The sequence below is a fragment of the Erpetoichthys calabaricus genome, chromosome 6 (genome assembly GCF_900747795.2).
Source record: "Erpetoichthys calabaricus chromosome 6, fErpCal1.3, whole genome shotgun sequence".
Taxonomy (NCBI): Eukaryota; Metazoa; Chordata; class Cladistia; order Polypteriformes; family Polypteridae; genus Erpetoichthys; species Erpetoichthys calabaricus.
The window spans coordinates 105890284-106034462 of record NC_041399.2 but is presented as its reverse complement, the minus strand read 5'-3'; the positions used below and the strand labels follow the sequence as shown (position 1 = coordinate 106034462).

At 38.1% G+C, this 144179-nt stretch overlaps 3 protein-coding genes across 5 annotated transcripts in view; 2 read left to right on the top strand and 1 right to left on the bottom strand.

The window, feature by feature from the left end:
- avl9 (AVL9 homolog (S. cerevisiase)) overlaps window positions 1–40178 on the top strand; it is a 136838-nt gene extending 96660 nt beyond the window's left edge. The window contains exons 13-16 of the mRNA XM_028803836.2: window positions 7147–7264; window positions 10838–10891; window positions 17075–17163; window positions 38466–40178. Of these exons, the coding sequence (XP_028659669.1) occupies window positions 7147–7264; window positions 10838–10891; window positions 17075–17163; window positions 38466–38581 (377 nt within the window). The 3' untranslated portion in view covers window positions 38582–40178. The remainder of the gene's footprint in view (window positions 1–7146; window positions 7265–10837; window positions 10892–17074; window positions 17164–38465) is intronic.
- A 14890-nt stretch (window positions 40179–55068) lies between these two features.
- On the bottom strand, window positions 55069–112734 carry kbtbd2 (kelch repeat and BTB (POZ) domain containing 2). 3 transcript variants are annotated; one of them, XM_028803832.2, is made up of 4 exons: window positions 112543–112734; window positions 85437–86091; window positions 59750–59915; window positions 55069–57345 (listed from the first exon to the last, which is right to left on the bottom strand). In XM_028803832.2, the coding sequence occupies exons 2-4, from the start codon at window positions 85607–85609 to the stop codon at window positions 55798–55800; spliced, it is 1887 nt and encodes a 628-aa protein (XP_028659665.1). In that variant the 5' UTR covers window positions 85610–86091; window positions 112543–112734; the 3' UTR covers window positions 55069–55797. The 3 variants fall into 3 exon arrangements, with proteins under 3 accessions (XP_028659665.1, XP_028659667.1, XP_028659668.1); XM_028803834.2 differs by lacking the exon at window positions 112543–112734 and adding an exon at window positions 112251–112480; XM_028803835.2 differs by lacking the exon at window positions 112543–112734 and adding an exon at window positions 111765–111893.
- A 17144-nt stretch (window positions 112735–129878) lies between these two features.
- On the top strand, window positions 129879–137562 carry buc (bucky ball). The gene is made up of 7 exons (XM_028803831.2): window positions 129879–129989; window positions 130448–130520; window positions 132778–132939; window positions 133014–134621; window positions 134885–134992; window positions 135070–135183; window positions 137469–137562. The coding sequence occupies exons 1-7, from the start codon at window positions 129894–129896 to the stop codon at window positions 137498–137500; spliced, it is 2193 nt and encodes a 730-aa protein (XP_028659664.2). The 5' UTR covers window positions 129879–129893; the 3' UTR covers window positions 137501–137562.
- Window positions 137563–144179: the final 6617 nt, after the last annotated feature.

Sequence of the window (144179 nt, the reverse complement as noted above, 5' to 3'; positions counted from 1 at the left end):
TTTGCTGTGTCATCTGCAGCTTCAAACAGAAGAGTACTACTCTTTCTGGTACAATAGGCCTGTGCCAAAATTCCCCACTAGAAGTAATGACTACTTTTTAGATTTTTCAGAAAGAGAAAATAATATCAGTTTCAGCTCCCCAAACAGAAAGAGATAGAGAGAGTGTCTCATCATCTTTTAGTTTCAGTGAGACATTTTAGAGTGTAAGAGCAGAGTGCCCCTTCCGAGAGTTTTCTCATAGTGCCCACAGAATTCTCCTCAAAGATCAGTGAGAGTGTCAGAGTGTCTTCTGTGTGAATGTGTGGGTGCAGCTATTTTTTTAAGAAGGAATTCAGAACTCTTGTAATTGGATTAAAGTCACTTCCACTCATAAAATCAGGGTCGTCTCATAGGTGAGTTGTTCAGTCCATCCCAGTTGTCATTTCTTGAATTATAGGTATTTGTTCTTGAGTCGATTTCACATCTTCTGGCCTAAAAGTCTGTAGAGGGTCTCCTTTAAAGATGTCAACTCTGATTTACACCTTTGTTATCAGATGAGGTACAGGCAGATCCTGGTACAAGCTGGAGTTCAGTTACTTAGTTTGAATGTATAAGTGGGGAAGGCACTGCTGATGTCCACTAAATCAGCTGCCTTAACAGGCCTGGGGCCTCATGTATAACGCGGTGCCTAGAACTCACACTATAACATGGCGTAAGCACAAAAGCGGGAATGTGCGTACGCACAGAAAAATCCAGATGCAGGAATCATGTGTACGTACGCAAACTTTCACGTTCTTCCACTACATAAATCCCGATCAGCGTGAAAAGTAAAGCACGTGCACGCACCTTCTGTCCCGCCCCAACTCCTCCCAGAATTACGCCTCTTTGAATATGCAAATCGATATAAATAGCCTTCTGAGAAAAGACAATGGGAAAAGCACGGGGGAAAATATAAGAATTTCAGCGAATACCAAGCGGAGGCAAAGGAAAAACTTACTATTTGTTGGTTTAAACAGTGGTATAATCAACAAAAGAAAGTTGATCGAGTGACATAGTGTCGGAGAAACTCGAAAGCTCAAGTTCACAAAGTCGCACAGTGCCCGAAATAAAAAAGAAATCACATATCAAAGTCGCCGTGAAAAGGCGAGTCGTAGCCCACCGTCTGAGTGTCATATGAAAGCTTATTAGGGTACAGACAAAAAAAATAGGCACACAGTGGGAAAAAAGCACGGAATGTCAACTTTAATCTCGAAATTTCCACTTTAATCATGTAGTTTATTTTGCCATTAAAGTACAACATCATAAACTTCATCTTAAAATCGTTTAATTTACTAGTTTCTCAAATCCCATAGTAACTAAAGTAGGACGTTAAATGCTTTGTTCTGTATTTGATCTTCTTTGTGCTCTGTGTGTGAATCACTACCTGCTTCTTAAACGGGCTTTCTCTTTTTCCGAAAGGACACATAATTCATTACATTCGTGATATTACAGCTCTCTGAATAATTAAAATACTGAGATGTACAGTGGGTACGGAAAGTATTCAGACCCCCTTCAATTTTTCACTCTGTTATATTGCAGCCATTTGCTAAAATCATTTAAATTAATTTTTTTCCTCATTAATGTACACACAGCACCCCATATTGACAGACAAAAAAATAATTGTTGAAATTGTTGCAGATTTATTAAAAAAGAAAAACTGAAATATCACATGGTCCTAAGTATTCAGACCCTTTGCTCAATATTTAGTAGAAGCACCCTTTTGAGCTAATACAGCCATGAGTCTTCTTGGGAAAGATGCAACAAGTTTTTCACACCTGGATTTGGGGATCCTCTGCCATTCCTCCTTGCAGATCCTCTCCAGTTCTGTCAGGTTGGATGGTAAACGTTGGTGGACAGCCATTTTTAGGTCTCTCCGGAGATGCTCAATTGGGTTTAAGTCAGGGCTCTGGCTGGGCCATTCAAGAACAGTCACAGAGTTGTTGTGAAGCCACTCCTTCGTTATTTTAGCTGTGTGCTTAGGGTCATTGTCTTGTTGGAAGGTAAACCTTCGGCCCAGTCTGAGGTCCTTAGCACTCTGGAGAAGGTTTTTGTCCAGGATATTCCTGTACTTGGCCGCATTCATCTTTCCCTCGATTGCAACCAGTCGTCCAGTCCCTGCAGCTGAAAAACACCCCCACAGCATGATGCTGCCACAGCCATGCTTCACTGTGGGGACTGTATTGGACAAGTGATGAGCAGTTTCTGGTTGTCTCCACACATACCGCTTAGAATTAAGGCCAAAAAGTTCTATCTTGGTCTGATCAGACCAGAGAATCTTATTTCTCACCATCTCAGAGTCCTTCAGGTGTCTTTTAGCAAACTCCATGCGGGCTGTCATGTGTCTTGCACTGAGCAGAGGCTTCCGACAGCTCACTCTGCCATAAAGCCCTGACTGGTGGAGGGCTGCAGTGATGGTTGACTTTCTACAACTTTCTCCCATCTCCTGACTGCATCTCTGGAGCTCAGCCAAAGTGATCTTTGGGTTCTTCTTTACCTCTCTCACCAAGGCTCTTCTCCCCCGGTAGCTCAGCTTGGCCGGACGGCCAGCTCTAGGAAGGGTTCTGGTCATCCCAAACGTCTTCCATTTAAGGATTATGGAGGCCACTGTGCTCTTGGGAACCTTAAGTGCAGCAGAAATTTTTTTGTAACCTTGGCCAGATCTGTGCCTTGCCACAATTCTGTCTCTGAGCTCTTCAGGCAGTTCCTTTGACCTCATGATTCTCATTTGCTCTGACATGCATTGTGAGCTGTAAGGTCTTATATAGACAGGTGTGTGGCTTTCCTAATCAAGTCCAATCAGTATAATCAAACACAGCTGGACTCAAATGAAGGTGATCTCAAGGATGATCAGAAGAAATGGAAAGCACCTGAGTTAAATATATGAGTGTCACAGCAAAGGGTCTGAATACTTAGGACCATGTGATATTTCAGTTTTTCTTTTTTAATAAATCTGCAACAATTTCAAAAATTCTTTTTTTTGTCTGTCAATATGGGGTGCTGTGTGTACATTAATGAGGAAAAAAATTAATTTAAATGATTTTAGCAAATGGCTGCAATATAACAAAGAGTGAAAAATTGAAGGGGGTCTGAATACTTTCCGTACCCACTGTATACGTGATATCTTTATCATGATGATAGGAATGAAAGCATGTTTTTAAACATGGGAACACGGTGGCGTAGTGTTTGTTCATATCTCATGCAAGAGGCTTGCTGCGCCATGCGCGACCTTCAATGACATCATTTATCACAGCAGTACTGTCTCTTTCAAATGTACTAACCTCCAATTCCTGTCCTTACTTTTCTTTCTCCAAATACCCAATCGCCACACAATCAGCTCTGTAATAGACGTGAAGCCATTTGTAAGCTTAGAACGCCGATTCTTCAAAACTTTTAAGGAACATTGAAATATCTTCGTAGTACATGTTTAATTATTCTGTCTATCTTTCCAGTGTCGTGTCAGCGCAAGAATACAACGCAATGCAGGAACAATCCATGAACTAGCTAGCGCTGCGGCACCGTGTCCTCACATGTTTAATTATTAACAATACAGATTATTTAAATGAAGTTAAAGTTTTATCTGTATAATATAATCAACATATTTTGCTGCATTTCATCTTAAAAATGAATACCATCATCATATGTAAATACGCACTTTATAAAGTGGCGCAGGTTGTGCAATATTATAACTGTAGTGCAAGTTTACAGTGAGGTAATTGTACTTATAAGTACAAACAGTTCTACAAGGAGCACTTGATGGACTGATTGAGTACGTTTAGAGTTCTTGGGATGAAACTTTTTCTAAACCGCGAAGTCCGTACTGGGAAGCCGTGGCTGAGTCAGCGTCTGCTCCATGCTGTATACCGATAATTCTCTTTCCGATCAGCTGCTGCTGTGATTCCCCACTCAGATACAGTGATATAAATACTCCGAGTGGTGCAGTGAGAGTAATTTGGAAAAAGATGATCTGCTGTGGCAACACTTAACGGGAGCAGCTGAAAGAAGATGCAGTGAGAGTTACAACGCTAAAGCAGTTATGGTATTTGGAATACTATGGCTATTCCTTGGACCATTATATTGCTGCAGGTTAATTTCAATCAGATGCATTACACTAATAAACAATATGCAGTTAGTTTCAGTGTATTTATAAAGCCGTGTCAGGAATGTGGAGCTAAGAAAGAAAGGGTGACCTCACAGGAACAGTAGCACTGCTTTGACGCTGGGTGCCGCCAGTCTGCAAAACCGAGCGGAGAAATTGCGTACGCCAGGGCATGAGGTACCGTGGAAATGTGCGTGGCTTTACGCCAAGTTTAGGTTTTATACATCGCGATTTGAGCGTGGAAACGTTTGTATGCAACATTTCTGGGCGTACGCACCGTTTATACATGAGGCCCCTGGTGTGCCACTAAAGCCAATTAACATGGACAGTGCCTACTGTGTCCTACACAATCTTAGCAAGGATTTCAGTTTATCTCTGGACAAGTTCTCTCTCTCTCTCTCTCTCTTCATAGAACTGTGCTACTGCTGGGCTGACCACATTACCACCAGGTTTTAGCCTGTCAATCCTTATTTTTGAAGCACCATTAACAGGATTCATAGCAACTTTTGAAGAGTTTTATTCTCTGTACAGGTAGTCGTCGACTTATGACCTCATTCAGTTCTGACAGCCAGTCTTCAGTAGGTCTGAACGTAGGATGGATCAGTATATGTATTCAAAACTGACCGTATGTGTAGTAGTGTATAATAAGTCCCTTAAGTCATATTGTTTGTCTTATATTCTATTTATATCATCATTCATAGCATGTTGTGTAGATTTTCTTTTTTTTTTTTTTCTTATTTTATTATTTGTTTCATTGTTACTGTTACTTTCATGGGAGCTGAACCTTTATCAGCTTCACGAACCCTTTCTTTGTCTGTGTTATGTTGCGTTATCAGTGTGAACCTCTCCCAATGTTCACTGAGTTAACTGTAAGAGGAGGAATTGTACCAGCAGAGTTTGAGCACTCATATGTTTTCTGTTTTAACATTTCAGCTTGTTAATTATAAACATTAACAAATAAAGGACTTCAGTGTGGTTTCATTACAACTTTGTGGCTGTTCTCACAAAGTGGCACATTGTGAATTATAACACAGAATCTTCAGAAGTTAACTGGATTCAAAGCCCTCGCACAGCAGCACAGTGCATGCGGTGAACACCGGTTACGATGGGATAACTTAAAGTCACATGCAATCGCACTTGCTTTCTTTCCTCCCTAATACTGTTTGGTCACCTTCATTTTTGCGTTGAAATCAATTGCCTTTTTTTGTTTAATTGTAAGACAAATGTAACTGAACATAGTCTAAACCACTGCAGGTAATAAGCTGAGATCGAGATTAATGAGTCACAGCATACAGAATTGGAGTAGTGATAACTGTTGTTTTCTTGTGAGATGCAGTAGTGGTCATAAGTCGAATGATCATATGGTGCATAGGTCATAAGTCAACGACTACCTGTATATTATTGGAAAGATCTGAAAATCACTTGCAAACTTGCTTTCTTCATTACATGGTCAATCGGATTTAGAAAACTAGATGAAGGGAGACAATCAAACAGAACTGAATATTCACATGCACTCAAGCAACGCTAATTTTATGTCTCCAGTCCTGACCTGATGGTTTATGCTTTCCTATCACCTATCACCAGGAAAGCTTTGACAATGAATTCCCTAATCTAAATGCATGTAACTTAGAGCTGTGAAGGCATTTTGCATCTCTTATTGGATATCCCATAGCATTGTACGTTAGTGGGAAATGAATTCATAAATATCATAGTTTATCTTAACAGATGTTGTAAGGTTAAAAGTATGAGAATCCAGCCTTTAGCTTTGCAAGGTGAGTAGTTGGTTTAAAATGTTTCCCAAGCTATATGATAATACCTCAGCTGCTTTTATATAATTAACACATTATTATATACTGTATATGTTCATGAGCCACTCAATCACATATTTGCATTTTTTACCCTTATTTTTATTTTTTATTCTTTCAGTACATCTTTATGTTCTTAAAAGAATAAGTCATTAAGAGCACAGAATTGCATTGCTGTTACAAAAAAAGGAGAAAAAAACAACCCTTTACATACAAATTTAAATACTGTCATTATCAACACACACATATCTAGTCACATATGATCCAAAGGACATTGCTTACAAACATAATGGTTAAAATCTGAAGTCCATTGTCAATTTATAATCTTCACGTACAGTATATGGGATTGGTGATTGCTTACAGTATATCTCTGTCCATTATTTTTGTATAGCCAGTTCATATGAGTTCCTTATATGGCAGCCAGTAATCCCTTCCCTTAATCTGGGTAGCCAACTCAAAATTTCGATTTAATCAATTTTCTAGAAAATTCCAAACACATGAAGGTGTAGCTGTCTGGGGAATTACGTAATTGCATCTGAATATCCCGTATTCTTTGGGCCAAGGATGACATTACAGGCCTGTTTCTGTCAAAATAGAGCCAAAAGGGAGCTATATATATATTACAAAAGCAGCTTTACTAATCTCCATTATAAATTCCCCTGTTAGGACAAATAACGTTTTATCTACCTGCCAGTCTGTTTGTCAGTAATCAGACACATTATGCTCTGATCAGCAGTCCAAATGCAACCAAATGTACAGGCTGAAAATCAGTACTGTTTTTAAGTCTCATTATGAAAATTTTTTTTTTCTTTTACTTATTTTGACATGGATGTGTTTAAATGCTTTACTACTATGTTAATTTAAGCCACACAATGTACTAAATTTGTGGTTAATTTTCATGCCGTATATTAAAATAATCATTACATTTAAAAACATTCCTTTTCATAGTATTAGTGAATGTCTACTAAAATAACTATGTAACCTTAGATTGAGGATATTGATGACCTCTGTAGACTGAAAAATCGTTAGTTTAGAAGGACACATTTTGTTTAGGTTTTTAAATGATAGTACTGCTTTTTTTGAGTAAATTATAAATAACTTCAGAATTATTTTTGTAAGTAAAATGTGAAAATGTCCACATAACTTGTTGCTTATAAGTGAATAATGAATTTTACATCTAAAATGTGCAATAAATGTTTACTGTAAAAAAGCCTTTTTCTTTTTCAGACAATGAAAAAATGTTGGCAGACTTTGGAAGTGCATTTGTTACTGCATGGAAAATTACACACAACTACCGTGTCTGGCACAGCAACAAGCACCCCGCCTTTTCAGATATTAATCCAGGGTAAGAGTTTTATTTAATCTGGGGAGAAAATTGCTTGGACTCATGTTAACTCTGCATTGTTTCTTCTTTAGGTCACTCTTATTTTAATAGTTCACCATTGGTTATTTGTATTGGATTTGGGTGATTTTTCTTTGTACTTGCCTCACTAACTTGAGGCCATCAAGCTGTGCAATTCAAATCTTTCATTTCTGCATTGCCATATAAAAACTTACCTGTGCTGTTCATGCAGTGTTAGTCAATAATAGTGTTACTGCTGTCACCAAAGTCCACGTGTAGCCACTGTGGAGATATCTTAGTATCAAAAGCATAATATTTAATACCTGCAGAACTTAATATCCTCTTATATATAAATTTTTGTTTTCTTTTCCCACATTACTTTATAATAGCAAATGACTAAACTTTTAATCTCAAGGCAGGGTGTTGCTGATTAATATATAAACAAATGCATATACGTTAGATAGAAACATGCATGTGTAATCTATTAATTGTTGTATTATGGTAGCCTACACGCAAAAGCTGAACAAAATACAATAAATGAAACATAAAATATATTAACATATCAAATATTCAATTAAGCTCCTCGAAGTCATTATATAAAGAAATGAATTGTCGTTAAGAAATAAAAATAAATGGGGAATAAATACCCAGATTTAGTTGCCTGAGGGCTTAATTCAGACTCTGTAGTCTTTTGCGGCACGCAATGCCTTTGCTTTATACAGGGTATTTGTCCAATTTTTCAAAATGTTCCTGATACCTTCCTTAGGTACAATTGTGTCACATCAGAGCATATTAGACTCATAGAATGTTATGCTCATTTAATAACTAATTCATCATAAAATCTGAACTCTTTAGGTTTAGGCTTAATATTAACATTACAACATTAGAAGAGTTTTGATGTGAACAGGCCACTCAGCCCAAAAAACCTCCCCAATCCAATCTACCTAATTTCTCCAAAATAACATTGAGTTTAGTGTTGAAGGACCCTAAAAGTTTACTGTCTACAACACTACTTGGTAATTGATCCTGTGTGTTTATGATTCTTTATGTGAAGAAAAACATTCTACCTTTTGTGCAAAATTTGCCTGTAACAAGTTTCCATCTGAGTCCCTCTCTTGTTATTTAAGAATTTATTACAAAGTAATGGCATATATACACTGTACTAATTACTTTCATCATTTTAAAAACTTTGATATTGTCACCTATTAGTATCAGTTTGCTTAGGATGAAAAGTTTCATTTCCCTAAATTGTTCGTCGATTACATTGCAGTTCTGTAATCAGCCTATTTGCTCTTTTCTGGTATTTTCTTAGCACTATTATGTATTTTTGTCCCCTGGAGACTAAAATTACATACAGTATTCCAGATGAGGCCTTACCAGTATGTTATATAGCTTAAGCACAACCTTCTTTGACTTGTACTCAACACATTGTGCTATATAGTCTTATCATCTTTTTAACCTTCTTAATGGTTTAAGAAAAAGGCATATAACTTATGAATTCTATCCCTTAGTTTAGATAGATCTTTTTTGTCTTTTTGAAAAAGGCAACTTAATTAGGAATTCTGATTTTTCAATTCATCTGTTCAAAATGAAAAAGTCCTTTAACTAGTTATTGAGTTTCTTATATTTGAGCTGTGGCATTCATTTGCTCACAGCTAGCCTCTGCTGGCTTACCATTCCCCCCACACACACAGAGTTATCTAGTCATAATAACTAGAACTTATCCTTCACAAGGTTATATTACCTTTTGGATACAGTGACACCAATACCATAATACATCAGCCATCTTTGTCCTATCAATTAAATTACAGTCAATAGTTCTCAGAATCAAAGTATTTGTACTTTTGGTTAGAGGTAAGCGATGCGTTGTTCCTTTCCTGGTTGACTTTCTCCATACAAATTTCACTTCATTTCACTTTGTTTCTTTGTTCAGGAGCTCATCTCCTTCTTCGCCTTTGGCTGTACCTTATGGTTCCGGGCAATGCTGCAGTTTACTGTCAAGGTCTTAAAAACAAGTTTCCTCGGTTGCTAGCAAAGCTACGCCTGCTGGGTCTACTGGTGATCAGTCAACCCCTGTCATTAGTAATGTGAACATGTGGCTTTTATGTATACAGTCTTCCTCTGCTCAGGCACTTGTTATCTTAGCAAGGTTTTGTCTAATGGCACTCCTGGTCCAACTCCTGTTACATACGGTATTTTTCCAGTCCAGCACCATTTACCCTTTTGGAGCAGAAGGGATTGCTCCAACTTCAGTGTGGCCACACACTAAGCACTGGAGTCTTTGCTATATGGCAGAAGTTGCAACCAGATTGAGCAGGGAGCTGATAGAGGGAAACAATGAGTTATGGTCTTACAAGGATTTTTAAAGAAAGGAATAGATTTCTTGCTATTGGTATCCTGGGCGCACATAAGCCCATCTTCTTAGTCGACTACTGGTGCAAAATTCTCTCTCATCAATGTTACACATCCTTGATTTGTGGTCCTTTGGTTGTCCAGCTCATGCATTTGAGAGATGTCCCTGGATTTTTCATCTTTTTTTTATCAGATAAGCCACAGAAGCTGCAATCTGCAGAGGGACCCTGTCAGGTAAACTGAGACTTTCTAGCTGGCATTAAAAGTGTCTGGCTCTGTCTTTTAAGCCAGTACCTGTGTTCTAGCCAAAGCAAAACATGGATAATGTCAGTCTGTCCTACAACCCCACATACGAATACCTCTGTAAGTGAACAGTTTTTTCCTTGCGCTACTCAGAATTAGCGGTAACAGATTGTGACCCTTTACAGCATAAAATGGAGTCTTGTATACATCATCTGGAAATATTTAATTGCAGAGAGAATAAGAATTGTGTTTACAAATATTTAGTTAACTTTCATCCTTATATAACCTGCATGCCTCTCTCTTAAAAAAATGTATAACCTGAAAAGGAAAAGACAGCACTTGTGATGCATGTTAAGCTCATTGACCTGTATCTGGGTTAGCCCAATCACCCTGTTTATTGGATTTTTTCCCAGTATTTAGTGATTTTCAAAAAATATACTATGGCTTATATACAGTATGTACTCACTACTTTCCTTAAGCACTCTAGGATTGATTTTATCTGGTCCTGGTGATTTGTTTGATTTCAGCGTTTTTAATCTTAGTAGCATTTCTCCTGCGACAACTTTCAAATCACTCTGTACCTCCTTGATCATCCCTGCCACTGCCCAGGCATGATCAAATTCTTTGCAAATGTAGACTTTGGGGAAAAATGCAAGTTAGTCAAAGAATGTATTAAATCTCAAGTTTTACAAAAATGATTTTGGGTTCTAAATGCCAGTTTAATTGTAACATGTTCATGGTAAGTTAGTTTTTTCATGTGACTATCCTTCCATTTATGCTGGCATATTTACAATTAGAGCCTACTTCATTGATTCAGGGTATTTTCATGACTGTTATTATTAACTAACATTGTTTTATTTTTTACCTAAAGGTCAGCTTTGTAGCAGGGTGTACTTTTTCTTTTAAAATTGGAAACAAAAGTTGAAAATCCAGTTCTTTCACTATAACAAAAATTAAAGAAATGTTTTATTTGTCTTTCAGTCATCCATTCCAAGGGCAGTACAGTGTTGCTGATGTAAAACTACGGCTTTCACAGTAAGTGTACCAGTTATTCACTACGTGTATTTTACTTTATCGCTAAGATCATGTGATGTGATATGGTAGATTTGCTAAGCCTGGATTGTAGCTTCAAGACTCACAACAACAGTTGTATGTGGTGACATAAACAATTCTATCCAGTGCTCAAGCTGACAACAACCCGCATACCCTAGTAAACACAATTGTACTAGAGTATAATAACAGTCATGTTTAGATTTTAACAGTTGCCAGCAGCAGCCACGATTCCTTCTGCATGTTGAAACTGTCACAGTTCAAGAGGCGCAAAATTACCTGTAATTGTTTGCATTATTTTTTATGAAAGGTAAGTTGTGAAAATGCAGTAATTTAACGTAACTGGATAGTGGACCACCACCTCTTGGTACATTTCTTATTTCTGCTGAAAGAAAGGAAACAATTTCAGTTCTGAAGTAGTCTTAAAGATGGGGTCTACCTATTCTGTATCAATCAAAATTAATGAGCTTATTTTTTAGTAATTTTATATGCAGTATATTTAACTGTTTATCTTGGAGTTTTATGAACAAAGAAATGAGAACCTGACTCTTAGAGCTTGAGAGCATGGTAAAGCATTTTCAGTTGCAGTGTAAAATGCTCCTAAGCAGCTGTTAAAATTCCTTTTGTAATTGAACCCATTCATTTTGAAATGCTAGTAAACATTTTATTAATACCACTCTATAAAATGACACGTAGGGAATAACAGTAAAATACCCAAGATGTTCATACTTCATTACCAAGTATACTGTACAATCAGTTTCTTCATTTGGAATCACTAATGCTGATCATGTTGTGATGTTAGATAAGCTTATTTAAGTTAAAGGCTCTGCAACATTACTCCTTGAGTATACTACAAAGAATGCACATGCATCCTGTTGGACTATAGGAAAGTGAAGGGATGTCAAAAAAATATAGGAAAGAGGGAGTGAATTTTCACTTGATTAATTATCAGTTTTTGCCTTCAGCAATGCCTGTAATTACAGTAAAACTTTGACTATCCATCGGGGTCAAGACTGAGGCTGTGACGGATAAGAGGAAAGACAGAACAATTACTTTAAAAGTGATATACAGTAATCCCTCGCTGTATCGCGCTTCGCCTTTCGCGGCTTCACTCTATCGCGGATTTTATATGTAAGCATATTTAAATATATATCGCGGATTTTTTGCTGGTTCGCGGATTTCTGCAGACAATGGGTCTTTTAATTTCTTGTACATGCTTCCTCAGTTGGTTTGCCCAGTTGATTTCATACAAGGGACGCTATTGGCAGATGGCTGAGAAGCTACCCAACTTACTTTTCTCTCTCTCTCGCGCTGACTTTCTCTGATCCTGACGTAGGGGGATTGAGCAGGGGGGCTGTTCGCACACCTAGACGATACGGACGCTCGTCTAAAAATGCTGAAAGATTATCTTCACGTTGCTACCTTCTGTGCAGCTGCTTCGTGAAGCGACATGCTGCACGGTGCTTCGCATACTTAAAAGCACGAAGGGCACGTATTGATTTTCGATTGTTTGTTTTTCTCTGTCTCTCTCTATCTCTCTCTCTCTCTCTTTCTCTGCTCCTGACGGAGGGGGTGTGAGCTGCCGCCTTCAACAGCTTTGTGCCGTGGTGCTTCGCATACTTAAAAGCCAAACAGCCCTATTGAGTTGTTTGCTTTTCTCTATCTCTCTGACAGTCACTGCTCCTGTTGCGCACTCCTTTGAAGAGGAAGATATGTTTGCATTCTTTTAATTGTGAGACGGAACTGTCATCTCAGTCTTGTCATGGAGCACAGTTTAAACTTTTGAAAAAGAGACAAATGTTTGTGTGCAGTGTTTGAATAACGTTCCTGTCTCTCTACAACCTCCTGTGTTTCTGCGCAAATCTGTGACCCAAGCATGACAATATAAAAATAACCATATAAACATATGGTTTCTACTTCGCGGATTTTCTTATTTCGCGGGTGGCTCTGGAATGCAACCCCCGCGATGGAGGAGGGATTACTGTACTGTAGATTAGCGAATAGTCATATTTATTTACAAAACAAAACAAAATATATTATTAACAGAATTAACCAGCGTAATAAGGAAACACAACTCAGAGGTACTCATGTTTTGTACGTTTTACTTGAAGTCTTTGTTCTGTAACAAGTGGTGCCCTGTCTTATACTCCATTACCTGAGTTATCGAGCACACCTCCAAAACAATAAAAGAAAGCTTTCCGTACCAATCAGTTTATCTCCTGCCACTTGCGTTCTATTTCTATACCGCAAACACTCCTGCTTATTGTCTCCTGACTCTCTACTCAAAACTTCCTTCCGCCGCACCTTCCCTTTTCTCCTAACTTCTCCTGTCACTCATCTCCTATGAGGCATGTCCGCCCCTTACAGAACAGAAGCCCTTCACCCAGTCCCATTACTTATACCATTCATTACACACTTTCTGTGCCCCAACAGCGCATCAAAAACTGCCTACACATCACAATAGACTAACAAAACATAATATAACACACTTTAAAAAGAATATTAATATATTAATACAGAATAACCGTCAGTGGTTTCCACTTTCAACACGTTTTTCAATTTTGTCGGCATCATGCTTTATACCGTTCACTGTTGTTCTTCCTTCTCCGTTTTGTAAACGTTTAACAATTTCAGTTTTTTGTGACAATTCCAACACCCCATGGTTACGTTTATTAGCCATAATAATGTACACTAGATTAATCATAATAAAAGAGAAAAGCTACAAAATGCTATTAAAACTGAAGGTACATAAATGACACTGTGATTTCAAAATGCAACCCGACACATGGTATTAGGGAATAACACTATGTGCTAGCATAAGGGAATGTTGTTCCAAAGTACAGAGTTCACAGTGTAGTACAGTAATAGGTAGGCGCTGGCATTATTTTTTATTATTTTTTGGTCCTGATGGTTAACAGAGACTGATGGTTAATCGAGTGACGGATATTCAAGGGTTTACTGTAATTGAATAATTTGGTAAGAGTCCTACATTATTTTCATTACCTTTCTCCATAAGAAGCAGACTAGCCATTAGACCTATATCAGGGTAACTGAAGCACACTTGTTTCAAGAAACAGAATAATTCAATGTATTGAGAAAGACTAGGACTAGAAAAGCATTATAACTGCGGCACAGAAGACATGATGCAAGACAGATGAGACAGACAAACATGTAGAAGAGAAGAGGCTGGCTATTTACTTATTATTTGGAGTTCTAATTTACCTTTGCACAGATAAAATGGTTTTACGATATCAAGTCTTTAAGGATGGTGTCTGATATTGTGTGGAACTTTTGCTGTTGTTGCTCTGGGTTGAAGTGGAGAATTCTTCTTGTGTTGTAGTGCACTCTTTCTCTTTGCGACATGGTCCTTTGTTCATGGTGTATTGTGCTTTACTCAGCTCGCTGTTAAGCTTTCTCCTGTGTGCTTTGCAACTTCCTAGGGAAAACTATTGCTCTATCTGGCACAAGAGTTCAGATGCTGAATTTCCCTTCTTGAAGTAATGGATACCTTTCAGTATTCTCAGACTGGTCTCAGTCACTGGCACAGTGCTTGACATAGCAGAGCTCAGCATTCTACTTCAAAACGGGGATTAGCGTATCAGTGTTTTTGGTTCCAGAGTATGCAAAAGAGTGAAAGAAATTGGCTCTAGTGTGTGCTTGGTGTGTGGGTGTGTTTGTGCCCTGCGGTGGGTTGGCACCCTGTCCGGGATTGGTTCCTGCCTTGTGCCCTGTGTTGGCTGGGATTGGCTCCAGCAGACCCCCGTGACCCTGTGTTTGGATTCAGCGGGTTGGAAAATGGATGGATGGATGGTTTTCAAAGGAAGGTATAACCTCTGTTGATTGGATTAAAGTCCTTTCCAGTTACAGAACAAGGGCCTATTCATAAATTCATTATTTTGTCCATCAAAGTTGTCACTTGTTGAATTATAGCTCTTTGCTCAAACTTTGGTGTCAGTTTGGCTCCTTCTGATCTGAAGGGACCTCTGAAAAGATGTCAATTCAACTCTTATTCACACCTTTGTTATCAGATGAAGCACAGGCTGATCTTGGTATGTAACTCGTGATGGTCAGATCAATCAACTGCTGATCTATTTTCACTCTTTTAAAAGACTGGATTGGTGATTTGGTAAGTTGGCTGATCGCAAAAAATGATTTTTTTTCAGCATCTGTGTCTCTAAGCGTTATTGTAATTTAGTTGTTGTGCTCCTTAACACTTAGTATTGCGGTATTTGAGCTAGTGCACATCTTTATTTTGCTGTGAACAGAGAGCAGTAAGGCAGACTTTACCAGCGAAAGAGATGTAGCCTTTACATTAAAGAGCTGGAGTAATAAACAGAAAAAGGAATTGGAGGAGTCGTCCTGTGCAATTAGACATACAGCAAGAAAAGCCACTTGAATGAATTCAGACCTTTTTATTTTGTCGTTTCATTAAACTGGACACTGTAGCGAGCTTATGTTAAGTACAGCAGCACACATTTTCATTTAGGAAGAAAAGATAAAGAATTGGAATGGCTCCTTAGTAAACAATAGGCTTGTAAACCTAACAGAAAAATCTATTTCACTTGTTAATCAAGAAGATACAAGATACATCTTGTGAACATTTGATAGATTTGCAGCTTTTATAAAGGTTTTTACTGTGTTTATTATTTATTGGTGTCTGTATTTTACTGCTGTTATTAGCAATAACTACTTTTACTACACCAATAGCTTGCCTTATTTTTTTGCTCAATTGAGGAATCCTTATTGAAATGGCTAAGAGATGTGTGTTGTACAAATTAGAAAATTATGAAATTCACATAACAAGAAACAGCTCATACATTTTTCAGTAAAAAAACAGCTGTTTATCAATGGCATCTTAAATAAGTATTCCTTGATCCCTAACCACACTTCCCAGCCATTTTATTAATTTTGACTGCTTACGTTCTGGTGTGTTAGATATATTTTTTCTTCTTTTTCCCTTGTTTTATTTGTTTACCTTTTTTCATGCTTCTTTTTGTGTGAAATTGATTTGAATCAGGTTAATGTACTAAGTAAATAATATATTCAGCACATCATTTTATTTAGTCACCATGCAATATATTGCAGTATACTGCACTGTTCTTTGGGAATACATACAACAAATGTACTTAAGAAAGTGTTATGAGGTCTTAGAGAAAATCCTATCTTCAAGTAATTTTACATTTCATTATTTTTGCCATTGATTACATTGATACAAGATTCTTGAAAATATATCTCTTTTGTGAAGATGTTATTACACAATAAAACCAGTGCAATTTGTTGTTAACAATGACAATAGAGCAGATGCTGTTTGCATGATAAAAGGATGGTTTGTGTACATGAATAAACCCTTTCTTTGTGTGGGAGAAACCATTACTGTCTCATTAAAAAAACAAACCTGTGTATTCGATGTTAACATTACAAAAATGTGTTATGTGTGACTAAAAGTGCAAACCCTACAACATCTGTTTTAGCTTTTGAATCATTGAGTAACTTGTATCTGGTTAATTTTAACAGCATTAGAATTATTTTTGTATTATATTTGATGTATACAGAAAGCTACTGAAATTGTTCTGGTAGACATAGTAGCCAGTGTTGTGCTGTAACCTGCAGTATGCTGGGGAAGCAACTTGAGCTTAAAAGAAGCACATTGTCTGAACAAACTTTTATCAGGAAAGGCTTCTCCATCACAGGGCAAACCCCAGTCACACTGGAAGCTGCTGTGGAAAAGAGGATAGTGGCAAAATTGAATGCCAAATCCCATCCTTCCCCTCCAGGAGACGCTCTCATGGAACATTTAATGCCACAGGTTCATTCTACCATGGTTAGCTAAGAGGTACCTCATGGGGGTCTTTTCTGCCCACTGCCATCAGGAAATTCAGTGCTTGCTCCGAGTGTACTTCATTGTACAATGTAATTCATTTTGAAATATCTTCATAATATTCATTTATTTATTTTATTGATTGATTGATTGACTGTATGCTTGTTTTTCATGTTTCTGCTGTTGTACAAATCTGAATTCCCCAAAGGATTAATAAAGTTTATCTAATCTAATCCAAACTAATCAAATCTATAATGATGGTCAACGAGTGCAGTTCTCAGTAAATGTTTGCTGTAATACTAAAGTGTTATTTGTTTCCTTTTGTAATTTATTTGTTCTTGTCATTCTAGCTCTGTACAAAACAGTGAGCGAGGAAAGAAACTTGGTAATGCTGTAATTACGACAAGTCGCAGTGTGGTACAAACTGGAAAGGCAGTAGGTAAGTGTAACGCGTTGTGTATAGTGACATCATCATTTTTAATTAAAATTGAATCATTTCTTTTTTAAATGATACCAGTGATAGAAACAAGTACTCCAAATTGAATTTTTTGATTTTTGCGATGCAGATTCAGCATTCCAGTAAGTGTAATTTGGATTAACTGGGTTTACTAAGTGGATAGACAAACAATTATTATCCCAGCATGACTCTAATAATGACTCATTAAAATATTGTGCACTGCCTCAAACTGTGTTAACAAGACACAGTATGTGTCTTTTTGTCTTCTTAAATATGGAACTTACAATTTAGAATGCAGACTAACAGGGTATGAATTTACAAATACAGAATCGTTTAATAAACATTTATTGACAAATTTTTGGGAAGGTGGATGTGGAGCGTGAATGTAGTTTAGAAGCAGAATTGAAGTGGCTAAAGATTAAGTGGCCTTCAATTTTTCATGACAGTGGGCACCACTTACACCAAAATAATATATGAATAATAGCAGTCCTCTTTGGGTATTCGTGAATGAGCACTTTATCAACAATAGGCCTTCACTGACCACTGATAAAGTAAGCTAATGCACAGTTCATCATACCTTGTGATGGATGAGGTAAGGCAACTAGTCAAGTTGCACTTCTGTGAGCTAAAGCCACTGTCCAACTTCAGGGGGTTAAACAGCACTAGTTCCAGACAATGGAAGGTTAGAAAAGCTTTGCCCGATCTAACGAGCAAGATTCTTGCTTATCCATATTTTCCATATTTAGAGGAGCAGCAGGATTCATGAATCCATTCAGTTGGGTGTCGTGCAAGCAGATGCTGACAGCATTTTTGGCCTCTAGAAAATGAGCATCATTGGATTGACACAGACTATCTAAGCACAGTTGAGGATGAGGTGTATGCGTTTTGGCAGTATTGTATTTATATGTTCATACAAAGTTCAGTAGGATCGTGTTCAGTGTCATTAGAGAAAGAAAGTCCTAGGTTTTCAGGAACATAGCAATGAATTCAGTTAATACAGTGACCTTTCCTAGTCATCATACTCAAGTCAAATTGAGCATCCACAAACTTGGGTTTGGTTTCATTCTTCTGTCAGATGGTCTCACATTATCCTCAAGCATCCTCTAGTACAATAGAAAATCCATAGTGCATTCTATGATGGATGGTAAACTGCCTAGGCCCTGACGCAGCAGAGTAGCCTCAAACCACAAAATTTCCAGCCCCATGCTTTACATTTGGTAATAAGGTCCTCAGGTCAGCTATATCCAAATAACTGTTAACTTTACCTAGTTTGTGCAGAGCACATTGTTGCAGTCCTGTTATTTGTCCAGGTGTTCATGGGTAAACTTAAGTCTTACCCTGATGTTCTTTCTAAACAGCAAAGGTTTTCCTCCTGGCAGACTTCCCACATCAATCTAACTTATGCAGCCTCTTTCTAATGGTAGACTCCTGCAATTTTAAAATCAGCAGTGACAAGAGCTATCTGTACGTCTCATGATGAAATGATGGGGTTCTTAGAGGCCTCTTTCAGAATCTTATGTTCTCCTCTCAGGCTGCAGTGGCTGGGATGTCTTGGCCTGGAGGATGATAATAATAATAATAATTTATTACATTTATATAGCGCTTTTCTCAGTACTCAAAGGATAAGCTGGCAGTTGTTTGAAATCTTCTCTTATTTGTAGACAAACTTCTGAACAGGGGAATGGTTGATTTCCAGTTATTTGGAAATATTTAAAAATACCTGTCCCAGACTCATAAGCGCCTATAATCTTCTTTCTGAAGGCCTCAGAGACCTCCCTCAATCTAGGAATGGTAATAACATACCTGTACACATCAACAGCAAAGTTTAAGTAAGACGGGTTTAGACAGGATTTTCTGTAATGACGTTCTAATCATTTGCACCTGATCTTGTGCCTCTGATTTTAATTTTAAGCATCTAAGGTAGTAATACATGTAGGGGTGTACTTACATTTTTGACATGCAATGTTTGCATTTATGTTTATTTAGATTATACAATGTGGAACATATATAAATGTTGCATGATGAATATCACCTTTATCTGTAAAGACTGTTTAAATGAAGATTGAATGTCCACATATGTGATAAAGAAAAAATGTTTCATAAATAGTCTCATCACCAGAATACTAAAATTATTGATGTTAAAACAGACCAGTTTAGATAGTGGGGACTGCTTGCAATTAAAATTACTTTTGTCATTTCATTATTTAAATTCACAGTGTACTTTAGTTGTTTTGTTAATGAATACATGATAGGTGGACTTTCAGTTTTTTTCCATTGCAATATGTTTTGCAGTTGAAGAAGACATATAATTCTTTGTGTCATCAGTGTAGCAATGGAAGGTGAAACGAAACTACCTGTTAATGTTACTGAAAGGAAGAATTGTAAATAATAAATACCAGAACCCAATACTGAAGCGTTAAATGATCTGTAACATGAAAGGCTGCATGATGTTTCCAGACAGTCAAATAAAACTGGAGACCATCAAGGAGTACCTAGCGTGTCCTGTGCAGCTATTGAGAAATGAGGAGCACAGGACACAGGTAAGGCCCAGCAGGGAAGACAGAGACAGACAGACAGAAATGGCTACACAATTACAAGGAAACCTAAAGATCTTTTTAAACTATATTTTGGCAGTTTGATGACACTTCATTTTTAAATTGGATTTCAGTGTATTCCTGTAATTATCAATATTTTTTAAAGAAACCTTAATTCTGTTATAGCTTGTTTATATGGAAGGAAAAAGATCATGTATTAAAAAAATCAACATTACAAAGATCAAAAGCATAAGGTTGTATGGTATTGCCTGACTTTCAGCTATCCTGCTGGGTTGCAAATATTCATAATTATAGACAATAGAAAGACGAAGACATCACTGGAACACACCAGCCTAGTTGGATCTGAAAAGAAAATCTCATAAGAAGACCTCTCTGTATGCTCTTCTCTCTGCTTGGAGATTAATAATTATCAACAATAGACCAGTAATTCCATTGTTCTTTATTCACTGAAAATATGAAACCATTATAGAAATCACTTCAAGGAAAAGACACTGCTGTCTGTTACTCCTTTACATGATAATTTTCCAGTTTTGGAAGACACTGGGCATCTCAACTTTCAGAGATCTTTACATTGATAACACTGTATTTTTGCCCCTTTTAATCAGTTTTGTTATAGATCTGGAATTCCTTCAACATACAGGTGCTGGTCATAAAATTAGAATATCATGACAAAGTTGATTTATTTCAGTAATTCCATTCAAAAAGTGAAACTTGTATATTAGATTCATTCATTACATACAGACTGATGTATTTCAAATGTTTATTTCTTTTAATGTTGATGATTATAACTGACAACTAATGAAAGTCCCAAATTCAGTATCTCGGAAAATTAGAATATTGTGAAAAGGTTCAATATTGAAGACACCTGGTGCCACACTCTAATCAGCTAATTAACTCAAAACACCTGCAAAAGCCTTTAAATGGTCTCTCAGTCTAGTTCTGTAGGCTACACAATCATGGGGAAGACTGCTGACTTGACAGTTGTCCAAAAGACGACCATTGACACCTTGCACAAGGAGGGCAAGACACAAAAGGTCATTGCTAAAGAGGCTGGCTGTTCACAGAGCTCTGTGTCCAAGCACATTAATAGAGAGGCGAAGGGAAGGACAAGATGTGGTAGAAAAAAGTGTACAAGCAATAGGGATAACCGCACCCTGGAGAGGATTGTGAAACAAAACCCATTCAAAAATGTGGGGGAGATTCACAAAGAGTGGACTGCAGCTGGAGTCAGTGCTTCAAGGACCACCACGCACAGATGTATGCAAGACATGGGTTTCAGCTGTCGCATTCCTTGTGTCAAGCCACTCTTGAACAAGAGACAGTGTCAGAAGCGTCTCGCCTTTGGACTGCTGCTGAGTGGTCCAAAGTTATGTTCTCTGATGAAAGTAAATTTTGCATTTCCTTTGGAAATCAAGGTCCCAGAGTCTGGAGGAAGAGAGGAGAGGCACAGAATCCATGTTGCGTGAGGTCCAGTGTAAAGTTTCCACAGTCAGTGATGGTTTGGGGTGCCATGTCATCTGCTGGTGTTGGTCCATTGTGTTTTCTGAGGTCCAAGGTCAACGCAGCCGTCTACCAGGAAGTTTTAGAGCACTTCATGCTTCCTGCTGCTGACGAACTTTATGGAGATGCAGATTTCATTTTCCAACAGGACCTGGCACCTGCACACAGTGCCAAAGCTACCAGTACCTGGTTTAGGGACCATGGTATCCCTGTTCTTGATTGGCCAGCAAACTCGCCTGACCTTAACCCCATAGAAAATCTATGGGGTATTGTGAAGAGGAAGATGCAATACGTCAGACCCAACAATTCAGAAGAGCTGAAGGCCACTATCAGAGCAACATGGGCTCTCATAACACCTGAGCAGTGCCACAGACTGATCGACTCCATGCCACGCCGCATTTCTGCAGCAATCCAGGCCAAAGGAGCCCCAACTAAATATTGAGTGCTGTACATGCTCATACTTTTCATGTTCATACCTTTCAGTTGGCCAACATTTCTAAAAATGATAATTAATTGATATTATTTTTTTTCTGAGATACTGAATTTGGGACTTTCATTAGTTGTCAGTTATAATCATAAACATTAAAAGAAATAAACATTTGAAATACATCAGTCTGTGTGTAATGAATGAATCTGATATACAAGTTTCACTTTTTGAATGGAATTACTGAAATAAATCAACTTTGTCATGATATTCTAATTTTATGACCAGCACCTGTACTTACTTTTCTGCTACAAAATAATAGCTTAGTTAAAAATAATTTGCCTAACTTCTGCAATCCACTTCCATTGCTCATAACAGAAAATATTTTAACTAGTAAGGATAAAAATATTGGCAGCATTTCCAGATTTTATCAAACATTGTCACAGAGCTCATCACTAAACCACTTTCAGCAATACTGGGGAATCTGTATCTCAAGGATGAAATGTAATTCAGTAATTCATAATATTCATCAATCTTTAGTTATCACAAACAATCTGATGGAAAATCATCCACTGCACACGCCTTTCCTAATTAAAACTACCTAAAATTTACCATGGATTGCACTGTAATTGTAAACCATGCCAGGTAGCTCCAGCCTCTCTTGGGCATGTGTTTTGGGATTGTTCAAAATTAAAGCCCTTTTGGGAAAAGATTTTTTTCTTATAGATTAGATAGTGTAGGATTTATGACAATTGCAGATTCTTTTACAGTAGTCTTTGGAGTTATTCCAGACAAGCTGATGCTGTCTGGTGATAAACTATCCATTATTTACTACAGTACATTGTTAATGCATTGTCTAATTCATCTCATTTGGAAGAATCCTTTTGGAAGAATGTTTGTGTTAAAAAAAAATGCTTTAGTTGCCTCACATTTTTATGCAATCGTTTTGTTCACCCCACTGAATTAAAGATGAAAGTCTGCACTTCAACTACATCTGAGTTGTTTCATTTAAAATTCATTGTGGTAATGTACAGAACCAAAATTAGAAAAAAGTTGTCTCTGTCCAGATATTTATGGACCTAACTGTACCTTTTCTAAAAAAAAAAAAGAAAAGTTACCTTATGTTTTACTGAAAATTACCTGTATATCATAAACAATACATTTCATTATGTTTTTACAGCTAATTTCTGTAAAATTGATATTTTTCTACCTTCAAAATATGCTACATACTGTTTACTGATACATTACAGTTAAACTTTAAAAAGTCACTGTTAATTTTGCAGTGTAAAACTGTCAAATACTGAAAATAGACAACTGTAAAGTGTAAAACGGTAAAGCACTGTTTCAGTAACACTGGAGTTACGATATTTGCATAAGGAAACGCCCCCTTTTACCATATTGTTCCTGGTGAACCACATACCTGTGAACAGCAGGGGAAAAAAACTTAAAGTTAGCAGATTTATTTTTCTCTGCGTGCTGAAGTTTTTTGTGGTTATGGAAGCTGATTTATGGAGAGTTGTATTCGATAAGCTGGCACACCTGTAGGACACCATACACCACAAAAGCAAACTTTACTTCTCCACCAGACAATGTGCCATAACTTCCTTAAACATTGACTTCTTTTCAGTGTATTTAATTAAATTATATATGTTTGCTATTGGTTGTTGCTCCTTTACTGATGCAAACTGTGTACTGGTGTTTGATATATATTTGAGTATATTGATTGCCATGTTTATTACAGTGCATGGATTTCAGGTTATGGTTAAATGTTCACTTCTATTGGAATGTGTTGTAAAAAAAAACAGTTATTAACTACAAAGTTATATCATAGACCTAAAAATATTGTTCCCTTATTTTTTACAGTAAAATTCCAGCAACCATGGCTGCCAGTTTTTTACAGTAAATGTAACATTTTTTTAAAAGTGTACCATAGACCTAAAAGTATTGTCACCTTCTTTTTTTACAGTAAAATTCTGGCAACCACAGTTGCCAGTACTTTACCATAAATGTTACATTTTTTTACAGTTGAGTGTATATACAGTATATATATATATATATATATATATATATATATATATATATACATATATACAGTAATCCCTCGCTATATCGCGCTTCGCCTTTCGCGGATTCACTCCATCGCGGATTTTATATGTAAGCATATTTAAATATATATCGCGGATTTTTCGCTGCTTTACGGGTTTCTGAGGACAATGGGTCTTTTAATTTCTGGTACATGCTTCCTCAGTTGGTTTGCCCAGTTGATTTCATACAAGGGACGCTATTGGCAGATGGCTAGAGAAGCTACCCAACTTACTTTTCTTTCTCTCTCTCTTGCACTGACTATCTGTGATCCTGACGTAGGGGGTGTGAGCAGGGGGGCTGTTCGCACACCTAGACGATACGGATGCTCATCTAAAAATGCTGAAAGATTATCTTCACGTTGCTACCTTCTGTGTGCAGCTTTTAAGTATGCTGCACGGTGCTTCGCATACTTAACAGCTGAAAGGGCACATATTGATTTTTTTATCTGTCTCTCTCTCTCTCTCTCTCTCTGCTCCTGACGGAGGGGGTGTGAGCTGCCGCCTTCAACAGCTTTGTGCCGCAGTGCTTCGCATACTTACAAGCCAAACAGCCCTATTGATTTGTTTGCTCCTTTGAAGAGGAAGATATGTTTGCATTCTTTTAATTGTGAGACTGAACTGTCATCTCTGTCTTGTCATGGAGCACAGTTTAAACTTTTGAAAAAGAGACAAATGTTTGTTTGCATTGTTTGAATAACGTTCCTGTCTCTCTACAACCTCCTGTGTTTCTGCGCAAATCTGTGACCCAAGCATGACATTCTAAAAATAACCATATAAACATATGGTTTCTACTTCCCGGATTTTCTTATTTCGCGGGTGTCTCTGGAACGCAACCCCCGCGATGGAGGAGGGATTACTGTATATATATATATATATATATATATATATATATATATATATATATATATATATATCCTCTTTAATAAAATCCCTGTGTGCGTCCAGGTGTCCGTGTGTGTGTGTCTTCTGGTGAAGTGCGCATGCGCGGGGCACGGTGAGACGTGCGATATTACTGTCAGAGAAAATTACAGCCGTTTTACGGAAATACAAACCAGTATTACTGCGAGAGGAAATTAAAGGTACACAATACAGTGACGCATATTACAGCCACATACAAGCCAGTATTACTGTCAGAGAAAATTAAAGGCATATTACCGACGCGCACGCCTGTATTACGGCCAGAGAAAATTAAAGGTATATTACAGATGTACAAGCCAGCGGACGTACAAGACAGTATTACTGTCACAGAAAATTAAATACACACAATACATGGCGGCAGCCCACGAAGAATGGTCAGCTCAGCAACTAAACATCAACAAAAGAAAGGCTGAAAGACAAAGAAAAATACGACCAACAAACAGAATGAGGTCAAGGTCCCTTGCCATTTAATATAGACTTCCTACTAATGTTTATGCACTACTGTTCTAGCGCCCGTTATTGTAATGGGCTTAATGACTAGTATATACTGTATATAATGTAACCTGTTTATGTCAGATTTATTGTTAAACTAGCTGAAATACCCAGCGTTGCCAGGGAGGAAAATAAAGTGTTTGTTTTTTTTTTTTAACTGTTTGAGAAAAATATAATTTAAAAAAAAGCACAACTTTAAAAATAAAAATAAATTAACAAACAATGAAGACTCACTAATGTGCTTGTGTTGCAGACTTAGATGTATTTTATCATCTAGTTGACGCTTAGAACAGGCCAACTCTATTTAATTTCTAAAGCAACAGGGGTGCAGTGGTGCTCAAACATAAAGAATGCTGGCAGTCACCTACAGTTTGCCCTCTGGTGGTCATTCCGAGTGTCAACTGGAAGATAACATGCATACAAGACCGCAAGATCACCCCCCACCCTACCCAGAAGGGGGTGGGTTAGGGTTGATTTCACCCTACAGTGTTTTTAGAGAGAAACATGTGAACCAAGTTTCATGAAAATCGCTTGAGCCGTTTGGAAGTGATGCTGGAACATACATACATAAATTCACACACACATTGACTTTTATATGTATAGATTACACCCTCCTGGTCTGATATTTTTTCCCTGTTTCTAACTTCATTCATTTCACCAATGGAACTTCCAGTCTTCTAATCATGCTCAATCACGAATGTTGTCTGTGGGTCATTAAGGAACTTAGAAAGGTAAAACTGTGTCCCAAGGCCATAAAGGTCGAGAAACACTGCTCTAAAAGTCACAAATTAACTTGACCTGCACATCTATTAGAAAAAAACCTGTATTGACCCAGTAAAAACATCCTGACCCTTCTAGAGCAATGAGAAAGCAATACCAATTTACAATAATTAAAGGTTGAGTAAAACAAACAAAACAAATGCTTACTTTAATCTGACATTTTTTTACTCCCCCGTTGTCTATGCTCATGAAGCTGATAACACATACTTTATATTCGTCATGTGACCATGCTTGCTAAATTTATTTGCATGTTTCTTAAAGATGTGACCAGGAGTATTTTCCTGAACTTAAAAATTAGTTATGATTTCAAATGTTAGAGCTACTGCGATGGGTTGGCACCCTGCCTGGGATTGGTACCTGCCTTGTGCCCTGTGTTGGCTGGGATTGGCTCCAGCAGACTCCTGTGACCCTGTGTTTGGATTCAGCGGTTTGGATAATGGATGGATGGATGTTAGAGATGATTATACAATTGCCATCTTTATGCTAATTCTCTGTCACCTGAGAGCTTTTCAGCTGAAGAGCAGAGTAGACGAAAGCCCTGTAGAAAACTGCCAGCACTGTAACATCTCAAATGTGCATTTCTAACCACCTCCCTAATTATAGCTGGGAAAATTAGTTTCTCTAACACAAACACAGGTCCCACATTTATAATCTAAGCATTAATTCCAGTTTTGCTCACTAGATGCTACAGTTGGAACACATTAGTTACAACAGTTTCAGAACTTTACAGATTTAATGCATAAAGAAAAGATTATTGGGCTTCTTCAATTAAAGGATTCTAATTTTGAGTTTTTTAGACTTGATTTCTAACACTAAGGTTCACTGGGTGTCATGTAAATCTTTTGTGTAGAAAGACAGTTTTTCCACACGTATCAGGATTTATCAATAATTTTTATGTAAGGACTTGCTCAGTTTATCTACATGTTGTACTTCCGCTCCGGACCAAATGTATCCTATAAGCAAAGAATTACAAATGAAAGCAATGATATAGTGAGTTACTGGGGTTTGAAAGACACTTTCACTATTCATAGATTTTATAGGAAGAACCAACATTCGGTTTTATCAATTTACTACTTGTGCACAGTGTGAGCAGATTGTTAAAAACTAGCAATGAACTGATCCTTACAATCCTAAAATCCATTTTACTATGAGCTGCAAAGCTAAATCATGGCATCCACCACTGACAGATTTCAGCACTTTCCACGTCCTCTGGTAAAATGGCGTCCCTGTTGAAACGTTGCTTGCTGCTGATACTAGCAGAAGGTTACAACCTAGCTGAGTAACAAGACATATTTTGGTCTTTCCATAAACCAATGTCTCTACCTGGATAATCAAAAAAATAAGTGTGACATCTGTTTTTATTAAATGTATCCATTACTGACAATGACGGATCCTTGCTCTGTCTTGAATTAACTTTAAAAAACAGCACCTGTCATTTGACATTCAAATAGTGAACCACTAGAAGTGCATCAGATTTAGCTTTTCGAAAATGATTACTGCACGATTATGGAAGTGGCCATGTTCAAGTCCGTCAAGATAAATGTATACTCCCAACTCTTTTTATAAAGGCAGACCAACAGGCCACACTTGGTTCATCTTTTATTTCTCCTACCGTTTTCTGAAGGTTCGTAGTTTCATCTGTGAATTTGTAAAGCTTGCTTGGCTCTCTTTCCATATGTTGTGCCAGTATTGCTGGGAAAGTCTTCAATATCATACTATTAACAATACTTATTTTGAGCTTAAAGACTGGTCATTGGTATTGGTCGATTCAATAGCAAACAACCACGGTAATGCTGTCATTCAAACAAAGTACTTAAAACACAGACGGGTTTGAGGAGAGTGGTGGTTTTGAATACTTACTGAAAGGCATTGTGTGCTACTTGGGAGTTTTTGCTTTTGTTGTTCCTTTTTTCTTTTAGTTTTCAATTATTAGGAACAATAATGCCATTTGAAATAATAAGAAGACTTTCTTTAAGAATTCTTTGCTTGAACTTGTATCTGTAGTTACTAATTTTTAATAAAAGTACAACAATAATAGTAATCCTCCAACTGGAGCAGCACTTTAAAAGCAAATTATGAACACAACGACTGGACTGCAAATCAAAACTTTGAATGCTTGGCTAAAGTTGATTTAATTCAAAATATAAGCAACTCACCTATTTGCTAAAATCAAAACTTGCATTCAGAGTTGCCAGATATCATCCTTCATTGTTCACTACAATGACTGATGAGTCAGAAAGTTCTTCATAGTTGGTTTCTCTTTGTAAAACTCTCTGACTCTCTGGCAACATGCATTGAGTAAGTCTTGATATTGTGTCCTTTGGGCGCTCCGGTTTCCTCCCACAGTCCAAAGACATGCAGGTTAGGTGCATTAGCGATTCAGCGGGTTGGAAAATTGATGGATGGATGTATGTATGTATTTGCATTAAAAAAGAACCATGGATAAGTGTATAACATACTAACTACTGCTGGTAGTGAGAAGTCAAGCAAAATTACACCTTTTACCTTGCCTTACATCTTGCCTGAAGAAGGAGCCTGAATTGCCTCGAAAGCTTACATATTGTAATCTTTTTAGTTAGCCAATAAAAGGTGTCATTTTGCTTGACTTCTCACTACATTCATAATGGCTAACATGGTACAACACCCTACTACTAACTACTGCTGGACAATTTATTAGCAGGACACTGCAGTATAGGTCTATCTATACTGTATATGATAAATAATGAACTCTGTCAACATGCAAAAAAAAGTAAAGAAATGTATTAGAAAGCAACAGTTTTATTATCAGTGGAGGAGGAGGAGGTTGGGACCATGCACTAATACAGTGTATTGCTGCACCCACCACACGACGAACCACCTCAGGATCCCAATTTAGGACCCAAGCACAGCAGTGCAATGGGTGACACCTCTGCATTCCACTAGTTTGAATGGAACAGTTTTTTTATAGTGGCTGTAGTGCCAATCCTGCTACCAACCCCAAAGTTTTCCCAACATGTTGGAGGACCTGCTTGAAGGGCTGGATGCTGGTTAATGTCATAGCCAGGATGGAGGAATTGTAGGATAAGGGCCTTGCTCAAGGGGCACAACAGAGTGGAATCACTTCAAGCGTTTATGGGATTCAAACCATCAGACCCTAGCCTCATAGCCCCCACTCTGTCCTAAACCACTGAATATGTAAGTACATTCAATGAAAAATGTAAAGAAATGGTTACTTTATTTTCACCAGCAACCTGACTTAAAGTGTCCATTTGAAAGTGCGTTCTTAAAGCATTGCACCACACAGACTACCGGCTTAGAACCAGATGCGCCGCCAATATCACGTTTCTTTGCGTTCAGGGACAACTGGGCGAAAAACAACTTGGCGACAGACAACTCGGCGAAAGACAATTCAGCGAAAAAACAGCTCGGCAACATCCTTTACCAGTTAGGTAATAGTTAGGTTCAAAGAGATTTTTTAATGATATTTAAATGACAACTGTAGGGCGCTGGAAAATTCACAGAATCACCTGCTTTATGAGAGTCCCAATACGTTGAGAGTAAAGATATTTCTTAAGCCATACTCGCAGGTCACCTTTTGTATTCTAAATATCGTTATCATACGATTACAATTAATACAATTTATATAAAGGATTAGCAATTTTGGTTGCAGAAGATAATGAAAGACAGAGTTTGTTCCATCTGCAGAATAAAGTTTGTTCGCCAATTACTGTATATACACTTATATTCAACATTTTAAATCACGTTGTCACTTAAATATAATTAAAAAATCTCTTTGAACCTAACTATTACCTAACTGGTAAAGGATGTTGGCGAGTTGTCTTTCGCCGAGTTGTTTCTTCGCTGGATTGTCTTTCTCCGAGTTGTCTTTTTGCCGGGTTGTCTTTCGCTGAGTTGTCTTTTCGCCAAGTTTACTGTCGCCCAGTTGCCATCTGTTTTGTCTTGGTAGAGCAATATATTGCTCTACTTTCCCCTTTTGTATTATTAATATGTAAGCTTTGTCAGAATGCCTCAAATCTCAGACTTCCCACTATTTATAAGGTATTATAGTATATAACTTCTCCCCACCTTCCCTTCTACATCTATAAGCTCAGGCAATTAGGTGTAGTAAAAGACAAGCAGGAGTTAAGTTACAATTTAAACAATGTATTATTGATAATATTCATAAGTAATAACAATATGCAAAGTACATTTGACTATTAGCAACCATACAACCTGATTAAATGGTGATGTGTAGTTTCAGGCGGCACACAGACTTGTTAGTTTCTTAAAAATGTCTCTAGTTAAGGCTTCATTTGTGGTCAGCTTTCTTCAGAACAGGCTGCATGCCTGTCTCAATATGGCTGCTGAGCTGTGCTCGCCATTGTGTTGTCTTTTTTAGTTCATGGGGTGATGGTCTTCATCAGTTTGGTAAGAGATGCTCCTTCATCAGATGTTAGTAAGAGAGAGAGAGAGAGTGAGGGAGTGAGCGAGCGAGCAAATTTATAGATATTCTGTCCAACTCCTAGACCCAATAAGGCATCATAGTACTTAAAGGCTTCTGATACAAGCCAGTCCGAAACAGCCATACTTCAGACCAATTGTGCAAAGAACATCGTAACACCTGCCATCGTCCAAAACCATATGTTAAGGTAAAGTTTGGCAGTTAGGCAGCCTGAGACTCTGAGACTTCAGAGAAACATTTACCAAACTTGTTTCAGGCACTTCCCCCAAATCCTGCTGTAAAATTCAAAGAGACTCAGTCCTGGGGGGGATGTAAACATGAATGCTTCTCACTAATGTAACGCTAAAATTACATTGCTTTGCCTAAATTACAAATAAAGACATACAAAATATTTATCAACTTGTATGCAAAATTTCACAACACCACCAAACCGTTTCTTTGCACTGTCCATGCTTTTTGCTCACCATGCATTTGGTAGTTGGTGACTGTTGTAGTCAGTGGGCAGCAGAATGCCTGTGTAGTGCTGTCCTGACAGTCGTGAAAAGTCGGACACCTTGTGATGAAGAAACACCTTTGGGGCAGCTATCAGTATCAGCAACACAGCCTACATGTTCTACATCATACAATTGATTGTCACTATCTCAGTCATTATGAAAATATTCATTTCATTGCAACAAATCTAGTTGTTTTAAAACATCAGCTGCTTAATAACTTTTTTACAGTTCTTTGGCTGACCACTAGATGACAGCACTGTAGTAAGTAACTGAGTCGTGGCAGCAGAAATCGCCAGTATGCTGGCTGTGTCTATAGTGGTTGTATACTGCTGTATGAGTTACATCATACGTCAAACCTTGACAGACTCAATGAGGTACGAGTTAATTCATATCTTGTGTTCGAAGCATTAAAGATAATTTTTATGCTTTGATTTAATTGAATTTTGTGACTCTTTTGTTTTGGGCTGTTCAGTTTATTCCAGGGCCCTAAATTAAAGTTATATATTTATAGTTAATTCTTTAGTAAGATTACAATTTAGCTGTCATTGTCACCGTAAGGTGTGTGTTAAGTTGGTGATTTAAGAACCAAGCAGCCTGGATGAAGGATGTTCACACTGTAGCTCAGTTTCATTCTTTTACTATCATATGTAACACAGGTCTGATTGTTCTAGAGAGTTGTGTACAGCAAAAAACACATGGAATCTCAGCTTTTCAGACTGGATATAGACCATTTTCATACATTGTATTAAATCTAATACAGACATATGTGACCTGCATTTGAATGTTTGAACCGAAATTGTCTAGAAATTTACAAGCTTCAACTGGACATCCCAAAGGTCATCTCGTTGGGTCAGCCAGTGTGACAGGGTGCAGTACTTAGGCACTGCCAATACAGCCCAGTTGCTAGGTGTTTCAGCCAAAGTGGTGCCCATCAAGTGTGTTTCTTTCCGAGAGAGTCTTGCAGATAGACCTTGACATACAGTAAGTCTCACAGTTCTGAAATTGTCAGTTCACCATTTTGCACCAAACCTCTCCACATCTTATTCTCGCCAGCCCTTGGTTCTTTTTTCGTGACAGGATTCTACATACAGGTATTCTCTGTGTGAGAGCTGCAATGTTTCATTTGCTGTTTATCTTTTTTTGCCATCATGACCTGATAAATTTGCAGACATCCTGCACTAAAAGTAAAGTGAAGAAGCACAGCAGCTGGCAAGTTGTTTGTTGTTCACTGTTGACTGTCTAACAGATTTGCATTTATTAATTTTGAGCGTGCAATGCACATTCAGGATAGATACGTGTATACATTCATACAGTGCTTAAATTGCTTGCAAAATTAATTTGAACTATTAAAAACAAAAATGGGATATGAAAGTAGCCTTAGTAGTCTGCAGTAATGTACAGACTCAAACGCAGCAAGTAAAGACTTTAACTCGGCGTTATCAGTGGTGCTTTTCTCTAGAATCTCACCTAGGATGGAGGTGGCATTCACCCTCTGCCTCCAACTTTTGGGCTGGGAGGGCAGTTAACCCCTGTTCCCCCATCCTTCCCTCATAGACAGCACTTAACAGTTGTGTTCAGTTATTGCTTTCATACTGTGTCACGCAGACAATGAGACTTCAATTCATTTGTTTCTTAGATGCCTTCTAGTTCTTAGGATTTGTATTGTTTTAGTAAACATGGTAGTCAAAAGTGCACCCAATTGCAGACTAAGTGCCAGCCATTTGAGCTAATGTTCAAAATAAACCGGAATAAGAAACTGTATAGGAAAATAGTTAAACAAAATAGAACAAAGGAACACATGTTTGTAATGTAATAGTACAGTGGAAAAAATCAAATCCTTAAGATTATAAAGAAAGCAGCAAAAAGAACAGTTAGCACCAAGTCGATTTTCTATAATATGCAAAACAGTTGATTTTCTTCCATGTGAATAAAGGTGCAGATATGTGTTCCTATATTTGATGTTTGTTGTTGTGCAAGAATGCCTCGCTTAAGGTTGCTACTGGAAAAACATCTTGAAGCTGCCCACCAAGTTCTTTCTCGTTCCTGCTGGCTCCTGGTGTTGGTGGCAAATCACATAGTGGATTTACAAAACAAATGAAGTTGCAATCTTTTTGCTTTAGATTGAATTCTATTCCTTTCTGCTTTGACAGAGCCCACCATCACAGGGAATTTGTTCGGCTGCTCCCAGTTAGGGTTCACCACAGCGGATTATCCGTTTCCATCTAACCCTGTCTTTTACATCATTTTCTGCCACACCTACTGCCTTCATGTCCTCCCTCACCCCATCCATAAACCTCTTCTTTGGCCTTTCTCTTTACCTCTTGCCTGGCAGTTCAATCCTCAACATTCTTTTCCCCAGTTGGGGAGGTTTGTGTCAGGAAGGGCATCTGCCATAAAACCTGTGTCAAATCAAACATGTGAATTTTACAAAGATACTATATGCAATAAAAACGTATTGTCTGGTAGTAGACATTTACAGTGAGGGAACCAGATGTTTGTGCTGTTGTGGTACAGCTGTGCATGTAGTCCTTTCAACCAAGAGAGATGAAGTCAAAGGAAAAAATCACTTCGATTTCGTGGATGGTCTCCGATTCTCTCTCACAGATTAAATCTGGAGGGCCGCAGTGGTTGCATGTGTTGTTCTAACTGATTTCTTAACTCAACTTGTGTTAATTGAACTCCTCATTTAATAAGATACTCGCTCAAGCTCTCTGTGTGCTGACACAGAATTAGTAATAATGTGACTCTTAGTTCTTCTTGAAGTATAGCTTTCTTCAGAACAGGCTGCATGTCTGTCTCAATATGGCTGCCGAGCTGTGCTCACCATTGTGTTGTCTTTTTCAGTTCATGGTGTGATGGTCTTCATCAGTTTGGTAAGAGATGCTCCTTCATCAGATGTTAGTAATAGAGAGTGAGGGAGTGAGCAAATTTATAGATGTTCTGTCCAACCCCTAGACCCAAAAAAACACATTTTTTTTTTTTGAGAAATTTGTTCCGTTTACATCTGCACATGACTTTATCATTAAATGGGTGCATTTAGTAAAATTTTGAAGAATTGAATAGTTGTAATCATTCTTTTTTTTAATTGTTCTAGACCAGGGGTGGGCAAAGTCATTCCTGGAGGGCTGCAGTGGCTGCGGGTTTTTGTTCCAACCCAGTTGCTTAATTAGAAAACAATCCTTGCCAATAATTACATTTCATGGCTTGTTAGTGCTTTAACTCTGTGATGTCAAGTCATTCTCATATCCTAGATTTTTTTTTCCATTCTAAGGATATCATCCAAATACTTTGAAGTGTAAAATGGTTGGGTAATTCTCAATCCTTCACTTTTTTCTCTTCTCTTCCCTTCCAAGTATTTAATTAAACCAAATAGTGCATGATAAATACACACAGGTGTAAAAGGTAACAAGCAAAATGGATAACTGCTGGTTTCTTTTGTCATTTGCATCTTATTGCTAATTAGAAACAATTAAAAACAGAGAATACAGCTGTTTAAGACTTAAGTAAGCAATAAGGGTTCAAAATCTTAATTAGGAAGATAACTAAAATGAAGCAGAAGTGTTTCTAGAGCAATAAGTGCTTCTTATTAAGCAATTGGGTTGGAATAAAAACCTGCAGCCACTGCGGCCCTCCAGGAATGACTTTGCCCACCCCTGTTCTAGACAGTTCAGATATAGGCTGGATAGTTACTGACAGCACAATTTGTATAAGAGCCGTGTATCTAAATGTATACAGATTTGGCTTCTGACTATACCTGGGTTCGCTTCCCGGGTCCTCCCAGTGTGGAGTTTGCATGTTCTCCCCGTGTCTGCGTGGGTTTCCTCTGGGTGCTCCAGTTTCCTCCCACAGTCCAAAGACATTCAGGTTAGGTGCATTGGCGATCCTCAATTGTCCCTAGTGTGTGGGTGTGTGTGTGCCCTGCGATGGGCTGGCACCCTGCCCGGGATTTTTCCTGCCTTGTGCCCTGTGTTGGCTGAGATTGGTTACAGCAGACCCCCATGACCCTGTGTTAGGATATAGCGGGTTGGAAAATGACAGACTGACTGACTAACAATTTGGTTTGAATGAAATACTGCAGCACAGGAGGCCATGCTGTAGATACCATTGGCTGTTAGCATAATTTCGGATTATGTCCTTATCCATTTTTTTCCCTTATGTCAGGCATGCGCAACCTTTCCGCTATTGACGGCCGCACTACAGACTTTTTACTTTAATAACGGCCGCACTACAGACTTTTTACTTTAATAACGGCCGCCAGTAAGTCCAAGTAAACTTAATAATGTTTTATGATTTATGTAAAAATTTACAGATTACACATTAAAACAGAGTATGATATATCTGACAATATTCAATTTACTGGTCTACATATGTAAAAAAATGTCTACGAAACGTCATATAGGACAAAAAACCTTTACAGCAATTGTTTCAGGAAGTTTGGAAAACATCGCCATTAATGGCTTCCTTGCTCTTGCATGTTTGCAGACAGACTTGCAAAGTCAGGGGACTCGCTGGAGACCATTAGCCGTATTCCAGACTCTAGATTGCTGTCTACCAATCGGGTTCGGTACTTGTTTTTCAGATATTTCATTCTGGAAAACGCTGCTTCGCACATATGATGACCGTTTGCTAATGGCGATAGGCAGTGTATGGACTTAGCCACAAGGCCATACAGGCGTACACTCCCATTTCCTTCTCAGTTCCATATTGGCTAGCCGCTAGTCACGTGACTTCACATGTACTCCTGGGTGTCAGCCCATTTCAACCGAACTTAATATTCAAGTAAGCAAATCGGCTTTCGGCGTCACCATACCGACCCGGCCGACAAAGATTCCGCGGCGTTGAGACCCCTTACTCGCTGGAGTCCAGAGACCCTACACCTGCACAGCCGCCATTACGTACACTTTAATATACACGTCCACGGCCGCCAAAGTCCTTGCCCACGGCCGCATGCGGCCGTACGGCCGCAGGTTGCGCACAGCTGCCTTATGTGCAGAGACACTCCTCCTCTTACTCATACCCTACTTAACCTTAAAATGCAGGGCTAAATTATGCAAGAGTCTCGTTTTCAGCTTCCACCAAATACAATATACAATTGCAGCTTTCTACACATTTACATTTTATGCCTTAAGCAGTTATTTTATGGCAGAAATTAGGGTGTTAGGACAAAAAGGTTTTCAGGTAGCTTCAACGTGCTTGTCCAGTGCTAGGTTATAGCTACAGTGACTTCAGTTATATTTATTGAATTTCCTGCAGTGATACCTGAACGGAGAGCATTGGTAACTGAGTTAAAGTATTAAAAACATATCATCTTCTTCTTGACAACAATTTCTTTAGATGTTATTAGAGTTTCCCATCCTTGTCTTGCTGTGCACATCCTGGGCATGGCCCTACCTTCTTCTTTTGTGTTAATAAAACGTTGGCAGAAAGGTTTTCTTTTTGAATAGTCACTGTGAATTACTTTTAAGTCTGAAGTTCAGTTTTGGCCACTTTTGAAGTTAAAATGTTCTTATCCTGCTGGTACCTCTTAGCTTTGCTCAAATCGTCTTCGTGATCCACTCAGAGTATTTCCCTACAGCCTGTTCTCCACATGCAAGACCCTGGATTATCACTCTGACAGGTACCAGCCATTCTCCAGGCTTAACACTAATTTTGGAAAACTTAAGGCATAGCGCATTGAGACACAAGGTCACCAGCACAGGAAAACCCCTTTTACAGGTGGGAGTTCAGCTCTTCTTGCACAAAAAGCTCACAAGAAAACCTTATTTCTCATTTGAGCTTCCTTCATCCATCTGTATAAGCTATCTGACCATTAAGTGGTGATCATATACAGTAACTGCCAGTTCTTTACTCAGATTTCTGCAGTAGTCGGGTGTTGTACAGTGTTAGCCATTATGGATGCAATGAGAAAATATATGTGCTCAGTTCTGATAAGACGACTACAAAGCTGACCATCCACCTTTGGTTAAAAGTTATATAGGCTAAATACATCTGTTTTTAAACTTTTGAGTGTCTGCAGGCTGATGTGTACTTTATTTTTGAGGGTACATTTTAGACAATCAGTAACTTCTACAGAAATCTAGTAACAGGTTCCGACTCGGGTTGAAAAATGGAAGGGACGTAACTTCTGGTTGTCTTTGTGATTCCTAATGTGACTGCATGTTTATGGCTACAACTTCAACTTTCATGTGGTGCCAAGATGGATGAGTTTGACAGATTTGGATGAGAAGCTCTAGCAATTGAGGAGACATCTGATGTATTCTACAAAAGTACCACGGTAGTGAAATAAAATGAAACCAAATAAATGAAGGTTGTCAGTCCAGCCTTTAAATGGCAGCAGACACCTCTTTTAGAACTATCCACCCATCCATTATCCAACCCGCTATATATCCTAACTACAGGGTCATGGGGGTCTGCTGGAGCCAATCCCAGCCAACACAGGGCGCAAGGCAGGAAACAAACCCCGGGCAGGGCGCCAGCCCACCGCAGTCTTTTAGAACTAGGGAGGTCAAAAGTATCAAACTGTTAGTAAGTATGAATTTAAAATCGTTTCAATACTCATTTTTTGTGTTATCGATTCTATAGCCTACTTTATGAATGCACTTCTCGTTCGTTCTTGTTTGACAGTTGACCCTCATCAGCCTGGCTAGAGTTGCAGCTCTGTTTCTTATTAATGGAAACATTAGTAATTATAAGCATATAAACTTGTTACATTTCAAATTGGGATGTGATGTTTGGAGTTGCTCCATACTGCAAAACACGCCATAGTTTTATTCTGAGCTTTTCATTCAGGGGCAGCAGTGTTTAGCATTAGGGCTTTATCACTCCCTCAGTTTTTAAAAACTTGCTGCAAAGTGTGCTGACATAGCGCATTACTTTTTGATTTTCTTACGTGTGTTTTTAAAATTACGTTTGACATCACATTTACTATTTATTATAAGGTGCTATGACTTTTCAGTGCTCAACTGCAGAAAGAGTGGTACTACGCCACCGTGTGCTCATTGCATTGTGGAGTGGTGCTGAAGTGAAAGCTGATGACATTTGGCAGGCTGTGGCGACCTCTTCACAGATGGGGTCTGCATGAGCGTAGCCGCATGGTGAATTGGCCTTTGAGCTGCATCACGAAAAGCCAGTGATAACTGCGACTTGATTTTTACAGAACTTTATGGCTGTTTTGTTGCAGTTTTCTCATAGTATTGGAGAAACCAGCTCAAAATTCACATCTGCCTTTATAAGATTATGACTGGGGGTGGATGGGAACTGTAGTCTTTGGGATGGGTCATAATGTTAACACCAAGTCTGTTCACTACTTCTGTAGTATTCCTATGCATTAATGATGGAAATTTCCATTATTTGTTTTCATCAATGTAAAGATTTTATTGCGTACAGAATTGGAGTTTATTTAAATTAATGTTTTAATGAGTTACTTTATATACTGTATTGGTTATCAAAAATTGTACTTTTATAATAATAAATAATACTTTTCTTATTATCGTATCAAAGTTTGAAATTTTGGTGTCATGACAGCTGTATGTAGAAGTGCACAGCACACACCTATAAGTCATCTGATAATCGTCTTTTTTTTTTTTTTTGTTCTAGGCCAGTCTGTAGGTGGTGCACTGACCAGTGCCAAGTCTGCAATGTCATCATGGTTCTCGGGCTTCTCACAGCCTACGTCTTCAGTTTACTCGGAGCCCCACTCTGGGAAGCACTGACACACCTTTGGTCAAGCCGATGAGAGACACTGACTCGCCTTTTATTGTTCTGTGTTCATACAAACATAACTTTACTCCTGAAGGCCACATAAGTATAATTTGGGAAATGTTACGTAGGTGATCCTTGTGTACTGTCCAAGGACATGCAAATGCTGCTTTTCACAGTAGGAACTGGTGATTGTCAAAAATGGTAGAGTACAGTTTTGCACTAGTGTGTATAGGCTGCTGAAATATTCCATTAGTGAGAAAATGTTAAGCTCCCACCTTCACTATGAGTGACGCACCTGACTTGTTTACACCCAGCATACATCAGTGTCCTTTTGAGATGTTTAGACCGTAAATGTGAATTCTCAGTGTGCACATCATAAAAGTTCACAGTGTCTGTATTTATACAATATAAAATCTGTGGCGCCGACTGGAAAGTGTCAGTCCGTCCCTCAGTGTGCAGTATTCAATGTCAAGAGTGTTGATCGCTGAAATATCAAATACGGCTTTAGACTGCAGCACCTTCACAGTTTTTGTTCAGTTTTGAATGTTCATTTTTAATACAATTATGCAGCACCTTGGGATCAAGTTATTTCCTAACCAGCACTTTCTGTTTAAGCAGACTATACTTAAGATATTTTATTGATCACTTAAAAAACAATGTAGAGAATGGGACTTTATTTCCTATGATTTGAGGACTTTGCAAAAGAGACTCTGTTAACTTTCTTATTGGAATGATACTGACTGCACACAAAAGGGCATGTTTAATTTTGTCGTTTGCTAATTATGTATTTTGAATTCCGAAGCCTGCCATGCGTGAATTTTCTACGTATTTCTTTTGTTTCTTTAGTACCTGAATGAAGTACATTAATATACGTTATTTAAAAAAAACAAAAAAAAGACACAAATGCGGACCGTTTTGAACCCACAATTTGCACATCTTTTAAAGCTGTCCTATTCGCAGAGGTTTGATGCCGAGCGGCGTTTTAGGATCGCATCATAAATGTATTTATTGTAGTTTTCTTAGAAATCATACAAAAAATGCGTATAATAAAGTTGGCAATAAGAAAGATATATATACTGTATATTTTATTTTTGACCGAGACCCAAATGTTGGAATGCCACAAGCTATTTTCTGTACATGATGTAATTATAGAAAAGGAATGTCAATGAAATAGCACATTTGATGCCTGTAAGTCCTCCTGCATCTGCAAATGCAACAAATTATTTTTATATCCTCCAAGAAATCTGACACTTTCTGTACTGATATAAACGTTAGCAGCATGATGGTTATATGTGCAAGCAAAAAAGTAAGCAACTGTTTAAAAATGATCAAGGGGTTTGATCTTCTTTTTATTATTATGGTTTGATTTCTGTGCATTTTGGTTTTTCTTTGGAATAAAATTTCACTAGGCTGGTGATTTCCTAATGAACTATTGTACCAGAAGTTAGAGTTTATTATTTTCAATGGTTGTTTTATTGTAAGATTGTAATCAAAATGTGAAATATGTCTTGAATTCACTCCAACAACAACTTTCTTGAGAAAATGAATTCGGTAAAAAAAAAATTGAAGTCAGGATTGCACAAAATATTAAAAGAACTGTTTCATGTTTGTAGTCTCTGTCTGCATTGATTGCAAGTACTGAGTTTTTTTACTCTTGTGTTGTGCATTACATTTTAGGTCTAATTTGAAATGAAATCAATCAAAACTGAAGTGGCCCTCCAACAGGAAAAAAGCATTTAAGACAAAACCCATCAGCCGCTAACGTCACTCTCTGTCACTCAACAGCTTTGAGGAGCATACACAGTATGTAAGTGGAGCCCGACGGCCTTTATGTCTACCAGACTCCCTAAATTGCCACCAAGTAACAGAACGGTTGAGCGTTTGTCCTTCATGATTATTACCCTAAAGGATATTGGTAGACAAAAACCATTTCGTTGTTTCAGCACAATTAAAATTTCACTCAGTGGGAAGTCAGACTTGGTTTGTGTTTTACACCGAGAGCAAGAGTTATCACAAATTAGTTACGCAAATCAGATTAAAAGCACAGATCTGCTTTAGTCATTTATTCATTTCAAGGTATGGCAGCATAATGTGTGCTTTTGTTTTGTTGTGTCACTTTTTGTCTCATATTGAGAGGAGGTACAACATACTATATAAAGAACTGCCTGGACTGTGGCCCCCTGTGCTGCTACCTAGTGCCCCTTCCCAAGTTCTGCCTCTATATTTCAGGTGAGCAAACGTAAAATTATTTGAAATTATTCTAAAACAGTAAAGGGATATTCATAGGCAGTATCCTGATCTTTAGTCTTATATTCTCTTACAGTCCTAAATCCAACATGGTCAAGTAATATGTGTAATTTTGAATTTACTGTACCTGTAGATATGGGAGGGGTGGCGCAGTGGTAGCGCTGCTGCCTCACAGTTAGGAGACCCAGGTTCGCTTCCCGGGTCCTCCCTGCGTGGAGTTTGCATGTTCTCCCCGTGTCTGCGTGGGTTTCCTCCCACAGTCCAAAGACATGCAGGTTAGGTGGATTGGCAATTCTAAATTGACTCTAGTGTGTGCTTGGTGTGTTTGTGTGTGTCCTGCGGTGGGTTGGCACCCTGCCCAGGATTGGTTCCTGCCTTGTGCCCTGTGTTGGCTGGGATTGGCTCCAGCAGACCCCCGTGACCCTGTGTTCAGATTCAGCGGGTTGGAAAATGGATGGATGGATGTAGATATGGGGGATGCTGGATGTTGTAAATGGCAAAAACAAAGCAGTGACGAAGTAGCCTGGAAGAAGAAGAAGGGTGTACCTAACGTACTTTGGAGGAAAATGAATACTTCATATAACTTTGTGTTGCAGACATAACCGAGAAAAACTCAGAGACATGCTTTGATGCAAGAGCGGCAAAGGTAAAAACAGTAACAACTGTGCCACCATTCACTCTTTTCAAATATGTCACTGTCTCAGGGTTGTATGAGCTGATATAATGTATGAATGTAATGGAATGTGCATGTTTTGCACAGAATAATGCTGCCATTACTCCCCCCCCCCCACACACACATGATGGTAGTTTTGCCCACGAGTTACAGAGGGACAATTATGCTTCTGATACAAGTCTACTAATGCTTACCTGTGGCCACAGCCCTTCATGCTGCCCTGACCCACCTGGAGCAGCAGGGGAGTTACGCCAGACTGCTCTTTGTAGACTTTAGCTCAGCGTTTAACACCATCCTCCCACAACGACTGGTGTCCAAACTGGCAGATCTGGGACTTCCGTCACTCACCTGCAGTTGGATACTGGACTTCCTGTCTGGTCGCTCCCAGAGGGTCAGGCTGGGTCTCCACACATCCACTGCTCTCAGCCTCAACACCGGGACGCCACAGGGGTGTGTGCTCAGCCCGCTCCTCTACACCCTCTGCACATATGACTATGTTCCCACTCACCATAGCAGCAAGATTATAAAGTTCGCGGATGACACGACGGTGATCGGACTCATCTCGGGCATGGAGGGTGAGCTGGCATACAGGGACGAGGTGGAGCGACTGTCAGAGTGGTGCACAGTCAATAACCTGCTCCTCAACACCAAAAAAACAAAGGAGCTTGTTATTGACTTTAGGAAAAACAAAACTGACATCCAGCCACTCATCATTTAGCGGGGCCTGTGTGGAGAGGGTCCCGGTGTTCAGGTTTCTGGGTATGGAGCTGGAGGATGACCTGACCTGGAGCGCCAACACCAAGGAGCTGCTGAAGAAGGCGCAGCAGAGACTGTATTTTCTGAGAATTCTCAAAAAGAACCATCTCCCAAAAAATCTGCTCCTTGCTTTTTATCACTGTTCCATTGAGAGTGTGCTCACGTACGGACTGTGTGTGTGGTACGGCAGCTGCACTTCCTCAGTAAAGAAAGCGCTCCACATGGTCGTCAGGACAGCGGAGAGAACAATTGGTTGTACCCTCCCCACTCTGGAACAAATCTACACCTCCCGATGCCGCAAAAAAGCAATTGACATTTCACAGGATTCATCACATCCTGGTCATTGCCTCTTCCAGCTTTTGCCATCGGGCAAGAGATAGAGAGCTATGAAAACTAGGACAAACCGCCTTAAAAACAGCTTTTATCCGAAAGCAATCATGGCCCTGAACTCAGAATAAAACTGCTCCATATTATTCTACCAATGTGCAATATAGACCTTAAGTCAATAAGTGCAATTTGTATATTTATTACTATTCGGTTTGTTATTATTTTCTCTCTTCTTGTCTTTTTGTCTTTTTAACTCTTATTCCTCACACTGAGTCGATTGCACCTTCAATTTCGTTGTTCCTTTGTAAAAGTGACAATGACAATAAAGATCTATCTATCTTTCGTTGTCATTCAGGGGCATTTCATCCACTCAAAGTGAATAACGTTAGCAATAACAACAACATCACTCATTTCGATCTAATGTAGCTTAATGATTGCATTATTTTTTTAATAAGTTTACATGAGGAAATACTTTTTGCCTGTGTTGTGTCCCTTTGAATCAAGAGGAATATGTAGTAGTATGTCATTAATTGAGAGAGGGCGAGACGTTCATTGCTGATGCATCAACATTAACCAGCTGAGCAAACCAAGGAGAAACATGGAACAAAAATAAGACTACTTGTAAAATGAACTTGGTACTGATCTTGTTTCATTGTTTAAAGTGACAGCACTTACTGTAAAACCTGAGGATTGTCTCTTCTTAGTAGCGTATTATGTAGTCTGCTCTTAATCCGCAGCTTATGATACTAGCTCAGGTACACTGCAACTGATCCCTCAATGTTTCTAGCATTGTCTCTGATAAACACAATTTTGATCCTGTTATAATTCCCATCATTCCTTCATTTCAGAAATAGTACTAGCAGATATTTTAGCGGCATGTGTACCAGTTCAATTGTCATTGTAGAGCCCAGCAAATTGTCTGTTGAAACTGTCATCAGTCCAAAGTGGAGTTACACCCATAAAGGATCGTGTGCTGCACTGAGACGACCACGTGGTGGTTGAGAACGAGATGCCCTTTATATCACACAAACAAGTCCTAACTAATTTCACACATGTCTGGAAGAATTATTTCCTACAAAATGTGGTTTTCTTAAAAATATCTTTGCTTGATGAGGGATTTTTTTTTTCAGAATAAATTTACTTCCATTAAAAGTTGGGTTTCTCTCTTTTTTTTCAGTGGTTGTTTAAGGTGATTCACCAAAAGGTGAATTTTGTTTTGTTTTATAACCCTTTTTACTCATCTTTCCCAAGGGTGCCAAAAATTGTGTAGGGAACTGTAGTTGAAAAACCAGTGCTCCTTTATTTAGTGACAAAACAAAATGTGTAGTGTCATCGTCAAAATATTCACTTTAAATTTAAAAGTAAATTAGAAAAAAAATAATAATAAATCCTTTCTTCCTTCTATCTTTAAGTGGACACCACATACTGATTAAACCCACCTTGCAAGAATTCAGGTTTATCTAAGAAGGGAGCAGACTTTAGGCATCAAAAAGGAAAAAAATTGAACACAGGGTAGTATTATGGGGTGGTGGGGAGCATAAGTCACTTCTCAAAAAGGTGTTCGATTTTTTTGAACCACATGCACACCAATAACCAAAACCAAAATGCATCTTTGGATGAACAGTTATGTTAATGGACAGATTATGTTAAATCAATTTGGAACTAATTTTTGTTTAACAAATCTGTGTGTTTATATGTGTGGAAAATGTGATTAGCAATTTGTAAAGTTTGTAGTTGACATTTTACCTGTGAACTTGTAGAAGCACACTGAGCCCGCACTCATTGAAGAGGGTGAGACAAATGAAAACAGATTAAAATTGCAATATAAATTCAAATCACTGTACTATTGTCATGTAAGTTGGTAACATCATTAGCAAGTGTGTCCAGAATGGCGCAGATGAGCCACATGATATAATAGCAGCAGAATGAAAACAGCAGCCCTACTGAAAATATGCGCTACAGCGGAGGTGTATCCTTCAGGTGAAGCAGTATTTAGTTGTATGAAATTAAATCAAATGTGAAAAACTGGCTGTGCAAAAATGTGGGTCCCCTTGTAATTTTGCTGATTTGAATACATGTAACTGTTCAATACTGATTACTTGCAACACCTCATTGGTTGGATTAGCTCGTTAAGCCTTGAACTTCATAGACAGGTGTGTCCAATCATGAGAAAAGGTATTTAAGGTGGTCAATTGCAAGTTGTGCTTCCCTTTGACTCTCTTCTGAGGAGTGACAGCATGGGATCCTCAAAGCAACTCTCAAAAGATCTGAAAACAAAGCTTGTTCAGTATCACGGTTTAGGGGAAGGCTACAAAAAGCTAATCTCAGAGGTTTAAACTGTCAGTTTCTACTGAAAGGAATGTAATCAGGAAATGGAAGGCCAAAGGCACAGTTGCTGTTAAACCAAGTCTGGCAGGCCAAGAAAAATACAGGAGCGGCATATGAGCAGGATTGTGAGAATGGTTACAGACAACCCACCGATCACCTCCAAAGAACATCTTGCTGCAGATGGTGTATCTGTACATCGTTCTACAATTCAGCACAATTTGCACAAAGAACATCTCTATGGCAGTGTGATGAGAAAGAAGCCCTTTCTGCACTCACACCACAAACAGAGTTGCATGTTGTATGCAAATGCTCATTTAGACAAGCCAGATTAACTTTGGAACAAAGTGCTTTGGAATGATGAGACAAAAATTGAGTTATTTGGTCATAACAAAAAGCGCTTTGCATGGCGGAAGAATTCAACCCAGTATCAACAAATTCTTCAGGATAATGTTCAAGCATCAGTCACAAAGTTGAAGTTACACAGGGGTTGGATATTTCAACAAGACATTGACCCAAAACACAGTTTGAAATCTACAAAGGCATTCATGCAGAGGGAGAAGTACAATGTTCTGGAATGGCCATCACAGTCCCCTGACTTGAATATCATCAAAAATCTATGGGATGATTTGAAGCAGGCTGTCCATGCTCAGCAGCCATCAAATTTAACTGGAGAGATTTTTTATGGAAGAATGGTCAAAAATACCTCCTTCCAGAATCCAGACACTCATCAAAGGCTATAGGAGGCGTCTAGAGGCTGTTATATTTGTAAAAGGAGGCTCAACTAAGTATTGATGCAATATCTCTGTTGGGGTGCCCAAATTTAAGCACCTGTCTAATTTTGTTATGATGCATATTTTCTGTTAATCCAATAAACTTAATGTAACTGCTGAAATACTACTGTTTCCATAAGGCATGTCTTATAGGAAAAGGAAGTCGCTACTTTGAAAGCTCAGCCAATGATAAACAAAAATCCAAAGAATTAAGAGGGGTTCCCAAATGTTTTCATATGACCGTATGTGTTAAAACGCTGCAGTATATTCTGGCTTGACATGTATCATTAGACATCTGATTAGAAAGTGATGTTAACTTACTTTAGTTATCCGTTTAAAAATGCAGTCCAAAGGTGAATGCCATGCAGCCTCGTCTGTGGTTCTGCCGGAGTGGCTTTTACTGATTCAGGTGTTTGGAGTGCGAAAATCTGCATGTCCTGTGGAATATTGTTATCAGCTTTCTTTTCTTTTTTTTTTTTCAATTTTACTGATTTTATTAAAATTAAATAACATTCCATACACATAACTCAAATGTTACAAAAAGAAAATAAAAAAAAAAAAGGTTCTAAACAAATCAACCCCCACCCTTGAGAAAAAGAACTAGGCCAGCAGTATAAAACGTTATGCTAGTAAAGATAATTGGATAAATTAATAAATGAAAAAAAACAGGGGAGATAACCTGCTTCCTCAGTGCTTTAAATGCTTATTCTAAAATGGTATTGATTAGATCCTACCAGGTTTTGAAAAAGTTTTGTACAGATCTGCGAATTTGATTTTTACCAGTTTCAAATAGTATATAACATCAGTTACCTACTGACTTAAAAGAGGAGAGTTAGGATTCTTCCAATTGAGCAGGATGAGTCTACGTGCCAGTAGTGTAGTAAAGGCAATTACAGTTTGTTTGTCCTTCTCCACTTTAAGCCCATTTGGAAGAACACCAAACACAGCTGTTAGTGTACTGTACATTTGAGAAGGTGGAAAAAGGTGGTTCTTGTGCAGAGGTGCCACAGATAAAAGCTTAAAATACTTCCTACATTGGTTCCGTATTCTGAGTGAGTGAAGGACAATTGGGTTGTTAGTATATTGGTGATAACTTGTATTTATTGGGGCGCATAGCAGGGAATATAAAGAAGTACTGCCGGATTGTATTTCTATTGCGGACCAAGCCTGTGTATGTTCATCTATTTGTGTCCATATCCAGGTTTTTATAGTTTGTATTTCTCCTCACAGCAATAAAATTGAAAGTTAGGTAGAGCCATGCCACCTTCTGACTTAGGTCTTTGTAGGGTCACCCTTTGGATACGTGGATGTTTTGAATTCCAAATAAATGAGGTTATGGTTGAATCTAATTTCTTAAAAAAATTTATCTATTGATGTATATTGGAATGTTTTAAAATAAAAAGTGAAGCTTACACAGGGTATTCATCTTAACGTTAATTCTTCCAGCTAAAGTGAGAGCGTTGACCATCTGTGCAAGTCTTAGTTTTTTCCATACAGACGGCAACATTTTTTTTGATAGAGAGCTTTATGTCTACTTGTGATGTTTACCCCCCTAGGTATTTAAACTGATCTGCAATAATAAAAGGGAAGGTGTCCAATCTAATACTTTGTGCTTGAGAATTCACTGGAAAGAGCACACTTTTAGTCAAATTAATTCTAAGGCCAGAAATCTTTTGAAAATCTGTTAGGACTGCACTATTTTGTTGATCTGATATACAGTATACAGTACCATATCATCTGCAGAGAGAGAAACTTTGTTATCCTTTTCAACTCCTTGATACAGTATGATACACTGTTTAGGTTCTAATTCATATTTTCATGAACACACAGGTTTATTAGTATTTGGACAGTGATACAATTTTGGCTCTGTGCACCCTTATAATAGATTTGAAGTAAAGCAATCAAGATGTAATTGAAGTGTAGACCTTCAGTTTTAATTTGGGGCTCAAAACTATTTGGACAAACTAACAATCATATAATAATCATTTTCAATAATTGGTTAAAAATTATTTGCAGTCAATGACTGCCTAAAATCTGGAACCCATGACCATCTCCAAGTGCTGGGTTCCCTCCCTACTGATGCATTTCCAGGCTTTTACTGCAGCTGTCTTCAGGTACTGCTTGTTTGTTGGACTTTCTGCCATCAGTTTTGTCTTCAGCAAGTGAAATGCATGTCCAAATGAGTTGAGGTCAACTGATTGACTTGGCCATTGAAAAATATTCCACTTCTTTGCTTTGAAAAGCACTTTGCTGTAACAGTTATGTTTTGGCTCATTGTCCATCTTTACTATGAAGCGTTGTCCTACCAGTTCTGCAGTATTTGGCTGAATCTGAGGAGATAGTATAACTCTGTATACTTCAGAAATCATCCTGCAACTTTTGCCAATAGTCATATAATAAACACCACTGACCCACTTCAATTGGCAGTCACGCCATAACACTGCCTCCACCTTGTTTCACAGATGATATAGTATTTTATAGATCATGGGCTGTTCCTTCTCCATATACTTCTCTGTCCATGATTCTGGGACATACTGATCTTAATTTCATTTGTCCAAAGAAAACTGTTACTAAACTGGACTTTTTTTTTTTTTTTTTTAATGTTTTCTGGCAAAGTCTAATCTGTCTTTCCTGTGCTTAAGGATTACCAATGGTTTGCACCTTGTGATAAAGCCTCTGCCTTAACTTTTCGGAAGTCTTCTCTTGATTGTAGACTTTGGCAATGATAGGTCTGTCTCCCAGAAAGTGCTCTTGGTTTGGCTAAAAGTTGTGAATTGTATTTGTCTTCGCCGTCTTCACCAAGGAAAGATTTCTGAGATCATCTAGCACAGTTGTCTTCCATGGCTGTCCAGGCCTTCTAGTGTTGCTGAGCTCACCAGTGCGTTCCTTCTCTTTAAGAAAGTACAAGATGGTTGACTTGACTATGCTTGGGGCTTATGTATAAATACTGTGCATAGAAATATGGTGTACAGACAAAAGTGGAAATGTGTGTATGCACAAAAAAATTCAGATGCACAAAACTAGAATAATACAGCATGGCGGAGACACTCCAAAGTTCAAGTTCAGAAAGTCGCATAGTGTCCAAAATAAAAAAAAGAAGTGGTCAGATGTCAAAGGTGAGGTGAAAACGAGAGTTGTAGCCCACCGTCAGAGTATCCTAATACAGAAGCATATTAGGGCACAGAGAAAAGAAAAATTAGGGACACACTGAAGGAAAAAAAAAACGGTTGAAATGTAGACTTTAATCTTGTAGTTTAATTTTGTCATTAAAGTAGAATGTTGTAAACGTCCTCTTAAAATCAATGTTTGAGTAGCACCTTCATGAGGCATTGGATTGTTTTAGAAATGTGACATGAATCTGTCTAACTTTTCCCCACCCAGTTTTAAGTAAAATTCACTCATAGTTGTCTCCAGAGACATATATGTCTGGCTCTTTCACGACTAGCACTGTTGGTGCCACAGCAGAGGACTCCAGCATTGAAACAACAAAGTGTCAACCAGTTCTGCAGGGCTTTGAAGCAGGTGATACTTGAGATGAAACTTGGGTTTATTACCACTAGCCAGAAACCAAAAGACCATGTAAGGAATTGTGCCATCCTTCCTTACCATGACTCTTTAAAGAAGTTCCGCATGCAGTCACCAGCTGCAAAGGTGATGCTGACACTCTTTTGGGATGAATGAAGCATCATTTTGGAGGACAAACACTGTCTCTGGTGCCATAGAGTCAGACCTCCTCAGAGACCACCTTCAACCCATAATAACATTCAAACAATAAGAGTCCTTGACAATGAACATGACAATGTCTGGCCCCGTACCATCAAGGACCTGCACTTTGAGTATGTTTCTTATCCACCATATTCAGGACAGGAGGTGGTGGCATGAGTGGCTGCGCAAGCAACCAAAATATTTTTTTTTATAGAGGGATCCATGCACTTTTTATATGCTGGAGGAATTGTATTAAACACCTAGGAGATTGCGGGAAGAATTATATAATTGCATTACCCCTTTCCTCCAATAAATTACAAAAAAATATGCAAAGTTTTAATTTGACTCACTCTCTTTATCTGTGAACTTGTAGCAGCACACTGAGCCTACACTCATTGAATAACACTGTACAAAAATACATTGAATTCAATTAAAAGACTGAATTGGTGTAAGCTGCGAATTGTAACGATTTACTTCATGAGGCATAAGTACATAATAAACAATAGTTGTGTCAAATACTTCAACTATTAAAATGTGTGCCTCAGTTTAGATGTTTAAAGTCTAAATATTCTTGATAACAGAACTTAGTAATTTTTCACCCTTCAACAGAGGTCCATAGAGGGCTATATCCCTATGAAAGGTTTAAAAATCAAAAATGACTTCAATGACTGAAATCAATTGAAATTATTTAAAATGATCCCCCACATGCTTATATTTGAAATTTGTCATTTTTAACCTTCTGGGAGGCTCTTAAGAGGGCTAGGAAAGAATCAAATATAAATTTTACCATATTCTTGGCAGTCTCAAAATAGCAAAATGGCAATCCTTGTGCATATATTACCGATCCCCATTTTTACAAAGTTTTGTGAAAGGTGTAACTTTGATCCTTTGTTTCTCATTTGGGGTTGAACTTCAAGGTTTGGATGGCAAATTTATCAATTTAAATATACAAACACAACTGAGTATGCAGAAAGTGAAGAGGTCAAAATATTTTCTAAATCCACTGTAGACAAAAATGAACATATGCCCAGGGTTGGCACTTTGATTTTTTTTTGTCCTCCCTTGCCTTCTTTCTCACTATTTGTGTATGCTTGCTAATGAGTGTGTGGGATAATGGAGGCCTTGAACTTCAATTCAGGGAAAAAAGTTGCAAAGTATCAATTTGCAAAATACTCACTGAGAAATGCTGAGTTTAATAATATAAATAAATGTAACATACAGTACATACCAGGGTCCTCATTCCTCTTTTGTTGAAATCATGACTGCAGGATCTTCTACCACAGAAGCCACCAACCTTAATTGTTTGAGAACAGAAGGACACTGAAGAGGACATATCTGAACAATACAACTGAACAATTAGGCAAATCACAGCCCTCATTTCCATCGAAAGCTGACCAACCAATCCCGTGATACACTTCTTTCATCAATTTTATGCTTACCTTTCTACGTATTTGTTTACTTTTAGTCCCAACTCCAGAATATTTCTACCAGTTATTTACTTCTCCCATTAACTTTGTACTTATTTTTTTAGTTTTATTTCTAAATTGTATTTTTATTATATATTTAAAATATATGCAGTTGTTGTACTATTGAAAAAAATGCCAGTAATTGTACAGTATATTTACGGTTAGATATATTAGATAGTAGATATATTAAATGTATATATCAGATGTATATCACTTACAAATATTAAATGTTATGTAGGTAGAGTTTATCTTCTTTTGGCATTTGTCTATGTCCTTAATTTAAATAAATTATTTAATGGAACTTGCATAAGGATAGAAATAAGTAAATTAATACATTTTATTTCTGTATTATGCCATTATTTGTATACAGTACACATAACAATTACTTTAATAAAAATTTCTTGTATATAATACAAGTGGCAGTAAAGATTAATGACACTTAGTGCATCACTGTTGTCTGTGTGTTTAATAAGCTTTGCACTCAAAACAGTCTGAATATAAAATAATATTCATTCATATACTTGATCATTAGGTTATACCACTCATTTTTCTGTTTTATCTTGCATTGTTTGAAATTATTTTCATTCTTATGCTATACAATTCCAAGAGAAAGTACTTCTTGGGCTCTGCTGGGAGAAAGGCAGAAAATGTTTGTTTTACAGAGACTTTACGAAGACAGCTAAGAAACTTAAGTGGTTTATTATACCAAACTGATATTATACTAAGTTACAAAAAGTGTTACCACACCCTCGCTCGTTGAGACCCCACAACCGATGGAGCCCAGAGTGGTGTATCACAGTTGCGGATCTGCTTATCCCCAGGACTTTGGAATTGTAGCTCTCTGTAACCCACCAATCTAGACTTGGATTATTTCAAATATTTGTCTAAATTTTAAACACATAATTTTAATTGAATTTCAGGTTAAGTTTTTTTTCAGATACACACAAGTATTGCCTTATTCACCATTATTACTTATATACCGTTAACTGTTCATTTATTTCAGTCATACCCTTTAGAATATCCAAGAAGCACTCAGAGAATAGGAAATGTGCTATATATACACACTGGTCAAAAAATTAAGGAAACATTTATTCACCACAGCATAACACTAAGCCAATAAAGCTTCAGGGATATGAATCTGTCCAGTTAGGAGGAATCAACTTTACTTTTTTTGAATTGTTAATCAACTTCACTTGCTTTGGTGCAAATGAAAGTGAAAATAGGTGTTCTGTAGAGGCAACAGCAGGTAAAAGGTTAAGTTAAAAGGTAGTCCATCTCCTCTAGGATGGCACATCCATATGTGCCATCGCAAGAAGATTTGTTGCTTCTCCCAGCAGAGTCTCAACAGCATGGAGGAGATACCAGGAACTGTCAAAAATAAGACTCCATGTAAGTTGCATGAGTCACATACCATTACCATGCAGCCAGATTGACATTCGTCAGAGAATACACAATTGCCAGCTCCGCCATTGGGCCCCATTCTAAGGTTCACACTCAACACATGCAAAAGATATGAAAGAGTCTAGAGATACCGTGGCGAACATTGTACAGCCTGTAACATCATCCAGCATGACTGGTTTGTCGCTGGGTCAGTGATGGTCAGGGAAGGCATATCCTTAGAGAGACACAAAGACCGCCACATTCTAGGTAATGGTACTTTAACTGCAGTTGGTACTGGGATGAAATCCTCAGAGACATTGTCAGACTGTATGCTGCTGGGTTCCTCCTGGTGCAGAACAATGTTCAGCCTAATGTGGCCACAGTATGTAGTCAGTTCCAGGATGACAAAGACATTGATGCTATTGAATGTCCCCACATTCCCCAGACCTGAATCCAACTGAGAACCTCTGGGACGTTATGTATTGGTGTATCTATGCCACCAAGATTGTACAGGAGCTCAGATGCCCTGATCCAGGTCCAGGAGGAGATCCTCGAGGACCCCATCCTCCGTCTCATCAGGAGCATGCCCAGATGTTGCAAGGAGTGCATACAGACACATGGGGACCATACACACTACTGAGTCACATTAGGAGTTGCTGTGCTGAAATTCATGCAAGTTGGGATGAGCCTGTGATTTCAATTTTTGACTTTTCAGTGTGATGTTGAATCCATTTGTCAATGGGTTGGTGATTTTGGTTTCCATTGACCATTGTTACATCATTTTGTTCTGAACAAATTGCATTGTATTATTTAGTAATATTTTGTTCATGAAAATCTGTTGTGTGAATTATATGTTTCCTTAATTTTTGGGGGCAGTGTAAATAAAATGCATTATTATTACTTACCAACTGGAATGAGCCATTTGTTTAAGTGTCATTCTTAGAAGTGCTAATTGTTTACTTGTTCCTTTCACAAAATGTTAAAAGTTCTTTAACACAGAAGAAAGTAAAATTTGTTTATCTCAAGCTATAGAACACATAATATGGTATTATGATGTTCTTAATACAGTGCTGCCAGTTCAGAAGTGGGTAAATAAAGAAAGCATCATAACTACTCATGAAAATGAAAAAGAGCATACAATGGATTTTAACCCTTCAATTAATGTACAATTATGTTCTTAAATATGTAATATTTGATGTACAGTACCAATACTGTCTTGTAAAAGCCAATATGGTCAATGCAGGATATAAAGCAGGGTCCATTGTTACAAACTAGTGAACTGCTTACTGTTTAATAGTCATTCTGCTGACCCATTTGTTATTATAGAGTTTTACGTATATTTTAGCAACATTTTCTAACAAGCAGCGCTACAGCCAGTGCAAGATTCAAATATGGGTTTGCCGTTTATCAACAATTACAACTGTTCCATGACTGAGGGGCATAAGTCTTAGTGCTTACTCTTCCTCAGATTAAAAAAAAAACATTAGAAAACCATGAGAGAGTTATTTTTTGTCCAAAAACAATTAAATAACCAGCTCCTTATCAGCATTAGGGCATGATGTCAGCAAAAAACACCCCGGGCCCACTACTTTAGCAATCTTTTCAATGCACACAAAATTGCCCCACCCTTCCAAAAATTCTTCACACCATTGTTTAAAAAAGAAAAAATAAATCATCTAGGACAAGACCAACATTGTGATAAAAAAAAAACTGGAAAAGGACCAATTGCATATGCTTGCACAAGCCTGCCAATTTTGGCCGGTGTAAACGGGAGAGGAAAAACGTTCAGTCTTTGGGACACTGAAACAGGAAGGCCAATTTTCTTTGTGTCACCATATCTGAGAAGGCATTTCACACTTAGCACCTGCACAAGCAACAAACAAACCAACAACAATCAGAAACGTTGGGGATAAATGGGTGGAGCAACTGCTTTGCAAGTTTAACCACAGCCTTAACGTCTGCAAATAAGCAATGGCTTCCATTCAGAGGTAAATTTTAATTTTCAGAGCTTAAGTCCTCCTATTGTTAGTTTTGTTGTTTATTGCTTATACAGGATAACTATAAAATTACAGCTTTTGATAAAGTGACACAAACCCTTCCTACATACAATATACTATTCATCAAATTACTAGAAGTTTATAAAACTAAACAAAAAATACTATTATAGGTGTAAAATTCTGCGGTTCATTTTTTGTTCTTTTTTCACAGTAAGGACAAAGAATGTGTGCAGAATTTGAAACCAACAGGAAGGCTAACAACTCAGACCTGAGAATCCACTGACCCACTTGTACAACTGTCTCCAATATATGAATAAAGATGCAAAAACTGGCTTATGGAAAGATTTTTTTAATAAATTAATGTCATTTAAAATACAGTGCCAAAGAAACATGATGCAGCCAAACATGCTAGTAAGGTTTGTCATGAAGCACCTGTGCTCATGTTAAGATTTAATTTTCCTTAGAGAAAGCCCCCTGCTACTGCTAGTGGTTCCTGGGACTCGTTCCAGAGTAGCGCTTCTGCACTCAGCAAGCAAGCGGCTTTCCTCAATTTAAAAATGGGTAGGGACATCTATACACAATCACACTACAGTAATGTACGATATTAAATAAAAAAATACAAAATAGACCTGGTTATTCCACACTAACTTTTTTGTTTTAAAAATGAAAAATATATATTTATATATATATATATATCTTTATATATTTCAGCAGCAGGAAATAATACGCATGAGCCCGTAGTACAGAGAGGGTGGAGGCATTTACTGAAAAGAGCTCCACATGGGACCCGCACTAAATATGTGTGTGTGTGTATATATATATATATATATATATATATATATATATATATATATATTATATATATATATTATATGAGTTTGGTAGGTGGGGGTGGGGGTTTGGTTTAAAGAGAGAGGCCAGCAAGTCCTACGACAAGCCCAGCGATCCTTAAGAGCACACTCTTTAGTTAAATGACCAGCTGTTTGGAAGACCCACAGCTAACTGAGTAGAACTGAGAGCAGAGAAGATATATTCACTCAGCTCTCTTCTGGAACTAAATGACTGGAAGAGGCACATAGTAGAAGGGAAATAGCAATAGATCTGATGTCAGCTTGTCAGGCACCTAAACAACAAGAGCCTGCTTTTGACTGAACCTGCAGTCAGACAGTCTCTATTCCATTGGGCATCTGCTGTCTAGAGCCAGACCGGTCCATACCAGTCCTGGAACTGGTCTTACTGTGAAAGGGGATTTGGTTTTTTTGGCTGTTCTAACCAGAGTTTTTGGGAAATGCATTTACTTCCATTTTACAGGTATATTAATTCCCCACTAATACTTAACTGAACTACAAAAATGATAAAACAGCAGGAATTTTTAGATGAACTGTATGGACTCATTTTTTGTAGTGACTATATAGAGAAGGTAATGACTAGAGGATGGGATAGTGTATAGTATTTGCATGTGTATGCAAGAGGACATCGCTGCCTTGTCCCTAAACTTAATACTCTTGGCCAAAATCAGGAGGAATTGACCCTGCTTCTATAAAACCAACCAACTTTGGAGTCAGCCTCATTTAAAAGCTATACACGAGGGAGAGTCATCATTTCACCGTCAAGTTCAAAATCTTCTGTGCCATCAGGGGAAAACAAATATGTTGGGGGCTTCCATGGCGATTCATCTAGGCAGGAAGGATACAATTTGCCAACAGTGCAGCGAAAGTCTTTACCTAGATCCCAAAGAACACGCTCAGAAATTGGCTGCCGCAGGAACCATCGATCCAGCTCCAAGTCATATTGGTAGATGGCATACTTTGCCTTTTCATTCATGTGTGTTTCCCTCATGAAAATACACAAGGAGTTTAGAATTACAACTGCTCGCACACAGGGATCAGAGTAACGCTTAGCAGGAATATTTGCAGCGGTTCTCCACTCATTCTTGTTGACATCGTAGATTTCAACAGCAACAGAGGAACCATCCACTGTGCTGGTGGGTAGCCGGCTTCCTGAATTACTTACAATGTGCAACCCACCTATGTAGAAAATGAGATCACCAAATGTAGCAGCGGAGGCAAAGCAGCGACTGGTCTGACGCATTGCCATTTCTACCCACGTGTCGGCTCGGGGAAAATAGCAGTACATAAGATTATGTGTCATAACATAGATACAGTCATTTGTCACAACAGAGGTACTCCATGTCCAGGCACACGGTAGGGGACTTACCAATGTCCATTCATCTTTTTCACAATCATAACGCTCTACTGTCCTCCTATTCATCTCTCCACCAATGTTATCGCCACCTATTGCATAGATGTAACCATCACAGTAGACCAAGGAGGGCTTAATGCGGGGATACACCATATGTGTTTTGGGAATCCATTTGTTTTGCTGAGCATCAAACCAGTAGAATGAATCCACTGGTCGGAAGATTGCTTGTAACTTGCTGCTTTTGTTATGGTTGGCAATGGGATTCTTCTGTGGAATTTGTCCTCCAGCAATATAAATGTCATTATCAGGGGTTACCAGTGTGCCTACTTTCTGGAGATCACCAGGTGGGTTACAAAGCTTGTAGACCTTCTCCGCTTGGGGACTATAACAAACAGCAGAGTGGCTAGATCCAGTATTGTCAGTAGGGCTTTCCGAGTTTGCTTCAATGAAAATCAGCATCTCCTCTTTTGTCATGCCTAAACGGGGCTTAAAGAATTTAGGCATAGATTTATAGAGGCCTTGTACCACCACAGACTTATCATTTGGTGGTAGACCTTGAAACCAGGCCCGCTGTGTCACCTCTGATAGGGCATCAATGCGTATCTGACTGAGGACTGATGAAAGGTATTGCGAGCGGGCTTCTGTGTTGTACTCCAACCACAGCATGGCTGCCTCACGTACAGTTTCTTCCTTCTCTACATTGAGATTGTCACTACTAAGGATATCAATCAACAGTTCATGGGAAAGTAACAGGAAAGCCTCCTGTCTGTAGACAACAGCAAACTTGTGTTCGACCATTCGTTTTGCACTCTGCTTTAGCTCGATACAGCTGAACAGATCACCAAAGCTCAGCATTCGTACACAGTTCTCCGCATTAATCTTCTTTATTAGGTATTCTTTGCATCTACATAACACATCTTCTACCTAGAAAAAGGAAGAAAGAAAATATATACAAAAAAGGTGAACAAAACTTGCAAGACTCTGTTAAATAAACATGCAGCAGTGATTACATTTTAAAATTGATATTTTTTTTTCCATAAAAATCACCTTAAATTACTTTCCATGATTATTCATTCTTCTCATCATTTTTAAAAATATTACATTGGTAAAACTGTGGAATATAACAAACAGGTCTATTCAGTTCAATCTTAAAGCACATGGAAGCCAGCATCCATTCTGGCAACAACATGCACATCTGTCAGAACCCAAATGCAGAGAATATGAAGAAACAGTTTTGAGCCATCCTGCAACCAAACTGTTATAACGTTGATGGGAAGAAATGTTTCTGGAAAGCTATTAATTAACAAAAAACAGAAAATGTAAAGACTGCCAAGTATATCATCTTTATGGCAGTTTTGGGGAGGCATGTCTCTGAAGCACTTCGCTGAGGTTACAAAACCAAATTTGCATGGCTAGGGCTTAGGGTACAACTGGATAATTCTGCTCCCCTTAAAAACAGTTTGCCTATATGCTACTACATAAACTTTTACATACTGTATACATGTTTATTTCAGGGAACAATATTAATGTGAAAGAAACCCAAGGGACATTGATTATTTTGTAGCTTTTACTTGTTTGTATTGAGAAACTGTTATGACAGGGTCGTGTACATCTGAAGCATAGAATAGTTAATTCAGATTCACACCATTTCTGGACACAAAACACACTTATACAGTTTCAGTGCATCCGGAAAGTATTCACAGCGCATCACTTTTTCCACATTTTGTTATGTTACAGACTTATTCCAAAATGGATTAAATTCATTTTTTTCCTCAGAATTCTACACACAACACCCCATAATGACAATGTGAAAAAAGTTTACTTGAGGTTTTTGCAAATTTATTAAAAATAAAAAAATTGAGAAAGCACATGTACATAAGTATTCATAGCCTTTGCCGTGAAGCTCAAAATTGAGCTCAGGTGCATCCTGTTTCCCCTGATCATCCTTGAGATGTTTCTGCAGCTTAATTGGAGTCCACCTGTGGTAAGTTCAGTTGGTTGGACATGATTTGGAAAGGCACACACCTGTCTATATAAAGTCCCAGAGTTGACAGTTCATGTCACAGCACAAACCAAGCATGAAGTCAAAGGAATTGTCTGTAGACCTCCGAGACAGGATTGTCTAGAGGCACAAATATGGGGAAGGTTACAGAAAAATTTCTGCTGCTTTGAAGGTCCCAATGAGCACAGTGGCCTCCATCATCCGTAAGTGGAAGAAGTTCGAAACCACCAGGACTCTTCCTAGAGTCCTCTTCAGGACAACTCTGTGAATGTCCTTGAGTGGCCCAGCCAGAGCCCAGACTTGAATCCGATTGAACATCTCTGGAGAGATCTTAAAATGGCTGTGCACCGACACTTCCCATCCAACCTGATGGAGCTTCAGAGGTGCTGCAAAGAGGAATGGGTGAAACTGGCCAAGGATAGGTGTGCCAAGCTTGTGGCATCATATTCAAAAAGACTTGAGGCTGTAATTGCTGCCAAAGGTGCATCGACAAAGTATTGAGCAAAGGCTGTGAATACTTATGTACATGGGATTTCTCAGTTTTTTTTTTATTTTTAATAAATTTGCGAAAACCTCAAGTAAACTTTTTTCACATTGTCATTATGGGGTGTTGTGTGTAGAATTCTGAGGAAAAAAATGAATTTAATCCATTTTGGAATAAGGCTGTAACATAAAATGTGGAAAAAGTGATGCGCTGTGAATACTTTCCGGATGCACTGTATCTCACAGTGGTTTTGTTTTTCTGTTAGACATTCTTTTTACTGCGTGTAAAGTGTATGTTTTTGCCTCACTTTTTAACATAAAACAAGAGACCAAGTTGTTCAAAAGAAATCTTTCACACATTTTAAAAACCACCAGCCAAGGGGGAACCACCTGACTTTTAATAATATTTGTAAATTTAAAACATTCTGTATAAACACTTACTGTATGTTTTTTGCTTGTTTTCTGTTTTTTAGGGGAAGAAAAATATTTGTGATTAGTCAAACTATTTTTAGAAGATGAATGAATATCTAAGTAAACTTTACAAAATTTCAAATATAAACACTCAAAACAGATTTCCTTATTTGAATTTTGTGACATTCAAGCTGTACATGAACACCTACAAATTGGTCTTACATTACAACTGCTAAATTGGAGAGTAAAACCAATAACTTTTCAGTGGTGATTTCCCCTCTCACTCCCATAAGGCACTGTATTCACACTTCAACGTAACACACTTTTAAAAGTGTCTTAGATGATGGAGAAAAGGAACTGCTACGTGGACTAACTGAAGCTAGGCTGGAATACAAAAGGATGTTGAAGGCATTTAAAGTTTTTCACACTCACCTGTAAGAAGCAGGCTGTCTCATAAAGAGGCTCTACAGTGCTGTCATTTATTGCCAGGTTGCCTGTATATGCATAGGTAATAATTATCTGAAGAGTAACAGGGTCAACATTTTTCAAATGAATGTGTGTCTGCTTGCTTTCACTGAGTCCACTCATGAACATTGCCCTGCAAAAGACAGTATGGTTAGGAATTTTCTCAAACACAAAGAGATACTAAAAATAAGCAGTATGGTACCATGATTTCAGACAAGAAGTTAACTCTTAATCATTTTATAGTGGCCATTCATATCAGTATTAAAAATATATGTTTTTTGAAACAAATTTGAAAAAAAAGAGTAGAAAAGTTCAAAATTAAAAGGTAATACAATGCATGAACCACACAGCTATGTGTCTGTCAAAATGACAGATTAATAAATGCTACTTGCTCAAGCAACTACAAATGATATAATTATATCAATAACTGTAATAGAAACATTGGCTTAGCAAGATACTGTAATGTTTGCCAAGAAAAAGGAAGGAAAATTAGAATAATGGAAGTGTCCAAAATCAAAGTTGAAGCCAGGAAAAGAGTCTAACACACTATTATTGAACACAAAAAGAAACACAGATTTACTTTGAATAATCTGCAAACTCAGATGACTGACAAGTGAATAATGCCACCCCCCACATCACAGTAATAATGTCTCTAGCACACCACAGCACAAGACTGGTAAAACATCCTCAGAAACCTGTCACAAACATTATTAGGGCTGTGGCCTCTACTGTAGAGCATTTCTTTGTTATCCAATCAGTCAGTATTCTATTCAAATGGACACCCAGGATTCTAGGGGCCCATTTATATGTTATGCTCAGAACGCATACTCGCATGTTACATGGCTGCCATGTGTTCCCAGCATTCATTTGATACGTCTTCTGAGTGCATCCTCAGAAATTAATGTGACGTGTGCGCGAATTGCAATACCAGCAGGGGGTCAGGGGGTGCAGTGCGATCAAGTTGGAACGTGACATCTGAGTCTCTGTTCACTATCTACATGTTACTGAAAGCCACTTTGTGGATCGTACAGGATCAATGAGCCTGCTTTCATGTTTGAAGAATCGTTCGATGTTGTGAAGCAAAATGCCGACATACAAATGCATTTGTGGTGCTTTTATATTCAAGCGTCACATATTCCCCAACATAATGACACAATACATTTTAAAAGTCTCAGATACCATCTTCTGTGCCATCTTTTTTTTTTCTCCACCTTTACAACAGCATCATAATGTGCAGCAATGTACTTGAGCCACAGAGAAAAAAATTTTTTAAGGAAGACAGTGAAAAGGTCTATTTTGTGATTAAAGTGGAAATTTCTGCTTTAATCTCGAAATGTGTACCTTAACCTCATAGTTTACTTTATCACTAAAGTAAACCATCGTAAATGTCATCTTAAAACCGACCCAGTTGTTAATTGCTACGTGCTTCTGGGGCTTCCTCCTGAAGACAGCAGCAAATGCCACACAGAACACATTACATTTATGATATTCCAGCACATTTAGAATCCTTAGATTTATACTTGGTATCACTTTCATGATGAAATACATTAAAGCATGCATGTTACATTTTACAGATAAGTCATTAACTTAATTTAACTAACGAATACTGTTAATAATTACACATGTGGGAGCGGCGCAGTGGCAGTGTGGCAGCGCTGCTGCCTTGCAGTAGGAAGTCACGTCCCTTGTTTCTCCTGCCTGGAGTTTGCATGTTTTCCTGGTGGGTTTCCACAATGTGCTCCGGTTTCCTTCCAAAGACATGAAGGTTTGGGGATTTAGTGACGCTAAAAATAACACGCTAGTCAGTGTATGTGTATGTTTGTGTTCACCTTGTGAATGAGTTGATGCCCCGTCCAGGGATTGTTTTTGTGTCACACCTGATGCTTGCTGGAACGTGTGCATCCCAGGATTGATGGATGTAATCATTAAATATCCTTTTCAGAGATATTGTGGCAAGGTGTCCTCAAAATTTAATGAATGTTTCAGGGAATTCACAACACAGCAAAGCCGAATGTTTTCTCACTGTCATGATATCTCACACTGCCACCTCGTGGAATCTTCCAGATTTAAGTAAAATAAGTGCACAAGTATAAACAGTACAATGCTTGAGTAGCAGTAGCATCCACTGGGGCATGCGTTGCATCACGTCACGTGAAGTACAAACTCCAGCTAGGCGACTCTCCTTGCACCTAAAAAAGTGCACCCTTCTACCCCTTTTTATACTCCTCTTCCTCATCTACACAAAGAACCTGGAATGGACGAGTCATTTAAAAACTTCTGTAGGTAACAAAATGCAGTTAGTGTAAGCAGTGGGTGAACAGAAAACCGAGTTGAAATTATTCTCAGAGGTGCTGCTATGTTGCTGACCACCATCTCCAATGCACAGTTCTGGAACCTCTCAAACTGTCCCGAGTCACTTAAATAGTACATCATCCAGGATTCCATGGCAGCATCTACCTGTATCATCTTGAGTTTATTCTCCAACCAGAGATGTTCTACATTGTTAAAGGAACTGAAAAAAAAATCCAAACCATAATGCCGACTTTGTCAAGTTGGGTGAAGGCTGTGTGGAGCACACAGACCAAAGTTTCATCTGTTCCTATACAGACCTAGCAGGCAAACTGCAGATGATCCAGGTGGTCTGTTACTTGAGTCATTTATTAGGAGTGGCCTCTCAAAAGTGTTTTTTTTTTAAAATGAGAGAGCTATTACTCTGAGGTATTTAGGATCCCTGGTATTCCCACTTTTTGGCAGTAAGGCTATGCAGGGTGTCTTCCACAACTGTACACACACTCACCGAAACAAGCAAAAGGTGAATATGTGGTAAATGGATCCTACAGAGTTTTCTGGCACATGCCGTGAACACCCACAACCTGCGCAATCCTTCCCCAGTGGCTTCCCATTCTCAGAAGGTCCTTCATCTGAGAAGAACTTCTATTAGGAAGGTAAGGCATATCTGCCCAATCCAGCATACAAATGATAGCAGGATTAGTGGAGGGCCTCAATAATGGATGGGAGACAAATCCCTCACTAACCATGTCTACATTTCTCCTCATCCTCATTATCTGATAACCCTGTTGCAGGCAGATCAGTAATGATCTTAATCATAAACCATATCTCCCTCCCACTGTTCTGCTGTGACTTGCACTTCAGCTTGTCCTTGCAACAATACTACTTCTGGGAGTTCCCTCCAGACCTGAAAACACACTTCTTTTTGTTACAACCATGTATATTGTCCATTTTCTCTGCCTTATTTGTCTATTTCCTCAAAGTCCTTTTGAACACTTACAGTTAAATAATAGGTTTATACTTGATAATGAAGTATAAAGTGGTGGTTGGATTTTACTAATGGGAAAAATACCATAAATCATATGCCTTCTTTACATTTGGAATAAAACAAGTCCCAGGTTTTTATTTCCTTAAAGGCACAATATCATTCCTTTAAATAACTGAGTTACTATTAGTAAATAGCTATTGAATGGGACTTCACTTTTTGCCATGGTATAGAATGGGCATTGAGTATCATGAAATACCTTGTATCAAATACAAAAATTCTGATATCATGATATCCCTAACATGGACTCCCTACGGCTTCTCATGATTTCTTGGAATCTAACATTGCCCATGATAATAAATGGGTTGGTACAATTAGAGGAGTGCAAAATTGCCAAATCACGATATAATTAAAACTGATCACAGCTACTGTACATAGTAGTCATATTATTTTACTGTCGTATTATATATACACAGGTAAAATTCCATTACATCGAATATCTTTACAACAAAATTTTCATTACAACGAAGTATTTTTATGGTCCTGACAGTTTCCCCATATGACACGAGTCTATAGAAACATCATTACTACGAAGTACATTCAACAGATACTTTCATTATAAGTGTCCAAAAGACCTTGAAATGCCTGAATGAAACGTCCACAGAGCAGTTAGTTCTGTGGTCACAGCTCAGTTGTGCACAATGATCCCCAAACAGAAACACTGTAAAAAAAATTCTTTCTTCGAACTTTGCTCGTACTGCTTTTTTGCTGTTTTTGTTTTCGGTGGTTTTCAGTGATACCTTTTCCTTATTGCTCGTCAACATTTGGAAAACATCCATTGGAATTTAATTCATTGTCACCCTCCTATAGAAATGGTAGACATGAAAAAATGATAACAGTTCATATTAGAAAAAGCACTTTACATTTTTGCAGCTTTCGATTGCGAAAAAAGACGTTGCCAGTGAATTCGGAATTTCGCCATCGACACTGTCAACTTTCTTGAAAGACCGAGCAAAAAAAAAAAAAAAGAAGAAACACCTCGGGTTGCAAATGTATGCGAACTGCTGCATTTGAAGACGTTGAAAAAGCAGTTTTTATGTCGTTCATTGATAAGCGTTCAAGAAACATTCCTATTCCTATTAATGCAGCACTCATTGAAGACAATGTGAGGTTTCTAAACTCTCTTGGGACCTCCCACAACTGGACAACATGGCAAAGAGCGTCCCGAAGTGTGATCACCATGTCTGTGGAAGACTGTTTATATGTTGCCGGGGCAACAGCAGGCTCACAGCTCTGCTGCGTCTCCCCGCCAAAGCAAACTCGATGGGTAATGCAGGGAACAGGATTACTTGGCCACTAACCTGGCCATGACCCTGCCTGACTGCTGTGTCTATTTATAGGAGAGTGGCAGATCAAGCTACAATAACCATGCTGTTCCTGTTTCAAGCTGAATAAAGCTGGTTTTGCTAAAGTACCGAGACTCAGCCTCGTGTTTTGGGGTGTAAGACAGGGACTTATTGCGCGACCCTGAACTTTTAGGATTTGCTTCTGTGGCGCCTCACTGCACCACTGTGAGCCTGCTGTTGCCCTGCCCCGGCAACGGACAAACAATCTTACACAAACGTGGCAATCACGCTTCAGGACGCACTTCAGCGTGACATTCCCGTGGGTGGGGATCCCAAAAGACTTCAGAAACCTCACAATATGAAGAAGAAGAAAAGGATGATTCGGCTTCTGATTGATAACTGTGCTGCCCACAACATGCTTCCACATTTAGATAATGTTCACATTGAATTCCTCCCACCCAATTTGCACAGCAGTGCTTCAGCTTTTGGATTTGGGCATTATTCTCACACCCTGAAAGTGTATTATCGCAAGGAAATGCTGAGAAAAATTCTCGTCTCGTCAGCATAACTTGTAGACAGAAGGAGATTAAAATTAACGCAAAATAAGCTATTGAAATGATTGCAGACGTCTAGACGCAAGTTAAAGAAAGCATTATAGAAGGGGGTGATTCTTTTCTATACCCACTGTGTGTGTGTGTGTGTGTGTGTGTGTATGTATGTATGTGTATGGATGGACAACATTATGAACTGGAATATGAAAGTTACGCAAGCAAAACTAAAAGAGCAACTCTTAGATCATAACACTGAAAACTCTGAGGGTGAAACATGGGTGTTGGAGAGTGACACTGCAATTTCTAATGTGGAATACACAAAAATTGTGTTGTGATTCTCAAAACTATTGCTCCATGCTATTCACTTTTCATTATTACATCAGTGTAACACATAGGGTACCAGCAATGTATCAACTGCGTGGCATGTACATTCACATCTTCATATGTTAAAGGGGGAGCTACATACAACTAATGAAAAGCATGAAAAGAAATATTCTACTTGAGTGAATGGCTTTTAGAAATGAAAATCATAAACCTATAACAATATATACTCAGATTTCATATCATTCATACTGATATCCAGTTTCTAATCAAAATAATGCATTTTCTTTTGTGTATATAGCATGTTCAAGAGTAAGCAGTTCCAGTGACCTAAAAATATTATTACACATAGCTGTCGACTTACAACCTCGTTTCGTTCCAACAGACCGGTTCTAAGTCAATCTGGACGTAAGATGGAGCGGTACATGTATTCAAACATGACCATATGTACTGTATAATAAGCCCCTTAAGTCATACTGTTTTATATCCTTTTTTATCATTATTCTTAACACACTGTGTAGATTTTCTTTTCTTTTTGTAAATTAGTTTATTACTTTGTTTCTTTATTACTGTTGCTTGCATGGTTGCTTAACCTTTAACAGCTACAGAAATCCTCTCTTTGTCTTTGTTATGTTACACCATCAGTGTGAGACCCTCCCAGTGTTCACTGTGTAGCCTGTGAGAGGAGGAATTGTACCGGCAGAGTATAAGCTCTCATATTTTCTGTTTTAACATTTCAGCCTATTAATAATAAGCATTAACAGATAAAGGAGTTACTGTGGCTGCAATACTCCTCCATTGAATTCAAAGCCAAAGCGCAGCAGTACACCGCATACAATAAACATAGGATACAATGAGAAAACTTAAAATCACACGTGATCGCATTTGCTTTCCTTCCTACCTCATACTGCCTGATCACCTTTCTGAGTCAATATCAATTGCCTTTTTTCCTATAATTGTAAAACAAATGTAACAATGTAGTCGAAACCACTGCAGGTAATAAATGAAGATCGAGATGAATGAGACACAGCATATGGAACTGGCATGAGGAAACTGTCATTAGCCCACAAGATGCAATAGCAGTCATAAGTCAACGGTCATAAGTAAACAACTATCTGTACTACTTATTATTTGTCCTGGCATTAGCCCTTAAACCTACAAACACTGTGTAGAGAAAAGCACTTAGTTACATACCGACTGCGCTATACCCAATCCCCAATTTTTTAATGATATTTCCTGGCAGCTGATTTTTTCATGAGGACCATTTCAATCCACCAAAGTAATTTCAAAATATATGTATTGTGAAAAATAATAAAGAATCAACACAGAAAAAAAAAAAAAAAAAAAACATTGTGCATGCCTTTAAAAACATACAACTTTGGAAAATACATGTACTTGTATACACAGTAAGAATTAAACAAGATTGACCAAAAAAAAAAGTGTTTAAAGAGGTATTGTTCCTTAATTCATTTGGTTTTTCATTAAACAAAAACAAGCAAGCTAAACTAGACATTAATATTGCATTTCAAAACATCTTTGTGAATATGGAGAAAAAAATCAAATATAAAGACAAACCAAAGAAAATTTGCATCTTACATTCAATGAATACTGCTTCAGCAGAGACTATCAAAATATGTTCAACAATTCTGAAGAAACCTTCTAAAATTAAGTGATCGAAAGATTATAATTTTCAACTTTCAGAATCCTCTTTCTACAGAAATAGATTAGCATGGATAACTTTTGATAACATATTCTTATGAAGGAGACTTCCCAATATGCTCAGCTGCAGTAAAAATACATGAAAATTTCTACAGGTTGACAAATTACTAACAGTGGCCCGAGCACTCCTATACATTTTCTTTCTCTTATTCTGCAATTAGGCATGTTTTCTCTTATTCATACATTACTGCTTCACCTCTGTTGGGGCGAATTTATACCAAAATGACACAGGTTCATAAGATGCTGCTTTATATTGACAAATTCTAAACTTAAGTCACAAGTTCTGCCATTGGTAGAACCATCCTGACTGCCATAAATACTAAGATAACACTACTGCATCATGTCTTATAAGGTTTTTAAATTAAAAAAAAAAAATTAGGAGGAAAACAAACAAACAAACAAAGGGAAGAAACAAAGGGAAAATAAAAAAAGCACACAGATCTGCACCACCATGCTCTACATAGGAGAGGCACATACTGCTCTGCTTTGAAAAACAGGGGTTCTCCCTTGTTTTGAGTGAGACTAAATACATATGATAAATAGTACATATGGGATTGAGGGGGGATTGGTTTGGGCACATGGGTTTTCCAATGTAGTACAGATGAGGAGGTTCCAGTATGTAACCATTTACTTCTGGTGTTGTTTCCTTCCCATGCATAAAACCAACTTGCATTTTATAGCATTTCACCTGTTTATTTCTGTAAATGAATTCAGCATCAATAGTACTTTTGCTGGTTGGCTTTAATGAGAAACACCCAATAAATGTTTAACATTTATTCTGTGGGTTTTAATTTTTAATATCCTTTTCAAAACATTTGGCCCTGCCACCTTTAAAATATTCCAATTAAAATGTGTTAGGGTTTATTACATTAAAAATGGCACTGGTGGTATAAAAAAAGGCACTGAACCTGCACAACACCTTAGGCAAGCCTCCATGTCCATAGGATTCCTACATCAATAATCTTATCCCTGACACAAAACACAAAAACAAGACGACCCAGCGAAAGTGGATTAAGTCAAAATATCACTAGACAAAGCATAGATACATTTTTCATTTTTATACCTGCTGGCAAACCGGAGCTTTCCCAAATATTTCTACACACCAAACAATTAATGCAAAAACAATTATGTGATGATGACACATATTTGTCCCACAAAAATGAGCCAAAAAAAAAATAGCTGAATGTCATAGAACATCTAAACAAAATAGTTCACCTCTTTAGAACAGCAGTGTATCCATCTACAACATCTGTTTTTAAGTAGGATAATGCTTTAAGCCACAAAGTTACAAAAAATTATATTTCCAGGAATTTAACTGAATTCAGTGTACTGCAGGGCATCAATGTCCAACAAAGAATCCAAGTGCTGAGAAGAAATATGCAGCAGTCATGCACTTAACTGCAGTAACTGTAGGACACATTACAGTCATAGCTTAGGGTTCAGCATCCTTGGTTATCCTTCAGAATCTTTGAACTCAGTTTGATATGAAGGCAAACAGGCAAGCCAATTTGTACTTAAGAACATGTACCTTATACCCAGCACTATAAAGAATAATTAAAGCTACCATTTTATAGACTACATAGATTATTAAGGATAGTAAAATACTTTTACATTAAGGGTATGGGACAGACATTACTCCAAATGTATTTTTTTCATATACCGGTATACAGTGCCCTCCATAATATTTGGGACAAAGACATTTTTTTCTTGATTTACACCACTGCTCCACACTTTAATTGTATATAAATTGTTTGATCTGTAATTTTAAAGTGCACGTTACAGACTTTAGGTGTATTTGCATACATTTTGGTCACAGCACGTACACTTCTACATGCTCCCTCCATTTTAGTGCACTATAATGTCTGGGGCAAGTGGCATTTTGAGCTGTTTGTGATTACTCACATGTGCTTCAATAGCGCAGGCATATGATACCTAGACTACTTCTACCTACAGACAACCTTTGGTGTCTATAGTTGGCATTATTCAACGTGAGGACAACAGTTGTGCTAATGAAAGACAAAGAAGCCATAATGAGGCTGAAAGACAAGAATAAAACAATTAGAGAAATCCATAAAAACTTAGGACTATCTAAATCAACTGTCTAGAACATCATTAAGAAAAAAAAATATGCTGATGAGCTCAGTAATAGTAAAGGGACTGGTATGCCATGGAAGATCATTAATCCTCACTTTGGTAAAGAAAAAACCCCAAACACCTGTTCGACAGATCAGAAACCGTCTTCAGGAGGCAGATGTGTATGTGTCAGAGACTACTATCCGCCGAAGACTTAATGAACAGAAATACAGAGGCCACACCTGTAAGGCTCAAACCACTAGTTAGCCACAAAAACAGGATGGCCAAGTTAATTCTGGAAAAAGGTCTTGTGGAACAGACAAGGCAAAGTCGAACCTGTATCAGAGTGATGGCAAAAGCAAACTCTTGTGGAACAGACAAGGCAAAGTCAAACTTGTATCAGAGTGATGGCAAAAGCAAACTGTAAAGATGAAAAGGAACTGCCCAAGATCCAAAGTATACTATTTGATCTGTTAAACATTGTGGTAGGGGGTGTTATGGCTTGGACGGACAGACAGACAGACAGACAGACAGACAGACAGACAGACAGACAGACAGACAGACACTTTGTGAATTTCCCCTTGGGATTAATATACTTCAGCAGCAGCATACGGATACAAAAAACAATATTAAATTAAAGATTGATAATAATGCAGGTAAAAAACAGACAATAACTTTGTATAATGTTACCGTTTACCGCCCCGGGTGGAATTGAAGAGTCGCATAGTTTGGGGGAGGAACGATCTTCTCAGTCTGTCAGTGGAGCAGGACAGTGACAGCAGTCTGTCGCTGAAGCTGCTCTTCTGTCTGGAGATGACACTGTTTAGTGGATGCAGTGGATTCTCCATAATTGATAGGAGCCTGCTTAGCGCCCGTCGCTCTGCCACAGATGTCAAACTGTCCAGCTCCATGCCAACAATAGAGCAATAGAGAATTCCTCACCAGTTTGTCCAGGCATGAGGCGTCTTTCTTCTTAATACTGCCTCCCCAGCACACCACTGTGTAGAAGAGGGCGCTCGCCACAACTGCCTGATAGAACATCTGCAGCATCTTATTGCAGATGTTGAAGGACACTAGCCTTCTAAGGAAGTATAACCGGCTCTGTCCTTTCTTACACAGAGCGTCAGTATTGGCAGTCCAGTCCAATTTATCATCCAGCTGCACTCCCAGGTATTTATAGGTCTGCACCATCTGCACACAGTCACGTCTGATGATCACGGGGTCCATGAGGGGTCTGGGCCTCCTAAAATCCACCACCAGCTCCTTGGTTTTGCTGGTGTTCAGGTGTAGGTGGTTTGAGTCGCACCATTTAACATAGTCATTGATTGGGTCCCTATACTCCTCCTCCTGCCCACTCCTGATGCAGCCCACGATAGGAGTGTCGTCAGCGAACTTTTGCACGTGGCAGGACTCCGAGTTGTATTGGAAGTCCGATGTATATAGGCTGAACAGGACCCCTCCTGTGTTGCTGACCACAATGTCAGACGTGCAGTTCCCAAGACGCACATACTGAGGTCTGTCTGTAAGATAGTCCACGATCAATGCCACCAGGTATGAATCTACTCCCATCTCTGTCAGCTTGTCCCTAAGGAGCAAAGGTTGGATTGTGTTGAAGGCGCTAGAGAAGTCTAGAAACATAATTCTTACAGCACCACTGCCTCTGTCCAAGTGGGAGAGGGATCGGTGTAGCATATAGATTATGGCATCCTCCGCTCCCACCTTCTCCTGATATGCAAACTGCAGAGGGTTGAGGGCGTGTTGAACCTGTGGCCTCAGGTGGTGAAGCAGCAGCCTCTCCACGGTCTTCATCACATGTGATGTCAGAGCAACAGGCCGGAAGTCATTCAGCTCACTAGGATGCGATACCTTTGGGACTGGAGGTTTCAAGAGGTTTTCCAAAGCCTCGGGACTCTCCCCTGTTCCAGGCTCAGATTGAAGATGCGCTGTAGAGGACCCCCCAGCTCCGATGCACAGACCTTCAGCAGTCGTGGCGATACTCCATCTGGACCCGCTGCTTTACTGGCACAAAGTCTCCTCAGCTCTCTGCTCACCTGTGCTGTTGTAATTATGGGTGGGGATGTCTCTCCTGTGCTGGTATCAGCTGTAGGATGTGTGGAGGGTGCAGTACTCCGAGGTGAGAGTGAGAGTGGGTTAGGGTGGTCAAACCTGTTAAAGAAGTTGTTCATTTGGTTTGCTCTCTTCAAGTCTCTCTCGATGGTGGCACCCCGCTTCAAGCTGCAGCCAGTGATGATCTTCATCCCATCCCACACTTCCTTCATGGTGTTATTCTGCAACTTCTGCTCCAGCTTGCTCCTGTACTGCTCCTTTGCCGCCCTGAGCTGGACACGCTTGAGCTCATGCTGATCACCGTCTTTAAAATCCCTTTTCTTCTGGTTCAAAAGGCCCTTGATGTCACTTGTAATCCATGGCTTGTTATTAGCATACCAGCGTACAGTTCTTACTGGAACTACAATGTCCATACAGAAGTTGATGTAGTCAGTAGTGCAGTCAACAACCTCCTCAAAGTTCTCACTATGTGATTCCTGCAGGATATCCCAGTCTGTAGTTCCAAAGCATTCTCTCAGAGCCTTCTCTGCCTCCGGGGACCATTTCCTGAATGAGTATATGGCTATAATAGGTACTGGCACACTTCATGGATGACAGAACTGCCAGTAGCAGTTACACGATGAATTCAGAGGTGAATAGAAACATATCTGTTCCAGTTCCAGTAAATGCCTCCATACTCATTGGACGGTACTTCACCCTACAACAAAATAAATAATGATCCCAAATACACTGCTGAGGCAAAATTCTCAGTCACATGGGTGCACCTCTACAAATGGTTGTATTTTGGGTTGTATTTCTGTTTATGTTGAGATAACATGCTTTATTTCAAGCCCAAGATGTCTGGAATTCAGAGTGTTCAACCAGAACATGGGGACACAGTTGGAAACTCACCACGAGCAAGTTCTTCTTCACTTAGAGAACCACATTACCATGCCATACAAAACCAAGTAGTGTGGCGGAGCGCAGGCACAATAGGGACTTACGGTCAGATCTTGTGAACAGCTTGTTCTCATCAATTTGTCCTAATCAACTCTAATGTATGATGTTCAGATATGAGCATCCCATCAGGAGTACTGCAGGGCTTTTATTTTTATACATCTAAACTGGAGTTAGTGGCGGAAGGTTTTTTTTTTTTTTGTCCTTGCATCAATACCTTCATGAATCGTCACCGCAAACACTTAATGGGCATCAATATTAAGTGATGGGCAGTAGATGTCAAGTGATGATGCCATCCAGTTCTTTGTGGAGGCTGGAAGTGGATTTGAAGATAACCATGTGTGCTCATTCACTAGAGGTAACAGTCTACTGTAACGAGATCAGCTGATAGAAAACAACGGGAATTAAAAAAAAAAAAAAAAAAAATTTCAGTTGTTTGTTGTTAAAGTGCCCTAGAAATCTGTAACAAAAAATACAAACTTTTAAAAGAACTTTGTTGTGTACTGTGCAGTACAAATATGATTATGATAGGAGATGAGTAGAGGCAGGATAGGTATGCATATATAGGCTATCTGATAGCATAAACAGCGATATCTGCCAATGCAAAACAATGAAAACAAAAATCAACCTTTTGTTGTTTATTTTTAAAATACACATAACAAAAAAACTAACAAAATACAAATATTGACTTTTAAGAGCATTTTCTTATGTACAAACCGCTATACATGTACAAGTTTTGTACAGGAGTTGAGGGCTGGGGTTTGCATTGTGTTCATTGGGTGCCTAGGCTAACTTCAATGGACATACAAATGAAGTGGACTTGAGAACACACTCTCAAAACAGAACTAATTTGTATGTAAGGGACTTATCGAATACATGTTTTATAGCAAGCAATGCTTATTTTCTGTGTTTTCCCTAAATTGCCAATAAGCAACATCCCATATTTCTCTTTACTCAGACTAAATCATGAATATGATGCAAACAAAGAGGACAGAGAGAGAAACAAAATAACAAATAATCTGTATTGTTATATATGCACTGTGGATATACTGTGAGAGTACAACCTTCACTAATCACAACTACATGAAACATATATTGAAATATACGAAGAAAACCTATTTATTGAAATAAATCCTGATGTTTAAGCACTTAGTATACATTAATATGTTGGGTTATATATTCTAAGGGTTTTTGGGTTTAATGGTGGGCCTGAGGAAGCATGGTACATTTCAACATCTAGCTCTAAGAAAACAGACTGGAATTGAATTGAAAACAGAATAAAAAAAAGTTCAATTTAACCCATTTGTAAGAAGTTATTTTGACTCACAAAACATAATTCAAATGAAGGAAACAAAAAGACTGGTAAATCAAATACATGCAATTATAACAAATGTATTACGATGATCTATTATGCAAGATGAATTCAACTCATTTTTATTCGTTTATAAACAAAATGTAAATGTTTTGTTTTCATATTCTCTTCTTTTAAGGAAATCAATTCCCTTATTTGGCCCAACCTGAATCTTCACAATCATCCCCATCATTATTGTATAATAATGTTGGGGTATAATAATAATGTTAAGGTTTGATGTGTTATGTATTACAATATAACAGCAAGGTAGCACACATTTCCACTGTGTTATGGGGGACCTTACTTTTACAGATGTCAATCTAATCCTCAAAATATTGAAGTAATCCTTTACCAGTCAAACAAGTACAATCAATGTTATACATTAGGAGTGATTTCTACCTATGTCACACTTCTACAATTATACCGCAAACTCCTCCTTCCTCAAATAACTCCAAATCATCATTTTTATTTAGTTTATGTGAACTGCTCATCTGAATTAAGTACGACAGCAATATAAGAAAAAATTATCAGCATAATGACAAAATTATGTAAAAAAATGGTGTATATATATTCTATATACACACACAGTATATATCAAAGTAAAAACCAAAAACATAAAAATGTCTAAAATTAAGTCCTTCCAACTTAATTTGTATTAAAACCACTGCTGTTTTTAAAAAATATATATTATATATTTTCATTATGCAGTCAATTCTCAATGTTTTGAGGTCTGATTGACATTGACAATGGGGACAGGGGAATGAATTGCATACAATTGGATATCATCTTGTTCATTCTAATGTCGTAAAGAGCTTGTTCCATATTTTCATTGATCTGTTTCAAAAAAAAAAAAAAAAAAAATCAGATCGTGTGTCGCAATTATGCCCTCGAAGCACAGTGCAAGTCCACCAGAGGCTACTGTAAGTCCAAGCATACAAAGTCAGTAATGTGGCTTAGTGAGAAAATAAAGGTGTTAGATAAACTTCTTGCTGGAATGTCAGCAGCCGCAAGTTTATATGTTAACGAACTGACCAGCTGGCAATAGACATCAGAGCTGCCGAACCCATCATTGATCGCAGCCTTCAGGTTAAACATCAGCTTGTCTCTGCTATGCATCAAGAGCCTTAAGGATTTCAATTTTATTTTTATTTTTTTTATTTTTTTTAAATGGAGATGTTAGCACAAAATGTCACAGAATTGGATAAAATGTCTAGAGAGAATTTTTTTTACATATTACCAATTGTATTTTGATGCATTTTATGGGTTATTTTGTAGTTACTGTGTTATGAAAATTGCATATTATCAAATGCAGAATTTTGTTATAAAGAATTCCATGAAGAGTGTATTTTGATCAGTCTCTAGCGAAAGACTACAGTCACTGAAATCTAGCCCCCTAATCCCCATCAGTTCAATGTGTTAACATTCTAGTCTTCAACTTTCTTGTTGTTTCCTAGGAATGTAACCCATGTGAATGTTGAGGATTGGCTGTATTTGAGCAGTCATGTAATCTGCAATTGAACAAAGAAGAGCACAGCATGTTATATTGAGGCTGGCTGTTTAGTTTGTATTCCAAGGTATGTGTGAAACCACTGCAATGCACAGACAATGCGTGCCAAAGCAAAAAATACATAATTGGCTTTCTTTGCTTCTGTACACATCTGCCAAAAAACTATGTATGTTCATGTTAAGTTTATTTTTGCATTAGCATACATCATCAGGACTACTGCAAGTGAGCCACCATTTTATTTTTTTAAATAAACACCCAGGTCACGCCATCCACAATGTGAAACTCACATTTTCTTCTTTCTACAAATCAAATTGATCCCGGTTGTGTACCTTGTACTCGAACAGTGCAAAAACATTGTAAAACAATTTAAAATATTTTTAGCTATGTGAAATAACTGGAGCACCAACAGATTTCATATTAGCATATGCTCTTTTTTATTACATGTACTGTAGAAAAAAAAAAAGTTTTATTAAGTACATTTTTGTAGTTGGTCTGGAGGAAGAGTGAGTCAGCAATTTGTAATTGGTACATGCAAGTATGTGTAACTGTTTTAATACAAACACTGCAGTGCCCAAAAATAGGGAGACTATGTATAAAGAGTCCCACAAATTTAGTCACAATACATTTAAAGCATCATACATGAAACTCAAAAAGGAATCCTGCTTGTTAGAAACTCTTGTTATATTTACACAGCAACACAAAGAGGACCGAGAAGCATCCAAAACCAGACAGGATACTGCCAATTTTTGCTTCTACTTGAACTGTGTGAAATCATCAGGGTTCCTACCCTTTTTACCAGCAAAATTCTAAAACTTTTCTGACTTTTAAATAGCTTCTATGCACATTTTCATGTCTTTGCTCTTATATCTTCTACAACAATAATATGGATGTGACATGTTTGTGGGATTTGTAACAGTGTTAATTATCTTTAGGCCTATCTTTTGCAAATCCTCCTCTAGCTCAACAATTGCACACTAGATGCCACTATGGGATTAATGATTTCATTGTTAGTTCTTAGCTGTGAAAACTACAACTTGTAGAAAAACATTAACAGTGTTAGGTCAAATGTACAATTTAATAAATTTTGGAATAAAAAGAAAAACATAAATCAAAAATAAGCAAACCTGTTTATAACTCCCAAAGATTTTGCAGAGTTAAAGCTTTTGTTAGAAATATATTTTTACAGTGCTACAGAGTCTGTTTGATTTGCTATTAAAGTCAGTTTGCTTTTAGCTTCTGCTTTTACAGCATACTCATCTGCTGCATGTTTAAGTGCTTTTGCATCAGCCTTTACTTGGTCTTTAATTTGTTTTTCCACTTGTCAAGCCCATTCATGAGGCTCTTCCTCTAAGGTAATCTTTGTCCTTCCCTCAGTCATCTTTCTTTGTCACTGAAAACATAATTCTTTCGCCAATCGCCTACAGCTGACATAAGAAGCTCTTTTGTAATCAGAAAATTACATACTCCTAGAACAGCCCTGATGTGGTCAATGATGATTCTCTGTGCAACCACTAGACCAGTGGTTGTGAACCTATGGCACGGGTGCCAGAGGGGGCACTCAGAACCCTCTCTGTGGGCACGCGCGCTGTCCCCCTAGCACAGAGTCCGCCAAAGTTCGTTACTAGAAAACCAGAGGGACGCGGGGCCGGGCTGCTCCCCTCCCCCTATCCACAAGTGGCTGAGGACATCTCTCACATCACCCGCCCCTCTGCCCAGCAGCCCAATGGGAGCGCTTCCTCCCTCGCCTGTAAGGCGGGCAGCTCACATGTGGTGTGAGGGTGCGGCGCGGATGGCAGCTTGTTCAGTCTGTGGCGAAGGTGATTCCCGTGGTGGGGTTGGAGAGGAGCTACATTGGAGGGGAGCATAGCTCACAGCGTGGCATAGCACAGGGGAGAAGATTGTTGATTCAGGGAATATCCACTTCTTTAGTGTTAACTAATAGTGTTAGCTATTTTTGGTATAGGGATAGATTTGTATTGGGTGCTTCATTTCTTTTTTTTTTAATTTTGAGTTTTTGTAGACTCCAAGTCTTGAACACCCAAAAATGAATACAGCAAAAAAAGCAAGAACAGATAGTGGAAGATCATTCCAAGAGGTCTGGACAGAGTCATTTGGGGTAATTGAATGCAATGGGAAAGCGTTATGTATTATGTGTAATGAAAGCGTTGTGTGTCGCACCTCAAGTGTCAGACGGCACTTTGACACCAAGCACAAAAGTGTTGCCAAACTTAGTGAAACTGAAAGAAAACAGTTTCTTGGAGGGAAATTGAGGAAATATCATTCCCAGTATCTTAGTTTTTGCAACTATCTTTCTAGAACAAATATGACAGCTGCCAGTTCACAAATTTCACTGTGCACAGCAAAACATGGTAAGCCCCTGTCTGATGGGGATATTATCAAAATGGCCACATTGTCTGGGAGTAATTCCCTTTTTCATGATTTCCCAAACAAGGATAAAATAATTCAACGCGTCTCAGAGATGCCACTTAGAAGAAATACTGTAAAAGATCGAGTCCAGCGCATGGCAAATGATGTTAGTCAGCAGCTCACCACCGACTTACAAAACACAGCCTGTTACTCCATGTGCTTGGATGAAAGCACAGATATAAATGATCATGCAAGGCTAGCAGTAATTTTGTGTTATGCTGTTCGTGACATCATGAGAGAAGAGCTGGTGAAACTGGTATCTTTGCCTAAAAGAACACAAGGCATAGATATATACAATGCTGTGATGGAGGCTTTTTTGTCACAAGACATGAGGCCAGAAAAAGTGGTTTCAATTACTAGTGATGGGGCACCTTCTATGGTGGGGGCAACATCTGGTTTCACACAGTTCTTTGTTAAAGAAACAAAACATCAAGTCATTCAGTTACATTGTATTATACATCAAAAAGCTCTTTGTGCCAGGGAAAGCAGCAAGACATTTGATGATGTCCTCAAAGATGTCACAAAAATGGTGAATTACATCATGGCTCGTGCTCTGAATTTCAGTTTCAAGCACTTATTGTGGAGGATCAGGCACAGTATAAATTGTTTACTTATGTACACTAATGTCCAGTGGCTGAGCAGAGGACAAGTCCTGGAGAGATTTGTAGCCTGCTTGGATGAAATTAGGCTGTTTATGAATGAAAAAGGGCAGGAATATCCACAGCTCACTGATATGGCCTGGCTTACCAACCTCATGTTTTTGTTTTTTTTTGTTTTTTTTCCAGATTTTACACTACACAATATACTGAACAAACAACTACAAGGTGTAGGAAAAACAGCAGAAAGGATGTTTTGTGTTATCAAAACATTTTAGAGCAGGTTTTTGAAAGAGACCTTCAAAGTGGGCAACTGAAATATTTTCCAAATCTAAAAATACATTTAGAAAATTCTACAATATTTGCAGACAATCCTACAAGCCATCAGGAAATCTACAAGGAATTTTCTAGCATTGTAGCAGCTGCAAAGGTGAATTTTAGTAACAGATGTCACACACATGTGCATGCGAGGCAACTAAAGGGCTTGAGTAATGGCAATTCAGATTCAAACCAGGATGTGGCAGAGTGCACCGACTCTTTTTCTCCCTTTCCTGCAGACCAGTCACGGGAGATTCCACCTGGTCCTCTTGACGTCACTTCCGGGACCGAGCCTATGGAAGAAGACCTTGCCGGCTCCAGCCCCTGTGATGTCACGTCCGGGATAGAGCCTATGGTTGAAGGCCCTCATGAGCCCAACCCCTTTGACCTCACTTCCTGTCTTTCCCCTTTAAAAGCCTCCACCTTTTCCCTATTCCCTCAGTTCTGTTTTGGACTCGGTTTTGTGCACATCAGTACTGTATTCATTTTTACGGCATTGCAGCCAGGATACCAATTATACGGGTGGCTGCCCCACACCTTGCTATGGCTCTGTGTGGAGTTTGTAACACAGATTTATATAGTTCCGTAAGATAGAGACAACCCTGTGTTTTCTTACTTCTCCAGATAAAGCCAAATTTGAAGAACTTGATCTTTCCTGCTGGTTAGATTTAGGAAATCTGGAAATGGAGCTATTGGAATTTCAAGAAAGCTGTATCTGAAAAAATAAATTCTATGACCTGCATGAAACACTTGAGAAGATAGAAGGGATGACAAAGGACAGCACAGTTAGTTCTGAAAATTAAATCCTTAAAGTGTGGAATTCTCTGCCAAATAATTTTAAGTCAATGAAAGCAATTGGGATTGCTTTCATTACTTTGTTTGGATCATCTTATGCTTGTGTGCAGCTGTTTTCAGCTTTGAATTATATCAAGTCTAACACCAGAAACAGACTAACAGATGACATGAGTACTGCATGTGTTGCTCTCAAACTTACAAAGTATGAGCCAAGGTTAGACAAATTATCTGCATGCATACAACAGCAAAAATCACGTTAATTGTTCAAAAGCATGCCAAATGCAAACTTTTACCTTTCAATAAAAAGTTGTTTGTATCATTGAAAGCTCTGTTATTGTGTTTTTTCTAAACTAAAACCTCAGTATTCAGGTTAAATTGCCGTGTTGGCACTTGCAATAAATAAGTGGGTTTTGGGTTACAGTTTGGGTACTCGGTCTCTAAAAGGTTCACCATCACTGCACTAGACTGCTCCATCAGATTCTCAATTACAATCTCCTTATCTTTCTCTCCACTCTTGCCTGTCCAAGTGAAAAAAAACAGTAGTACCTTCACTACATCCCATAGACTTCTGAACTCTGCTTTGGAACTCATCGTTCCATTCAAAAGAGCATCTAACCTTTCTCACAAAAGTCTGTTGTACTCACAGTAAAAATCACAAAATTTCTTGAAATCCCTTAGCACATCACCACACACGGACTGATTCACTTGCTTTGATCAGACAAGGAGTGTGCAGGATACTAATTTTCTGAGCACACTACTCCTTACTTGAGACCATCTGCCTTGGGTCAAAACACTGCATATTCCTAACAATCAGGTGGTTTACTGGTGCCTTTTTAAAAAACCTGGCCAATAGTTCAATTAGAAAATGTAAACTTTCCATTTTTATTACAAGCAGCTGCCTCTAAATTTCTTTTCTAGTCTTAACTTGACCGAGGACCTTCTCTGCCACAAACAACGTCCATCACTGATATACCCTTCTGCTTACTAGTTTCTTAAAAAGGGACCTGGAAGAGCTCCAATGTTAAGGTTACTTCTGTCAGGACCTTTTCCTAAACATAAATGTTCCATGAGCCTTATAGATAGGGTGCACACAAGAATTACTCACAAACAATTGACTTCAATTGTCATTGAACAGTGAATGTCATCACATAAATACATTTTATAAATAATGTAATTATTTATAATACTTTACTGAATACTGAATTTTCTTTGTGCCAGGTAGGGAGATTTCAGCATAAGGCTTATGAAGAATGATATGATCTTCATGAAATGATTTATCTCACCATGTGCAAATAATAAATATATTCACTAACTTCTGTCCAGTAACTAAAAAATAAAAATACTGCCTAAAATCAGTATTAGAATTAAAATTCAAAAATACTATGGTGCTTGGCGAATAGCAATATTATTCAGGATATTGGAGGCCAAAGCATTAAATTCTCTTTGACATACAGTCCCATATTCTATATACAGTAATCCCTCCTCCATCGCGGGGGTTGCGTTCCAGAGCCACCCGCGAAATAAGAAAATCCGCGAAGTAGAAACCATATGTTTATATGGTTATTTTTATATTGTCATACTTGGGTCACAGATTTGCGCAGAAACACAGGAGGTTGTAGAGAGACAGGAACGTTATTCAAACACTGTAAACAAACATTTGTCTCTTTTTCAAAAGTTTAAACTGTGCTCCATGACAAGACAGAGATGACAGTTCTGTCTCACAATTAAAAGAATGCAAACATATCTTCCTCTTCAAAGGAAACAGAGAGGAAAGCAAACAAATCAAAAGGGCTGTTTGGCTTTTAAGTATGCGAAGCACCGCCGGTACAAAGCTGTTGAAGGCGGCAGCTCACACCCCCTCCGTCAGGAGCAGGGAGAAAGAGAGAGATAGAGAGAGACAGAGAAAAACAAAGTCAAAAATCAATACGTGCCCTTTGAGCTTTTAAGTATGCGAAGCACCGTGCAGCATGTTGCTTCACGAAGCAGCTTAACACACAGAAGGTAGCAACGTGAAGATAATCTTTCAGCATTTTTAGACGAGCGTCCGTATCGTCTAGGTGTGCGAACAGCCCCCCTGCTCACACCCCCTACGTCAGGATCAGAGAAAGTCAGCGCAAGAGAGAGAGAGAGAGAAAGTAAGTTGGGTAGCTTCTCAGCCATCTGCCAATAGCGTCCCTTGTATGAAATCAACTGGGCAAACCAACTGAGGAAGCATGTACCAGAAATTAAAAGACCCATTGTCCTCAGAAATCCGCGAACCAGCAAAAAATCCGCGATATACATTTAAATATGCTTACATATAAAATCCGCAATAGAGTGAAGCCGCGAAAGGCCAAGCACGATATAGTGAGGGATCACTGTAGCGGCATTAACAAAATTTCAGCATAAACATGTTGCAACCTGTGATTTTTTTATCAACCAGTCCTCTCTGTAAGCTAGACCATCTTTGAATAGCCAGTAGAGGATGGAAACAAAATGGTCCTATTCCAATCCACTCTATCTTCATTCATCCCAAAATGCATTGTGGAGATGTCAAGTACACATGATCCTATGTTGACTAATGTCTTGTTCACATCGGATAAAAGCTTTGACTGCAACAAGTCACTTTCCAGTTAGTGCTGGGCCCATCCATGGATAACTGAACAATATTTTTTAATCCAAACTCTGTTATGGTGTTGTGCAATTTTTATTTTGTCATAGTATCATGAGCGTTGCATGCTCCCCTAATCTCTGTGCTTACATACCTAGTTCTCACTTCTCCATCATTCCAAATCCTAACATGTATACTCATTTGTTTGAGCCGAGTGATTAAAGGTCTCATAAAAATGAAGGGTTTACCCAGTTTATTCAGGCACTTCTCAGACAAGCAATGATTTACAATAATGTAGTAAAATATGCACATTTTGTTTCACTACACGAAAATTTACTAGGGATTTTGCTGTCTGTAAACATTTTTAAAAAGATGAAGATTGGTGCGCAATTAAAAATAGCACCGAGTACATCAATGTTAGAAATGGATTTCTTTGCCTGGATACTTCACTGCATAAGGGAATTGTACTAACCGTTGCTGTAATAGCTGAAGAGGAGTTGAACACGGTGTCAATTCCAATTGTTTTTCATTTATGTTAAATATTTATATTTTTAGTTCACTGCTAATTTACAACTTTTTACTGAGTAAAGTATGTAACAACTCTATTTAGTATTTACAGGTGCTGGTCATAAAATTAGAATATCATGACAAAGTTGATTTATTTCAGTAATTCCATTCAAAAAGTGAAACTTGTATATTAGATTAATTCATTACACACAGACTGATGTATTTCAAATGTTTATTTCTTTTAATGTTGATGATTATAACTGACAACTAATGAAAGTCCCAAATTCAGTATCTCGGAAAATTAGAATATCAACTAAGACCAATGCAAAAAAAGGATTTCTAGAAATGTTGGCCAACTGAAAGGTATGAACATGAAAAGTATGAGCACGCTGCATTGCTGCAGTAATCCAGGCCAAAGGAGCCTGGTGTGAAGCCTGAAGTCCAAATATCAAATAAACACTTTCACAAGTACAAGTATAACAGAACAAGTGCGCTTTTATTCAAGAATATAACTGAAGAAAAAAGAAAGCAGGTTGCGGTAAGTGGTTGATGCGACTGCTTGCGTGGTGCAATGCTAAGAACTGCTGACTCCCAATCAAGAGCTCCTGGGTTCGATGCTGGCAGCTTCTCAAGTTTGCCGTTTTGAGTAGAGAGCTGCTATTATTGTTAATATTATACAATAAAAAAACATACATTTGATTTACGTCTGTAACAACCGCTGTAAATTTATAGTGCTTGTCAAAGTTAGCGTCCACGCTCGCCCCGATCTGACACTGCTGTTTTCAAATAAAGATGCGCTATAACAGAGGTGAACTCAGATCGGAGAAAACAGAAGCCATCCCCGCAAGAAACGTCCCTTCACATATAAGACCAACGTAGCTGCACCAGGCGTAAAGACGAAAGTCCGGTGTCATCCTGCCAATCACCTGTCCTTCAAAGAAACAGCACGGCTTACAGAGCTCGCCAACGCTACACTGTCCAGATCTAAACACTAGCGTGGTGTATGCGCCCAAAAAAAAGTCTAACTGCATTATTGTACCATTGCTCGCGTACTAAATTGTCAGCAGGTATTTTTCGTGGCATTACACGTGTAATTTGTGAGCATGCCCTTGACGATCAAACAGAGGAAGCTCTGCAGTATACTTGTGACTTTATGCTGTAGGAAGATAAGTAAATAAAGTAAAACTAGTAAAGCTAAAAAAAAGATGCTAACTTTGACAAGTATTATACATTTACAGCGGCTGTTACAGTCGCAAATCAAATGCATGCTTTTATTATATAATAGTAACAATAAGAACAGCTTACTACTCAAAACGTTTATTTTGGAAGACGTTAAGACTTGAACCCAGAACCTTATGAGTTGCAGTCGGCAGCTCTAACCAGTATACTACCCAAGAAGGTAGGACAGCAAGCAGCACTAACCTAGTTTCTTTTTCTTCGGTTATAGCCTTAGAAAAGAGCGCATTTGTTCTGTTATACTTTTATCTTTTGTGAAAGTGTATAAAGATATTTGGAATTCAGGCTTCACACATTATACACTTCATGCCTACATTTTGTCAATTATTACTAAAACATGAAAAACGTTTCTGTTTTAACGATGTGTTTACTGTGCATAGATCGTTGTAGACACGGAACACACATGAAATGTAAGTGTTCCAAATAACGATATAGTATTTATAAAAGGTATCATTTTGCATGACTTCTCACTCTATACAGCTCTAAGCAACTGAAAACTGTGTGCTAGTGGGGGGATGTGATAGCAGACTGCTTGCTGTTTGCTGCTTATCAACACATTTAAAGGACAAAAGATGCTGACGGAGAAGTGGGAAGCGTTTTAAGGTGGGACGGATCTACGAGTTTTTTTGTAGGCTCTGGTAATTCTAGTGTTAAAGAAAAGGATCAAGACAGGAAATCGACACCATTCTGCCTGAGATGACCCAGACAGTGATGGAGAACTTCCGGGAACGTCTTCAGCAATTTATTGCCAACGACGACTCCCATTTGTCTGATATGATTTTTAAAACTCATTAAAACAAAAGTTGTTTTTTTTTTATGTACTTTTTAGAAAAATATACTTTTTTTTTTTTTTTTTAATGATAGCTTTGTTCATTTTTTATACCCCTTCAAAATGTGGGAGATCTTTATGCCCCACCCTGTATAATAACAGATCTTAATTAAATTTATGGCATGTCAGTGCTTTTGTTCTGCCATGGCAGGTCATTCTTACTTTTTAGTTGTTTTCCTTTCCAAATGATTTATAGCCTGAATGGGATTAGTAATTCTCAGTCCTTCACTTTCTCATCAGTTTACCTCTAGATGTTTTACTGAACCATACAGTTTAAGATGAACATACACACAGGTGTAAACGGAAAGAACAGAGAGATGGGGAACTGCTGGTTCCTTTGTCATTTGCATCATATTGCTAAAAAGAAGCAATTAAAACAGTGGATGCAGCTGTTTAAAATCCAAATAAGCAACCAAGGGTGAGGAATCTTAACAAGCAATACAACTAAAATGAAGCATAAAAATTAAACACTTACTGCTCAAGCAACAACACTAATAACAGACTTATCTTATATATAAACGTCTACGCGTGGAAGTGTGTGTGTGTCTGTCTGTCCAGCCCAGAAGTGAGAGGAGGCCCGAAAGTGCGAGGCTACAGCAGGAAGTCAAAAGAAAGCTACTCAACAAAATGAAACCGTCAACAAAAGAGAAACTCACTTAGCCTCTAATACACAAGCGAGGGGAGTACATTGGCAAAACGAAACTGCTGAGGAAAGAGAACCTCGCTTAACCGCTAATACACAACCGATGCGATTGACTGATTGAAGTGCCAGAATCCATGGATTCATGGAGCCCGGGCATTTTACAGCACAGCCTTACACAGCTAGTCATTAATAAAATCTGTTGGAATAAAAACCTTCAAATTCTAAAGCCCCCCAGGACAGACTCTGGAGACCCCTGATCTAATGTTACAAAAAGTAATAAACAAAATATGCACATCACGTAAAGGTAATGTCAACTTAAAATCAAATTTAATTAATTCACATTATTTTTAAAGTAGTCTAAAAAGAAATTTTGAATTTATATTCTGCCTTATATACAATGGTTAAGATAGGACAGTGAGCAACTGGGGCCTAACACTGGATTCTGAAAGTGGAAGGACAGATGACTCTTTCCCTAAATCCAACACCCAAAATGCTGTCCCTTTAAAACTGTGAATTAAAACTGAGGATTCCAAGTTACCCAAAATACACATATAAAAAAAAGACCTACCTGAAGTATGAACTGCATGTTGCCAGAACCATTTTATGACAAGGAAATTCAGTGCCTTCCACAATTAATACGACGTCTGTTAGTAATTTTTGTTCGTAAAAAAATTTTAGCTGCTCTAAAAGAGAAACAGCGTACTCAGTATTTACTGGCCGGAGCTCATTAGGGTCGGACATGTTTGCATCCCATGAAGCCCACTTATTTAGTGCCTAAGACAGAGACAGTACAAAATATGGACTGCAGGCACCAATGAGCTATAGCAAAATTGAAAAAGAAGATGGGGATGGGGAAGGGGTGACAGGAGAAGGAAAAAGCAGCAATGTTGTTAAACCACTAGGTAATGTTGATTAAAACAAAGCAAAAACTTAAATGTTTCCTTTTTCCCTTGCTCTTTCTTGGTTCGTGAAGAAAAACTCCTCCTCTGACCCATTCAGCACGAATAACTTGCAAATTGTTGACTTAGCAAATGTGTTTCAAATTCAGTGCTAGCTGCTCCTATTAATTAGATGTTCAATTCTTTTCAGCAGAAACTTTCCAAGGGATGTCGTTGAGCTGGTGAAACCTGGGGGATGATGTAACAAATAAAACTGAACTTGAGGTAGTCAAGTCTGGGGCTCCTCAGCAACACGCCTACATCAGTGCTGGTTGTTTTCCAAGCCTGTAAACAAAAGATAAACAGATCATTATAACCTATACCTGTGTGTAATAAATCTATAAATGCCCAAAAAACTTGTTCTAGACTTCTCACACGTCTCTATATACAGAAAACAGTGACATGAAGTGGGATATTTGTATAAAATGTTAATAAAAGCCAACTTCATGTATTTATTATCAAGAGGTCATTACTTACTGCAACTATTAGTGGCAACATGTCAGAGACTTCTCAGCAAACTACCTATAATTACGTAGTTACAGTGGGTACGGAAAGTATGCCTGTTTGTCTCCACACATACCGCTTAGAATTAAGGCCAAAAAGTTCTATCTTGGTCTCATCAGACCAGAGAATCTTATTTCTCACCATCTCAGAGTCCTTCAGGTGTCTTTTAGCAAACTCCATGCGGGCTGTCATGTGTCTTGCACTGAGGTATGTGTGGACACAACTAGGCACTGCTCATCACTTGTCCAATACAGTCCCCACAGTGAAGCATGGCGGTGGCAGCATCATGCTGTGGGGGTGTTTTTCAGCTGCAGGGACTGGACGACTGGTTGCAATCGAGGGAAAGATGAATGCGGCCAAGTACAGGGATATCCTGGACAAAAACCTTCTCCAGAGTGCTAAGGACCTCAGACTGGGCCGAAGGTTTACCTTCCAACAAGACAATGACCCTAAGCACACAGCTAAAATAACGAAGGAGTGGCTTCACAACAACTCTGACTGTTCTTGAATGGCCCAGCCAGAGCCCGGACTTAAACCCAATTGAGCATCTCTGGAAAGACCTAAAAATGGCTGTCCACCAACGTTTACCATCCAAACTGACAGAACTGGAAAGGATCTGAAAGGAGGAATGGCAGAGGATCCCCAAATCCAGGTGTGAAAAACTTGTTGCATCTTTCCCAAGAAGACTCATGGCTGTATTAGCTCAAAAGGGTGCTTCTACTAAATACTGAGCAAAGGGTCTGAATACTTAGGACCATGTGATATTTCAGTTTTTCTTTTTTAATAAATCTGCAACAATTTCAAAAATTCTTTTTTTTGTCTGTCAATATGGGGTGCTGTGTGTACATTAATGAGGGAAAAAATTAATTTAAATGATTTTAGCAAATGGCTGCAATATGACAAAGAGTGAAAAATTGAAGGGGGTCTGAATACTTTCCGTACCCACTGTATATCCATCAACTATTCATTGAGGAAGGTCAAACCTTTTTAGTTAAAATATATTTTTTTACAGCCGCTGGAAAAAAAATGTGCCAACTGGACAGAAGGAAAAAAGGGAACTTGCCACTCTTAAGGCTTTGATATACAATAAAACACACACACAAATAGTCCATAAAACTCAGTAAATAACCCTTCAGATAAGCAGGTGTATTGTCAAGAAACAGTAACACAAAATGTTCTTATGCAGATTCATAAACCTATGGTCCTGAAGAGATAAAACACCATGTACGTATTTTCATTCAACAATAATCAAAACAGCATCTGTAAACATCCAGAAAAACATGGTGAATTTGATAAAGGCAACTTATTACAGAAGAATCTGAAAAATGTGTGCATTTATAAATACACTGTACATGTATATAAGTATAGTACTGAAGGCAGTAAATCACAATATTGTGAACTCTTTAATTGTTGAACAGAAAAAGCCTACAAGTATACAAAAAAAAGCATATGCCTAAAAAATAGACACAGTACATTAACAACACATTTCAACAACTTTAAAATTTGGTCTAAACTAAGTTAATCACTAAAATTTCTAGTCATAGTGGATAGAAACTGCAGTAATACTAAGCATCATTCCAAAACACCAAAAAAAAAAAAAAAATCTTGTGTTAATCAGGATTGGACAATCACCTGTAGTTCAAAAATGAATGTTACACTGAAATAATGAGCCTTCAGCTTTGATTTAAATTTTAGCCTGACAGCACTGCTCTAGCGTTTGTAAGAATCTCATTCCAGAGACCAAGAGCCCCAAGTCTAAATACTCTGCCTTCTGTACTAGTTGATTTTTCCAAAATTTCTCACTTTAATCATTGGAATAAGCGTCCCAAAGAAGAAAAATGTTTGCCTTATGATTCTTACAAAACAAAAAGTTGATTTTCTTTTTAGAGTATCTCTCTGGCCCTTTGTGTTAAGTGAAACCAAAGTAATATTAGGATTAAAAGAGGACATAGAAGAAAAAATATTAAAACTCATTAAAAAGTATTTGGTCTGCTTTCACAATGTGAGAAATTAAAACAAACTGCATCTTAAGACTGCAATACAAGTGTTAAGTTCAGAAAGATAAGGTGGTAATTCTGTATCAAAAAATACTTTTAAAATAGGCATTACACCTAACAGGAAGCCAATGAAACAAATTAAATGATAAGAGCAGCAGTAAAATAAATCATTGCAATACTCAATAACACTTGAAACAAATGAAGTAAATCTTTCTTTTGCAATATTCAAAATATGATCAAAAATTTAATATGAGAGCTACTAGCATTGTCTTGCTGTCATTATCGACCAATATCATCTTCTGTACATAAAAAAAATATATTTGAAAAGAAAAACACTTTCCACTGAAAACAATTTAGAGCTCCAGCAACTAATCAATATCATTGATATTAAAAAATTGATAAAGACAGTTGTCACAAAATTTTGTTATCTATTAGCTGCCCTGCTACGTATTGTGTACATCACTACACTGACCTAAAGTACTTTTTTTGAGATAATGGATGTTAACACAGTAGAGGGTCAAAGACCAAAGAAGTCAAAAGTGTGAAGTCATTTCATCTTTCCATCTGGTAAGACTAACTTTTGCAAGATCTGTAAAAAAGAGCCCTCTCCATACAGTAGCACAACGCTGAAATGGGAACAGCTGAAAAGAACACACATCAGAGAAATGGTGATCCCCATCTCACTCACATTTGGGGATAATCCAGAAACACCCATTAGTACAATCACTAATCAAGTAACATGCAAAACATGTTTTGATGATAGCAATTAACAGCATTTGATGTTGTATTTAAAAAGAGCAAGGCTTGAAATATGGGATAGTCAGCTCATTGTACAATCTTTGATTCTGTCTAGGGGATAAAAATCAGGTAATACATCAGAGGCAACTTTTGTTGATGCTTAATTTGATGCTTAATGGTTTCAACATTCTTCCATTACATTTAACCTTAACGTTAGTAACAAGACTTACTGTTACACACATTTCTGACAAATGTAACTGTAGAGCAGACATTTACTATTGTTATGAAGAAAAGCATTACACGAGGAATAAAACAAATTTTTGAATACAAAGTGAATTTTGCACTTTAACATATCTGGATTTTTCTTAAACTTCAGAGTAACTGAAAAAATAGATAAACTAATCAATTAGCATAACAGTTGTTAGTAGCAACACTAAATAAACCAATGACAAAACTGAAAATGCGATAGATAGATAGACAGATAGATAGATAGATAGATAGATAGATAGATAGATAGATAGATAGATAGATAGATAGATACTTTATTAATCTATTACTTGATTATTACTTGATCAATACAGATTTTAAAACTGTAGTATTATCTTTGAAGGAATTTCACATTTCTGAAACACATATCCTAATTTCAACATTATCAAAAATGGGTCCAGCATTAAAATGAATGGACAACATACTTAAATATAGACAGTAACGAGGGAGTACTATCACACATCTACATGGACAGAATATGATTTTAAGTTTGATATAAACCTATTAACAGTACCTTATAGTCTAAATACATTCTTAGGCTTGTATATGACAATTGGTCAAACCATAAACCTTATTTAAAAATAAAAAGTATGATGATGGCAGCTTCCAAATTTCTCTGATAATAAAATTATACTAGATTATCATGTATAAGAAGAATTACTTCTGTTTTTGTGTAAAGCTGCAGGGGAAGCCTAAGTGAAATTCATGAAGATGAAGATTAAAATTCAAATTTAATTGGAAAAAAAAAATATTCTTCACTGTCAAAACCTTCATATAATATGAACTGGGAAGCTTGCTTACCACAACTAAGTCTGCCTTCAATGCCTAAAGATGAATAACCAAAATTAAATGAATCACACACATTTCCCACATCTCAACTGGGCTTTGACAAACAGCAGCTCAGTTCTCTGCTTGAAAAAAACATGCAACAGATTAATAGAAATAACAAATTACATAAAAATGTATTCATACATAAAAGTATTCATAAAGGTTACTGCCATGCACCTAATGCTGCTTGGAAATAATGGGATCTAATGCCTTGTTTTATTATGCCAATTGCTTTCACAATTTTTTCACAATTTGTGATGATTGCTTGGCAATGATAGAGTTGCCACAATCGATCAACTATTTTATTGATTAATTGGTTAATCTACCCATCTCTGCCACTTGCGTATGTGGATTTCACTTTCATCAAACAACAAATCTTAATTCTCGCGAATACGCCTCTTCATTGGGAAGAAACTCTACTTTTCCCTGATGGCAACACGTATTAGACGGTCTACAAGTCTCCGACTTAAAGTTTAAATCCGAACAATACATTTGATCTCTTTTCGCCGTCCCATTATTTCACCAAGTAATAATTTCTATTTGTTTGCGCTAATGCGATCTTTACTATCATTTTTGAGACTTTAGAATTTTCAGTACTTTCATTTATCTCTAACCTGCTCTGCATGTGTATCGCGCCAACATTTTTGAACCTCTTTATGATGTTCTACTTTGTCATCTACTCTTTGTCTTTTATTTCTGGCAATGGGCGTGGTTAAATCTTTTGGCACAAAGTCTTGTCACGCGGGACTTGAAAGTATCTCTCAGAAAAAAAGTTGCATCGCGTCCCAGGATTTTTTTTTTATATAATAGAGAGAAATAATTTGATAAACAGAATTGTAAAAAAAATTGGATTAGTGTTGATTGTTGACATTCATCAGTGGTTTTTTTTTTTTGAAGAAAACAAGCATGTTTACCAAATAATTTTCTGAGAAATTTTCCTTGGGCTGGCTCAGGTGGGCATTCCCATGATTCTGTGCAATTTCAGCATGGTATCACTGAGCTGCAGCAGCCATGTACAGAACTTTCATGCAAGTGTACTGTTCATTTAATGAAGGGGAAACCATCTACCCTTCCCCAACTCTTACAATTGTGTTCATTCTACAAGGAGGTTGTCTGCACTGGCTGCTAGTGGGTTGTCAATGTATTTAAAAAGACAAAACTGGGTTGCAGAACCATACAGTTTGAGAGAAACACAGTATTAGCTGACCATAATTAGATCATGAGTACTGCCACCGGATATATACCACTGATCCCTGTGGTCCATTTGTGCAGCATTGCAAGGCTAATTTGCATGCATAAATAGCCATGTGCCCAACTAGATACCAAACAAACCTTAAAGAATCACTTCCCCTCCCCCTTCTAATGTCAGAACGAGACCCCATTAAAAATAATTAATAATGACAGACTTGTTACTATGTAAAAGGCGTTTCTTTTTCATGGAAGAAAAATGTGTGAAGCATCTGCACAGATCTATGAGAAGTTGTGCCCGAAGCCTCAACAACAGAACTAGTCAGTCCAATGCCACTACTTCATGACATGGCCAATGTGTGCCCCAAGATTGGAACTCTGCAACAAGAATGACATCCATCCATCCATCCATTGTCTCCCGCTTATCCGAGGTCGGGTCGTGGGGGCAGCAGCTTGAGCAGAGATGCCCAGACTTCCCTCTCCCCGGCCACTTCTTCTAGCTCTTCCGGGAGAATCCCAAGGCGTTCCCAGGCCAGTCGAGAGACATAGTCCCTCCAACGTGTCCTGGGTCTTCCCCGGGGCCTCCTCCCGGTTAGACGTGCCCGGAACACCTCACCAGGGAGGCGTCCAGGAGGCATCCTGATCAGATGCCCGAGCCACCTCATCTGACTCCTCTCGATGCGGAGGAGCAGCGGCTCTACTCTGAGCCCCTCCCGGATGACTGAGCTTCTCACCCTATCTTTAAGGGAAAGCCCAGACACCCTGCGGAGGAAACTCATTTCAGCCACTTGTATTCGCGATCTCGTTCTTTCGGTCACTACCCATAGCTCATGACCATAGGTGAGGGTAGGAACATAGATCGACTGGTAAATTGAGAGCTTCGCCTTGCGGCTCAGCTCCTTTTTCACCACGACAGACCGATGCAGCGCCCGCATTACTGCGGATGCCGCACCGATCCGCCTGTCGATCTCGCGCTCCATTCTTACCTCACTCATGAACAAGACCCCGAGATACTTGAACTCCTCCACTTGGGGCAGGATCTCGCTACCAACCCTGAGAGGGCACTCCATCCTTTTCTGGCTGAGGACCCTGGTCTCGGATTTGGAGGTGCTGATTCTCATCCCAGCCGCTTCACACTCGGCTGCAAACCGATCCAGAGAGAGCTGAAGATCACGGCCTGATGAAGCAAACAGGACAACATCATCTCCAATCCTGAGCCCACCAAACCGGACCCCCTCAACGCCCTGGCTGCGCCTAGAAATTCTGTCCATAAAAGTTATGAACAGAATCGGTGACAAAGGGCAGCCCTGGCGGAGTCCAACTCTCACTGGAAACGGGTTTGACTTACTGCCGGCAATGCGGACCAAGCTCTGGCACCGATCGTACAGGGACCGAACAGCCCTTATCAGGGGGGCCGGTACCCCATACTCTCGGAGTACCCCCTACAGGATTCCCCGAGGGACACGGTCGAATGCCTTTTCGGACGGCTTCAAGGAGATTCTGGTCCACCATCCGGCGTCTGAGGAAGGGGAAGCAGTGCAGTGTCAACACTGTATATGGTGGGGATGGTGCGTTGCTGACCTCGACTCGGGACGTTGTGGGTCGGTGGGGGGAGTACTTCGAAGACCTCCTCAATCCCATTAACATGCCTTCCAATGAGGAAGCAGAGCCTGGGGACTCAGAGGTGGGCTCCCCCATCTCTGGGACTGAGGTCACCGAGGTGGTCAAAAAACTCCTTGGTGGCAGGGCCCCGGGGGTGGGTGAGATACGCCCGGAGTTCCTCAAGGCTCTGGATGTTGTAGGACTGTCTTGGTTGACACGCCTCTGCAACATCGCATGGACATCAGGGACAATGCCTCTGGATTGGCAGACCGGGGTGGTAGTCCCCCTCTTTAAGAAGGGGGATCGGAGGGTGTGTTCCAACTACAGAGGGATCACACTCCTCAGCCTACATGGAAAAGTCTATTCAGGGGTCCTGAAGAGGAGGGTCCGTCGGATAGTCGAGCCTCGGATTCAGGAGGAACAGTGTGGTTTTCGTCCTGGTCGCGGAACAAGAATGACATATTTTATTTAATTATTGCTAGTTTGTGGCCATTTGATGTATGTGAATAAGGTACTGTAACATGTGCCACACTGCTAAATGCGTGTGCTTGCCCCACTGGTCCTCATGTATAGGCTCCGCTCGGTTTCTGGAAAAAAATAACCAGGTTGGGCTTTGTGCTCACCTCAAAATTTCACATGTACAGGAAATGGCCACCTTTTTGGGAAACTATGGTTATAAAAAAGTGTGGAGAATTGCTTCCCTCACCAGCAGAAAGGACCATAAACTTAATGATTAAAAATATGGTAATATTCAAAAACTATCAAACAGACAAGAGTAAGTAATGTGTATATATTAGCAGCCTTACTAACTAGTTATTAGTAATTTTTAGTTAAGTAGTGTTAATGTCTCGCATTTAGCTCAGTTTTGCAATTACAATTTTCAGTATGTATTGTTTAAATATTGTCATACAATATAAAATTATACCAAGTTACATATGGTTCTTGCTCTGATCGATTAAAAAATAAATAAAAAAAAACATTCAGGTTGCAATAATTACAAAGACTACTAGTCATCTGACCTTATTGTGTCCTGGTTATCTATTATCTGATTTTGTTTTCACATGAAAGACAACAAAAGTATACCCTAAGGTCTGCAATTCCAGCCTGTCTCTTTGTTTAGGGTTAAAACAAAACAAAAATACACAACTAAACACTCACACTTAATCACATGACTCAAACCCAGGTCATCCGTGATGAAAGTGACCCACATTTTTCCAGAATTTATTTTAGGAAAGAAAAGGCACATGCAGTAACACAGGGCAGAGTGTTTCTGCTGAACACTGCTCAAAGGAAGCTGGGGCCCTTTCACACTAGGTCAATTATACATAAATGAGCATTTCTGGTTCTCCGAGTTCTCTGGTTTTAACTGTATTAAAAGAAACTGCTTTCAAAATTAGCTTGAGAAAGATTTTTGATTAACACCTTTAGTTGATAATGAAGGAATCTTAATCTATATCTGAGCTATTTTTCATATTTTTGGGAGTTCTGAAGTTAAATGAAACTTAACTGGCTAGTTTAAAACAACAACTAGTACTAAACTTATGTATCAAACGTTCCATTTTGCAACTCCCAAAAAGTTTAAATTTGCAGGATAAAATGCAACCTGAAAGAACAAAGGGTCATACAAATAATTATAGGAATGAATGAACAGGGGAAATACTGTATATACTTTTAATCCTTCATATTGTACACACAGCATCTCTAATTTGCTTCAGCAGAGTGTTGAGGGACCACCCCAAAAACAAGATTAGATACTGTGTGGATAGCGCTTTGAGTACTGAGAAAAGCGCTATATAAATGTAATGAATTATTATTACAAATAAACAAGGTTGAGTTTGAATCTGGATACTTATTAGCGTTTCAATATCTTGCCAAACCTAGATTTATATTTGACCAGTCCTCCATACAGAAGTATTTAAGTTCATGCTCTCTTATAGACATTTTGAAATTAATTTTGTCAGGACTGGGTCACTCAAGTACTTCACCTTTGTACTAATATATATATATATATATATATATATATATATATATATATATATATATATATATATATATATATATATATATATAGAAAAAAAAAAAAGAGTGTAATGTCTAAACATTTCTCCCATTTCCACTTTTGTTATTAGCAGATCATAAACCTATCACACTCAGCATTTTCTGAAGTTGTGTGTTCTGATACCTAAATAAAGAAAAACTATTTTGAGATTTCCAGATTATTATATGAAGAAAAAAATATTCATCCAACCAGAAAGCTAAAACTGAAAATATTATAAAAGCACCAATGGCTAAAAACTGGGAACATAAACCTACAATTACAGTTAAAAACACAAATAAAATTTAGATTCTGTAATGCAGAAAGTGTATTTCAAAGTCAATACAAGAATACTCTATTCCTCTCAAAGCTTAATCCAATGCTTGGAGTGCTTGATGCTTTTCCATTTATTTCCAGTCCACTATCCAATAACATGTATTCTAAGACAACTATAGTTACAGAGAGCTATGGGGACAATTATTTGTACTTAACCTACAGAATACTATGTACTTGCTAGGAGGCAATGTTTCCATATGAACAGCTATTTAGCCAACAGATTTAACTCAAATGTTTACTCAATTAGAAGGCTCTGGTTTAGAAACTTAACATCCCTATTTCAAAAATAATAATAATAATACATTTTTATTCATTCGTAGGCACCTATCTAAAGACTCAGACACACCGAACAATCCATAAAACACACATTATAAACAAAACTAAAAATACAAACTTTAAAATCAGACAGAGCAAATGTAGTCAACGAGAAAAAGTAGTCTTAAACAAATGAGTTTAAAGTTTAGATTTGAAAAGTGAGAATGAATCAATGTTTCAACTGAATGCTCTGCTCTCATGGTGTAAGACGGGCGTAGGGGACAATAGCAAAAATAGCAACTAATTTAAAGAAAAAAATGATCCCTTTACATCTGGAGATATACAAATGCTCCACAAAAACAATTTCTCCAAAACTCAAGTCTGTGATTCAGCCCTGTTCTCAATTATCCCAGCATACCTACTGCATCAGGGAACTCTTCACCTCATTATATAGCCCACTTAATCTTTAATATCCTACATAAATTGTTTAAAAGATTAACAATCCTGCAAAAATCCAACCAGATTTTTTTTTTTAATGAGGTGCAAAATAAAGAGGAATTTTCCTAAAAGAGTGTGACCTTGGCACAATTGGAAGTTTTCAGTAAAGTACCTCTCATTGCCCATTTACTTCTACATTTCCTGACTTTAAAAAAAAAACAAACTGCTGGAGCTATCAAAGGTCTGATTACAGCTTTTTTGCCATGTTTTAAGTGATCAGGGAAATCATGTCTATATTCAATATTAAAATGACACAAATATGCAAAATATAGTATTACAAAAAAAGTACTCTTTTAGTTCAATACCTTACCTACTAGAATGTAACTAACATTTTACCTTGTCTTCAACAAGAAAAACATCATGTGACAAACAAACCAAACCAGATATTACTTCGTCTCTGTTCAAAAGGGCAAACATGCAAACAAGCATGTTGCATGTGATCATTTCCTATGTTTTATAAATATGTTTAGTCAAATTGATGCTTTACTTATAAATCTTTATTACCAAAATGCCCACAACACACTCTTTTCTGCTTGGCTGTACAACTGAGCCCTACAAAGGACCAGGTATGTGTGCTTCTGGCTTTAAACCAAATGCTTCTGGAATAACAATGCCACAGCTATTTTTATTGCTTTAGGTTACCTTTACTTTAAAAAGTAATTGGACTACATAACAAGCATTACTTTCACAGTGTTACCCTACTGCTCTCAAGATTGTGTTGTCAAGTTTAGCACTGAACATTCGAGTCATCAACATAAATTTTCTTATTTCTGAAATATTAAGATGGATTATTACAACCAGGAGAAGGTATAATGCAATCACCCAAACATTTGCCTCAGGAAACTTGTTTTGTGGATGCTTATACCTTTGGTTACTGAATGTGTGTTAGAAGCAAATGCAGCACATGCACAGGCTGACAAAATCAGATTACAAAATCCTTAACAGTAACCCGGTTTTTATATGGCTACATAATTGTGTTATTCGCTGAGAAATCTACCTCTGTAAACCAGGATATTTTGAAAAAGCCAATAACCCAATTTCTCTAACCAAAATAAGGGTGTTTTACATGGCATTTTAGAAATCAAGTTTCTGCAAATAACTGGGCTATTGAAGCGCATGTAAATGTACCAATCAATTTTAGTGCCTCATTGGCCTGTGGCTGAAAAACACTAACAAATCACCCCTCTTACATCACTGCATTTGACACATGTTAATTATATTTTTATGCTTATCAGCTAGGTTTGTTTTTCACCAAACTTGGTACAGCATAATGACCAACAGAAGAAACTGTTCCAGAAATACCAAGATTTATTCAGATGCCACTTTGTAACCCAATAATCATTCTACTATGATCTCTACCTTCTTAACTGACACAGAATTATTAAGGATACTCTTTTTATTAAGGGTCACTTTTTCCACATGCAGCTTCTGCTTTTCGGTTTTAACCAACTTAAAAGTACACAATCTACAAGTTTATTGAATTTGCAGTATCTACACTATTACAATGCATTTTGGAATACAGTCCTTTGTTTAAAATGCAGTTGGGAGATCCCCTAAATGAAACATATTTTACTTGTCACTGTTGTATTTAGAAAGAATGGCATGATCATCATAGATTACCAAACCTTAGTATTTGCACGTCTAAAATTTATTTTAACAGTATGCAAAGTATCACAGTAATAGTGCCACATGAGGATTCTTTCATTTACAATATGCTTTTTTTGGTTGCTATTTGAAGCAGTACTGTTCAAATCAAGTTGGTCTACAAGTTACTCCATCAGATACAGCATGCGGCTGTAATTTGTTTTGCCATTTGCACACTCAGTAAACATTAGCTGGTTAAAAACAATTAATAAAAATGGTCTGGGCTTTCCTGTCCATTACTTTAGAATTTAAGAGGTCATGTTTTGCTTTTTTGGCATCTGATGGCAATTAACCTTTTGCTAGTACTTATTACTAGTACTACTACTGCTGTTACTTCTACAGCAGGGGTATTCAACTAAAATTTAAAGAGGTCCAATTAGAGAAAATTTCTTGAAGCAATGGTCCGGAAGATCATGTTGTCTAACTATTTAGTATCATATATATTTAAGTAACCTAATAGTTGTATCAGCATCTGCATGTAATCAATACCAGACTTTCAAATCAAATGAGTTCAATACAATTCAAAATCTTTTTGACAATATTTATTGTCACGCAACACAGAACTGAACATGTATGTATGACTGCAGATATGTATAATGTTCCGTCACAGTATGGAATGTTCTTAAATTTACTAAATAAAAGTAGGGCTGCATTCAAAATACGACAAAATAAATAAAATGTGAAAATTGTGCATGTTTAAATAAAGTGCTTAACTTCAGAAAAATAAAATTTATGGAGAAAAAACTTGAATTTCCCCTTTTCTGTTTCACATCTTGACCTAACAGTCTCAACCAATTTTACAGATAATAAATCTCAACACATCTTAACAATTAAACAGTTTTAAATGCTCGCTTTCTTCCCCTCTTACATTCATTGCCCCACTTTTTTGCTCAGTGAGAGAATTGAGCTCTAGCTTGTCCTGCCAGGATTTTAAACCTGGGCTTGAATGGAGTCAGAACCATTCTCATAGACAAGTGGAGGTGTTCATTGGTGAGCCTGGAACGATATTTTAGTTTTGATTATGTTCATTGTGGAGAAAGCTGCCTCGCAGTTGTGTGTGGAGCCAAACATGGTCAAGATGTACAAGGCTACTTTCCTCAGACCTGGGAAAGCTGTCTCAGGGACCATTTGGAGCCAGAAAGTGGAAGAGTCAGTTCTTCCACACTGCTCTTTCAGAGTAACATCTGCTTGGAAATCAACCAGTTGCATCTAAAGAGGCCCAGCATTTAACCTTTTAAAGTGTTGTGTGACTTCCTTTGAGAACCTCCTGACATCTGTGATGAGAAATGGGCTCTGAATGAACATGGTGAGCTGCTGTCCAAAGCTGAAGGTGTCAAAACGGTTGCTGAAGTTTTACAATCAGCTTATTAATAAAGTCAACAAAAGAAGACACATCTCGCTGTCCCTGAACCTGTTCCTGCACTGCTGGGAAGTGTTCACAGTCTCCCTGCAAGTCTTCCTCAAGTTTCCTCTCAAAGGAGTGGACAGACGTCATCAGTTCACAAACTGAATTGTCTTTGCACTGTAGCCTCAAATTCAGTTCATTCAAATGTGAAGTGATATCAACCAAAACTCCCACATTGTCCATTTGTTTATCATTTACACTGCTTCATCAAGCTGGATTAGCACATCCTGAGTCAATATTTCACTTTTCTTTGTGACAGATGATGCTGACATGGGTATTTGCTTTATTTTATCACACAGCTCTTGTTTTTGTTTTCCCTTAAGTAGTGTTTCAGCTACTGCACTCATGCATTCTTTGACAACCCCTCCTTCAGTAAATGGCTTTTTGTGTTGACCCAAAATCCAAGCAACTCTGAGGGAACACTCATAAGCATGTTGTTGGACAGTAAATGTGTGGCTCAGGGCCCTGGTGGACTGGTCATATTGGGCTCTGAGACTAATCATTTTCTGTGATCTCACTTCGGATTTGAGTGGGTATGTTTGTTCGAAACCTTTATGTTTCGTCTCATAATGTCACTTCATATTGACACTTTTAACAAGTGCCACAGTTTCTGAACCTATGAGACACACTGGTATAGTGCTCCCAGTGGGAAGTATAAACAGAAATAAGTTTGTCCATTCCGGATTAAATGCCCTATTTTTGCTGTCCACTTTCCTTTTTTTGTAGAGCGCCATTTGTTCCTTATTTTTCTGTCCCTTTCTCCGTCTCACCCATCTTTTCTTTTTCCAACGCAGTCATCTGTATCTCTCACTTTCTTCCACCTAGAATCCACAGACTTGATTGGCTGAGTGGTATCAAGTGAAATGGATTAATGCACATACAATTGGTCTGTGCATTTCCTCATCCACTATAACATTACTGTAAAGACTACAAAAGTTGAACCGGCTAAAATAGAAGCGCCCTGTCAGGTTTTAAATCATAACCTTCTGTTTTGGCTGTTAAGTCTGGGTCCGGACCCGAACCGCGGTCTGCCTGTTAGTGACCTCTGTTCTACAGAATTAGCCCTAGAAGGGACTAGCCTTGTTTCCATAAATACTCTCATAATGTGCCATGCACTATTAACCTTGTCACTAAAATGAACAGAAGGGCTCCCAGTAATCAATAGGTGCTAAAGGCATTGCTGCATCCAATAGTGAAGATATTTAGTTTATTATATCACTCTGAATTTTTGAAGGGGGCATAATGTCTATGGCATTTATGGCATAGTTGCCTATGGCATTTGTTTGTTTAGTATCTTACTGTACTGTTAATCAGGTATTCTATGATTTGAGTCCAAAGATAATCCTACCCTGCAATATTGGTAGGGATGGGCAATTTTTTGATTAAATAATTTAATCTGAATTAATACTGTAAATCTATATTCACATATGAAAATTTTGTTCTGTTGTTTTTTTTATATATAAAAAAAAAACATAGCAAATTGTATAGTTAAACAGTTCAGCAAAAAACTTAGTTTAGCCAGCTGGTCAAGTGTGTACAGTCAAAATATACTGTAATGATCTGTCAAAGCGTAGGGTGTCTCAAGAGCCAACTCCTTGCAATAGCACCGCAGATGGGGGTTGGGCACAGAGGAGCAACATCAGCTCACCCTCGATGCATAGCAGCAACAGGGATGCCAAGGGGCAGGTACTGGGATGAAAAAACGGCAGTGTGATTTTCAGTTTGTATGGCGATAGAGTCAGAAGTTAGGCTGTGTGTGGGATGGCAAATTTGGCTGCCATGCTGGAGATGAATGGAGGATGCAGGATTATGAAAGGTAATGCTGCAATGGTGGCTAGACTGCAAACGGCCATAATTTTAAATCAGGAGGTTGAAAGTGCAAGGAGTATTGTTCCTCGCATCTAGGAAGGGGCATTACAATAAACACACTAAGAATATGGAAATTAACACTACTAATTTTATGAATGTGCTCATTCCTAAGAAAGGCTGCAATGTGCTGGTCTGGTATTGGTTCAGATATGAAAGATCAGATGTCCAACAAACAAATGCAAAATGCAAACTTTGCAAAAAAGATGATAACAGTTAAAAGTGGCAGCACATCCAATCTATTTCAGCACTTAAAACAGAAACAACGAAATAGAAATGGTGCAAGAAAGCACAGGACAAATTTAAAGTCTGTCCTCAACCAATTGCTCCCGAGTAATGTTCACCCTACTTCAGCATGGTCCACACAACACGTGGTCCCTGTTGGACAGAACAATTACATTAGAAGCACAGTGTATCTTGTCTGGGGCTGGGGAGAGAAAATACTGTAGCTATTCATCATTCCTTCTTACCCTGCAATGGTGGCTAGACTACAATAGGGAAAGAACAACACGCAGGCTGACTGTGAATGGCAGTTAGGGTGGCTATCAGAGCTTACTCAGAGGAAAATATTTCTCTACAGGCGGCTCACACTAGAGACGAATAGAGTTATAGTAGAGAGAAGGGGCATCATGTATAATAACATGCATAGAATTCACACTAAAATGTGGCATACGGACCAAACTAGAAATGTGTATATGCACAAAATTGTCAGATGCATAATGAGTATAAGCAAAGTTCCACGCACCTCCCCTTTAAAACTCATGTTGATTAGGATTTATAACGCACATGCATGCGCCTATAGCCCCACCCCAACTCCTTCCAGAATTTCACATTTTTGAATATGCAAATCTATATATATAAAATTCACTAAGCAGCCGACCATGGCACGCAAGACTGAGACCATGGGATATGCATGACAAAGCCACGGCCACCAACTCTAACCCTCCTCCCGCATCATGGGATACGCACGACCGCGTCCACCCTCACAAACTGTTTTTCACGCTACATACAGCGATTCCCATCCGCGACAAACATGCTTCTTCTTAGATGGTCCTGCAGGAACAGGGAAAACCTTTGTCTACAAAAACCTGATTCATACCATACTAAGAGCATAGTGTTTTTGTTGGCTTGCCCGCCTGCCTGACTGTTACCAGCATTCACCGCAATGTACTGGAGTGTAAAACTATCACAGCTGCTACCTCATGAACTGTCCTTATTCCCCGGATTTCCCTGACCCCATCAGATTCAAATTTGCCTTTTACTTTTACACGCAGACAATTTCCTGGCCCCATCAGATTCAAATGTGCCTTTTACTTTTACATGCAGACAATTTCCTGTTATATTAGCCTTTGCAATGACAATTAATAAGGCACAGGGCCAAACTTTCAAAAAGATATGCCTCTATCTGCCAACTCTAAGACCATGGGATACGCACGACAGAGCCCCCCGCCCGCCAACTCTAACCCTCCTCTCGAGGCATGCACACTGCCTGCACGCAACACCTCACCAAACACCGCCTCAGTCACTTTGATCTCTGCTACAGTCCACATGCACCTCTGAGCCACGTTGACTTTTCATTGTTCTTTTTGGTTCCAGCTGCTTTTCTATATATAATCCACCAAGTCACCCGACCATGGGATACGAACGACAGAGCCCCGCCCGCCAACTCTAATCCTCTTCCCGCGTCATGGGGAACGCACGACAGAGCCCTGCCTGCCAACTCTAACCCTCCTCCCACATCCACCCTCGCTCTCGAGGCAACCTTTGTGGCGTCACATACATGTTCTTACACTGACAAATATGAGAGCTCTTCCTGAAGAACAACATTTCGCAACATGGCTCCTCGATGTTGGAGACGGGAAAAATGGAATACCTGTGACATTGCCTTCACATTGTTTTCCTTTTATTTCTGATCCCATTCAACAACTATATGGCGACATCGACTTCTGAACTGTCACTCTGGAACAACTCAGCGCGCGAGCTATATTAAGCATCACCAACAAAGACTCACAACACCTTAATGAACAAGTGCTGAAACTTATCCCTACCGACGAAGTGACTTTCACCAGCGTTGACTCCATCGTCAAAGACGATCCTGCAGATCAACTTTCATTCCCCGAAGAATTTCTTAATAGTCTTACTCCCATCTGGCATGCCTCCACATAAACTCAAAATTAAAATTGGTTCAGTCATCATGCTTCTCAGAAACCTCCTGCCAGCAAAAGGTCTCTGTAATGGCACTAGACTTTCTGTTACCAGCATTCACCGCAATGTACTGGAGTGTAAGACTATCGTAGCTGCAACCTCACAAACTGTCCTTATTCCCCGGATATCCCTGACCCCATCAGATTCAAATTTGCCTTTTACACGCAGACAATTTCCTGTTAGATTGGCCTTTGCAATGACAATTAATAAGGCACAGGGCCAAACTTTCAAAAAGATATGCCTGTATCTGCCAAAACCAGTTTTCAGTCACGGACAATTGTATGTTGTCCTCTCCAGAGTTCCATCTTTTCATTCACTCACAGTTGTATCCTCTAACCCACTCCATTTGGACAACTGTGTCTTTCAGGAAGTGTTCACCCATCAATAAATAATTATGTGGCGTATGCTATGCCGCGGGTTGGCTAGTTAATATAAATAGCCCCTTAGACTATTACAATCAAGTGCCTTATATTTTCCCTAAGGAAAAACTTACTATTTGTTGGCTTAAGCAGTGTTATAAGCAACAAAAGGAAAACAATGGAGTGATACAGTGTGCCAGACACTCAAAAGTTCAAGTTCAGAAAGTCTCACAGTGCCTGAAATAAAAATGAAGTGGTGAGATGTCAAAGTCAAGGTGAAAAGGCCAGTCATAGCACATCATCAGTGTCATAAGGAAGCATATTAGGGAACAGAGAAAAGGAAAAAAAATATTAGGGAAACTGAAGGAAAAAAAAAGGTTGAAATGTAGACTTAAATCTCAAAACTTCCACTTTAATCTCATAGTTTGTCATTAAAGCAGAACATTGTAAACTTCACCTTAAAAATCAATGTTTAATTTACTAGTGTTTCTCAAATCCCATCATAACTAAAGTAACACATTAAATGCTTCATGTTCTATGTGTTCCCCGACCCAGTCATTAATCTCTATGTTCTTAAATTGGCTCTCTCTTATGACAACAGGAGCGTGCAGGACATTGATCACCACACAGAATGCATTACATTCATGATATTACAAGCTCTCTGAACACTTCAGAATACTAACATGTATACTTGACATCATTTTCATGAAGAAATGTATTAAAGCATTATTAAACATATGGGGTAATGGTGGCACTGCACTAGCAATGAGCTGGTGCACCATCCAGGGACCATTCCTGCCTCCTGCAAGATGCTTGCTGGGACATGCAGAACCCTGGATGGAACAATTTTTTGCTGCAGTCTTGTCTCTAGCAAACATACCAACCCCCAATTCCTGCCCTGCCATTTTCTTTCTCCATGTATCCAACTGCCATACAATAAGCATCTGTAATAAATGAAAAACCAGCAGCAAGCTTAGAACCCAGATTCTTCAAAACTAGAGTGCAAGGCAGGAACCTTACCTGGATCACCACATTTAATTATTAACAGTATACATTATTTAAATGAAGTTAACAATTTATTTGTAAACTGTAATATGCATACGTTGATGCATTTCATCATAAAAAAGTACGCAGCCTAGTATTCTAACAGCACATACAGTAGCTCCAAGAGGATATCTCTTGGAAATCTACATTGGTTTAAAAGACAGTCATAATCTTCTGTAAATACAACTTAATTTCTTTATTGTCATTGTGTGTTACAATGAGAATCAAAATGCGACTCCTCCATAAACTTATTTTCCTATAAAATGATAAAAAAAGATAAAAAACAAATATACAATATACGGTACATGAACATACAGTGGCTCAGGTTGTGAAATATTAGTTATAGTTACAAATACCTCACTGTAAACTTGCACTACAAGTACAAAGAGTTCTACCGGGAGCACATCAACTGATTGAGTGCATTTATAGGTCTTGGGATGAAACAGTTTCTGAGCCTTGAGGTCTGTACAGGAAAGACTCTGAAGCATTTGGCGAATGGTAGAAGCACAAATAGACCATGGCACGGGTGAGTGGAATCCCTGCAGCTGGTGGCTTTCCTAAGGCAGCGTGTGCTACAAATGTCCTCCAGGGCTGGAAGCTGTATGCTCAGCTTTAAGTTGTAATCCTCTACACAAATGACACAACCTGTGAGGCTGTGATACCACACACAAATAGAACAAACAGGTTAAAATACTCTTTTTGGTGCACTAAGAGTAATAAAGCTAAAGCAGCTATGGTATTTGGAATAGTTTGCCAATGTTGTGCATCATTATATTGTTACAATCATTGCCTTAAATTTGTAAATGATATGCAATTAATTTCAGTGTATTGATACAGCCTGTGTCATTGATGTGAATCTAAAAAAGAACGACCACAGAAAACAGTAGCACTGCTTTGACGCTGGGTGCTGATAGTTTACAAAACCAAGCAGAAAAGTGCATATGCAAGGTGTGAGGCTGCCATGAAAATTTGTGTGGCTTTAAGCCATGTTTAGTTTTTATACATCTTGAGGTGAGCATGGAAACAGGTGTACGCAACATTTGTGTGTGTAGGCACTGTTTATACATGATGTCCAAGATCCTGAGGAAGAAGCTGGCAGGTGTGATTTGCAAGTTAAACAGTTGTTTAAAGGGGGAAAAAAAAAGTAAAAGAAAAGTCACCTGTGATAAAGGCATGTCTGGAGGTATATGAAAGTAAAGTTAGGGCTGCAAAAAAAAAAAAGTTAAAGAAAACTGCAGAAAAATTAAGTAAAGGAAACTACAGCAGACTCCCACGAAGTCACAATTCAGAGTTCGCAGCCTCAGTCATTCTTGGATTTTTCCTTAGAACCTATCTAATAATTGTTAGTGGAAACCGCAAATATCCTCCGCAATTTTTATGGCTTTTTTTATGTCAATACTGTACTGTAGAGAGAACAGGAAGAAACTGTAGAGGAAAACACGGCTTGAGATGGTGAAAGTAGCCAATAGAATTTGAAACTTCAACTCCCAACAGTCCCTGCAGTGGCTGATTGGTCTTCTGCATAGGGTGCTGGGGCTGTTGGAGTCAAAGGATGTCAGGGCAGCTTTTAAAAAGGGGGCCGGTGACCAAAAGCAAAAAAAGGAAAAAAGTTTTTGTAACTTGTGTTTCAAGTTCCTGTCTGTCTGCCTTCTGTTGGGTTACCTGTGCTTATTTGTTTTGTCCTGGATCATTTCATGGTTGGCATCTGGACTGTCTGCCATCTGCCTGTGTACATGACGACTGTAAGTGGATTCATGGCCATTCTGTAAAGAAAGGAGCACTCCTGAACCCGTCCACCCGTCTTCACCATTTCAGGAACTACCAGTAGGACTATCTTTACATTCCCATTTAACATGCGGGTCTCTGGACTATCTATTTTCATCAAAACATTTCATCCATTGCTGTTTTTTATGATTTACTGTGTCTGCTTTGTTTGTGCTTTGTTGTATTTAATGTGTAATCGCCGTAAGGGGAACAGGGGTGGTATCATTGTTTTCATTTATTTCATTTGTTCTCATTACATTATTTCCTGTTTGGTTACTGGTTTGCTTTGTTTTTGTCTCTGTTTGCGAGTGTGTGCGGGTCAGGCCAAGGCTGGGTGTGTCCCTGGAATACCCACCATAAAAATAAATAAATCACTGTCTTCTCGACGGTGTGAATCTTAGCACCACCGGACCGCTACAGCGCTATTCATTTCTCCTTGCTGCTGATTGACTGTGATGCATCTCCAGGGTACTGTTCTTGTGTTTTCCGTTTTGTTCCTCTTAACCCTTAAACTGCCACAACCGGCTATAATTGTTTCCCAGTGCCATTTGCGAGCATGCAGGAGCTGATCATTCAGTGCCGTACATTCGTTGAGCAGCCAGTTCATGACCACTGCCAGCCCCTTGTGAGCAGGGGGGCTGAACGGACCCCTAGAAGACATGGACGCTCCTCAAAAAACCCTCTTAAAAAATGCTGATAGACTACCTTCACATTGCTCCCTTACTTGCTGGGCTTACTTGTGGCTGCTCTGTCGCGTGACGCTATGCATACTTAAAAGCCTGAACAGCACCTGTCCTTTTTGGATGATTGCTTTGTTTCTCCTTCCTCCCCCAGACATCCTCTGCTCCTGTTGGTGGTCCCGCTCCCGTTGTGCTCCCCTATGATGTTTGTCTATTCTTTAATCGAGAACTAACTGCATAATAAGCTCATTTTACTTCTGAAAGAGACATGTTTGTTTGAATAAAGTTCCTGTCTCTACAATCTCCTGTTTTTCTGTGCAATTCTGTGACCCAAGCGTGAAACCCCGCAGCACTGCAGCCTCACTGTCTCTGGGATTGAGCCGCTGCACTAGACTTGCCTGCAAGCATCAACGTTTACCTCTGGGTGCCTGCGTGCAGCCAGTTCAAGAGCAGTTGGCTCTGTGATTTAATGAATTTCACCCATGGCATCAGTTGCAACTTGTACATATTGTTCCAGTAGTTTTTTTAAATAGTTTTTACAGTTCATTAGCAGTGTGTAAAATGATCAGTGTTGCAGTAATTGTGATGCACTTTGCATGAAAAAAAACGTGTTCCATTAAAATTTCACTTTTTCTTTGTGAATTGTGACGTTTGCTTAAAGTGCAGCAAAAAAGTATTTGGCGTCCGGGGTGCATTAACCCCCAAGCATGTGGCAGTTTAAGGGTTAAAGCCTCAAGATGCCACCGAAACACCCTGCACCTTCTAAAGCTTCTGGCAATGAAAACGCACTTGCATGAATTACAGTACATATAGCGGTAACATCAGTATTTTACATTCTAGCACTGCGGGTGACATATCAGTGCAGTATTGTACAGTATACAGGTTTACCTTTACATGTTTTTTAGGTAATGTATTTAATTTCAAACTTAGCTTAGGTGTTTTGGGGGCATATTTAGGGTTTAAACTATAAAAATATTCATTTTTTTAACCACATCTAAAATGTGCGTTTTTTCACAATTCATAACCCCCACGAATTTTGGGGGTGCACTGTATATGTGATGAGAAAGGAATGTGGAGACAAGAAGGAAGGACAAAATTTTCATAAAAAAAGAACAAAATTTGCACAAAGATGTTTTCTTATTTTATATCCTTCCTCATTGACAATAAAAATGTTAAGGTTTTGTTACTAGAAAGGATGCAGTTGTAGTTTTCTCAGTATGCAAAATAAGGGAAACCTTCTCATTTTCTTAAAATACTAGGGGACTCTGTCCCCTGCTCGCTTTGCTCGCCAACCCCAAGGTGGGTGCTACGCGCTAGCCACTTTATGGAAATTGTTACATATGCATAATAGACCTAACTATTGTACATTAAAGCGAGTAATTAACAATAGTAAAATGTAATAAATTGAAAGAAAATTATGTTTCATGTTGCGTTAGAGGTATTTGTTGCGTCAAAAGTTTTTGTTCTGTTTGGCTTTGAAATTAACATGCAAATACTTTTTAAACTTACATTTTAAAACTTCAGTAAAAATAATATTTGGAATTAACTTTTCATCAATATTGCATTGAATTTCGATTCCGTGTTTGGAGTTAGATTGTGAAAACGCAGCGTATAACTGCCCATGAGTGAATATCGTTTCTTTCTCTCTAATCAATAAAACAGACTTCTTCAAATGCTTGTCCCTGCGACTTGTTAATTTTCATAGCAAAACCTATTCTAAGGGGAAAATGTAAACGTTTTAATACGAATGGCATATCAAGATCTCCTTTGGTGTCTAATGTTATCTGCGGAAGATGTCCTACATTACCTTTCTTGCCGCCTGTTAAAATTTTGCATGTCAGAATTGTTCGACCAATTTTGAATACAACTAATCTTGTCCTATTGCATAGCCCATAATTCATACATAAATTACGCAATAACATTATGATACATCCTGCTTTCAACAGTAATTCAGCCAGTGGAAGACTGGACGGTGATAACAGTTGTTGATATTCAACGGGATATTGTAAGTTGTTGTTTTCATCTTCCGCAAAACATCACCACCAACTGTTTCAGCATAGTCTATTGATATAAATTTTCACAATCAAATTGGTTAAATGTGTAAGAGCTGAGAGCACAGGAACTGTGTCTGACAAAAGCATACACACGAATGAGAGGCGAGAGGACTGTGGGCATGGGCCGTTAATCTGAAATGGTTGAGAGGAGGACGGGACGTGGAAAAAATCTCTTGGCAAAAGTGTCATCTCGTCTCAAGATTTTCTTTTATAATAGAGAGATTTAAATAATTCATAAATACATTTTGAATTTTCTATACATATTAAAAATATATTTTTGCTATATTGCCTAACCCTAATTAATCAAAATCAGCGTGAAAACTTGGAAAAAATCTTGTAATTTAGTAAAAATGCAACGGACATAAGACGATGGCTCCAGCAACTGAGGAACTGGGAGATTTCAGAAACAGTAGTCAAATGTGACATACCTTCATTCTAATACTTGTTGCAAGTTGTTTCAACAGATAAATCTGACATGGAATCTAAGAGGAACAATTATCTGTTACAATGGTTATAATTGACTGTTCATATAATTTGTTCAGCTTTTCTTCAAATATAACTGCAGAAACTACACGAATCCTATAATTGCATTTCAGAGGCAATGAAGATTCTGATATCTGAATTACATCACAATTTCCTAAACAAGTGCCAAGTAAGCAATAACTGTATCTCACCTATTGGAGAACTGCATGGACACATAATGAAAGGATCATGAGAAAAAAAGAATGTGAAAATCTTGTTTCTATAAAAATTCACATAAAAGTAAACAAATGATCTCAAAGACCTAAAATGACAATAATGATGTTAGCAGGAAAAGGTTAAGATATCTTGTTCCTTTTACCAAGTCATATTATTTTTTATATATATATATATATATATATATATATACACACACACATATACATACATACACATAAAATTTGTTTTCTTTTCTTGTCCCCAGGAAAGAGCTAAAAGGATTAGTACCTTTGTTCAGTACAATTGTCAAAATGAAAATGCATCATAATCACAGGCGCAAATGGGTGAAAGGCGTTTAACTATTGACAACCTTCCTCATCTGTAACTTTTTTGCTTCAGACACGATAGATTTCATTAAATGAACAAAATTTGAGAATAAAAATATGTAATAAAGCAACATCTTAAACAAAAAAAAAAAAAAAAGTAGGGAAAGTAATAAAACACATTTCTGAAGGTTAAACAGAAACAAAACAATTTAAATACTATAGTTATCCTGGCACCAAGTTTAACATCCATAACATTAACAGTAAACATGTATCCTTTAGCTTCATTCAGCACACCAATCTAGTAATACTGTCTTGCTACATTATGGTATTCTGTTTTATTAAATTAAACTGCACTGTATTCTACAACTGAGTTTAAGGTAAAGCATCTATTGCAGTTGAGAATTCCAGATAAAGGACACTTTCAAATTAATTTGCTTGAGTGATGCATTTAAGTTTAAATTGCGTTCTGGCTATGCTTAAAATGTACCATTTTAAACAGCATCCAGCTTGTTTCCATATGTTACGTTTTTCCACATATATTGTCACTGAATCATTGCTCATTCAGAAACACTTTATTAAACTGTAATGCATGTTTATATTCATTTTAAAAACATTTCTATTAACACATCTGCAAGTAAATGGTACAAAGAACAAACAAATTACCAACAGCTGTATCAAAATGAGCCTAAAACCATGCAAGGTGAAATAACGGACCTTTCATTTTAGAAAACGGTTCATGTTAGGTTAAAAATAGAATCAAACAAACTAAAATTAGGCTAGATACCCATACATATTAGCTTTTAAAACACTTAAAACACTCAATGACCCTAACACCAATCAGCACCAAGTATGAACTGAAAACCAATACTTAACAAATACAACCGCAGATAAAACCCAGGGCTGTTCAAAATAAATTACACCAAATACTTTTAACAAAAATATGCATTTCAGACTAAGCAACTACAGTATTTGCATACATATACCCTTAATGATTTAGCAAAGTTGCAAGGATGACGTAGCACGGTGAGTGGCCTCCTAAAATGGGTACCCGTACACTCGCATTCATGACCAACCTTTTGTTTTTGGCATTATCTACATTTGGAACAGAAGTCTAATAATATGACGCCGGAAGAAAACGGTGGATTAAGAGAATTAATCCATGAAAACAAGGACGTGCGTGGCGATTGGAGGAGCGCGCCACCCAATCGCAGCATTGACAGCCGCGGCTCTTGCCTGTAACCAAGGCGGAGGCCGGCTTGAGCTTTTTTCCAGCGCTGTCTACGCGGTTAGCAGTCGAGAAAGGCGACCGGGTATAAATATTGCAGGATGGTGCACGCTCATACAACATTCGCTCCCGCATGCCACTAAACCGTCACCTGAAGACCCGAAAACAACGGCGGCAAACGATCAAAAGTTCAGTTACCTTGCACACAGTAACAGCTAAAGGTACGGGGTTATGTCGGGCCTCTGTACTATTCTGCACTACAAGTAAGCAATAATGGGTTTCATCCATACTACATAGTGGGCGACGAGGATCACACGCTAAAATACATAACTAAACACACTGCCGATCGCATAAAACCGTAACTTTATGACAGGAATAAGTAATCACACTTCCCGCCTATCTTCTCTCATAACAATACTGGGCCGTTTTCCGACATCCATTTTCACTGGCGAGTACTTACAGTATTTCCGCTTTGCCATTTCCAAAACATATCAATTTTTCCGACAATGCAGTGGGATATTAAGTGTCTCATTCTACTGAATGATATTATTGAGATCGACCCCTATTGCTTAATACTAATAAGCACTAAAGTAGTTGTATTCCTCGTTAATGTTAAGCTCCCAATATTCTTCTAAATCTTTGCAGCCGCAAATACACACTCCCGCCCCCTCACATATTGCAAGCCGCAGCCGGATACCATTATCACACCGCCCGGCACTGCGAATGGGTGCGGATCTGGACGAACTCGTGCCTCTGAAGACCATAAAACAAGCAGCGCAGTCCGGCATCCACCATCCCCATCAACACATTACAGCCACAGAGTTAAGTCTGAAAACATCTTTATAATTAAGTCAACAGCTTCTTACCGCCAATCTCCAAAATAAACAAGTCAATGCATCTAATAACACTAATAAGGCCCACTGGCAGCACAGACCCGCCGTCTCACCTCGCGAGTGCCACACACGCCGAGACTTGAGCAGCATTCAAACAGCCCCCTGCCTTTCTTAAGCAAAACCCTTTTTTTCCTTTTGCTTTCGCCGGGTTCCGTTCTTGAAATCACAAGTAGAAGCAACTGTAACCTCCTTCCTTCCGGGTCCGTCCTCTTTTTAGACATACAGGATTTTGTACTTCCCAAACGCCTCCTGACAAGCAGCTCATCGTTCCCACTGGTCTCCTTTAACTATTTTTGTATTTTCCCCTTTCACTTTTTTCAAACCCGCGCTCCTGCTTTCACCTACTTTCAATTCACACTGCAAACGTCTGGTTCACGGCTTTCCGTCTACAAATTTTGCCTACTCGTCTTCTTCTCGCCACCCCTCTACTTTAATGTCGCATTTCCTTTGGCAGTTCAAACTCCGGCTCCGGAAGACGAATTCACACATAAATAAATCGGAAAGGATGAAGACCGCGCCTGCGCCCTGCACTGCGGCTCTGGGGCCACCTGAGGATATTGCGCCTGCGCACTTCGCCGCCGTCTCAGCCAGTTTATCCCCACCCCTCCTTCTTATTGCAGTAGAAATAACGGAGAGCGTGGTAGATTTGTGATGAGAATCTCGAAACGCGTTATCATCATGTTCATAAGAAAATATTAACATTTTACCAACCGCTACATAAAACGTCATGCGTGTATAAATAGACCGCAATCATGTCAGCAGATGGAATATACACAGGTCGTTGCGTTTGTATTTGTATTTCGGAGACACTAAAATGTGTCCACATATCCATATGTATATATGTATGTTTATAAAGATATGCTGATACATTTGTAGCGGCTACGAAATATAAATGCCCTATATGCTCGGTTTACTTCTTGCTATACAGTATTTACTACATGAAACAATTTAGCCTTACTGCAACGTTACCGGAAGGTGAAGTATTGATTATCAGAACGCGACTGTTACCGTAACCTTGAAAATGAAAGTTCTTGTGAGCGTTAGCAAATACTCTGCGAAGTTTTAGAATATGATGTAGTAGGCCTAATTTTAGGTACTGCTAGGTGCATCATTGTTTGGGTTATGGCTTGTGCTTTGAAGTTAGTGCTGTAGGGCGAAATCACAAAAATGATTTATTTTTTAAATGCAACTTTAATTTTCTTTCATTTTCAACTTCATCCACAACTACTGAGGCGTATTAAGGCCACAGAGAATAACGAAAAGGGGGACACAGTGAAGAAAAAATGTCAATTTCTGTTTAAAGTCGAAATTTCCACTTTCCCATTGTATATTTCGTAATTAAAGTAGAACGTCGTAAATTTCATCTTAAAAATCGATGTTTAATTTTACTAGAGATTCTCAAACCTCATCTTAAGTAGCGCTTTAAATACTTAGTGTTCTAAGTGCCCCCCAGCCCAGTCGTTAACCGCTGCAGTTAGTTATCGCCACACAGAATACATGAAATTCTTGATGTTACAGCCCCCTGAACATTTAGAATCCTAAAATGTATACTTTGTATCATTTACATGATGAGATGGTTTAAAGCATATTTATTACATTTTACAGATAAATTGATAATTTCGTTTAAATAATTTATACAGTAAATAAGTAAACATGGGGGGCACAGTGGCGCAGCGCTAGCGCTACTGGCTCGCAGTAAGGAGGTCACGTTTTCCTGATGTGTTTCCTCGACGTGTGGGCGCTAGAGGTATTAAATGTGTATCAGTAACATCAAACCTAAACCAAGGCGCGTTTGGGTACATCCCCAATTAGAAGATACTGAGTAATTTACTGTTGTTTTTGTTCTTCGTTTTGCTGCATGTTGTAGTTATTTCAGATTTTTTATCGCAGTACAGTATTTTGGTTTGCAGGACGAATTCTACGAACCTTATTACACTTCTTACTCAGTTTTTCATAAAAAAATAGAGTTTCACAAAGTCAAACAGTTAAAGAAAGTGATTAAGTCCACAGAGACATAAACCTTCAACTAGAACTGACATCAGGATGATGAAATACGTTGTAAACTTACCAGTGATCATGATATCATTACAAACTCGTTGAAGCATTTCCAAGCCAGCAGAGTTTTGACGTATACCGATGTTAGATGTACTGAGAAATTTTGATTAGGAACCTTGAGAAAAAAGTGCAGTGAGAAAAAAAATCAAGCTCAGCCTGCATCTCAGTAGCTCTTGGAAAAGCTTCACTTAGATAGATGTAGCTCCAGTTGTGCGTTATAGGACAAAGGGGCAGAGATCAGAACAAAATTGCAGATAAAAAAAAAAAAGTACAAATCACCCTGCATCAGAACCCTGTTTCTGAAGATTTACACTTTAGGGTCGAAAACAGAATACCTTTTTAAGCAGTCTTTACTATAACAAGTGGACAACACAAATACATAAAGAGGAAAAAAATAAAGTAGCAATATATAATAAAAAAAACTAAATTATACCATTTAGTAATAATAATATTACATAATATATAATAATAACTATACTGTCCAAGATTAACATTATTATGACATGAATATGAGTGCACAAATTGCTTTTTTACTTTTTTACTTTTCATGATTCTGACAGATTTTAAATATTATCAAAATCCAGTCACAAACACACTGATATATATATATATATATATATATATATATATATATATAACGTTATAGTAGGGTATTCAACCATTTAATTTTAAGAAAACGTTACATTACCCTTATTAATAAAAATTTCATTATAAAAATATTTTGTAACAATATGTAGTCTTGAAAATAAAGTAAATCATGAATACCAACCATTATTTTATATTTTTAAGATTATGACTTTAAAAAAATAATAAAATAAAAACTGCTTTTGTCTCTACTGATTGTGGAACATTCAGGACTACAAGGTGTTATGGTAATTTTAACTATTGTTTTGTAGGAAACTATACAGTACTGTTGAATTATAAAATCCAATCAAAACTGACCAGAAATAAAAAACAAAGTAATATTTAAGCTGCATCAACAGCTATATATAAAGATGATGAAAAGGGTAATTACAGTACAGGGTTACATTTACAGTTGAGTAATTATTTTATACGTTTGTACATCTACACAGATAAGAGATTTTGAATAAATATGTTATTTTAATTAAGAATTTTATTAGGTGACCTTTTTTATAACCATTAGCAGATAAGAATAAAAGGATTAACATTTAACATTCATAATGAAAGAATAATTAACTGTATTACATGTAGTAAAAAAAAAATAGTACAAGGATAACAACATTATATAGGAACTAGTCATTTAGCCCGTTACAATAACGGGCGCTAGAACAGTAGTGCATAAACATTAGTAGGAACAGTCTATATTAAATGGCAAGGGACTTTGACCTCATTCTTTTTGTTGGTCGTATTTTTCTTTCTTTCAGCCTTTCTTTTGTTGATGTTTACTTGCTGAGCCGACCGTTCTTCGTGGGCTGCCGCCGTGTATTGTGTGTCTTTAATTTTCTGTGACAGTAATACTGTCTTGTACGGCTCTATTCAATAAGGGCGCGCACAAAAAGGCGAGCTTCAAAAGGGCGACCTCAATTGAGCGCGGCGAATAAAGGCGTTCGTAGATAATTTAGTTCAAATGGCTCTGGAATATGTGAAGAGCAACAAAGGTGCAGATCTTTATTTACGCGCGCCTTTATTCGCTGTGCCCAATTGAGGTCGTCCTTTTGAAGCTCGCCTTTTTGTGCGCGCCCTTATTGAAGGTTGCCTGTGCGCGCCCTTATTGAAGGATACTGTCTTGTACGTCCGCTGGCTTGTACGTCCGTAATATACCTTTAATTTTCTCTGGCGGTAATACAGGCGTGCGCGTCGGTAATATGCCTTTAATCTCCTCTGACAGTAATACTGGCTTGTATGTGGCTGTAATATGCGTCACTGTATTGTGTACCTTTAATTTCCTCTCGCAGTAATACTGGTTTGTATTTCCATAAAACGCCTCGAACTTTCTCTGACAGTAATATCGCGCATCACACCGTGCCCCGCGCATGCGCACTTCACCAGAAGACACCCACACACAGACACCTGGACGCACATAGGGATTTTATATACAGTATACAGTATAAATGATAGTATAAAAAGTTAACAACATACATAGATTTTGCTTGCCTTTTTGATTCTTCACGTTTTTATATAGATTCTTCATATTTTTTTTATATAGTTTTATTTTTGACACATTTAAAATATTGTTCTAATCCTATAATATTTTTTTTTACAAATGTGAAGAGCCTGGTGTGAAAAGAGAAGGAGAAATCAGGGAAACATGAAATCCTTGATGAACTCCTGATCTGAAATCCATGAAACATGCCTTCATAAAATTTGTTGCAATAAAACAAACATATTGTGGGAATTATGTCTTCCATTAATAAAACCCTAGCTCTGTGTGACTCATTAATTATTTTATATAATTGCTCCTTTAACCTATATGCTAGTATTATGTAACATGATTCATTTGAAATTTTCTAATATTAAATTATCTGACTTGTAGTTGTTTGTTTTACACTTTGTTTCAGTGTTGAATGGAATTCTTTATAGTGCGCAGAATCTCTAAAATCATCAACTAAATTTGTCCTAGTATGTCACAAAAATATTTATAAAATTTCTTTTAGTTCAATTTGTAAAAAATCTTTATATTGATTTGTTTTTCATTATATACACCTCACCTAATCTAATTTAAGGTTATTTTTGGATCCATTTATACCTTAGCATATACCATTTGTTGTTTTTGCTTTCTCTGTAATACTGTATAAAATAGATACCTGTTTTGAATCTTTTTACATTGATAAAAATGTATTTATCTGTATTCACCTGTAAAATTTCATTTTTTTAATTGTTAAATGATGTTTTTTTTTTCATTCTTTTACCTTTTACTCCTTTATGTTACCAACACATATTTGGTTCATGTACATTTATCATCAAATTCTAATAATAATGATTACAATTATTTTATTTACAGTATTCATAAATGCTGACATAACCAATCAAATAATTGTTTTCTTCTCTTATCAAATTCACTTTGCCAATTGCTTTTTTTTTCAGTTTATCTCTGGTTACCTTTAAATTTCATAAGTTTCTATTATTTTACAAATGATTCTTATATTGTTGCTTGATTTAGAAGAGTCTTTATTAATTTGGTTAGATTCCTCTGAAAATACTGCACAATATTGAATATTTTTGTATCAAATTTACAATTTATACTGTTTGATTTTTTAATTAAAGCACTCTTTGTTATTAATTGAAATAAATACATTAAGACATGTGAAAAACAGCATAAAACATACTTAATTAGTATTAAAATGTCCTATAAAATTACTTTTGCATATTGAGGTTTGCTCAAGCACTGATTGATAGCCTGTTTTACTCTTTAGTATGTATTATCTAACATACAGTCTAATTAACAGAGTTTTCTGGATAAAACAAACTGTATTATCAGAATCACTGGCAGTAAAATAACTTTGCTAACAGCTTTGACAAGTTTAAAATAATTATTCTTCCTCTTCCATTGGCCATGGCTGAATCCTGGCTTCTCTATTTATTTGGTAAAATGTTTACTCTTTTTATGAACTGAATAATAAATGATGTCTGCCTCATGTCTCCTCTGGTATTAATTCTTCCCAGCCAATGGATGATACTGATTGAATAGTCTGCTAGATTTCTGTTTTTAAATTGGTTATAAACTAATTTACACCTGTCCCTGTCCTTCTGTTTATTAGCCTATTTTGTCGATTTGATTTTTTATAAAATCTTAAACTATCTACATTTATATCTTTCTGTTTGTTAGTAATAAGGTTATTTTTTGTTTATAAGTTCATTTATTCTTGCTGTCTTGCTTAATTAATTTAATGCTGAAGCCCTGCTCTGCTAGGTTGTGAAATGCAAAATTAATGGAATTTATTTTCTATTCAAACTATTGTGTTGGTTTTTGTAATCACTTCCATGGTATTCTTCCACAATATCCTTTTTCAGGTTATCTACACTTTCAAGATTTGGGTTATTTACATACAATTTGCTCCTTTTTGAAACAAAAATAGGTCTGTATGCACCTTTTTGCTACTGGTAGGGGTATATCTGGGGTCATGCCTCACACCATCTCTGAGAGTGATACAACTGAATTATCATATAATCTTTCCTATAAATTGATGTTTAGCATCTTAGCTAAGCTTAGATGATCAGTTTCAAAAACTTTCATAATCAACACGATTTCTTAGTTTCTGTCTTTATTTCATTGGCATTGAACTTCAACATGTGGGATACATTAGAGTTTTCTTTCCTTAAAAGTGTTTTTTCTTCCATTTTGGCAGAGATATTCATGTTACATTCCTCAATTTCCTATAAGGTAACAACCATGCATTTTGCATTTAATGCTAATAAGGCTTGAAAACTAAGCAAGTTTTCAATTATTGCATGGCTTTATTTCATAGTGGGTCCCAGGTACACATAAGGTCCATTACAAAATGCAAGAGTGGGCTAGTTATTTTTTTAAATGTATAAAATGTGCCTCATTTTAGAACAAAATTTCATGTGGCAAATTAATATATACATTGACTGTGAAGAAATAAGTTTGACCCATCTAATCCTTTAAATACTGTAGTGTCGTGATGATGCGCATGTGGAGAGCATGTGTCTTGCAGTAAAATTACAGTGCATGTACCAAAAAAAAAAATCAACAAAATAACTATACAACGACTTCATGAAAATATCACTATTAAATAAAAACTATGTCAAAATTAGAATAAAAATGCAAGATAACTGAAATGGAGTGTGTATAGTTTAAAATGTTTGAATCATAACAGAGCCATTCAGTGCTTGGCTGTAACAGCCAGTGAGTTAGATCAACTGGTAAAACCACTTGTTAAAGAATAATCTGACCAGGTTAAAATGATTCTGCTTGTCCATTTGACCAAAAACATCTTCTTATATCCATAGTTATGGATGCTGGATGTAGCACATTGCCATCTTTAATACCAGGACATCAATGATGTCACACATACCAGCCATTCTATAAGCTACTGGATAACAATTATCAACAATAAAACTACACAAAATGGTGGCAGTAATGAATAAAACTGGTAACCAAAGTAGCTGTAAAGTAAATATTATTAGATGATGATAAAAATTTATTAAAGGTTCAAAATCAAAATTTAAGTAAAAAAACAACACGCTGCTTTAATTAGAGTACTCACACAGTTAAATTAGAATACCAAAGGACAAGCATTAATGAACAGTAACAAATTTTCATGTCTACTGAACAGCATGGACAGATAGTGTTAAAATCCATTAAAAAAGCTAATATTCTGGCACTACTCCAGATGAATAGATGAAATCAGAAATGATCTTCATGTATTGCTTAAACTGTTGTTAATTTGACACGTGCTTAATTTAACCTGCCATGCAAAATCCCCACTGACATTTTCAAAGCTGATTTAATGTACTTCTTTATTGATAAAATTAATAATATAAGATAAGATTGCACATTTCAAAGTCTTTTGGCAAAATCTAAGTATTGCAGTGTCAAAACCCATCTCAACACCCCTCTCTCTTCCTACGCTTTATTCACAGGCCCTTTTGCTAACTGAAACGACTTCACTAAACTGCTTCTCCTGCTTTGCAGCCACGGACTAATGCCGGGGATGGCAGCATTTTCATTTCTCAGAAGTATGTGAGGTGCTGTATCTGCACCACCAGTTTTTAACAGGGTTTCTCCTGCAGTCCCTCATATGGCAGTGATAAGTGCCGTGAAACCATTTACATAAAGGAGAGAAAATATGTAAACAGTATTATAATTTCAAAGCTAAATTAAACCTGTGATGTGACCCATAATTAGTGGGGGAAGGACAGGACCAGACATTCTGTTGTCTGCTGCTAGGACTCATCACTGTGTTCAATTTCAGCTATATTCTGACCTTAGAATAGAATTAAGTAGCAGTTTTGCTTTAAAGATAAAGTTTAATATTAGAACATTTTAAATTCCAAGAAATTATCATTAAAATAGTGATATTTAATTAATTATAGTGCAAAAACAATAAAAAACTATAATTGACGGCTAAAAATTGTGTTGTAATTGAGAAACATGGTTTTCATTTTTGAATTCAGTGAACAAAGATATATAAGAATTAGATAAAATAATCAAACTATTTTTTCAATTTATATCTGTGATTTGAGGTCAAAATTCTAAAAATCTTAAAGCAACATCACAGCATAGAGACACAAGAGGATTTTACTAAATCATAACAGCTTAATGAAAAGAAAACCAAACTGCAGCTTGACCTGTTTAAAAAAGCACTGAAATAAAATTATTTTGATCAAGAAAAGGAGTTGTGGTGAACAGAAGATGGGAGGGAAAGCAGTTGTTACCAGTTTTGACACATACACTGCAGGATGTATTTGTTAGTTTTCCAACTGATAGGGTGAGTAGAGGATTGTCCAGTATTTACCTGAACAGCTACAAAAAAGCATTTCACATTTTTGTTTAAGCTTGTAAATTCGAAGCATTTGATGACAGAAACACAAGACTGATTTTTTAGGTGTTTTGTGTCCCTTCACAGGTTTTTTTGTACTACAGAAAGAGCACTTTAGTAAAAGAAAGTATTTTCTGCTGTTAAGTTTTAATTGACCTTAGTTAAATTCAATATCTTGTTTACAGTACATGTGTTCATCTAGTTACTATTACATTACAGTATTTTTATATCTCTTCTTGGATTATTAAAATTATGTTATGAAGAAAATGTCTGACAAACCTTATTGGTTGTTGCTTGGCACTTTGAAAGAAACTGTTATAGGGAAGTATCCTACATATACTTTGTGCAATAATTTTAAAGTTTAAAAAATAGACTTTGCCCAGTTATCTTTTTCTCTTTCTGCCATGAAGACAGTAATCAATTCCATCATTTAGGTCTCTATTAAAACTATTTTATATTCTTTTTATAATATGTGAAATGTGATTCATTTATGAATGGTCGTAACTTCATGCAGTACAAATCTTTAACTTTACACCGCTAAAGCCAGACAACCATCTAATATAATGTGCATGATACTGCTGTCAATGTTCAGTCAGAAAAATAACTTAAAATTATAATTAAAATGGAAAAATTCAGTTGTGAAATATCACATCATTCTTTAAATCAGGGGTAGGCAACGTCGGTCCTGGAGTGCCACAGTATGTGCAGGTTTTTGTTCCAACCCAGTTCCTTAACGAGAACTCAATTATTGCTGATGAAGCACATATTGCTTAAGTGACATTTTGATGCTTCATTTTAGTGGTCTCGCTTGTTAAGGTTCTCCAACCTTAATTGCTTATTTCAATCTTAAACTGCTGCATTCAGTGTTTTAATTGCTCCTTATTAGCAATAAGATGTAAAAGACAAAGCAGCCAGCAGTTCTCCAGTTAGCTTTTTTCCAATTACATCTGTGTGTGTTCATCATGCACGGTTTGATTTAATAAAACACTTAATAGAAAAATGTGACAGACTGAAAATGATCTGTTTTAGGCTTCAAATCATTTGGATGATATCCTTGGAAAGGAAAAAAATCTACGATATAAAAGCCTTACATTGCACAGACTAACAAGCCATAAAATTAAATAAGGTCTGAGATTGGCAATGATTGGTTTCTAATTAAGCAATTGGGTTGAATGAAAACCTGTAGCCACTGCGGCTCACCAGGACTGACATTGCCTACCCCTGTTTTACATCTTATTGCTAATAAGGAGCAATTAAAACACTGAATGCAGCAGTTTAAGATTGAAATAAGCAATTAAGGTTGGAGAAACTTAACAAGCGAGACCACTAAAATGAAGCATTAAAATGTCACTTAAGCAATATGTGCTTCATCAGCAATAATTGAGTTCTCGTTAAGGAACTGGGTTGGAACAAAAACCTGCACATACTGTGGCACTCCAGGACTGACGTTGCCTACCCCTGCTTTAAATTATACTGTCAAGACTGCTTAAAAAGTGTAATGTTTCATGATGAAAGTTAACAAAAAATGATGGTAGCTAAGTAAACAGTCATGTTTGCTACACTGGAAAAGTGGCTTTGTTAATGGTAAATAATACTTCAGGGGCCTCATGCATAACGCCATGCGTAGAACTCACACTATAACATGGCGTAAGCACAAAAGCAGGAATGTGCGTACGCACAGAAAAATCCAGATGCAGGAATCTGTACGTTTGCAAACTTCCACGTTCTTCCGCTACATAAATTCCGATCAGCGTAAAAAGTAACGTAAGTGCAGGGGCCTTCTGTCCCGCCCCAACTCCTCCCAGAATTATGCCTCTTTGAATGTGCAAATCAATATAAATAGCCCTTAAGCTCAGCCTTCTGTGAAAAGACAATGGGAAAAGCACGGAGGAAAATATAAGAATTTCAGCGAATACCAAATGGAGGCAAAGGAAAAACATACTATTTGTTGGTTTAAACAGTGGTATAATCAACAAAATGAAGTTGATCAAGTGACAGAGTGTTGGAGAAACTCAAAAGCTCAAGTTCACAAAGTCGCACAGTGCCCGAAATAAAAAAGAAATCACATATCAAAGTCGCCGTGAAAAGGCAAGTCATAGCCCACCGTCTGAGTGTCATATGAAAGCTTATTAGGGTACGGACAAAAAAAAATAGGCACACAGTGGGAAAAAAGCACGAAATGTCAACTTTAATCTCGAAATTTCCACTTTAATCACGTAGTTTATTTTGACATTAAAGTAGAACATCATAAACTTCATCTTAAAATTGTTTAATTTACTAGTTTCTCAAATCCCATTGTAACTAAAGTAGCACATTAAATGTTTTGTTCTGTATTTGATCTTCTATGTGCTCTGTGTGTGAATCACTACCTGCTTCTTAAACGGGCTTTCTTTTTCTCCGACAGGACACAGAATCCATTACATTCATGATATTACAGCTCTCTGAATAATTAAAATACTGAGATGTATATGTGATATGTTTTTCATGATGATAGGAGTTAAAGCATATTATTAAACATAGGAACATGGTGGCGCAGTGCTTGTTCATGTCTCACGCAAGAGGCTTGCCGCGCCATGCGCAACCATCGATGAAATAATTTATTGCAGCAGTACTGTCTCTTTCAGACGTACTAACCTCCAATTTCTGTCCTTACTTTTCTTTCTCCAAATACCCAATCGCCACACAATCAGCTCTGTAATAGACGTGAAGCCATTTGTAAGCTTAGAACGCCGATTCTTCAAAACTTTTAAGGAACATTGAAATATCTTCATAGTACATGTTTAATTATTCTATCCGTCTATCCTTCCAGTGTCGCGTCAGCACCAGCAAGAATACAACGCAATGCAGGAACAATCCATGAACTAGCTAGCGCTGCGGCACCGTGTCCTCACATGTTTAATTATTAACCATATAGATTATTTAAATAAAGTTAAAGTTTTATCTGTATAATATAATCAACATATTTTGCTGCATTTCATCTTAAAAATGATATTGTCATCATATGTAAATACGCGCTTTATAAAGTGGCGCAGGTTGTGCAATATTATAACTGTATCCCAAGTTTACAGTAAGGTGATTGTACTTATAAGTCCAAACAGTTCTACAAGGAGCACTTGATGGACTGATTTAGTGCGTTTATAGTTCTTGGGATGAAACTTTTTTTAAACCGCGAAGTCCGTACAGGGAAGTCTTGGAAACGTTTTGCCGTGGCTGAGTCAGCGTCTGCTTCATGCTGTATACCGATAATTCTCTTTCTGATCAGCTGCTGCTGTGATTCCCCACTCAGATACAGTGATATAAATACTCCAAGTGGTGCAGTGAGAGTAATATGGAAAAAGATGATCTGTTGTGGCAACCCTTAACGGGAGCAGCTGAAAGAAGAAGAAGATGCATTGAGAGTAACAACGCTAAAGCAGTTATGGTATTAGGAATACTATGGCTATTCCCTGGACCATTATATTGCTGCAGGTTAATTACAATCAGATGCATTACACTAATAAACAATATGCAGTTAGTTTCAGTGTATTTATAAAGCCGCGTCAGGAATGTGGGTCTAAGAAAGAAAGGGTGACCACACAGGAACAGTAGCACTGTTTTGACACTGGGTGCCGCCAGTCTGCAAAACCGAGCGGAGAAATTGCATACTCCAGGGCATGAGTTACCGTGGAAAAGTGCGTGGCTTTACGCCAAGTTTAGGTTTTATACATCGCGATTTGAGCGTGGAAACATTCGTACGAAACATTTCTGTGCATATGCACCGTTTATACATGAGGCCCCTGGTCTTTCTGCTTTTCCTATCTTCATCTTCCTCATTACCTTCTTTACTTCTTCTGGTCCACAAACTAGATCATAAATTGTTAACTGAAATGTGAATGATTTTTTTTCTAAATATCTTTGCTTCCGCTTTTTCACTTGTTCCATGATCACCTATAGGTTTCCTTTCTCATCATTTATAAAATTTGATGTTATTTCATCCTTTTTTGCAGCACATCTGTCCCTTACTATGTTGTACACTCTTTGATGCACTCTTATATGTCTCTATCACTCTACATCTCCTGATGTACCCCTGTCCTCTCTGCTTCCTCTCTGTCCTCTTTGACAACTCATTCTGCCATTCTTTTAGGTGCTTTACATTTGTCCTTATTCTCTGACAATCTATTCAGCTCCCTTTTTCTTTACCTGTTTCTTCTTTTTTAGTTCCCTTCAGACTTTTCATTCTACTACCACTCTTTTCTTTTTTCTATCCTTCCATAACTTGCCCTCCCATATGTCCTCTGCCACTGCAAACAAAGTCTCCCTTATGCTGCCATATTTCCATTTTGTTTCTGTTGTTCCAACCTTCTTCATTTACTCTAACAACACCATTCTAAACTTTTCTGCTCTATCTCTCAATTTATAAAATCAATAATATAAATATGAAAAGTGTTGACTCTGCACATATCATGGCCCCAAAGAAACTTGGCCCCTATACAGTATATGTAATAGGTATTTGTACACCCATGATCAGATGAGCTACTGGGTATGTGAAGTTATGGTTCTATGAATGTCCAAAGTCTGTGAGACTGCCCAAGACTTCAGAGCCAAGTAATTATTGGTCTTGGAGTCTCTGAGAGCGAAGGATAACATCTGTACCAAAATCCCCTCCAGACCTGGTTGCAATTCATTTTCCATCTGCCCTTTTCACACATACTACTCCTTCCTACCGTCCTTCACCAAACCTTCACTGCAATGCTCAGTGATGACTTCTAGTGTGTCCTATTTGCTAATGCGTGTTCTTATACCTGTTCCAAATGAACTCTACTAGGGCGAGATATTTTAAATTTTAACCACTTACCTTTTTTGACATCAAAATTGATATTCCTGATATTATCTATTTTCCCTCCATATGTAGCACTTTATCATGTCTACTATTCCATCATAATTCATCTCAGCAGCTTTATTTGTGTCCATTGCATACATGTACATTCAGTAGCTATTTATTTTCATTTTGAATTTCAAGATAAACTAATCAACTCAATTACAGATTACATGAATAATAATAATAATAAATAACTGGTGAAGAGGTTTCTGATAACATGTCTCGGAACCAGATCTCCATGTGAAATTTCTACAAACCAATGTTTGTTACAATACATACACACACCGACAAAATCAGCAAAAATATATTGTGGACCTTTATTATAGTCTTTTTCTTATAAAGAATTTCACATGTTCGCACTTTCATGTGGGGTCTCTATATCAAACCAGTCTCCTCCACTAATGACTGTATTCTTCCTCACCTGATACCTCTTTCACCCTTAAATTCCACCCTCATAAAGTCTATCCACTTTCTCTTTGGTCATCCTCTTCTCCTCTGTTCCGATATCGCCATATCCATGATTCTTCTTTCCACATCGCTTCCATCTCTGTTCATGACATGCAATACCACTTTAACCTTCTTTCCTGCAATTTCTTTGACATTTCCCCAATTTAAATAATACCTCTGATTCCCTCATTCCTGATCGTAACAAGTTTTGTAACTCCACATATCCATCTCAACATCTTCATTTCTGTTGCATCCACTTTTCTTCATGCACCTTTGTAGCTGCCCAGGTTTCTGACCCATACAAGAATGCTAATCTGACCACTGTTTTATACACTTTACCCTTCATTTTGCACTGATTCTTCAGTTACATACTGTAATACTTCTGTTACCTTTTTCCATTTTTTCCAACTGATTGCATTCTGTGTCTATTTCCAGATCCAGCTCTCCATCCTCTGTTATGGTTGATCCAAGATAATTAAACTTTTCCACCCTTATAAGCCTGTGTTCCTGGAGGTTAACTTCTCCTCTTCAATCTTGTCCCATAAATCTTAGATATTTAGTCTTTTTCCTACTCATCTTAAGGCCTCTGTCCTCCATAGCTCTTCCCCACTGATCCAGTTTTCTTTCCACAATATTCTTAGTGGGTGCCTCATTCAGTGATGTCATCTGAAATTGCATGTACCACTGAACCTGATCTACTATTTCCCTAGCAATAACATTCATAACTAGAGTAAAAGTCATGGGCTTAATGATGATCCTTGATGTAACCTAACTTTATCTGCAAATCAATCTGTTATTCCTACACTACATCTCAGTTGTGTGTATGTATCTCATACATATCCTTAACTATCCTTGCATACATATCCAGTACTCCCAACTATCTTATACATCTCCAAATTTCTTACTGAGGAACTCTATCATATGCCATATAGATTCTCCTGCAATAGATGATATAATGCCAGCTCATTCTTTTGGTGAATAATCTCTGGCTGATGTAAGTTGTCCAGTGCTGTTACAATAGTAATGTGCATGCAGCTGACCACTCCAATTACATTTGGAAAACCGGATGTTGCTACGGATTGCGCTTGATGTTTGCTAGTTCAACCACAGTGCAAGGATATCTTATATATCTGGATGACAAATGGATCATACCATCCCATACAGCTGGCATTTGCACGACTCAGTGATGATTGTGAAATACCCGATCAGTCAGCAAGTTGAAAAGCTCCTGTGGTTTTACGTAAAAACCCAACAGTGGACAGAACTTGCAAAGTCTGCCTTTGTAAAGCTGGTGCCAGTTCAGCACACACCTCCAAGAGGATAGTTCTTGGAAATCAAAATCGACTTAGAAGCCAGTCATCGTCATCGTCATCTATAAATTCTTGCTCTCTTTTAATTTTTCCATTTGTGATGTCTTCTAACAGCATTAAAGCAGCTATGGTAGTTGGAATAGTTTGGCCATTCAGGGCACCATTATATTGTTACAGAATGATTACAATCACATGAATTAATGTTGTAAATGATATGCAATTAATTTTGGTGTATTTGAAAAAGACTGCATCATGGATGTGAATCTAAAAAAGAAAGACAGACCATAAAACATTATCAGTGCTTTTACCCTGGGTGACGCCAGTTTGCAAAGCCAAGCAGGAAAGTGTGTATGCACGATGGGAGGCTGCCATGAAAATGTGCATGGATTTACGCCAAGTTTAGTTTTTATACATCTTGAAGTGTGCGTTGAAACAGGTGTACACAACATTTTTGTGTGTATGCACCATTTATACATGAGGCACCAGGGCTCTAAAGACTTGAACCTTCATTCTTTTGTAGAGACATTGAGAGCACCACACACCCTTTCCAGTGACTTCATGACCCCCCATGCTCTCCCAATCCATCTAATGACTTCATAGAAGGACGCACCAGAGACAGGATTGTTGCTGCCAAGGAAAGTAAACCTCTCAATGAGGTTGACATTTTCTCCACAGACAGACACAACACTGATGGCTTTGCCCAAGAAGTCATTAAGTACCCAGATTTAGTTTTTTATCCAGAACACTCGCAAGCCCACACACTCAGACACCTTACTAAGTCTCTTGAGATCCCTGATCAGAGCCTCCATTTACTCCAAGAAGATCACAGCATCGTCAGCAAAGTCAAGATCAGTGAGTCTTTCTTCACCAATGGATGCCCCACAGCTGCTGGACCCCCACGACCCTCTCCAACACCCAGGCCATACAAGCATTGAACAGAGTAGGAGCAAAAACACACCCCTGATGAATCCTAAAATTAACTGGAAAAAAAGCAGAGGTTCTGCCTCCACTCTGCACAGCACTCACAGTACTAGTGTAAAGGCTGGCCATGTGGCCCAGCAACATTGGGAGGATCTCAGGATGTCCCACAGGGCCGCTCAATCAACTGAGTTGAACGTGCAGTTGCTCAACTAGTCCCCGTTGAGGTACATTACCTGCACTGTGAGAGAGTATCAGTTACAACAGTATGGCCATGTGTCACGATTCCCTGAGGGTGATCCGGCTTGCAGGATCCTCACTGTTGAGGAGCCGAGTGGCTGGACCAGGCCACCCACGTAACACCTGGCTGCGGCAGATAGATGGTCATTTCCAGAGAGTGGGATTGGACTGCATGTCTGCCTGGGGAGTTGCCAACTGGGATCCCGAGCTGTTTTGATGTGTGATGGGTGCGGCTATGAGCAGTACCACTGCATGCTCCCCAACCTGACCTAACCTGACCTGACTTTAAAGCAGTGTACATACAAAAATATAAAATAAACTTATCAAGACACAGTTTAAAATGTTTTCTCAAAATATACTACAGTAAAATGTATTTTATATACAGTACATTCCAACTTGCATACAGTATATTTTCAATAACGTTAGGCTGATTGACAACTCTAAATTGGCCTGGAAACACTTGATTGTGGATTTACGTGTCTAAACCCACAATGAATTGGCATCCTGTCCAGAGCTGGTTTGCGCCTTATTGTGCCTAGGACAGGAGCATTAAGTGCGTCTTTGAGTGTGCCCTGAGATGAACTGGCATTCTCTTCAGAGTCACTTTTGCTGCCAGGAATGGTTCTGAGCCACTTTGCCTCTAGATTGGTTTAAGCAGGCTTTGAAAATGTATAGATGAATATTTTCAATATACATTTCCTCTCCAAATACCCAAAACACTGGTTGTTACTCTAAACTGGCCCAGTGTGAGTGAAAGAATGTGTGGGAATGTAACCTGCTATTAACTGACATCCAGTGCAAGTTTCTGCCCAGCGTTGCCTTGATAGATTCCCGTCTGCAATCATGCATTGCATTAACAGAGTTCTAAAAATGGGTGATTGGAGTTTGTATTTGCAACAGATTTTCCACGCACCTCTTACATTCACTGTTAGGTTAACTGGTAACATTAAATGACGTGCCCTGTGACGATACGATATCTCACTTGGATTGGTTCCTACTTTTTGTTCAGTGCTTCTGGGACAGACTCCAGTCTTTGTGACAGATTTTAAAAAATCATATTGTTCTACATATTACCTATTTTATATGCTTATGAATTTTGTAGTTCAGATTCCCTCTCATTGGATTACTGTGTGAGTAAATTAATTAAAATGTTAAATTTCAAAAGATAAACTTTGCTCTTCTACGGCTCTGAACTAAACTTCGCTGGCTCGATCACGGATGGATGGGTGGAATCTTCCCGGAGTTGCTTTCGTTCGACAAACTCATGTTGCGTCTGACTAGAGTAAATCAACCCGACTTTAGTTAGGTGTGATGCGTAAAGACGCAAGCAGCTACTGGTACTCTCTTAAGCGCATAATTACAAGGTAACGAGCCAATTAAACGACTGACAATCGCTCTTTATAAATGAGCCGACAAAAGTGGCACCGCAGAGAGACTTTCAGCACTCTCCATGTTTTGGTGCACTTTAAATCTACACTGAGTTTAATAATCACGTTCACGGTGTGTGAGTAATTTGCATTTCAGGGTTGGGACAGTTTTTTACAAGGTTAATCTTGAATAAAAATGTAAAGGCTTCTCCTTTACTTTTCTAAGGCGTCTTCACGGATGTGATACATTTATTAAATACTCAATGCCACTTTTCTACTGCGTTTTACCCAAATTTCAAAACATCATCCTTTGGCTTAATTTCACACCAAGTACCTGCTTGGCGTCGGTACGATTTTGAAGGTCACATCCCCGGACTCATTGTGGAAAGAAACTGCGCAGTTTATCAGAAAGTGGTGCAGACTCCCATGCTACTGAAAAGGAGTTCTAATTTTACTATTTTTAAGTTATGACTATGTAGGTGATCTTCTGGATATGGAGACTTATTCTGGTCATGTAACAATATGCTTGTAAATGAACTGTATCGCTCCTTCTACACTAAGAGCCCTACACTTTATTTTTATGTATTTCAGAATTTCATTGTTTATAGCATCCTGTGCTGTGTGTCTGTCTTGTCTGGAATCTTAAAGGAAGTCGGCATGGAAGGTAGGTGCACTTCTAATGGCTTATTCACCTGCTTTTTTGAAAGCTTTTACTACATGCACCCATCAGGAGTTCCCAAATTCAGTCACTGAGGCTGCGGGTTTTCCTTCCAACCAGCTGCACATCTTGCAGTCTTCTAAATGATTTGATTTTTTTTTTGTGCATTCGTAAATATGTGCAAATATTTACATTCATCCAGTTCATAAACTTGTACTTTTTTTGCCGTATCTTTAAAGCGTTATCATATTCTATACCTTTATCCTGTGGCGCTTCCTCCTTTAATTGCGAACAATCAGCGATGAGCAATACAGGCAAAGGTGCAAATGACACTGAATACTCTGGGGCGGATCTACCAGCAGGGCGTTCTGGGGGACCGTGACAACAAGGGGCGTTTTCATTAATCACACCCCTAATCTCCCGCTCAATCGAAGGATTGAGTCTCCTCTTGCCGAAATCAAGAGATTGAAGTAACGCTTAGCATCAAACGATGTGGTGTCCCTGCACTGCATTTTTAAAGTTAGATCTCTGTTACGGAGCTCTAGGTCGGGGGTAATGGGGAGTCTTAAGTCGACCCTTTTAATGCTAAAGGGAGTCTTGTACATAATTGTGAGCATGTTTTAAGAAAACGCTTAAATTTCCAGAATAAGACCGAAATCTCAAATATTACACAGGCTTGTAGGCCTACCTGCCCCCAAAAATTTAGCAAACCCACTTGGTAATTTCTGGGCTGACTCAAGTCAAACTCTACCTTTTTTATTTAATAAAGGCAGAAAGTGATTATAATGAATACCTGTAGTGGAGGTGGTCTGTAGGGCTGAACTTGACGACTGCTTACTTAAGCATTTGATTACTAATCTTCCCACAAATTAATGGAACACTGACATAGTGGCTCTACTTCGATACATCGTGTCTGCCCTGCTCTTCACTAAATGTCAGTATTTGCATGCAATTCAAGGAGCAGACACCACAGAAATAAGGATTTAAAAAAAAAAATGTTTAAGAAAGTTAAGTGTTTAAAACTGACAACAGATTTTTGATTTTCTTCTAAATCGAATACTAGATCACTTCTCACAATGCAGAAAAGGGGGATGGGGGAAGCCAGCTAAACAAATTGAAACATGAGTGACCCACTAAACTTATGGTAAATCTGTTGCCACAGTGGCACTCCAAGACTGAACAGGAGGTCAATGAGTCTGGGGATTCGGCAGCTTGTCGGGCAAGGCAGAGAAGTCTAGTTGGAGAACGGGAGAAATTTATTTTTAGTATACGGCCACTAGGGGCCCCCGTTGTACCGTCTATACCTCTTAAGTCGTGTAAATCAATGACAACTAAGTCGTTTCAAACACTGAATGGTTTCTAAAATGTTCAAAGGAGTTGATTTTAAAAGCTCTAACCTTCTTGTACAAGATTATACCACAAATTTAAATGCTGAAGAGCATGGCTTCAGTGTAGGGCAGCTGCCTTATTTAATGCAAAAGTATTAAAACCTGGCTATTTACAGAAATGTTTTTTTTTTTTCCCGTAATATACATTTTCAACCTTTCTTTGGCAGGATTGCATATTTAAATGTCAGTTTCACCCAGCCGTCCGGTTTATTTGCACACGCTTGAATAGTCCCTTCAAAAATTCATATGGAGCTGTCATTTTGAGTAGTAGGTAGAGGGCAGAGTAACAAACGATTGTGGCAAACCTGTGGTGTGATCTATAGATCTCTAGTATACTATTGTGATCTTAACTTGAATTGACACATGATTACTTACTGGTTTGCCGCTTTAGAATTTTTATTGGCTGAAATGCATTTGGAAGATGTATTTTGGTCATTGTGGAGGTTTTTGGGGTGGCTATGCACTGAAAGTGTTCCAAGCCGCTTGAGGTAAACCTTGCTTCCATTTTGCTGTGATAGTTCTGGTCTTTAATAGCTGAAAACCAGAAATGCCATGGCAGCCTCAAAGATTTAATGTATAATGTACTTTAAGGTGGTGACTTTCTCATTTCTGCACAAATCATATTTTGGGTCTTTAAGTTTTCTGGTTACTGTTGACCAGTGATCATTTGTATGCTGTTGTGTATGTAGGCATGAAACATTTATTTCGAAAGTATTTCTCCTGTTTCACATTAACCTGTGCAATGTTTTGAGATGATTGTTAGCATCTCCAAATAAAACAATCTAACGTAAAGATTCTTTTTGCCAAATATTTTAACCGGTCGCAAACTCAATTTACTTTGGATAGTTTCCTTTTTTTTTCCCTCCCTTCTCCAGAAGTGAACAATTCTCAGCATTCAATGGGAAGTGGACAGCAGCATCAGCATCCAGTAAACCACACAAGGCCCTTTTTCTATGTACAACCACCTTCTCAACCTTATTACTTGTATCAATGGCACATGAACAACCCTTTTGGTCACTATGGCTTCCATGGATCAGGTAGAACTCTAATACATGAATTAAACTGAATGCTTTGAAGATTACTTGCAGTTAATGTGTCCTCTCGTCTTTAGGTTTGCCCTTTGGACGCCCTTACTTGCCCCCTTATTCATACATGCCTTATCCAGGATACATACTCCCGCAGGCACCTGTGCAACCAATGGATTACAGAAGAATGTTCCCTCACTTCCCTTCTGCTGGGGGTTATGATTTAAGATTTAGATATCATCAGACTCGCATACGAAGGGAAACTACTACTTCAGAGGTTCAGACTGAGCCCAATGAAGCTGTAGAGAAGCTGGGTGAATGCCTTGGAAAAATGGAGGCATGTGATACAAGTGTAGAAAAAGAAATGGATTCTGGAGTAGCTTCGCAAGCCCCTGGAGAATTGGGGACACAGTATGAACAACCTAGTCCACAACCTCAGAGGATTTCAAAATCTGGTAACACTATTTTTAGTGACTTGGCAGGTACAGCTTATGCAGATGCCAGTCTCTGCAACCGTAATACATCACAACGTGATGAGTGGTCTGTTAGTTCTTGTGATGGAGTGTCACCACTTGATACCTCCTCAGTTCATGAAGATGTCTGTCATAAAGATACCTGTTCAGAAGAGCAAGAGGAGCAATGTGTGCCGTCTTCTTCACCCATGATGTGCCAGCCATGTGTGAAAGTGGACTTGTCCAGTAAACCTGAGAAAACTTTGCTGGCTAAGGACACTCCTACAGGGATTTTCTTTCAAGATCTTGGCCAAGGTAAGGATGGTGTTGAATCGGAGTCGTCTCCTGACCCTTCTGATAACTGGTTGGTTAATGACGGTATGGCACAAGAGTGCAAAAATGAATACAAACTACCTGCTTTACAGGCCAATGTAGAGAAGACATCCCAGGATTCAAAATCTCATGAAGACCTTGTACACAATGAAAAGCTGCACTTTAGAATTCTGAAACTTCCTTTTCACACCATCCTAGCAGGTGGGGAGTTGGATAAAGAAAATCCTTTATGGTCTGTGGACTCTCTTTCCAACCTTATTACCCCCTCAACTTTGTTGTCAACATTTGGAAATGCATATTATGGCTACTATCCACAAGTGGCACAAGAACGCCAAAGTGTCCTCAGTGCATCTCTGGATGAGCTTTCCTCAAGAGATGAGATGTTTTCAACTGATGTAGAAGATATGGATTTAGTGCCTGGCCATATTTATACAGGGAAATCACTTGGTCAAGACAATGTAGAGGAAGATCCTGTTGACAAGGGCTTTTTGGAAGAGGAATGTCCACTTTGTCCCCGACAAAGAACTTGTGCAACTTGTGGCTGTTGCCTGTCACAGGATGCACACGGTGGGATAGAAGCAGAGAATGATACAAGTGAGGAGATAACGGATATTGTTGATGACTGCGAGTCTGACTCTATAAAGAAAGTCAGAGATTCTAGGAAAGTAACCAACCTAAAGAGAACATCCCATTTAAAACGTTCCATTTCTTCCTGTAGTGTAACTAAGCACTCCTCAAAGCTAAAGCCAAAGAAAAATTTAGATGGAGTTGAAGGCTCAGTTTCTCCAGATGAGCAGCATCAAAACTTTCCTGGTCTGGGTAAGGAGTCCTATGAGGAGCACAAGATCTCCTCCAAATCAGAAAAGCATAGAGGCCAAGATCATCATGTTCATCAAAAATGTCAAATGGGTAAGGTGTTCCTATTTATTACCCTTTTATCAGCTCTGCTGATGTTTTATACAACTGCTTTCTGCTCAAAATACCAAAAGGGTGACATACTTAACATCCTCCCATTTGCAATGATCATGTGCTATTTCCTGTGAAACACTAACTGCAAAGGGCAAGTGAATGTCTATAGAACCCTGGGTGGGGAAGGGGAACAGTTAGTCTTGCCTAAAGAGTGAGCAAGTAGATGCATTCATTGTTAGCTATGCTTTTTATTTTTCCTTCAGAAAGACCATGTAAAAATACTGTGATGTCTGACCAGGAAAGTTGGGAAAGCTATGGGGCAAAGCCAAGGAGTAAACCATGGAAAACTTATCCAAAGGGCAGAGACCAAGGTTTGTGCACTCTTGTCTTGGTGTTCTTGGGTAAATCTACTTTTGGAGACTGTTTACCTTTTTCACAACCTTTACAGAACGGCCCCCTAGGAGAAAAATGTCTTGTAAAACAGTTGTGTACCAAAGACCAAGGAAAAATGAATATGATGAGAATGAGGATGGTGAGATTCCAAGAATTCAAAGAGGCAGAGGTTAGTATAGTAGGTTTGTTTTTTTTTTCCCTGCAAAAAATCTTGATTCTTTGAACCAATAGGATATTTCTCAAACGGATTACAATTTTTCATGTTGGTAATGTCACTTTGTACAAGGACTGCCATAGTCAAAGTATACAAGTGTCCCCTGCATACCTGATTGATTGATTTTTTTACTGAACAATTGTTTACTACTAAAGGAAATGGTCACTAAGACTCTGACCCCACCCCCCCTTTTTGTTTTTCATTCTAAAGTCTGTTAATTTTTAGTACCAAAGCAACACTAATTTGACTTGGGTATCAATACCAGCTTTTGGATATTGGTGGTGGTGCAAAAACTGTTCCAAAGCAATAATGGATACCTACAAAATTACTCCTCCTCTTTTGGGCTTTAGCCTGCCTGGTGGTGTGCACTATGCACCACTTCCCTCCTTGATAACTTAGTGTGTGCTAAAGCAGTAGGGTGGTAGGTGGCAATTCCTGTGAAATCTCCATTGCATTGAAGCTTTGGGAGGGGAGAGCTTTAACCTGTGAGGTCAAGACCCTGTCTAAGGATGTGGTGTGAAATCTGCAGTGCATCACATTTTTACATGACTACCAAAATGAGGATTGGGGGATGGGTTTGAGTGGAAAGCTGGCATTAACTTCCAGTACTGAAATATCCCAAAATGCTTTTAATATTCAATTTTACATTTTAGTTTTACCAGGACTGGTATACTGTACAACCCTACTAGCTATATGTGCAAATAAAGGCCTTTTGGAAATTGGAACTGAAAATCTAAGCACTAGATTTAGGATATGGACTCTTAACAAGCAAATGCAATAAATGTTTGTGAATTTAAGTTGGGGTATCCTTTTATTGCTTCCATTAAGTGACACTCTTGCACCAGAACTGTTGATGTATAGATAAAGATGAATCGGACCTTATAAACGGGAGCACTCAAATCTGTAATATAGTCTGAATAATCCTGGCAATTGAACCATATGGGATTTAGGTGAAGGAATTTGTATTCCCCTGCCCCCCCCCCCCCCCCCCCCCCATTTAGCAGTGCGTTTTAACTTATAACAGGGTTATGGTCTGCATTGTGCATTTTACCATATAGAGCCTAAAACGGGCGGTGAACTCCAGGCCTCAAGTGCCGCAGTGTCTGCAGGTTTTCATTCTCGCCATTTTGGTGACCAGTTTTTGCTGCTGATTGTCTTTTTAATTAACTTGACTCCGGCCTCAGTTTCTTTAATTAGCAGCCAAACGATGACACGACACCACACGACCATTAGAGAGGTGATGGTCTTGGTAAGGTTGATCTCTCCGGTGACCAAAACATTTTGACGGTGCTCTTAGAACAGAAACAAGTGTTCAAAATGTGTGCTGTGGCAGAATGAGAGCAGCAACAAGCCATGGAATTAATGGGTTTAATTAACAGCAAGAATTGGCTTTTCATTAAGTGATTGGAGTGAAATTGGTTGGAGTTTGAAGCCCCAGTTTAGCTGGTCATCTGTTAGCTCATTTCACATCTCATTTCTGCTTGGCCGTCATTTAATGAAGAAAGGAATCAATTCAGAGGGCTGAACTCTAACAGGGCTATTAAAGTGATGGGGGGGGGGGGGGGGGGGGGAAGAGTTAAGTAGCAGTGAAAACTGGTCACTGATTAGGAAAAGGGTTGGAATGAACCTGTAACCACTGCGGCACTCCAGGCCTGGAGTTCGCCACCCCTGGCCTAAAACATTGAATGCAATATGTGCTGTAAAAGGTAAGATGGCAGAGGTTACACACCCAAACTGGAATATTGGGGGGGGGGGGGGTAATCTGCTCTCTGACCAGTCCCCCAAAACAAATCGGTGAGTTGTTAGGAAGTCCATACTTTGAGATCATAGGCAAGTTAAAGTTGCTTCCTACTGCTAAAATGTTTTGCACACTAGTGTACAACTAAAATACCATGAACAATGTTTGCATAACCTAGAACAGATTCATTAAGAATTTGATTAACAAGTCTACAGTTGGGTTACAGATATAACCTTCAGTGGCTCATTGGATGACAAGTGGCCTGTAGCATTACTATATATATTTATATATAATATATATAATACAGTACTTTATTGCAAATTTAGTCACAAGCTTTTCATTCTGAAATAAGAGGCTAGATTTTTAAATTTACCAAGCACAACTAATTTTAATCCTGGGTTGCATCTTTCTCTTGAAGCTTTGACTAAATGTTTCTGCAGAATCATGCAATGTATTTTATTTTATTTTTGACTCAGTAAATATTACTGTACCTTCTTTGTAGGATCCAGCAAGAGAAGAGGCACAAGATATTGACTTTTGCCACAGCTGCACTTTACCACAAGCACAATTCTGCACATGGAGCACTTGTAACTGGACACATTTTTGTACATTTTTATTTTTAAATGACTGAAGCATCAACTCTGAAGAGCAGTTTAGTGCTATTCCACACTGGCAATTCCCGAATCTGTTTTGAGAATGCAGTTTTCTGTAAGCTCGGTGTTCCTCATTTCTGGCCAGCATGATCAGAGTTGCAAACCAGTAAGTGAAACCTGGTTATTTTGCGGCTAGTGTATAATCTTTAGCCAACAGTATGCTTCTGGGATACTTGCAGCAAGTGAAGCAGAATAATTGAGCATATTAAATTAGATAATAAAGTAAGATGCAACTGTAATGCATGGTAACAGAGCTCTTTAGCATGCAGTATCTTTAAATTACTGCTTTTGATGCTCTTGTAAGTATGGCCACTGGTTTACTGTAAAGTGTTCATAAAGTCTACTCCCAAGATACTGTTTCAACAAACTACTAGAGGTTGCTTTCTACAAAATACAATGGGTTTGTTATCCTTTGAACTTGGAATAGATCTAAGCAATGTCTTATTTCCACTGCTTATTTTTGGTATTCATTGTAACCACTTTAAAAATGTGACCCATTTAGATGTCTTGTTTAATGCAAAAAGTCTGCAGCATTTTCTTGGCTCTCAAACACTGCATCCTGTGTAGTGCAAAGAAGCAATTGTACAATAAACAAACACTGCAATAATGTGTCTGTTAAATTTTAAACCGCTTAACGTTGGAACTTGGCAAAGTTTTGCAAATTGTGCACATATACTGTCAAAGTACACTTCAGACAAAGTTCAAAAATGTTAAATGCATTGAATCTGCTGTATGTCTTAACTATAATGTGGGTTATGATCTACTTATTCTAACAGTTTGCAAGTGATGGGCATTAATGCATTCTAGGCATGATGAAGTTAATGCTGAATGGCTAGGATGGAATCTGTTGCTACTCTTGTCTTAGATTTAGACTACTTTGGTGTCTTGAGTGTAATAGCGATGAAAGCATTGACTGAGCCTTGCATTTTTCAAATCTGAGTTCTGTTTAATAGCAACCCTCTGAACTCTTCCTTGACATCCCCATCTCCGCAAAACTTGCCTCTGCTACAAAAATAGGCTTCAGCCATTTTGATCCATTTCCACACTTGTCTTTTTTTTAAGGAGTTTGCTCAACTCCTTGTGGCTTGCTTTTTTTTTTTTTTTTTTTTTTTGTTGGGGGGGGGGAAGGACCTTGGTCTAATTCAGATTTTATACACTTAGCATGTTTAATGCTTCACTGAGGTGTGAAAAGCTCTTGGATCATGGGAAGGATTATAGTTTGGCTTAGCAGTGTAGCTGATGTCTGCCTCCATCCAGGAGTGTTCCGAACATTGGATCAGATTACATGACTACACTTTTTGTTTCAATCTCTAATTTATAAGCAACCTTGCGTACAACCAAATCTCTAAATGTTTCATTTGTGATGCAAGAATCTACATTTTTCCAAAGAGTGCCATCTTCCTACTCTAAGACTGAATGCTCTGAGCTAGTGTGTATGTCAGTTATTCTTTGCAGTTTGTTTATTTAGGGCAGGGGTGGGCAAAGTCAGTTAGTGGGTACAGGTTTTTGTTCCAACCCAGTTCCCTAATTAGAAAACAAACCTTGCCAGTAATTTTAATTGCATGGCTTTTTAGTGCGTTTAACTCTGCCATATCAGGTCATTTTCATATCTTTAATTTTTTTCACTCCAATGATATGAAGTCTAAAACAGATGAGTATTTCGGAGTCCTTTTCTCTTCACTTTCCTTCCAAGTATTTAAACCTGACGGGTATAAATGGAAACGAGCTACATGGAGAAATGGTTTCTTTTATCATTTGCAATTTAATGCTAATAAGGAGAAATTAAAAACCAAAATACAGCTGCTTAAGACTAAAATAAACAATAAGGGCTCAAATTTTAATGAGACAATTAAAATGAAGCAGAAGTATTACTTGAGCAATAAGTGCTTCTTCTTAAGCAACTGGGTTGGGACAAAAACCTGCAGCCACTGTAGGCCTCCAGGAACGATTTTGCCCACCTCTGATTTGGAACAACCAGCCCTCTTTTCCGCTTGTACAAATTCCTGTTATGTTCCTCTACAACCGTGGAGAAGACCACTCAAGAAGGTACTTCCTACAGCCATTGGTTTGTAGAGTCTTCTCCTGAGCTTTGTTTCTTGATAGTGGCAGGCAACTCCATACCCTTGGACCCATTCTGTTGTCAAGGACTAATATGCCAGTGCTTTTACATTGATTCACTCAAGTTTTGCATTAGATTCTAAAGTTTCTTCAGTCATACTAATCGCCAATCCCATACTATATACATAGTTTGCAAATAACTGCGATACATGTAATTAATGAGGCTGAGAACATTTTTGTGTAGTCTTCAAATTTTTTAAAAAAAGGTTCGCAATATTGATCAATGCCAGAACTATACAAGTCAAGCAAGAACCTTTTTTTGAGAGTTTTGGCTTTTTGTTCTCGGTTTAGAATGGTGTCCTTCCCCTTTGTGTACTATGTTTAAAGATGAAAGTATGCATAACTGCTTTTTGAAGTTCACCAGAGTACACTTCATTGTGGCCCAACATAGGCCAACCTACTATATTACAAGGGTAATAAAAATGTGTGTTGTATGTGTAGGGGTCTTCCACCTCAGATAGAGGCAAACTTTAACTTACCCCTACATCAATGATAAATACATCTTCACTCAGCAGTAGGACTTATCCTAAGCTGTTGTCACAATTCCTATATTTTTCTAGCCTATTGAAGGCACGTTTAGTATTAACCAAATTTAAGATTCCTTTGCTTTTCAAGCTTGAAGGTGTGTGTGTTAAGGTGGTCACTGGCTTTCGTAAAACGTGTTTGCTTTACTCCACGTTTAAATCCTTGATGCTAAAATGGCAGCCTGAAAAATTCATGGTTGGTCTCGGTGCCTCATATTTTTTAGGACAAATGCAGCTATTGCTGGGTGATTTCAGTGAGACAGAAAAGTGTAAGCTCAAAAGGTTTTTTTTTTTTTTTTTTTTTTTTTTTAATCTCCCTTATCTGTTTCATCATATTTTTGTGGTGGGTGGAGGGAGTCTTTTATGATTTTAAAAGTTAACATCTGATTTTTAAGAAAGGTCACATTATTTAGATCAGCTCTTTAAAGAGCAAATAAATCTCGGCCTACAATGGAGATCAGATGCTACTGTAAAGCAGACTATTTAATTCCATTAAAGGGACACTTAATTTTCCTTTTGAATATTTCTTAATTACTGAGTAATAGCATTTTTAAATGTAGCGTGGGAAGGTTTCAATGTGTTTTTTTAAATAATTTATCATCTTTCCAGAAATGACTGCTGTGTTGCTTACATCACAGGTATCAGGCATGATTATGGTTATGATTTATGGGTTTCTAACAGTCCTGTGTAGTTTATATTTTCTTGCATTACAGTAAAAATGTGTCACATGCTCACAACTAAATATTTGTTAGTACAGTAGATTCTCCAAGATTTATTGGGTTAAAAAGTGCTGAATACATGATTTTATTCATTTTTGTTTAAAAAGCACCTTGAGTTAGAATATGGTGGAGATGGAGGAACACACAAACCACTATCGAAGCCTAGTCCAGGTGGTTTTGTGCAAAGGTTTATTGTCCATTTATTTTATTTCCTTTCGGACTTTAATTACCGCTATCTTTAAGACTGATTGGCAACATAATGCCTGTGAGCTTGTGTGTCTCCTATGATGGACTGGCAACCAATTTAAGGATGATTCATAACAAACACCTGATGATGATCGAGCAGGTGCTGTGTTTTTGTATTTCCCCATTCCACTTTTTTTTTTACTTTGTGTAATTTCAATAATTCAGCATTTTTCAAACTGTCAATTGTAGGCATACAATAACAAACTGAATGTGGTTGCATCATATATTGTTTATCATGAAAATGTAAACCACTGTCTTTCAAAACTACAACCATGATAGAGGTCTTCTGAATTTGAGCTTGGCTAAGAGCAACATCATTTCTGATCAATATTGGTAAGCATGGGTTGGAAAAATTAATTTTTGAGTGGCACAAGACAGAACAACCACTTTTTCTCACTGAGTTTTTAAGAGGTGTTCTGGTCTTTGAGTTTTAGTAGCCCTATTAAATTGTTGTATAAATACTGTACTGCATGATACTGCCTTGGTTTGCTAGCTGATATTAATCCTTTGTTACTGTTGATATGCTTGATTTGAAAAGCTCCCCTTGATACTTACTGTTTAAAGTCATCTGTCAGTTATTCCCAACACATTCTGGTACCTTTTCATATATACATTTTATTTTCGTCACGTAGTTCTTATTTGGACTGCTGTTTATATAGTTGATAACTGTTTTGCAGTCTATCTTGTTCTGTTAAGATCTGTGTGAGAGGGCATGGTGTTTAACCATGCTGTAAGAAATTAAGAATGAATGATTGAGTAATGTGAAGAAGACCCTCCACCAGGATCAATGAACAGCGACAAAATGCTGCTCAGCTAGTGGTCGAAACTCCTGCCTCTGTGTTTTTTGGCAGAACAATCACGGCCACATTTATTGCTGCACTGCTATATTTAAATATTTACAGGCAGAATCTTCTGTCTTGCCTAGAATGACTTCTCAGCTGCAATGGGATTGAGACATGAAGCAAAAACTTAAAGTTCGTCTTTGTTCTTCAGCGGTTTAGCAGAGTCATTGGGTTGCATTACCTGTGTTTTAATTTGTTTTGCAGACTTGCTCTTTTTAACATATTTGCAGAATAGCTAGCGTGTCTCTCTCTCTCTCTCTCTATCTATATAAATAAAAGAGCATGATTTTTTTCAAACTTTTAGGTTTTCCTATAATCTGTTCATGATTGACTAACTAAAGGTTAGCACAAAATCCCTTTACATGACCAAACCTTGTACTTAAAGAAACAAGAAGGAACAAAAAGGTATATAGATGATTTCATTTATTTGACTGACCTTTTTTTTTATATGATAAAAAAAAAGAGAAAGTACCATGTTCAGCTGCTGTCACCTCTCTGTAACTTTGTTTTATTATGGGCCTTTATGCAGAATTTCATCCACCCAATAGACTGCTTCCCTTAACCAAGTCACCAAGTCACAAACTAGACAGTAGATAAGAAATTTTCCCCTGTTTCCTGGTTTTATTGTTTAACCAGAGAGTCTTGTCAGGGTGATATGCTGTATTTTGGAGCTTGATTCTACAAGCCATTATATGTGCAGAGTTAGACAAGCACAAGTGCTGTTTTTTTCCTGCAAAGCTCCAGTCTTGTGTTTTTCAGTGTGCTTTTGAGGTGTTTATTTATTTGGGGGGGGGGGGGGGTAGATAGGTTATTGATATAAAAGAGCCATTTTTCAGATGGTATGTGCCGACAGTAAATTATAGTATGCAGCTAAGCCCAAAAGCGCTGTGCAAAAGTAGTTATCAGAAATTCATTTTTTCTGTCCTTGTCTATAGATATACTTGAATTATGCAGGGGAAGTAATGTAATTTTCTCTTATACTTTTCTTTCTGTAGAAATTTAGTCTTACAAAATATTCACAAATCTAGTCTTTTCTTAACCCCTGCCTTTCTTTTACAGGGTCATGAGAACCTGGAGTCTCTTTGGCACTCTTAAAAATACTGTTTTCTTAATTTCACTTTACCGGATTGGGTGGTGGCGGCACGGTGGCGCAGTGGGTAGCGCTGCTGCCTCGCAGTTGGGAGACTTGGGGACCCGGGTTCACTTCCCGGGTCCTCCCTGCGTGGAGTTTGCATGTTCTCCCCGTGCCTGCGTGGGTTTCCTCCGGGCACTCCGGTTTCCTCCCACAGTCCAAAGACATGCAGGTTAGGTGGATTGGAGATTCTAAATTGGCCCTAGTGTGTGCTTGGTGTGTGTGTGTGTTTGTGTGTGTCCTGCGGTGGGTTGGCACCCTGCCCAGGATTGGTTCCTGCCTTGTGCCCTGTGTTGGCTGGGATTGGCTCCAGCAGACCCCTGTGACCCTGTGTTCGGATTCAACGGGTTGGAAAATGGATGGATGGATGGATGGATTGGGTGGTTTCTTGTAGAACCTTTTCTTGGCAAAGAACCCATTTCATTCTGAGAGGTTCTTTGTATGATCTTGACTCCTTGGGCTTTAAAAAGGTTCCTAATATGTGAACAAAGCAGAAACCTCTAAATGTCTAGAAGGCTACCTAGCAGGATACCAACCAATCAAGAAAACATGAACTTAGTCTGCGTAACAATGTATTTTATGCACAGAGTCCTTTTACAAGATGAACATATTGGTCCTTCCATCCATTTTCTTAACCCGTTTATCCAGGGCAGCAACAGCCTATCCCACCACCCGTTGCGTGCAAGGCATGAACAACACTTGGACAAGGTGACAACTCATAGCTGGATGTACACACACAAGAACCAACTGGGGCTAACTTAACAATGCCATAACCCAACCTTCAGGTCTTTAGACTCCGTGAGGAAACCAGAACCCCAGGCGAAAACGGGGAAAATGTCAAAATTAATGCAGGAAGCACACCGGACGCAGATCCCAGCCTCCTTTTTTCACAACTCTGGACTGAAGATGTTGGCTGGAGGTGGAAGAACACTTTGAGGAGCCCCTGAACCAAATGGACATGTCCTTTGTAGAGGAGGCA

Excerpts from the sequence above, each read along its gene's own strand:
- kbtbd2 (XM_028803832.2), bottom strand. The coding sequence starts at position 85,609 with ATGTCCGACCCTAATGAGCTCCGGCCAGTAAATACTGAGTACGCTGTT. Across the intron at positions 59,916-85,436 it reads ACATGCAGTTCATACTTCAG|GGCAATGTTCATGAGTGGAC; the intron begins GTAGGTCTTTTT and ends TGTCTTTTGCAG. Across the intron at positions 57,346-59,749 it reads AGACAGCCTGCTTCTTACAG|GTAGAAGATGTGTTATGTAG; the intron begins GTGAGTGTGAAA and ends TCCTTTTTCTAG.
- buc (XM_028803831.2), top strand. The coding sequence starts at position 129,894 with ATGAGCCGACAAAAGTGGCACCGCAGAGAGACTTTCAGCACTCTCCAT. Across the intron at positions 134,993-135,069 it reads TCCAAAGGGCAGAGACCAAG|AACGGCCCCCTAGGAGAAAA; the intron begins GTTTGTGCACTC and ends CAACCTTTACAG. Across the intron at positions 135,184-137,468 it reads AAGAATTCAAAGAGGCAGAG|GATCCAGCAAGAGAAGAGGC; the intron begins GTTAGTATAGTA and ends CCTTCTTTGTAG.